This window comes from Microcebus murinus, chromosome 16 (genome assembly GCF_040939455.1).
Source record: "Microcebus murinus isolate Inina chromosome 16, M.murinus_Inina_mat1.0, whole genome shotgun sequence".
Classification (NCBI taxonomy): Eukaryota; Metazoa; Chordata; class Mammalia; order Primates; family Cheirogaleidae; genus Microcebus; species Microcebus murinus.
This window is the reverse complement of record NC_134119.1, coordinates 64665855-64787750: the sequence shown is the minus strand read 5'-3', so window position 1 is coordinate 64787750 and position 121896 is coordinate 64665855. Positions and strand designations below refer to the sequence as shown.

Below are 121896 nucleotides of genomic sequence, written 5' to 3'. Positions count from 1 at the left end.
AACTCCAAAGGCCTCTGAGTAATCAGTTCATGGTCAGCAACTGATGTGTCCCCAAGGGAGTGGACCATATGGCCCATAATGGCTCCCAGGAGTACCTTTGGCTAAGGGAGCACAAAAGTTTCTGAAAGTCTTGCTGATTGTAATCAATGCCACTAACCAAGATGCCACTGGTTCTTTCAAACTTTTCGGGAGATCATGGGTGGGAAGGGCAGTATGGTGGGCAGAATAATGGCCCCTCCAGAGATGTTCATGTCCTACGCTTTGGAACTTGTGACTGTGTTTCCTCCCATGGCAATGGGGATTTTGCAGATGTGATTAAGTTATTAATACAAATCATGAAATGAGGAGCTTATCCTGTATTAGCTGGGTGGGCCCCACGTATTATAATCACGAGGCTGTTACAAGTGGGATGGAAGGCAGGCGGGTCAGTCGGAGGAGACGTGAGCATGCAAGCAGTGACAGAGTGACAGGATGTGAGAAAGATCTCACGTGGCCATTGCTGGCTTTGAAGAGGGAGAAAGGGGCCACAAGCCAAGGAACACAGGCACCGCTAGCAGCAGAAAAGGCGAGGGAACAGATTCTCCTCTAGAAGCCTCTAGAAGGAACGCAACCCTGCTGACACCTTGATCTTAGCCCAGTGATACCCATTTAGAACTTCTGACCTCCGGAATTGTAAGATACCTGTGTCATTTTAAGCCACTACCTTTGTAGCAATTAGTACAACAGCAATAAGAATCTAATATAAGGAATATATTATATTATGTAGGGATCTAATATAGTTTTTGAGTAAGGGGTAACGTCTTACAGAGTTCTTTCCTTTTTTTTTTGAGACAGAGTCTCACTTTGTTGCCCCAGCTATATAGTGCCGTGTTTGTTGTCAGCCTAGCTCACAGCAACCTCAAACTCCTGGGCTCAAGCAATCCTCCTGCCTCAGCCTCCCTGGTAGCTGGGACTACAGGCATGCCCCACCATGCCTGGCTAATTTTTTCTATATATATTTTTAGTTGGCCAATTAATATCTTTCTATTTTTAGTAGAGACAGGGTCTTGCTCTTGTTCAGGCTGGTTTCGAACTCCTGACCTCCAGCAATCCCCTGCCTCGGCCTCCCAGAGTGCTAGGATTACAGGCCTGAGCCACCACGCCCAGCCCAGAGTTCTTTCACAAGACTTCCCGCAAAGTGTGTGCCTTGGTCACTTGATACAGAAATTGTTACACCCCAGGTTGAAAACCACAAAACCGAGCAGGTTTATAGCAAATATTAAGAGTTGTGGCTTTTTGACAGGGAAATGTCTCAATCCATCCTGACAACAGACATGCAATAATGAAAACATGTTAAATCCCGGGGGCGGGGGGGGGGGGGTGGATAACAGCCCTCTGAAGGTGTTCTAAGGGCCCTCAAGGCGTAGGTTCCTGGCCATGTCCTACCCCCTCAGCTTTTCTAGGACTATGTTATTGACAGGTAACATATGACCTGGAAACAACTCAGCTGTCATTTTTAAGTTTCCTTACCAATGTTGACTTAAGATAGTCACCAATTTGGCCGGCGAGGTGGCTCACGCCTGTAATCCTAGCTCTCTGGGAGGCCGAGGGGGGAGGATTGCTCAAGGTCAGGAGTTTGAAACCAGCCTGAGCAAGAGCGAGACCCCGTCTCCATTATAAATAGAAAGAAATTAATTGGCCAACTGATATATATATAAAAAATTAGCCAGGCATGGTGGCACATGCCTGTAGTCCCAGCTACCAGCCTAGGCTGACGCCACGGCACTCACTCTAGCCTGGACAACAAAGCGAGACTCTGTCTCAAAAAAAAAAGATAGTCACCAATTTGACCATGAATAGTGTATTAGGGTTCTCCAGAGAAGCAGAATCACACACACACACACACACACACATATATATTTGTAGGTTATATAAATATATAGTATACATTCATTCAACCTATTATATCTCCAGAGAAACAGAATTATATATATATAATATTATATGTTACACACTATATCTTATATATATATCCTGTATATTTTACTTATATACACACACAGAGCTTGAGAGACATTCATTTTATTGTTTGAAAAATGTTTTTCTTCCCTTTTTTCTTCTTTTTTTTTTTTTTGCAGACTGTCATTAGCCAGGAGGAACAGAGAGATTCATTTGAAGGAATCGGTTAATGTGATTACGGTTACTGTCAGGTCCAAAATTTGCAGGGTAGGTCCCTGGGCTGCAGACTCCGGGAAGAGCTGATGTTGCCATGCAAGTCTGAAAGCCATCTGCTGGCAGAATTCCTTTTTGTTAGGGGGAGGTCAGTCTTTTTTCTCTTAAGGCCTGCAACTGATTGGATGGGGCCCACCTACCTCATGGAGGCCCATCTGCTTTACTCAAAATCCACCAATTTACATGTTAATCTTGGGCCTGGCACGGTGGCTCACACAAAGTGAGAGGATCCTTGGAGATCAGGAGTTCAAGACAGCCTGACTACCTGTAATCCTAGCATTCTGGGAGGCCATGGAGGGTGGATCCTTTGATTTCAGGAGTTGGAGACCAGCCTGAGCAAGAGCGAGACCCTGTCCCTACTAAAAAAATAGAAAGAAATTAGCTGGACAACTAAAAATACATAGAAAAAATGAGCCGGGCATGGTGGTGCATGCCTGTAGTCCCAGTTACTCGGGAGGCTGAGGCAGGAGGATCGCTTGAGCCCAGGAGTTTGAGGTTGCTGTGAGCTAGGCTGATGCCATGGCACTCTAGCCTGGGCAACAGAGTGAGACTCTGTCTCATAAAAAGAAAGAAAAGAAAACAAGAGAAGAGAAAAGAAGGAAGAAAGGGCCTGCGCAATGTAGGGAGACCCTATCTTGACAAAAAATAGAAAAATTAGGCAGTTGTGGTAGTATGTGTCTGTAGTCCCAGCTACTCAGGAGGCTGAGGCGGGAGGATCACTTGAGCCCAGGAGTTCCACGTTGTAGTGAGTTATGATGACTCCACTGGACTGTAGCCTGAGTGACAAAGAGAGACCCTGTCTCCAAACAAATAAATAAATTTTAATCTCATTCTTATTAGCAGAGACAAGTCTTGCTGTGTTGCCCAGGCTGGTTTCGAACTCCTAGCCTCAAGGGATCCTCCCACCTCAGCCTCCCAAAATGCTAGGATTACAGATATGAGCTACTACACCTGGCCCGACTTGCCCATTTTTGACAGGGATTCGAAGAGGCTAGAGATGCCCTTTGTTCCCAAAGCATTGGGAAGTCATGTACTATTCCAAAAGTGTCCACACTGGCTGTAAGCATGTTTGCTCTCTGGCCTTTGGCTGGCAAGCCCTAATAAGTGCAGAAAGTTCTGTCCTAGGGCCTGACTTTCCCTCAGGTAGACGACTATACCCTAAAGGAGACCTTAAATTAGTGATAGCGTATCCTGCTTGATCATGTCCAATTTCGTTTTTTTTTTTTTTTTTTTTTTTTTTTTGAGACAGTCTCCCTTTGTTGCCCAGGCTAGAGTGAGTGCCCTGGCATCAGCCTAGCTCACAGCAACCTCAAACCCCTAGGCTCAAGCAATCCTCCTGCCTCAGCCTCCTAAGTAGCTGGGACTACAGGCATGCGCCACCACGCCCGGCTAATTTTTTCTATATATATTAGTTGGCCAATTAATTTCTTTCTATTTATAGTAGAGATGGGGTCTCGCTCTTGCTCAGGCTGGTTTCGAACTCTGGACCTTGAGCAATCCTCCCGCCTTGGCCTCCCAGAGTGTTAGAATTATAGGCGTGAGCCACAGCGCCCGGCCAAGGTCAGGGTTCTTAATGGGGGTCTCCAATAAACCTGAGGGAGGTCCAGAAAGTTCCCTAATGAAGACAATCCTGAGGTTCACCTTCTTCAGGGCTGGGGCGGGCAGGAGAGTGGCAGGATTCGGGGTGGCAGGGTGTCCCAGCAATGAGTGTGAGAGGGCGACAGCGATCGGATCTCAGAGGAGGCTGGCCAACTGGCTACAAGAGGAGTGCATGTTCGGGCAGTGGAGATGTCCATACTGCATGAGGAAGGATAAGTCAAGCTGGGGGTCTAGCACTAGCTCAGCACAAGCTTCGAGTTTTGCAGCTGCGACAATTGCCCGGAAACAAGGAAAATAAGTCTTTGCACTTGTGACTGTGTGCAGCCTGTTATGGAGCTACTTCCATAACCTATCCAGCCCTGTCCGTGCAAGCCAGCTGCCTGGCAACCACGGCCATGTCTAGGGAGGGGCGGCGTTGGGTTGTTTTCATTCTCCCATCTTCTGTAGCCAAGATAATTTAGTGCTGATATCCAATTACATATTTTTTTGTACATATGAGGCACTGAGAGATGTGTTTTTCCTATTCTCTAGTTCAGCAGTTCTCAGATTTGTGGGGTTTTTTGTGTTCTTTTTTTGAGACAGAGTCTCACTCTGTTGCCTAGGCTAGAGTGCTGTGGCGTCAGCCTAGATCACAGCAACCCCAAACTCCTGGGCTCAAATGATCCTTCTGCCTCAGCCTCCCGAGTAGCTGGGACTACAGGTGCATGACACCACACCTGGGTAATTAAAAAAAACTTTTTTGTAGATATGGGGGTCTCGCTATGTTGCCCAGGCTGGTCTCAAACTATGTGCTTTAAGCACTCCTTCTGCTTCTGCCTCCCCAAGTGCTGGGACTATAAACGCAAGCCTGGCTGATCCTTCACTTAATTTGCATCCTCTACAGCCACGTTCTGCTATGCTCCAGCCATTTGGACCACTGGTGTTTCCCCTCCCTGTGCCATTCCATGCCTCTGAGCCTCTGCACGTGCTGTTCCCTCTGCCCTCTCCCACACACCCGCCCTTTCCGAACTTGTCCGCTTGGGGAACTCCTATTCAGCCAGCACCCAACAGCAATCACGTCACTCCACTGCACAACCGCCAGGTTCTAGAAGCCAGTTTTCTGCCGCTCTTGGGTCACATCTTTCCCACCGCCACTTTTTAACCTTTCCCTGTGGTCGGAGTTCTGGGGAGTTTACCCAGCGCTATTGAATCGTCCCTTTCACCGGGGCTCTTGGTGCTTTGGGCCCCCTTGTGGCTAGACTTGGACCTGCATGGAAAAACGTGCCTAGAAAGTTCTACTTGGGAAAGTGCTGGTGATTCTCCACGTGTCCCCAGAGGGTCGCTTTCAGCTTTTCCCGTCCTGCTCTGGGTCCTGGGAGACTGCCCTGTGCCGACTCCATCCACAGGGTCAGCGGAGAGAGCTCAGGAAATTTACTTCCCGGGCCCCTCTTGCATCCTGCAGGCTGACGGTGGCACCTGTCCCCTACTCAGAATGATGGCTTCTCTCCTTATCAAGGCGTCCCTGGAACGTGTCTCTTCTGCACTCCGGGTGGCAGTGCTTGGCTCTCACTGTGGCGGATCCCATACTCCATCGGCGTCCCCACTCTGCCCACCCCTCTACAAATTGTCCCTTTATAAATGCTTGCAGTAAACTCTTTGAGTGGCTACCTGTTTCCTGCCAGGACCCTGACTGAATCGCAGCATAAACTTAGGTGGGGACAGAAGGGGACCCTAAGCCCACCAATGGGCACTGGGAATTTCTCTTTAGGTGGAGTTTGTGTTGACCAAGGGGCTGACACGAGGGGTGTGGGGGGCTTGTCTCAAAGCTGTTGGATTTATAGGAGGTCATTGGGGGAGGGGCTAAAACCTTTAGGTCCCCTCCCTTGGCGGCTTGAGAGAGACTGGAAGAAAAATAACCTTTATTCCCCTGTGTGTTGTGTGGGTCCTTGGTTAACCCTCTCACTTGCTCTCTCTCAAGATACCTTAGAGGAAAGGGGTAATATGGTCCAGAGAGGTGAAGTCACCAGTCCAAGGCCACACAGCGAATGATTATAATTGCTATCTTTTCTTGTTTGTTTGTTTGTTTTGAACTGTACGACTTCATTTGTATGAAATTCTAGAACAGAAGTACTCTCTGGTGAAAAAAGAAACAAAAGAGTTGCTTCTGGGGGGGGATGTAGGGCGTATCGCCTGAAAGGGGGCACAAAACAATGTTCTGAAACGATGAAAATGTCCTATGTCTTGACTTAGGTGTTTAGTTACACGGTGTATCCATTTGTCACTACTCATTGTACCATTCCCTTAAGATCTGGGTGTTTTAATTTTAACTAATAATGAATAAAAAAAGAATGTGTGAATAACATAGCTGTCATTTTTGAGTGTCGTATGCTGGATCTATCCAAAGTCCTTTGGCCAATCATGAATCCTCACGACCAACTTATGAAGGATGTGATTGTTATGATAATAACAAGAAAAAAAATAAGCCAGTGTTTTTGGAGCACTTTGCATTCACTTACTCACTCCGTGGAGACTATGTGTATTTCACACCTAGCATGTGCCCCGAAGTCTTCTAGGCGTCAGACACATAGCAGTGGACAAACCAGACACAGAAAGACGATGCCCCTCCTAGTCGGAAGGCAGATAATTCGGGGGGGAAAAAAAAAGTGAAATATAGAATGTTAGATGGGGACAAGTTCTAAGGGGGAAAGTGAAGCAGAGACGATAGAAAGTGTCCTGCATTTTGGTGGCGTGTTTTACAGATTCGTTTGTAATGATGCCAGCGAAGTGACACCCCCCTGAGAAATGGACCTTGAGTGACAGCCTTGACCCAATGAGGAAACTGAGGCACTGAGCGGTCTCTGACGGAGGGGCAGGCTGCAACTACGGATCCCTCAATGCAGAATGTTGATGGCCAGAAGGTTAATGGCTTGGGCCTGAGGTCTCTACAGGAGGAAGTGGCCCTGCCCAGGGCGGGTGGGTGGGGGGACCCCGTGTGGGGTTGGAGGGAGGTAAGCAAAGGGGTTAAGGAGGGGGCCTTGCAGCTGGGGACTTCGAAGGGGTGGGGGTGTTCCAGCAGCCGGTGGGCTTTACCCAGGGCCGGAAGCCTTTAGTGGGGGGAAGACCCAAAGGGGTGAAGGGGGAGCGGCAGAGGAGGGGTTAATGGGGGCGGGCCTGGCCGGGGCGGGGCCTTGGCTGGCGGCTCCAGCCAGGGGCCGGGAGGAGTCGCCTCCGTCCTGCCCCGCGGGGGCGCCCGCTGGGTCCCCGCGCCGCCGTCGAGCCCGGACCCAGTCGCGAGAGAGGCGCCGCCGCCCGCCCCGTCCAGCCCCGCGCAGGTAGGCGCCGCCCGCCCCGCCGCCCTCGCCCCTGCCGCGCGTCGCGGGGGCGCGCCCCTCGGGGGCTTCGCGTCCCTTCCTCGGCTGCCTCAGTCTCCCGCGCAGTCCCGGTGCCCGCCCCCTCTGGTGCCGGCTCTGCTAGTGTCCCCGCCGCTGACTTTGTCGCTGGCTCTGTCTCCACCTCTCCGCCTGGTGTCTGCGACGTCTCCCTGTGTCTGTGGCCCCGCTGCCTCTGGACGTGTCTCTCCTTCCATGTCTCTGGATGTCCCTGCGTCTATCTCTTTCTCTCTGCCTCTCAGCCTCCTCTGCCCTTGCCTCTCTGTCCCTTGTCCCCCTGTCTGTTGGCCTCTCCCCCGTCTCCTGTGGGACCCTCAGACTCTTCGCCTCTGTCTCCGCCTCTCCTGGTCTCTGTGCGTCTCTTCGCCCTTTCTCTTCCTGTCTCTCTGTCTCTGTCCTCTCTCTCTGTTGCTCTGTCTCTGCTTCTGGGCATCTTATACCCTGTTTTGGCACCTTCAGCCCCGTCGTCTCCTTCCTTCCGAACCCTCAGCATCCCGGAACTTTCCTCAGCGCTGGGGAGTTGCTTGGGAGTGAGGTAGGGAGCAGTAGGATTGTGACCTGCGGAAAGGGACTCCAAGGGACACTGTGACCCCAGTGCCCCCTTCACAGAGTCACCCCACTGCTCATGAGGTCGCACCCACCCCACCCTCAATTTCAGGAATTTCTGGCTGGGGGGGTGGACTTCCTCCCCCACTTCCTCCCTTCCAGGATTTGGCTGGGTCACCATTAACTCTTTCCTACTTTGGCCTCATTCCTTTACTCCTTGAACTGGACATTCCCCTATCCCCACGACCCGGGTGAGGGACAGCTCTAGAGTTGCTATGAAGCATCGTTGTGGGATGTGCGTGTGTGGGTGTGCGCGTGTGTACACACTAAGGCCAGATATGCATTATGCATTGGGGACTCTGTCTGGGGGCACAGGTAGAGAGGATGTGCCCACACCCCCTCCAGGGCCCACCACCAACCCCACTCCTCCTGAGCCCACCAAGAGGCCCCCTACCCAGCTCTGCCTCTGGGGATGAACTTGACCAGGTTTGGCGTGAGAATGGGGGAGTTCTCCCTTATGGGGGAGGGGAATCCCAGCAAGAGAGAGTGACAGAACCGATGGCAGACTCCCAAAACTCTGAGGATCATATAGTCAAGAACCCTCCAGCGTGAATGTCTTTGAATGGAGAGACCCAGGTGTAAGAATGACGAGAGGGGACTGGGCATCTGATATCCTTCAGATCCAAGATCCTGGCAATGTTCAAATCCTTCAATCCAAAAAGATTAGTGTTGAAATCTTGGCACTTTCCAGTGTTCTCAGCTGAGAGCTCCAAAGGGCTCGCAGAGTCATCTAGGCCAAGGCCCCCTGCCCCATTTTACAGATGGGGAAACTGAGGCCCAAGAGCCAAGTCCCAGCGGTGAGTCAGTGCCAGGCTGGGGGGGGGGGTTGGGACTGCAGTTCAGCTGAAGCCCAAATCCTGAGCACTGGATTCTTTGGCTACCACTAAGTCGGATTAATTTGGGCAATGAGGCCTGAGATCTTCGTAGCGAGGAGCGAGAGATGCCAGGGTGAGTACGGATGGCTGGAATCCAGAAGGGAGGGTTTAGAAGCAGAGAAGAGAAAATATTTCTAAAACCATGGTGGTGGGGAGGGAGAGGGGCAAGCATTGGTTTGGGTGGAAGGGGTGGAGTTTCAGAGAAGGAGGGAAGAGAGGAAGAGAGGTGGGGGGGGCCGGGGATTAAGTCCCTCCTGTGTCTCCAGACCCTCCCCACGAAGCACAGTGTTCCCTCGGGACAGGGCCTATAATTTGGTTTGTGTCTAGACAAATAATAACTCAGCTGGTGTGAACAGGGAGGGCTGAGGCAGGGCCCGCTAGGCGAGGGGCAGGGAGGCAGCCTGGCTCCAGGTGTCCCCCTGGGCAGTGAGAATTTAGGGGGCAGTTAGAGGTGGTGACGAACTGTCCCTCCCCACCCCCTGTTCCCCACCAGCCCCTGAGAATCCATAGTATCTTAGAATTCTGCACAGTTCTAGAAGGCAGGCTGCTGGAATGTTAAAAAACAGAATAGATAGGGAGAAATAGGAAGTGGGACTCACTGTATTTAGAGTCTGTTCCCATTTCTGTAAAAAAGAAAAGGGAAATATATATATTCGTGTTTGCTGGGGAAAGATAAAAATCACCGAGAGTTTAATAATAGATTATGAAAGTCATACAATGTTAAAAAAAATCATAGAGCATTCTAACAATAGAACTTTCAAATCTTGGAATGTGAGACTCCTAGAATATTGGAACCTTAGAAGGGTAAGCGCTAACAAAGCCACAGCGATGGTAATAATAATAGAATGGGAGAAGAGTAAAGCTCTAGAATGTTATAATAGAACATTAAACTGTGAACTGAACCGACGCCAGAAACCGAGGATTTGAGAACCCTGGGTATCTAGAACGTCAGAGAGGTAGACTGTGAGGACTTTAGTATCCCTTCTGGGCAGTGTAGACGTGGGGAGTGGAAAGAGACCCCCTCGGTAGAAATGGGGAAACTGAGGCCCAGTGAGGCGGTCAGGGTGGCCTGCCTGGCCCCTGGTTTCCGCCTGGCTGCCAGGGCACCAGGTGGGGAGCGAGGCATGGTGATCACATTTCGTCCCTAATGAGCAGACCGGAGCTGGCCGGTCCCCTGGGGATGACAGGGGGAGGAGGAAAGCTGGAGCCCACAGAAGAAGGGGGAGGCAGCCTGGTGACTTGGGGACAAGACTGGTGAGCGGGCCGAGGGGTGGCAGGGGGCTGTGGGGGCTGTATCACTCCTCTCTCTTGTCGTCTCAACCCTCCAGGTCCTTTAGCCTTGCTGGATTTGGGGGTGGCTGGTGGGGCCCAGGGACTTATCCGGCCAGAGCAGCTGAGGCCTAAAGGAGGGGCTGGGTCCTCTAGTCTTTCCAGTCCCCTTCTGTCCCTCCACCCTTATTTCTCTTCCCTGACACTCTGGAAGGGGCCAGCAGGGACCCAACAGGGGGGCTTGTGGGACAGAGAACTTCTGGTAGGTCATGAGATTTGGGGGTTCAGCCCCCCCAACAGAGACAGAGTAAGGGCCACAACTTAGATTCCCACCAGAGACGGTCTTGATGCAGGGTGGGGTGGGGGAGCTGGGCAAGAGAACCAGGTATGGAAGGCCACTCCCTTTTTTTGTGTTGAGAAGGTCCATATCTTCCAGCAGATGCTCAAAGGGGTCTGAGAGCCCCCAGAAAGTCTTGAAAATAAGCTGTAGAGTGCAGGGAACAGGGAGAAAAACATTCAAGGAAGGGGAAGCTATTCGGCTCAGGGCTACCGGAGGTCTGCCCAGTCTTGACACATCATGTGACTTAGATGACTGCCTTGCTGGTCTGGGCCTCAGTTTCCCTATCTGTACCAGGACAGGGTCAGGAGTTGCCTTGTGTCCCCAGCTGCCACACATAGGCCCACTGCACTGTGGTATTCTAAAAGTCTGAGGTTCCCTGCTGACTTTGGGGGGATTGATGGCAGGCAGATCTCAGGCAGGGGAGAAGAGGGGGTGGTGTGAGAACCCCTCCCCCAGGCCCAGCACCCCCAAGACACAGGTGGGTTGGGGAGGAGGGGCAGAGGAGGGAGGGGGCGTGCCTGACTTTTTCTCCCTCGAGGAAATTAGCAATGGGAAGTGTATTTCCTCTGGCTGCCAGAAATGTCTCTAGCCTGTGTCCCGGCTCCGGCCTCAGCTGAGCCCTGGGGGTCGACAGAAGGTGGGGCAGAGGGGACCCAGCTCTTAAGAGCTGGCTCATTTCTTGTCGCAGCTCTCCGGTGCCCACGGAATTACAAGAATTATTCAAATACTGCCCGTTATATAGACGCTATCACATTCTACCAAAGATCTTCCTATCTGTGATGCGATTAGTATAGAGGTTGTGTTCCCTTTTACAGAAGGGGAAACTGAGGCTCCCGAAGGAGAAGTAATTTCCTCAGTGTCACAGGAGGAAGGAGGGAGACAACTGAGGGGCAGAGAGAGGAAGAGAAAGAGGACAGAGGAGAGGGGAGAGATGTATTGGGTGACACTGTCTGGGTGAGACGTTTCCATTTGAAAGGATGGCACCAGGAGTAAGCCCCCACCCATCCTGTGTCCGCAGGACCCCGAAGCCTCTGTCCACGGTGAGGCTGGGGTGGGGGCAGCAGCAGCTCTGTCTCCGAGGACCCCACAGGGGACAGGACTTACCGAGCGGGACTCAGCCCTGACCTTTCAAAGTGAATTATGAAGCACAGATCTGGGCTTTTCATCTCTCCCCCGCCGCCTGTTCCCCTGGGTCCCTCCCACCCTCCTCGGAGCCAGAGCCGGAGCTGGAGGTGGAGCCGGCTCACGCCGAGGGTGTGTGTTTCTCCTCCCTGCCTCCGGCCTCTGGATAGCTTCTGGAATGACTTCCATGTGCAGTCATTGTACATTGAGCGCCTACTGTACTCTGGGCCTCTCCCAGGGGCTAAGAATACGGCAGTCAACAAGGCACACAAAGTCCCTGCCCTCCTGGGACACCCAATCTAGACAGAGAGACAGACACAGACAGACAAGATACAAGGTGACAAGAAGAGAGGCTACCGCAGGGGGAGGTGGGCAGGGCTTTGGGTGGAGAGGGGCTCCCTGGGGAAGTGAGGGAGCTGAGCAGGCTAATCTTAAGATGTGAAGGGAGAATGTTCTAGACGGAGGGAACAGTAAGTGCAGAGGCTTTGGGGCTGGAAAAGTCATTACCGTTGAGCCTGCCAAGGTGGGCAGGGTCGGCTCAGCTGCCCAGACCACGCAGGCAGAGCCTTTTCACCTGGGCAAGGAGTTTGGATTTTACTGCGAGCCCATTTGGAAGCCACTGGAGCGTTTCAAGCAGAGAAGCAACAACAGCTGATCTCCACGTTAGAAAGCTGTTTCCGGCTGCCATGTGGAAAGTGAGTAAGTTGAAGGAAGCCAGGGTGGCAGCCCGGAAAAGCAGTGACTATGCTACTGCACCGGTCCGAGCAAGCAGCGATGGTGATGCAGAGCGGACAGTAGCAGGGGTTTTAGAGAGACACGTACGGACACAGGATTCGCTACGGAGGTGGAACCGAGAGCACGTTCCCATGGACAGAGGCTCAGGCGCCTGGAAGGTTCCCATGGGCCTGCTGTGTGACTTTGGGCTGTTCCCTTACCCTCTCTTGGCCTCAGTTTCCTCATCTATCCAATAGATTCAACTAGTGGTTTCCAAAGTGTGCCCTGGGGATTCTTCAGAAGTGGCCTGCCCACCCCCACTGCATTTCACCCCGAGCATAGCGCAGCGTCTCCTTTCCACTGTCTCAGGTTGGGTTTCCAGGTAAGATCTTGTTAAAAAAAAAAAAAGTTTCACATCCAAAAAATCTAAACACGTGCAGACCCCTCATTGCAATGGCTCCGGATGGGACGTGGAACTTTGCTGTCCTTTCTGGGGCTGGCCTCATGACTATCTTCTACCCTGCGCATGTGGACATTCCCAGAACTGAGGGGGGTGACAGGCCCAAGGCTCTCGCTCAGGACAATTGGAGGGCAGAGGGAAGAAGCAGTGGAGGGAGTGGTCCCCGAGGGAGGGGACTGCTGGGGCTGACCACAGGGCTTCCCCTTGCTCCCTGACCTTGAGCCAGCATCTGCTGCTTTCTGTCCCTTTGCTCTCTGTGGCTGTGGCTCCCAGTCCCCGCTGCTGTCAGCCCAGGCCCCTTTTCTGTTCGGTTGTCCTCGGGTGGGAACCGCAGCCCGGGCTGGAGAAAAGGGCTGAGGGCGGAGATTTTCTCTCTCCAGTCATCAGGACCTTGGACAGGTCTCGCAACAGCCCTGTGCCTCAGTTTGTCAAATAGGGAGAATAACTACTTTCCTCATAGGGCTATTGAAACTGCCAATGAAACAACGCCTGTAAACGTGCTTAGGATTGGCTCTGCTCCGTGGTAGGCCTCAGGAACTTAGGGCTCAAGGGCTTAGCTGTTATCATCATCATTGTCAAGAATGGGATGTCCTGGGTTAGGAGTGGGAGGCTGGTCCCCACCCTGGTCCCATCTCTGCGCTGTTCTGCATCCTTGAGGTGGCCCAGCCTCTCTGGTCCCTTTCTCCCCTCCCTGTGAATTGATAGCGTTAGACTAGTCTGACATTTCCTGAATGTAGTTGTACATTGTACTTGTAGCAGTTTTATAGTTTCTGGAAGAAAGTTCTAAAATCTGAGTTGGGTCTTTATTTTAACGTATATCAGGGAAAAAAATATGCGTGGCACCTTAAATCTGTGTTCCCAGAGATCTGCTGCTTAGGGTGGGACTCAAGGTGGCATTGTCGGGGGTCCAGCCTCTGTGGTCCACGGGAGCGTGGGGGGAGGGGAGGTAGGGAGAAGAGGGCAGGATGTCTGTGAGTCCCCTCACCGCTGTCCTCTCTCCCCACAGGTGCTGCACAGCCAGCTGTGGCCTGGGCTGTCAGGCAGGGCCACTTCATTCCTGCTCCTCAGACCCCACCAGCACCAAGCAAGTCCCTCCCCTGCCCTCCTCAAACTCCCCCTTCCACCCAAACCCCTCCTCTGATCTAGCCTTTACTCACCTCCTTCCTGTTTCCTAAAATCCCTTCCCACAGTCCCCAGACTGAGCCTTTCCTCTCTGTGCACCCTCCGCAGGGCACCTCCCGCTCCGTAATCACCTCCTCGGGTACTTTACTCATTTCCTTTTATGTCCTGGGAAATGCCAGCACTCCCACCTGCGTTGCCTGGTCCTTCCAACACTCTGTAACTGTAGTCTGTCTGGTCTGAACACTGTGTTGCATATTTCCTGTGCCTTCTAGAACATTCCGCTCCCCCTGCCATTACTTCAACACCTAGCACACTTACCTCCTTGCTCCTCTACAAACATCTTCCTCTCACCGCTGCCTGCTGGTGCTCTCATCCATGCTATAAACACTGTCCTCGGCCAGTTTTTGTGTCACCCCCATATTCTCTCATTTGTGCCCTGATTGGGTCTATAAACACCCCCTTGACAAAGCTCTTTATTCATCTGCCATCCAAATCTCCCTGCTGTTGTAACTCTATCCCTCGTCCAGCCTTCTGCTCTCAGGCCCTACCCTCCCCTGCTCAGCCTGTGCCTCGATTCACGGTCAAGCTCCTTTCTTCCCCGTGGGCTGCCTCCCGCCATGTTCCCCTGAGCCTCCAAGGAAGGGGCTCAGGGGGCCCCATGGCCTCCCGCTGCCCGTGGCCCCACAGCCCCCGCGGGCCAGGGGAAGCGTCCAGAAAGCCTCAGTGCCGAGGATGGGCAACCGCACGTGGGAGGGCTGCCACGTGGACTCGCGCGTGGACCACCTCTTCCCACCGTCCCTCTACATCTTCGTCATTGGCGTGGGGCTGCCTACCAACTGCCTGGCCCTGTGGGCGGCCTACCGCCAGGTGCGGCAGCGCAACGAGCTGGGGGTCTACCTGATGAACCTCAGCATCGCCGACCTGCTGTACATCTGCACGCTGCCGCTGTGGGTCGACTACTTCCTGCACCACGACAACTGGATCCACGGCCCCGGCTCCTGCAAGCTCTTCGGGTTCGTCTTCTACACCAACATCTACATCAGCATCGCCTTCCTGTGCTGCATCTCGGTGGACCGCTACCTGGCCGTGGCGCACCCGCTGCGCTTCGCCCGCCTGCGCCGCGTCAAGACGGCCGTGGCCATCAGCTCCGTGGTCTGGGCCACCGAGCTGGGCGCCAACTCGGCGCCCCTGTTCCACGACGAGCTCTTCCGAGACCGCTACAACCACACCTTCTGCTTCGAGAAGTTCCCCATGGAGGGCTGGGTGGCCTGGATGAACCTCTACCGGGTCTTCGTGGGCTTCCTGTTCCCGTGGGCTCTCATGCTGCTGTGCTACCGCGGCATCCTGCGGGCCGTGAGGGGCAGCGTGTCCACCGAGCGCCAGGAGAAGGCCAAGATCAAGCGGCTGGCCCTCAGCCTCATCGCCATCGTGCTGGTGTGCTTCGCGCCCTACCACGTGCTCCTGCTGTCGCGCAGCGCCGTCTACCTGGGCCGGCCCTGGGACTGCGGCTTCGAGGAGCGCGTCTTCTCGGCCTACCACAGCTCGCTGGCCTTCACCAGCCTCAACTGTGTGGCCGACCCCATCCTCTACTGCCTCGTCAACGAGGGCGCCCGCAGCGACGTGGCCAAGGCCCTGCACAACCTGCTCCGCTTCCTGGCCAGCGACAAGCCCCAGGAGATGGCCAACGCCTCGCTCACCCTGGAGACCCCACTCACTTCCAAGAGGAACAGCACGGCCAAAGCCCTGGCTGCTGGCTGGGTGGCGGCTCCGTCCTCCCACGGGGACCAGGTGCAGCTGAAGATGCTGCCACCGGCACAGTGAACCCCAACTGGTGCAGAGCCCCCAGCCCTCCTGTCGCATCCCACAGTCCCTTCTTTCCTGGTCTGGCGTATGCAGATTGTATGTAAATAAGGCTTATTAATATTCATAAGATTACAAAAACACAGGAAAAGAGTGAGGTTAGTGTGTCACTGGTTGGCCATCACCCTCCACCGTGACCCCCTAACAACTGAGTGGAACTGTGCCTAGCTCTGTGGTGCTGGTGACACAGCGTGACAAACGACAGCCCTGGCTGGCCCTGCCCTCATGGGCTCCCAGACCCCACCACAGTCTGCAGGTCAAGGAGGGCGTCTTGGAGGAGGAGATGAGTAAATTAAGTCAAATGTTTGGTTTCCAGAAGGTAAAGATAAAAACAGAAAGGTTAGGCTGGGCGAGGTGGCTCACGCCTGTAATCCTAGCACTCTGGGAGGCCGAGGCGGGCGGATTGCTCGAGGTCAGGAGTTCAAAACCAGCCTGAGCAAGAGCAAGACCCCGTCTCTACTATAAACAGAAAGAAATTAATTGGCCAACTAATATATATAGAAAAAATCAGCCAGACATAGTGGCGCATGCCTGTAGTCCCAGCTACTCGGGAGGCTGAGGCAGAAGGATCGCTTGAGCCCAGGAGTTTGAGGTTGCTGTGAGCTAGGCTGACGCCACGGCACTCACTCTAGCCTGGGCAACAGAGTGAGACTCTATCTCAAAAAAAAAAAAAAAAGGCCGGGCGCTGTGGCTCACGCCTGTAATCCTAGCTCTTGGGAGGCCGAGGCGGGCGGATTGCTCAAGGTCAGGAGTTCAAAACCAGCCTGAGCGAGACCCTGTCTCTACTATAAATAGAAAGAAATTAATTGGCCAACTGATATATATATAAAAAAATTAGCCGGGCATGGTGGCGCATGCCTGTAGTCCCAGCTACTCGGGAGGCTGAGGCTGGAGGATCGCTTGAGCCCAGGAGTTTGAGGTTGCTGTGAGCTAGGCTGACGCCACGGCACTCACTCTAGCCTGGACAACAAAGCGAGACTCTGTCTCAAAAAAAAAAAAAAAAAAAAAAACCAAAAAACAACAACAGAAAGGTTAGAATTTTTCCAGGAAGGGGGCAGAAGTCTGTGACTCCAGGGGAAGGTGGAAGGAGAAATTCACTGGATCAGAGTTGTTATGGTTACTGTTGAGAAGGCCCCCGGTCATGCCGGGGAGAAAGTATAAGACAGAGCAATTCTAAGGTTCTAGAAAAACAGCATTCTCCAAGTCAGGGCTGAGGACCAAGAGGGAGAATGTCAGAACCCGAGTGACAGGCAATCAGGCAGACTGCCTGGAGGAGGCGCAAGTTGGGCAGGCTTGGGAAAGAGGCTCAGGACAAGAAGAAGGGTATTTATTCATTCATTCCACAGAGATTTATGCCTGCCACTGAGCTGGGTGGGACTGGGGATACAGCAATGGCTAAGACAGCCCTGGCCCGGGGCTCATGATAAACAAATAAGTAAAAATAGACATAATGTTTGGAATTGCTAAATGTAAAGGGGCAAAATAAAGCCAGTTGAGGGGACAGAAGGTGACTTGGAGTCTCATCCAAATAAGGACAGGGGAGGGCTCCCTGAGGTGGCTTTCCAGCAAAGACCTGAAGGAGGTGAGGTGGTCAGCCCTGTGGCTGTTGCAGGAAGAGCATTTTGGGCAGAGGGAAGAGCAGGGGTGAAGGCCGGGGGATAAGAGAGTGTCTGGGCTTTGAGGGACAGCAGGAGAAGCAGTGTGGCTGGGGCGGTGGCAGGAAGGATGAGAGGGCTGGGAGATGAGACCAGGGAGGGCACAGAGGCAGATTGTGGAGGCCCACGCAAGGCCCACTGAGGACTTTGTCTTCTTCTCCAAGATAAATGGGAGCTTAGCAGAGGACACATGTAATTTGACTTAAATATTAACAGGATCCTGCCGGCTTCTGAGTGAGGAAAAGAATATGGGAGATAAAGGCAGAAGCCGGGAGCCCAGTGACTCGATGACTGCAGTAGACCAGGCAGGAGGTACTGGTGGCTGGGCGGGGTGGGTGGCACTGGTGGCTTGGGCATGGATCAGTGGTCAGCTGTATAGTTTATTGTGTAGGAATTCTTTGATGGAAGAAGCACGGGGCCTGTGGGACTATGTAACATAAGCCCCTTGCCCATTCTGGGAAAAGGGTGACCAGGGGGCCTGCAGAAAGAGCCTCTGGGAAGGATCCCAGGCCCTAGTCCAAGACGGTCACCAGAGAGGCCAAGCGACTAGTCCAAGGTCGCATGGCCAATGAGTCAGCACTGGGGCCATCCTGGGCTCCCTCTCTCCTCCCCATCTCTGCCTCTGTTCCCACGCCCCTGCGTGGCCAGGGCTGCCTGCTCCGGCTGATGGCTTCCCCTCCCTCCCCTGGTCACAGGGATCACCAGGAATGGCCATCGTTCTATAACTGGGCTGGAGGGCAGGGGGAAGCACCCCATTCTGGACAGACCTTGTCCCTCCGGGAAAGTCTCCTCCTCCCTTCTTCCTCCCTGTGTGTAAACAGGCTCCTGAGATGTGCTGATCTCCTTAAACACACACACACACACACACACACACACACACACGCACGCACGCACGCGCGCACACACACACACACACACACACACACACAGATGCACTTCTGAAGTTCCCAGAAGAGGTTCCTGGAAACCTTTCTCAGAGAAAGGAAGAGGAAGGAGGAAAGGAATGGGAAAAAATGCACTTAATGAGGAAAATGATTTTTTCGGGGGCGGTATGTAGGAGGTGGAGGGAGTACTGAGATGCAGGAAGTCTGGGCTTTGGTGTTGGGAGCTAGAGAAAGGAGGGAGGCCTGGTACCCTACCGACTGCTATAAAGCTGCTGGGATGGAGTTGGAGGGGTCAGAAATGTTTTGAACATAGTTCCCCTGGAGAATCAGATGAAAGCCTAGACACTACCCGTTCCTGCCAAATGCTCATTCCCATTCATTCAATACATATTTATTGGGGCCGGGCGCGAAGGCTCACACCTGTAATCCTAAGTTCGAGACCCCGTATCTACTAAAAATAGAAATTAATTGGCCAACTAAAAATATATAGAAAAACTTAGCTGGGCATGGTGGTGTATGCCTGTAGTCCCAGCTACTCGGGAGGCTGAGGCAGAAAGATGGCCTGAGCCCAGGAGTTTGAGGTTGCTGTGAGCTAGGCTGACATCACGGCACGCTAGCCCGGGCAACAGAGTGAGACTCTGTCTCAAAAAAAAAAAAAAAAAAATTTTTTTTTTTGAGCACCTACAGTGTAAGCAGGCATTGTTCTAAAAGCTTAGGAAATAGCAGTGGATTATACCTAAAAATGTCATGTACAAGTTTGGAAGTTTCCTAGACCCCTGATAGGGACCCTCAGCCCCACAGTAGGTCCTTGGGCTCCAGGCTAACACCCTTAAGGATCAGGAGAAGGCCTTTGCCTGCGCCCGGAGAAATCTCAGCCTCAGCTCCACCCTAATTACCTCTGGAACTTTGGGCAAATCCTTTTCATCCTCTGGCCTCACTTGGCCTGTCTGTAAAATGGGAAGAGGATTGGTCCCAAGTGGATTATGGACCTTAAACAGGTCCAGGTTCCCTCACACCTTCAACCTAGAAGGGATTCTGGGAAGGGGTTGTTTTTATGGAATCTTGGCATTCTTAGTAATTTAGAATATCTGGGTACACACACACCAGCACCATCATTACAGATGAAGAAACTCGGTCCCTTGGTGCCAGACACTTGACAAAGGACACTCAGAGTCAGAGTGGATGCCAACAGTGAATGCCAGGGGCCCCTGACTCTGTGTTCTGAATGTATGTTTCCTCCTACACACCAATCCTCGGCCCTTCTGTCTCCTAGCCTTCCACCGCTCCTAGAATCTCTCAGTTACCCACTAGCACGCCATCACCCAGGAATTTCTCCTAACCTCTTCCTAACATTGTTTATATGATTTTGCTCCCTGCTGGGTAAGGGAGGACAGTCTGGGACATGTCCTTAAACTCCTTCCTGAGCCAGCTCCCTGGGGACCCTACCACCAACGGAGGAAGTGGGGCTGCTTGAGAAGGGGTATAGTTTTATTAGCCAGGACGTTGGATTATCAGTCTCTGCAGGCTGAGGAACTGGTGCCTGCCCCCTGACCCCCTCTGAGCCTCAGCCTCCTTATCAGTGACTTGGGAAAGGGTTGGATTAGCTGTTCCTGGGGATGAAATGCATCCTTAGGCTGGAGCTAGCAAGAACAATGCTAATACCGTATAAGGGCGGTTTGCTGCACGCTTATTAAGCGACCGGCACCATTCTAAGCACTTAACATTGTCCATTCATTATGTTTTACACTCAAGATTCGCATGCAGACTTCACAACAACCCAGTAAGGAAATGCTATCACGATTCTCCTTTTGTAGATAATAATACCAAGGTCCAGATAAGTCAAGTCACTCGTGTACCATCACACAGCGAGTATATGGCGGAGCTGGGATTCCAACCGAGGTCGGTATGACTGCGCAGCCAGTTTCCGCTCTTACTCCCAGAGAGGGCGCTGGCCTGCAAAGGAAGGTGTACCCGGAACTCATTAGATCTAATTAGGACTAATTAAGAGCCTCCTTTGGGTGGGGAAGCCGACTCGGTACGTGACATCACTAAGTAGCAGTGACATCGGACAAGGCGGGCGTGGGAATCCGTCCCCACTCCCGCGAGCAGCCGTTTAACGGCGCCGCCCCCTGACCGCCTCACTTCCGCGTTTTATTTGCATATTCAGCGAACGGACGTCGGGACGCCAGCTTCGACGCGGTGACGTCAGAGAGCGCCCCTGCAGTTCCTCCCGAGCGTGCGTCCGTACGTACGCACGCACGGCCACAAGCGGGCAGGGGAGGAGTGGCGAGATCCGAGGCGCCCCACCCAGTCAGCAAGGTTGCGCGTGCCCCGTGCGACCGCCAAGATGGTGGTGGGCGCGTTCCCTATGGCGAAGCTGCTATACTTGGGCGTCCGGCAGGTCAGCAAGCCGCTTGCCAACCGCATTAAGGAAGCCGCCCGCCGAAGCGAGTTCTTCAAGACCTATATCTGCCTCCCGCCGGCTCAGCGTGAGTCTGACCCCAACCTTTCCTTTCTCCAACCCCTCTCAGGTGGTTGCTTAGGGGAGGACTTCTGTCTACGACCAATCACAGCCCGAACCGGCAAAGTCCTGTAGCCAATAGGGAGAGTTCCTGGGAGAGGGGCGTGCGGGTAGCCCAATAGGGAGGATGGGGCGTAGGGTAAGGGGCAGGGCAGCGCGCCAACGCGCGAGTTTGGAATACCATCCAATAGAGGAAGAGAGCGCGTGGAGACTGACGTCCTGGCAAGCCAATAGTGTGGCGGACGGGAGAAATTTCGGCGAGGCTTTCCAGGACTGAGACTAGCTGGGGGCGGGGCTGAGGGACCGGACCGGGTCCTTTGCCAGGCCATTCTAGGGCGACTTCACTTCCAAACTCTACCCTGTACTTCAGTTTCCCTTCTGCCCTGGGCGGTAGGAGGTGCTTGTATGTCTTCCGTTTAGGACATCCGTGAGCCTTAGTTTTACCCTGCATAATAGGCCTGGGTCAGAGGTGAAGGCAGGGATCTGGGGGCGTGCCTGGGAATCAAGCCAAAGGGGAATTTTCACCAAAGTGCACATTTGTCTGTATATTCATTAATGACTCATACACCGTCCAGGCTTTTGCAGGGCACTGGGAGACACACTCCTGATCTATCAGTGTCAAACCAGAGTGGTCAGGGCAGTGGGGAGCTCTAGAGTTCAGAGGAGTTGGCCGACCCAGGAACTGCCTAGAGGGGGGCTGCCCGAGCTGAGATCTAAAGATCTAAATGCTCCAAATATTAGCTACTTTTAAAAGGTGGTCTATGGGCCTGGGCGCGGTGGCTCACACCTGTAATCCTAGCACTCTGGGAGGCCGAGGCGGAGGATTGCTCGAGGTCAGGAGTTCGAAACCAGCCTGAGCAAGAGCAAGACCCCATCTCTACTATAAATACAAAAAAATTAATTGGCCAACTAATATATATATAGAAAAAATTAGCTGGGCATGGTGGCGCATGCCTGTAGTTCCAGCTACTCCGGAGGCTGAGGCAGGAGGATTGCTTGAGCCCAGGAGTTTGAGGTTGCTGTGAGCTAGGCTGACGCCAGGGCACTCACTCTATCCTGGCCAACAAAGTGAGACTCTGTCTCAAAAAAAAAGGTGATATATGGGCTATAGACTGTGGGAACATAAAACGAGGGAATTTAATGTAATTTGCTAGGTCAGGGAACCATCCATCCATGACTTCATTTAGCTAGCATTTTGAGAACATCTGCTCTGTGCCAGTGCTGGCAGTGCTGGTGAAACAGCAGGGACCAAACCAAACCCAATCTGTGCTCTCAGGGAATTCGTAGTCCAGTGGGGACACACCTGTCCCCCAACAGTGACTACCTATAGTGGACAGAGCTGGGATGGGGGCTCCCCCGGGCACCTGACCTGGCCTGGGGTTCAGAGAGGGCTTCCTGATAGAGGAGTCATCTGACCTAGGACCTCAAGTATGAGGAGAATCTCACCAGACAACATGGGGACAGGGATGGTATTACAGCAAAAGGAGGGGCAGGTGCATCTTTCCCCCCCTGCAACTTTGAGTGCTTAACGTTTGCTCTCAGGGCATAGAATTCTTGGTCCTTTGGTCCTTGGTGGGGCCTTTTCCAGGACTGAAGATCTTAGAGTGGAAAAGAACTGCATTTCAGTTACCAACATGCTTTTGTGTCCACTATCTCGTTTGACCCTCACAACTGTTTTGTTCCCATGTCAGGAAAGGAGAATGACTTCCTCCAGTTTACAGAGGGAAAACTGAAGCCTTGAGGTCTGAAGTGAATTTGCCCATGGGGTTTGTGTCAGAAGCAGAACTTGGACTCTGGACTCCTACACATAGTCTGTTTCCTGCCACTGCCATTCTTCCAAACAACATGACATGTCTTAGCATTATGGTTTAGAAAATAGCTTCTGGAGTCTGACAAGGGTTTAAATCCTGGCCCCACCCCTGCCCAGGCTGATGACTTTGGGCAGCTCACTTAACCCCTCTGGACCTCAGTTTTCTCTTCTGTACAATGGATATTATGTAATAGCAGCATTAATGAGGCTCTTACTTTGTGCCAGGCCAGACATTGAATCCTCACAAATTATTATGAAGTCGATACTATTATTATTCCCATTTTGTGTATAGGCTATATATGAATTTATGCTATAAATAATACTTATTGTGTCGTGAGGATTAAATGGATATAAAATGTTAAGTCAGTGCTTGGCAATGAGTTATGGCTGTTGTGTAGATTTTATGGATACAACAGAGAGGAAAAAGCAAGTAATCTTGCCCTGGATTCTCATGGGGAAGCCAGACAAATTAAATAGTTAAAATATGAAGTATATTAGATGGCAATAATTACTCTGAACAAAAACTCAGGGATGCAGAATGAGGAGTATTTGAGGGAAGCTTATTTAGATAGGATTGTCAGGGTGGCCTCATTGACAACATGCAAAGGAGTAGAGGCAGCAAGCAGTGTTGGTGTCTGGGGCAAAGGCATTTGAGCCCAACTGATCTGATATGCAAAGGCCCTGAGGTAGGATGCACATTTGACCTGAAATTCATGGTGATGGGAAAGGGAGGCGGCTCTGCAGGGTCAGCGGCCACCGCAAGTGCTTTGGCTTTACTCTGAGTTGAACAAGGCTCACTGGAAGGTTCTGTACATACAGGCACAGGGTCTGAATTATATTTTATTTAATAATAGAATCCTTTTGGATTACAGGATAAGGGTGGATGCAAGCAGGAGGCGGCTATTATAGTCCAGACAGGAAGTGACTGGGGAGAAGGTGTCAGGTTGTAGAGATATTTTTTCCCAAGCTTCTTTTTAAATGTTCAAGCTCTCAGAAAAGTTGAAATAATCATATAGTTATCACTTGTATACCCTTTACCACCGACTCCATCAGTTAATGTTTTCTTTTTTGTTTTTGGTAGAAGCAAAAGGTGGAGAATATCAAACAATTATTAATTATTAGTTATTACACACTTTTTTCCTCAACTATTTAAAAATGAACTGTGAACATGACACTTCACTCCTAAATATTTCAACCTGTATCTCCTAAGAAGGAAGACATTGTCCCCTATATTAATAACATGGTACCAATATCACATCTGAGTAATTTAACATTGATAACAAAATGTTGATAACAGGCCTGCGTGGTGAGGTGGCTCACACCTGTAATCCTAGCACTCTGGGAGGCCGAGGCGGGAGGATCCTTTGAGCTCAGGAGTTTGAGACCAGCCTGAGCAAGAGTGAGACCCCGTCTCTATTAAAAATAGAAAGATTTTAGCTGGACAACTAAAATTATATAGAAAAAATTAGCGGAGCATGGTGTCACATGTTTGTAGTCCTAGCTACTCGGGAGGCTGAGGTAGTAGAATTGTTTGAGCCCAGACATTTGAGGTTGCTGTGAGCTAGGCTGACGCCATGGCACTCTAGCCCGGGCAACAGAATTAGACTCTGTCTCAAAAAAAAAAAAAAAAGTTTCATAGTAATACAGCCATACCTATTTGTTTACATATTTTCTATGGCTCCAGAGTTGAGTTTGTATGGCATACAGACTACAATACTTACTCTCTAGGCCTTTACAGAAAACATTTGCTGACCTTGCTCTAGAACAGTATCTCTGTCCTTTCTTGTTTTTTTTGACATTGACATTTGGAGCCAGTTGTCTGGTAGTGTGTCGCACAGATGGCCAGGAGTTTTCTGATTGTTTCCTCTGATTGGATTCCTACCGAGCATCTTTGGCAGGAACACCACAGAGGTGACGGTGTGTCTTAAGGACATGCCTTCAGGGGGCCTCTGATGTCTGTTTGTTCCGTCATTTGTGATGGTCACTTGGATCCCTTGGTTAAGGTGTTACCACGGCAAGAACCTTTCCTTTTCCTCTTAGTAATGAATAACCAGGAGATTAGGTTGGGTGGGCGAGCTGGCAGGATTTCCTGTGGATTGGGTGTGAGGTGGCAGGCTGGAGGAGGGGCAGATTGCACAGGAAGGATCGGGAGTTCAATTTGGGACAGGTTGAGTTAGAGATGCTACTAGCTCCTGGAGTGTACTGAGTTTTTATGTTTTCTCCTTTTTTATTATGTCATTATCGTCTCCACACTGCTAATTGCCCTTGGCCATGGCCTCTAGCTAAGGTCATTGGCGTTTCCCAGAGTCAGTGGCATCTGTGTATTCTCCCGGGACAGGACTCCCAAGCTGTCCGACACACCCAGTGACATTATCCAGCGTCTCTACCTTTGGCTGAGATTCTTTTGACTCAGCAGGCTCAGCCTGACTGTCCCCTCACAGGAGGGGCTGGAGCGCTAGCTGCCTGAGGGAAGAACAGTAAGTGCAAGAAGCATGGATCATCCATGGTGCACTGGGCTGGGGAGACAAAGATCTCTTCAAACAAAGAATTCCTGGGGGAGAAAAATAATAGAGGCTGGTGAGGCCAGGCAGGTTGGAGGCACTTCTGCAAAGAGCACTTCTGATGCTTCCAGGGAAGCTGTGGGTTGTCCCTGGGCAGTGGGAAAATTCTAGTGTATTTTTTCTTTTCCCTTTGGAGTGCACTGGTCATTTTTCTAGTTGACCACACATGGTTGACAGAATAGTGGTCCCACAACGATGTCCACATTCTGATCCCGAGAACTTGTTGTATATGTTACTGTACATAGCAAAGGAGACTTTGCAGATTTGATAAACTCAAGGAATTTGGGATGGGGAGAGAAGCCTGGATTATCCAGGTGGAGCCGATGTAATCACAGTGTCTTTGTAAGGGAAGAGGGAGGCAGGAGAGGGAGTGATTTGGTGATGCTGCTCTACTACTGGCCTTGAAGACTCAGAAAAGAGGCATGGGCCAAGGAATGTGGGTGGCTTCTAGAAGCTGGCAAAGCTAAGGAAATCCCCTGGAGACACTAGAAAGGACCACACTTCCCCTGACCCCTTGAGTTTAGCCTAGTAAGACCCATTTTGGATTTCTGACCTCTAGAACTGTAAGATAAGAAATCTGTGTTGCTTTAGTCCCCTGCACTTGTGGGAATTTGTTACAATAGCAGTAGGAAACTGAGGCACCATGATAATTCATTCAGGTTGCTGAGGTGGTTTTCTCAGAAGTGCTCAGTTCTGAGTTTAGGCCTCGGATTTGGTTTGTTTTCTTTTGCTACATAGCAATCTGACCCAAAGCTTAATGCTTAAAATAATAACTCTTTTATTTTGTGTCAGTTTTGTGGCTTGCCTGGGCTCAGCTGGGCTGTTCTTCTGCTGGCTTTGCTTGGCACAGGGTTGCAGTCAGAGGTGTCTGGGGCTGGGTCATCAGGAGGCTGGGCTGAGAAGGACATGAGTCCTTCTCTCCCTGTTAGTGTAGTCTCAGGGCCTCTCTTCTCCACTGGTCTTTCCAGCAGGGTAGCTGAATTTGTCACATGGTTGCTCAGGGCTCCCCAAAACCCAGATTTCCACGAGGGAAGAAGCAGAAGCTCCAGGCCATTTAAGGGCAAGGTCTGGAACTGCACAATGTCATTTCCACCACTCTGTTGGCCAAAGCAGCCACTTTGGTGCAGGCTAGAGTGAATGCGGGAGGGGACTGACTGCACAGGGGGTAGCTCAGAGGGGTCACTAACGGCATAGTCTGCCACAGGGTAGACACTCTTTGGTTTGGATCTTGGCACCACACTTATTAGCTGTGTGCCTTTGGGCAAGCAGCTTGACCTCTCTGAGCCTTCATTTCCATACTCAGCAAATGAGGGTAATAATATTACTCATCTCCCAGGATTCCTGTGAAGATGCAGCAGGACAGTGGATACCAAGGCCCTAGCCTGGATCATGCATATCTGGTTGTTTGTTCTAGCTGGAATTACACAAAGAATCTCTTCTTAGCATACATGGATGAGCTTTCCTGCCCAGAGTCTAAAAACCTCTGCTTCTGGGTCAAGGCTTTTTGCACTCAGGTCCCTGATGTGTCATTTACTTGGAGTGCATCCTGGGCAAGTCACTCTGCCTCTCTGTACAGTATTAGCACTCACCTCATAGGTTTGATGCACGAATACCCCTAGCACAGGGTCTGGCACGTTCTAAGTTCAGTAAACAGTGTGGCCAAAAGCCTAGCCTCTGGAGCTGGGTTACCTGTAATCTAAGCCGGCTCTGCACTTTCTGTGTGACCTGGGCAAGTTACTTAACCTCTCTGGGTCTCAGTTTTGTGGTCTGTAAATTGGGTTATTACGTGGATTCCATCCATAAAGCATGGAAGAGAGCCTGGCCCTTAAGTGCTGTGTAAGTGTTCGTTGGATGTATCAAATTGTCAGGCACCATTGTTTCCATCATCATCATCATCATTATCTTAATCCTAAACCTCTAGTGCTGTTCCTTTCATTGTGCTCTCCTAATTACCTGTCATAGCCAACAGCCAGCACTTCAAGCCTCTACGTGGCCTGGGTCCCTCCTGCTCAGTCAGTCCTCATGGGCTTACCACAGGCAGAAGGGTCTGGACTTCGGAGTGAATCATTCCCAACTAGCCTGGTGGCAGTAATTCTGTTGCTGTGATCAGGAGCTGGGCTTGGAGTTACATCTTGGAGTGAAGAAAAGTGAGAAAGTCAAACAGGGCAATACGGCTGAGTAGATAGCCTTCCACTACATAACGTCTAATGCTTCATCAAATATTGAAAGCATCTTTAGAAATGAATGGTTGTTACTGTAAGGAAGAAAAGAACCTCCCAGAGCCAGGAGAAAGCGGGAGCAAAGAGCCAAGTAGAAGACTGGATGTCAAAGCTGCCTGGTACTCAGGAGACATTTACAGATTCACGTGGTCTGGGGCAGGGACTGTGCTGTGGGGAGGCTGGGCAGGGGACCACCTCGTGTAAGACCAGGTCTCAGGCAAGGTACCTGGTGGGCTGGAAAAAACCCACTGCGAAGGAGGGATGATAAATCCTTTTCTGAGAATTTGTAGCCACCGACTGTCTTTCACATGGGTTCGGGGCCTAAATTATACTTTTTGAAAGGTTCTGGAAATAGTAGGCTGAGAGTGAACTCCTAGGGGTGCTTAGTTGTACCCTAAGTGCCTGGTAAGGACGAACATAAACTCTCCCTGGAGGAGTGCTCTCTCTGCCAAGACCTTGGAGAGTTCGAGCACATGGGGACTCACAGTAAAAAATTACATCCTATATAAAGAAGCTGGCACTATGAGCAAGAGTCAGCAGAAACAAAACATGACAGGCCAAGACCTGCAAACATTGAGGGTAATGAAATGATCAGATGTGGATATAAAATGCCTAAGTTTATGTGGCTGGGCAAGGTACCTATAATCCTGTCACTTTGGGAGGCCAAGGCAGAAGGATTGCTTGAGGCTGGGAGTTCAAGACCAGCCTGAGCAACATAGCAAGACCCCATCTCTACAAAAAATAAACAAATTATCCAGACATGGTGATGTGCTTGTAGTCCCAGCTACTCAGTAAATTGAGGCAGGAGGATCACTTGAGCCCAGGAGTTTGAGGTCGCAGTGAGCTATGGTGACACCACTGCAGTCTAGCCTAGGTAACAGAGAGAGACCCTGTCAAAAAAAAAAAAAAAAAAAAAAGGATAAAAGAAAGAGGGATATTAAAACATAAGTGAAATAAAAACTTGCCAGGAAGTTGGAAAAGAACCAAATAGAGCTTCTAGAAATGACCGATACAGATGTTCAGAGCTCCATAGAAGGGCTAAACACCGGATTGAGCACGGCTGCCAAGAGGATGGTAAACTGAAAGATAGACAATCTGGAGGAAAAAGAGTGAGCTTTGTAGGGTGCCCCCTTAGGTGCCCAGGAGTGCCACCTGCAGGTTCTGATTCAGTTGACCTGGGGAAGGGGTGGACAGTTTTATTTTTTAAAAATCTCCTGAGTGCATTTTCACGTGCACCAGCGTTTGAAAGATCACTTCCCTGGAGTCTATTTATAATCACCAGAGTGTCACATCAGTTAGGCTACGTGACAGCTAGGCTGCTGCTGGTGACGTCCAAGCTTTTTTATTATGTATTATATCTATTAAGGAAACATTTCTGAGTGTTCTCCCCTAGTATGTGTGTGTGTGTTTACGTATACATATATAAAATTATTGAGCAGTCATGTGTAGCACTAACATAATAGTACGGCTATGTTGTATGCATTTAAAAACATACACAAAAATTAGGGGGATGAAATTAACATTTTTAAATTTTTAAAATAAATTTTTAAATTCATGAAATATCTTCACTCTCACTAAAAATATTTTCTTATACAGACATCGTTAAATGAATTTGGAAACTTTTGGTGTAACCCTCTGTGCGTCTACTTTTCACATTTGTTGTTTCTGGCTGTCACAGCAGGCAAAGACCTAAGTATGCTCTAAATGAAAGAAGTGTGCGGTTGGCTGGCTCATTTTTAGTCCCACCCTTCATTATGCAGAAGCAGTTGTTGGAATTTGCTCTTGTGCTCATTGTTAAATCTTCAGTCTTGGGTTTCTCAGCAGGAGTCTTTTTAAGAAGCCACTGCTCTGAGGGCTGGGCCTTTTGCAACCTGGGAACGTCCTAGGGTGCAGTGTGCCAAGCCGACAGGAGAGGGCGCCCGCATCAGCGCTTCCGCGACTGGCTCCGGCTCCCTGGCCGCTGCACCTGCCCGCCGAGAGAGGACCAGAGGCCTTCTCCTTAGTTGACCCGGTGTAGCTGAGTATCAGTTTGTGCTCATCTGTAATGAATTGGAAACCAGCCAGTAAATCTTAAACCTTAAATCAGAAGGATGTTTATGGTAAGCCCTAGGAGGGCAGCTTTGCGGTTGGTGTGATGGCTCCCTGGTGTCATTAGGAATCTTTGTGTCTCTGCCATCTTCGTGTTTAGGTCGTTTCCTCAAGGCCTCAAAAGGGCTGCTGGAGGCCGGGCGCGGTGGCTCACGCCTGTAATCCTAGCTCTCTGGGAGGCCGAGACGGGCGGATTGCTCAAGGTCAGGAGTTCGAAACCAGCCTGAGCAAGAGCGAGACCTCGTCTCTACTATAAATAGAAAGAAATATATATATTTATATATATATATATATAATATATATATATTCAACTAATATATATAGAAAAAATTAGCCGGGCATGGTGGCGCATGCCTGTAGTCCCAGCTACTCGGGAGGCTGAGGCAGGAGGATCGCTTGAGCCCAGGAGTTTGAGGTTGCTGTGAGCTAGGCTGACGCCACGGCACTCTAGCCTGGGCAACAAGTGAGACTCTGTCTCAAAAAAAAAAAAAAAAAAAAGGGCTGCTGGAGCTGTAGGCATTGTGCCTTTATACTTCCAAAGGGAGGGAGTTTGTGTGTGTGGCAGGTGGCCACTTTACCAAAACTGAGTCACACACCACCCATTGATGTATGGGCTGTCGGGGTCATGAGTATCCGCTTCTCAACTCTAAAGGAGGCAGGGCGGGTGGAATTAATAAGACAGTGGAGAATACTATAAAGCAGTACCGATATTCAGAAGCAATAAGGCTGTTCTAAGTCTTTACCTGTATTGATTTGCTTTCACCATGCCCCACAAGTCACGTTGCTGTCATTACCTCCGAAGAAACTGAGCAGAGCCATTAGGTAACGTGCAGATGGCACGCAGGTGGTCCGTGGTGGGTGAACATTCCAGTCCAGGGCATCTCGCTTCCGTTTGCATCCTTAACCTGGGTGCTCAATGGCTCAGTCCCAATCCTGTTCCCCGCAGGCAGCCGTGCTAAGCCTCCCACCAGACATAATCAGTTCATGTGCAGTCCTTGAATGCGCCAGCATCCCTGCAAGCGAAGGATTGTGGTCCCCATTTCACAAAAGAGGATATGGGAGTGCAGAGTTGGTTTCCAAGCTTGCCTGTGGTCACACAGTATGTAAGTGGCAGAGCCAGGACTTGATGTCTGGAACACCCAACTCCAGAGCACACTGAGCTTTTAGTCTCTGCGGTAACTGCTTCCTCTGAGCCTTATAAATTCCAAAATGTCCCCTATGCTAAGCTGAGTTGATCTCTCCAGGTCTAGGTGGAGAATAGAGGTGGGGATCATTTTCTGGGGTGTGGCCATGCCTCAGTACATTAGGGGGCTGTGCCACTCAACAAATCTTTATTTAGTTCCTGCTCTGGGCCAGGAACTGTCTAGGTGGTATGACTAACTCAGTAGTCAACAAAACAGACAAATCCTTGCTCTCATGGAGCTTACATTGGAGGTATTAGTCACCTGCCTAGCGACCTCAGGGTACAGAGAACCACTTCTTCCCAGTATTTCCCGCCAGATTCCCAGGCTGAATCTCTGTGGTCCAGCTTGGGTCACGTGCCCATACCTGTGCCATTCTCTGTGGCCCAGGCAGTGCAGTGTTCTAATTGGCCCTGGCTGATGGGTGGGGCTAGCCCCTCCTGAATCCCCTGAACCAAAAGTTGGGGAGATGGGATCCCCCAAGATCCTAGGCAGGCAGAGCCAATCGTGTCCCCTCTAGTGACCGATGCACCGTGTTTCATTGCTGTCTCCGATGCTGTAATAGAGAGATCTGGTCCCGTCTGTAGGAGGAAGCTCCCAGCCTCCTCTAGTGGCCGGAACAATTCTGTTAACACTTGGTGTGCTGTCGAGGCGAGCTTTAAACTGGCTGGGACACATCCAGGGGAGGGCAAGTAAGGTAGGGACTGACGTGAAGCTTAGCTTACCCTGAATAACATCTTATTAACTGATAATGCCAACTTTCGTTTAACATGCTTTCTACTATCTCAACAAATGATCTTTCTTTTTTAATTAAAAAAAATTATTTTTGGCCAGGTGCTGTGGCTCACGGCTATAATCCTAGCACTCTGGAAGGCCGAGGCAGGTGGATCACTCAAGGTCAGGAGTTCGAAACCAGCCTGAGCAAGAGTGAGACCCTGTCTCTACTATAAATGGAAAGAAATTAATTGGCCAACTAAAAATACATAGAAAAAATTAGCCAGGCATGGTGGCACATGCCTGTAGTCCCAGCTACTTGGGAGGCTGAGGCAGGAGGATAGCTTGAGCCCAGGAGTTTGAAGTTGCTGTGAGCTAGGCTGACGCCACAGCACTCTAGCTAGGGCAACAGAGTGAAATTCTGCCTCAAAAAAAAAACAACGTTAAAAACAATTATTTTTGTGGTGACAGTATCTTGCTATGTTGCTCAGGCTGGTTTCATACTCTGGGCCTCAAGCGATCCTCCCACCTCAGCCTCCCAAAGTGCTGGGATTACAGGTGTGAGCCTGGTGTTTTTTAAATGGTTTTGGAGGGAGAGAGAGGAGAGGTCTGCATGTTTCTGAAGAGGAGAGCAGGGATGTCCTGGGATGCCTTTGGTTCAGATCTTTCCCATCCTCCTGCACACCCATGAGGGAGGCTCACGCTAAGCAGAGCTTCTTGCTATACTTCAGGGGGAGGTGTGGTTTCCCCCAGTGACTCCAGGCAGGGTCATGGGGGTTCAAGGCTAAGGCTAAATGGACTCTTGACCTCCGTGGGTTGGCCACCAGCCCCATGCCAGAGGAACAGGCTTGTTTTCAGCATGGAACCTACCCCTTCAGCCGTTCCTGGAGTCCCCCAGTTGACCCTCTATGGTGTCCCATAAGTCAGGGAGGGGTCCTGGGTGTTCTCAGCTGAGCCCCACTCTCAGAGTCACCTGGCACTTGCGTCCCTAGTCTCTCGGTTCATTCTGCTTCTTGCCCCACTCCCACCACCATGGGTGCCTAGATCTCAGCCTCCCTGATGGCTCAGTTCCTCTCCGCCATCTGCTCCCTACCTCTAGCCTTGAGTTGATTCTGTCTACCGGTCCCTGTTCCCTTTGTTCTTGTGGCTCCTGGCATCTTTTCACCCCAACTGCCATTTTAGCGGGACCTGAGAGAGGGCAGAAGTGTGTGAGCGTTCAGTCTATAGGCTTAACCAAGAATCCTGGAGGCCAGGGTGGCTTGTTGGATTTTTTTGGAAAAAAGTTTTAATTATCTGTCATTTTATTTTTAAAAAATATAAGAAGTTGACATGATTTAAGGTTCAGAAGCGTATATAGGGAAAAGTCTCCCTCTGCGTCTTCCCCCAGGTCTCCTGTTCCACTCCCTGTTGTCTTGAGAAAGTGTCTGACCCAGGCTAGGCAGGGTCAGGGAGGGCTTGCTGGAGGAAGGGACAATCTAGCTGTGATCTGAAAGGGCCAGGCCTAATAAATGGCAGCAAGGATTTTAAGGTTGTTGAGTGATCTCATCTAGTCCTTGCAACAATACTGTCATGTAGGCGGGAGGGTCCTCATTTTGAAGATGAAGAGCAGTCCCTTGCCCACAGCCCAGTGGCCCAGCTCGGACTCATGGCCCATGTGGCTTCTCAGGTGCACAGGCAAGAAGCGAAGGTAGCAAGGTGTGACAAGAGAAGTACCTGCAGAGTGACCAAAGGGCAGAGGAACAGCCTAGGCAGGCACTGCCTTTTCCATGGCTAAAGCAATCTGGTAAATTCTCACCCCCGTGGGAAAAGCAACATTCTTTGATTCTTCAGAGGCCACGGTAAACATCAGACAGGAAAGATGTCAAGTTAGTAAAAGTCAAGCTTGTTTTGACAAAATTTCGACACGTATAATGGCATTAATTACAGTATATTTGAAGAAACTTAAGGGAAATATGAGCCATTCAGTCATTAAGAATTCCCTGAGTGCCTCCTCAATGCCTGGCCCTGAGCTAAGCGTTTCTGGGAACCTGCCCTTACAGAGCTCCCAGTCTAGTTTCCAGGCAGTGGCAAAAGAGTTACCCATAGAGCAGGGAGCATTTGCCAAAGAAGCCTCAAGGAACTTGAAAACAGTGAAACCGGCTCTTCCCTTTTGCGGCCATCAGCGAAGCGGCAGAGGCCAAAATGAAGTTCAGTCCCACGGCATGTCAGTGCAGCTTGCCACATTCGCAGAAGGTTAGTTATGTCTTCGTCTCCTTCCAAAGAGCTGAGACAGGAGTGCAGTGTTCAGCCCATGCCCATCCGGAAGGATGCTGAAGTTCAGCTTGTGTGGCGATGTAGTACAGCTCAGCAAATTGGCACAGGGGTCCAGGTCTACAGGAAGAAAGATGTCATCTACCTTGAACGGGTGCAGCAGGAAAAGGCTAATGGTGTCACTGTCCCTGTGGGCAATCACCCCAGCAAAGTGGTTATCACTAGGCTTGAACCGGACAAAGACCGAAAAAGATCCTTAAACTAAAGCCAAATATTGCCAGGTAGGAAAGGAAAAGGGCAAATACAAAGAAGCAGTTGAGAAGATGGAGGAATAAAGTGAATTGAAAAAACAAAGCAGTGACACCAGTCTTCTGGCTGAGAAGGCACACAAGGTAGTTGAAACATAGTTCTGTAACCATTTTAGAAACAAGGGAGACTCTGGATACAAATTTAAAAAATAATTCAAACCAGACCCGGCATTGTGGCTCACTCCTGTAATCTTAGCACTCTGGGAGGCCAAAGTGGGAAGATCACTTGAGCTCAAGAGTTCGAGACCAGCCTGAGCAAGACTAAAAATAGAAAAATTAGCCGGGCATGGTAGTTTGTGCCACCCCAGCTACTCAGGAGGCTGAGGCAGGAGGATCGCTTGAGACCAGGAATTTGAGGTTTCAGCGAGCTACAATGACATCATTGCACTCTACCTGGGGTGACAGAGCTAGACTCTGTCTCAAAAAAAAAAAAAAATCAACTCAGATTACACAGTGTTGTGTTAAAGGAAGCCCAGGGAGCTTTGGGAACCTTGAGGGTGTGTCTGATGCAACCTAGGGCTCAGGAAGGCCTTCCTGGAGGACGGGACAATCCAGCTTCAATCTAAAAGATGAACTGGGAAGAGGCAGGAAAGAGGAGTAGAGGAAGGGTATCCCACGCAAAGGTGAGCCTACGTATGACATGAAAGGGTGAGCAAAGCAGGCCTGGGCCCAGCCCTTGGAAAGCTTACGGTGCAGTGGGGGAGAGAGATCTGTCACCAGGGATACCCAAGATTGGTCAAGGCTGGGATGTAGGAGCCCAGAGGGCGCTTGATCCAGTGTGGGGGAGTCTGGGAGAGCTTCCTGGAAAAAGAAACAGATGAACTGCATCCTTGAGGGACAAGTGGGTATTAGCAGATCTGTAGAAGAGAAAATGAATAAAATCAAAAAAAGAGTTTTTGAAATGACTAACACAAATCAAGGGGGGGAAACAAACCCCGCAGATTTCCATTATAAGGAATGAAAAATAAGACATTACTACAGATCCTAAGTATAGGATAATGAGGATATTATGAACAAGTGTAGCCAATAAATTTGGGAACATAGAGAAAATGGACAGCTTCCTTCAAAAACAGAACTTAATACTGACACAAGAAGAAACAAAATCTAAATAGTCCTATCTATATCTGTTACAGACATCAGATCCATAATTAAAAACCTTCCCACAGGCCGGGCGCGGTGGCTCACGCCTGTAATCCTAGCTCTCTGGGAGGCCGAGGTGGGCGGATTGCTCAAGGTCAGGAGTTCGAAACCAGTCTGAGCAAGAGCGAGACCTCGTCTCTACTATAAATAGAAAGAAATTAATTGGCCAACTAATATATATAGAAAAAATTAGCCGGGCATGGTGGCGCATGCCTGTAGTCCCAGCTACTCGGGAGGCTGAGGCAGGAGGATCGCTTGAGCCCAGGAGTTTGAGGTTGCTGTGAGCCAGGCTGACGCCACGGCACTCACTCTAGCCTGGGCAACAAGTGAGACTCTGTCTCAAAAAAAAAAAAAAACAAAAAAAAAAACCTTACCACAAAGAAAACTACAGGCCCAAGTGGCTTCCCTGGCAAATTCCTCTAAACATTTAAGAAAGAAATAATACCATTACCCAAACTCTTTTAAGTAATAGAGAAAGTGGGAACACTTCCTTATTTGTTTTATGAGTTCAATAGAATATTGATACCAAAACCTGACAGTCATTTCAAAAATTTGGTACTTGTCATATCAAAAGTTCGGTACTTGTCCCCACAGCCAAACAAAGAGGACAAGCAGTTTGAGGAAAAGGAAAGAGAAGTTTATTAATTTTCTGGCAAATGAGGAGGATGGCAGACTCTCATCTTAAAGTAACATCGTCCTCCCTTAAAAAGGAAATACAGAGCTTTTTAAAGGGAATTTTCAGCTTCTGACTATTGACCTCGGGCCCTCTGCCTGGACAATTCCATTGAGCCAACTCCTGGGACACAGAGAACAAAGAACACTCCCCTCTGCCTCAATGACTGGCCTTGGGCAGGGATGCAGGTTTTAATTCCCAAAAAAGAGTGGGGGGATTTTTAAGAGCTCGTAAAACATTCTACCCCTTTTCAGCCTTTACCTCTTATAGTCCAAGATCTCTCATGAAGATGGATTCAAGTATCCTAAACAAAAATATTAGCACACAGAATCCAGCAATATATAAGAAGGATAATATATCATGACATAGTGGAACTTAACGGAATTTATTCCATGACTGCAAGGTTTGTTTAACATTTGAACATTAATATAATTCACTACAGGAGTAGTATAAAGGAGAAAAAACATACTATATAGGAAAAGCAGTTGATAAAATTCAGTGCCTGTTCATGATAAAAGCCTACTACAAACTAGGAATAAAAGGAAATTTCTTTAATTGGACAAAGGCTACCTTACCAAAAAGGTTCAGCTAACATCATATCTATACTTAAAGGTTAAAATGAGCACTTTCTCCTAATGTTGGGAATAAGACAAAGATACAGTATTAGAGGTTGTAGTTTGTGCAGTGAGGTAAATAATTATAATTGCGGAAAGATTGAAAAAGAAGAAGTAAAACTGATTATATGACTGTATCCATAAATAAGCAAAGAATCTAGAAACAAATTTAATACATCATTTCAGCAAGGCTTTTTTCCCTTTTGGGAAAAAAAAGGAAAGAAAGAGGGCTGGTCTTTCTCCTGGGAAGCAGGCGAGGTGACAATGCCAGGGAGGATGGCCTGGCCAGCTGTGACTTCAGGGATGAGCAGAAGGAGCTAAGGATCTGGCAATCGAACCTTTACACCTTCCATGAACTTTGGCCCCGGAGCTCCTGGTGACCCTCCAGGGGTGCGCCCCAGTCTGAGGAGCTCCCCTCTGGGGCAGTGTTTCTCTTCCCCAGCTGCTTGCCAGAATCTTCTAGTGCTTTTAAAAGATGCCTTCAGGTCACCCAGGCCAGTGACTTTGCATTCCCTGGGTGAGTTCGGGCAGCTCTTGTGTAAAGCCTCAGTCCCCTTGTTCCCACTGGGACACTGATGCCCGCAGGGGTGGGGTTTGCAAGGGGGCTCCCAGACTGTGGCCTGACCCCTGTCTTCCCCCGCAGTGTACCACTGGGTGGAGATGCGGACCAAGATGCGCATCATGGGCTTCCGGGGCACAGTCATCAAGCCGCTCAACGAGGAGGCGGCCGCCGAGCTGGGCGCGGAGCTGCTGGGGGAAGCCACCATCTTCATCGTAGGCGGCGGCTGCCTGGTGCTGGAGTACTGGCGCCACCAGACGCAGCAGCGCCACAAGGAGGAGGAGCAGCGCGCCGCCTGGGACGCGCTGCGGGACGAGGTGGGCCACCTGGCGCTGGCGCTGGAGACACTGCAGGCGCAGATACAGGAGGTGCCACGGCAGGACGCCCTGGAGGAGCTGCACGCGCAGCTGCAAGAGGTGCGCGCCCAGCTCTGCGCCCCCGACCCACAGGCGGCGTCCAAGGCTGCAACCCGGGCAGTGTCTGCATCATCTGAGAAATAGAAGACTGCTGAAGCCTGAACTTGGACGTGGCCCTGTGTGCCTGACGTAGCCTTCCCCTGTACCACCCCTGCCTGCGCCGGCCCAGCAGAAACCACTAGGATCTTGATGCAACTTGACATTCGGTTACCCTCTACTGTTGAGACCAGTGGTGCCCGCCACTGAGACCAGCTGGTGAAGTGTTCCAACGTAGCCCCCTCCGTCATCCCTCACCCCTCACTCCAAACCACGAGGACCTGCAAGGTCCCAGCCAGCAGGACATCACCGGCACTCTGGAAAAGGGAAAAATGGAACCTGGGCTTGAGCCGAATCTATTTGTCATTATGCTACCCCCACCCCTGCCCTATTTATTGGTAAGTGTTCCCTTTCCCTGGGGTGCTCGTCCCTTACACTGGAACACCCTTCCTTTCGTCAGCTGGTCAGACCATCCTGAGGAAACGCAGTGTCTTTCAAAGACCTTTTGTCCCCATCACATTCTAAGGTCAGCGCCAGCTGGGCAGCGCTGCTCTTTCTAATGGGGCAACAAACAAGATCTTGGCCTGGCCGGGCACGGTGGCTCACGCCTGTAATCCTAGCATTCTGAGAGGCCGAGGCGGGTGGATCGCTCAAGGTCAGGAGTTCAAAACCAGCCTGAGCAAGAGCGAGACCCCGTCTCTACTAAAGATAGAAAGAAATTAATTGGGCAACTAAAAAATATAGAAAAAAAATTAGCTGGGCATGGTGGCACATGCCTGTAGTCCCAGCTACTCGGGAGGCTGAGGCAGGAGGATCGTTTGAGTCCAGGAGTTTGAGGTTGCTGTGAGCTAGGCTGATGCCAAGGCACAACAGAGTGAGACTCTGTCTCAAAAAAAAAAAAGATCTTGGTCTGCAATTGATCCACCAAACCGTCTCTTCCGCCTTTTGTGGTACCTTCCTCTGAGACCCCAAGTGGAATATTCCAGCAGAACCCCCTCATCTTTAGTCTGTGGCACAGCTCACTGGTATGGCTGTGCAGGGTCTTTTCTAGGCAAAGGCCCCCAGGACTGCCCCCACTCCTGGAGTAGAAAATTGGGTCCTAACTAGGGCTAATCCAACCTCAGTCCCTGTTTACCTGTCCTCAAAGTCCCCAGGCCTTGCACTGTGTGGCACATCTTCTCCTGCCTTCCCCACCGTCGTCAGTGGTCTTTCTCAGGGACCTGCTGGCCCGTGGATTAGATTGTCACCTCGTCCATCTTCCCTCCAAATCTATAGAGCTGTGTGCTCCTGCTTCCTTCCCCGGGGGCTCTGCGCTGTTCTGAGAGCCCCCCTTCATGCACCCTCCTGCCTCCATAGCCCAAGTCCCAACTCTGTCCTACTGCACTAGGCCACCGGTTGGCCCTGACTTCTTTCCTGGGTCTGCCCTAACAAATTACCACACACTTGATGGCTCAAAATGACAGAAGTTCATTCTCATAGTTCTGGAGGCCGGAAGTCTGAAATCAAAGTGTGGCAGGGCCACGCCCCTTCTTCCAGCTCTCGTGAGGCTGACTCCAGTCCTTCCTTGGCTCTGCCTCCATCTTCAAATGGCCTCCTTCTCTTCTGTTTCTTATAGGGACACCTGTCATTGAATTTAGGGCCCATCCTAAATCCAGGATGATCTCACTTAAAGATCCTTAACTTATTACATCTACAAAAGCCCTTTTTCCAAATAAGCCCACATTCATGGGTTCTAGGGGTTAGAATGTGGACATGCCTTTTGAGGGTCCACCATTCAACCCACTGTACCTCCCCACCTCCAGGGGTATGCTGGCCTCTGCCACCCCCTTGGGCTGTTCCACATTCCCTACCTGGTTTCTCTTCCAGGATTCACCACTGAAGTGGGGAGGGGTGTGGGCCCCCCTTAGTCTGCGTCCCGTGCTGTAGACTGAAGCTGTTTCCTGATTAAAGGGGCCCCAGGGAGAGGAACGTATCTTGAGGATGTATCTGAGAACCATGATACAGATCTCCAAAATGGGTACAAGGCTTAATAAAATCAGGACAGAAGCTGGGAGGGTTTGGGTGGGGAGGGGGGCAAGAGCCATCCTATGAGCTGGGGAAACCAAGGCTGAGGGGAAGCAAAGGCACTTGCCCAAGTTGCCTAGTGTGAGAGGGGTCTTAGCATCCAGTACCCAGGGCAGATTCGTCCCATGAAGCTGCAGGTGAAGGTGGGAGGACCAGGGCCTTTCCCCCTGGCCTCACTCACTTCCCCAGGGGGTTCAAAAGACCCGAACACAAGACCCACCCAAAAAGACCAAGAGCAGTTTCTGAATCAGCATCTCAGTTCCTCCCAGAAGAGGGGGCGACGCTGGAGTAGAGGGACTGAGCACGTGGGTCCTAGTGAGGGCAAGGCGGCCACGGACAGACACCCGCATGGAGGGGTGATGGACTGATGGACCTTCACCGGTGTACCTGGTCTCCATGGTTACCCCTCGGGGGTCCACTGTGGCACTGGCACATCTCTCCGGCGGCCAGGGACTGCGACTGCCCTCACCCAGCATATCGATGCGCGCTCAGTAGTCATCATCGCAGCAGATGAGGTTGACTGAGCGCTGGTTAGGTGCCAGCGCTGTCCTAAGTGCTCTGCACAATCCCCATGGCGTGGAGTTCTCCATTTCACCGGTGAGCAAACAGGCACAGAGAGGGAAGGTCACCTGCTCAAGGTCACACAGGCAGGGAAGAGGCAGAGGCGGGATGTGAAGACAGGCCACAGCCCCTGTTCTCGACCCCAGCAACGCCCTGGCCCTGCGGGAGCGCTGCTCGCTCAACTCAGAGACTTCAAACTCAGCTCTGACACATCCTTACCAGTGGCCAGTCCTTGTCATCAGCTTCACCCACTGCGGTGGCGGGGGCAGGGGTTGGTCAGGGTGTGTGGACTGGAAAGAACCCCCCCACAAAATGCACGAGGCCAGAGGAAGTTTCATGGCTCTGATTTCCTACTGGCTAAAATTTTGTATACTTTTCGATGTGGGGAGATGGTTTAGAATAAATAAATTTGTAAATGAAGCTAGTTGTCTTCAAGTTGTTGCATTCTTTTTTCCTATTTAAAAAAAATCCCTGTTCACCTTAGAAAAATATCCTTTGTTTATTCTGTCATTCAGAACACTCAACTGGGTTGCACGCAGTGTGTGCCCCCCCCCCCATGCTGTGCTGGGGTGACAGGGTGACTGACAGTCACAACCCTGCCCTCGAGGGGCTCACGGCCCAGCGTGGGGACAGATGCACAGACAGACATTTCTCTCCCAGTGTTAACTGGAGTTGTTCATATTTAGGAAGAAGGGGCTGGGCTTAATCAGAGTCCTCCCCTCCTGAGTGACTCAGGACTTCAGGGTGTAAAGACCAGGAGCCCCTTTGTACTGACTCACAAGAACCTCAGACGGTATCCTCTCCCATCTTTTGGAAGGACCGGTTGTCCCCTGTGTTGGTGTCCCGGTCATGAAGCACCTGCCCTGGGAGAGGGCCAAGTTGGCTGAGAGCCACCCTGGGAGAAAATGGACTTTACATACACCCCAGCCTGGTCTAAGCTCACAAAACCATCCCTGTGCTGGCCACCGTGACGCTCAGTGGCCTGGCTTGGGTCCCCCAGGGGCAATGACTTGGGGCTGGAGTCGGCATGGACAAGGAGGATTGTGGTGGGTGTCGCCCACCTCCTCATTAGACACATTGACAGCGCTGCCTGCACACCAGGCCCCACTCTGGTAGCCAAGAATCTGCCAGCAACAAGAGAAGGGCCCGCCATGATGGAGCCGGCTTTCTGGTGTGTTCTGTGCGGGAAAGCATCAGTAAAGGAGTAAGAGTTAGCTCAGTGTCAGGTGTTGAGGGCTGAGAAGGAGCAGCAGGGGGGTCCAGGACTCATGGGGACAGCCACTCTAGATCAGGTGGGCAGAGTTTCAAGGGAGAGAGGGCCCTAAGGCAAGTATGGGGTTAACTAAGTTCCTGGAGCCAAATCAGGCAGGCCTGTCTGTATAAATAAAGAATTACTGGGCCAGGCGCGGTGGCTCACGCCTGTAATCCTAGCACTCTGTGAGGCCGAGGCGGGCGGATTGCTCGAAGTCAGGAGTTCGAAACCAGCCTGAGCAAGAGCAAGACCCCATCTCTACTATAAATACAAAGAAATTAATTGGCCAACTAATATATATAGAAAAAATTAGCTGGGCATGGTGGCGCATGCCTGTAGTCCCAGCTACTCGGGAGGCTGAGACAGAAGGATCACTTGAGCCCAGGAGTTTGAGGTTGCTGTGAGCTAGGCTGATGCCACGGCACTCACTCTAGCCTGGACAACAAAGAGAGACTCTGTCTCAAAAAAAAAAAAGCTAAATAAAAAAAAAAAAAGAATCATTGGGACCAGGCAGATGGCTCATGCCTGTAATCCTAGGGCTCTGGGAGGCTGAGGCAGGAGGAGGATCACTTGAGCTCAGAAGTTCAAGACCAGACTTAGCAAACGTGAGACCCTGTCTGTATTAAAAATAGAAAAAAAATCAGCGGGGCATGGTGTTAGGTAAGATTTTCAAGGTCCATCCGTGCTGTAGCATGTATTGGCGTTTGCTTCCTCTTCATGGCCCAATAATACTCCATCGTATGGACAGCCACATTCTACCGACCCATTCATCAGTTGTCGGAGACGCAGGCTGTGCCCACCTTTCAGCTGTTGGGAATGACTCTGCTACAAACATTGGTGGAGTTTTTGTGTGAAGTTATGTTTCCATTTCTCTTGCGTACACTTAGGAGAGAAACTGCCGGGTGGATGTGGCTATAATGTGGCAATGCTATGTTTCACTGCTTCAGGAACTGCCAGACTGTCTTCCACAGTGGCTGCGCCATCGTCCCTTCCCACCAGCAGTGTGCAGGGGCACGTTTTTCCACGTCCTCGATGACGCTTGTCATTATACGACTTTGTGATCACAGCCATTCACTGTGGTTTTGCTTCGTATTTCCTTGTGTCCATTCATCTTTTACCCGGCACCTGTGTCCAGTGTCCAGGTGGCCTTTGTCCCCAGAGCAGTCCTGCCTCTTTTGCCCTGGCCACCTCCTTTTCCATCCACCTTCCTCCTGGGCCAGGGGTGGGATCTGCACTGAGCCCTCAAGTGCCCAGTGAGCCCTTGACCTCATGGGTCCCACTCACCCTGGCAGGTCACAGCCAAAGAAGTGCAAACAGTCAGTGACTGTACTAAGCAATGATCAACCTCACTCAGATTACAGAATGAGAATGGGACCGAGAGATGGCCCTATCTAGATGGCCCTATCTACATCGGAAGGTCCAGAATGACCAAGTTGATGGGGGGGAGGGGGGGAGGGGGTGGGAAATGAGTGGAGCGTCCTGAGCCACCCTGGGTGGGGCAGGTGGGAGTGGGCAGGCAGGGGTCAGCCTCTTGCAACAGACAAAGCAAGTGCACTGTGGGGGCCTCTGCACCCCCTCTTGCCTCACACTCTCTCCCAGGACAAAGTAATGTCACACCAGGGCAGGAGTTTGCTTAGAAAAGTAGGGGAGAGGAAGCCTGCAGGGGAGGGTTCAAGCCCATTCTCCCCCTCCCCTGCCACATGGCTCAGGCAATTAACTTCCCCCTTCCTAGCCATACTTTTCCCATTTCTAAGACGGGGATTTTCTGCCTCACGGGAATGTCAACCTAAGTAAATGACTGAAGCAAAAATCTCAATCAATGGAGGTTTATTAAGCTGAAATTTTGAGGACGCGCCCAGGAAAAACAGAACTGAAGGGGAAGTTGGAACCTTCAGCATTTTAAAGGCATACAGAGAGAAGGAACAAGGGGGTGGGGGCAGCTGATGAGGTTAAAGTGGTTACATTCTTGTGAGTGGGGCCCAGGAAATCGACATTCTACATAAAATAAAGAGAATGTTAGAAGGGAGAAGGAAGTGAAGGAAGCATCAATTATGTAGATATCCCCGGGTGGGTGGAAGGATGTCTGATTGTGTCTTGTCAGTTCTGTTACTTGTAAAGATAAACTTGTGTGATTCATCCTTAGCGTGGAATCAGATAGGCTTGTGTTAGGTGCTAGACACAGGTACAATTTGCATGTCCCTGCTTATGGGAGATTAGCAAGGAATTTCCTTCATGAATGATTTGTGGAGCCAGTTCTTCCTTGGTGCCTGAAGCTTTTACTTTCTCTTTTGCATAAGGAGTTGAGGGGGCGGCCCTGAGACTTTGATTTTCTTTTTATAGGGGTGTCACCCAGACTGAAAGTGGCTGTCAGGTAGTTGGTGCCAAATGGGGTGGAATTGAGGAAACTTTATCAGAAAAGCTTCACCATCCACTTCGGAATTCCAGGCTGGCACTGCAGCTAGCAGGAGCTTGGAGGTGGAGGTTCTGCCCCTCTCCCACGCCCCCAGGTCCATGGTCTGTCACTCTACCCCCAACCTTCTCCCCCCACTCAAAGCCCCCACTACCAGCCGCCTCACTGTACAGACTCCCCCGAGTTGAGGGGTGGCACCCCCAAGGCAGCAGCTCTGTCCTAGGGACTCACTTTTTTTTTTTGAGACAGAGTCTCGCTTTGTGGCCCCGGCTAGAGTGAGTGCCGTGGTGTCAGCCTAGCTCACAGCAACTTCAAACTCCTGGGCTCAAGCAATCCTCCTGCCTCAGCCTCCCGAGTAGCTAGGACTACAGGCATGCGCCACCATGCCTGGCTAATTTTTTCTATATATATTAGTTAGCCAATTAATTTCTTTGTATTTATAGTAGAGACGGGGTCTCGCTCTTGCTCAGGCTGGTTTCGAACTCCTGACCTTGAGCAATCCGCCCGCCTCGGCCTCCCAGAGTGCTAGGATTACAGGCATGAGCCACGGAGCTGGGCTGGGACTCACTTTTCCTCTATTGTTTCCCTCTGAGGTTTGCATAATGCCAGTTTGCAAAGTCCCGAAGGGACAGAACTCTGTTACCGAAATTTCAACACCTGTCCCTGAGGCCACATCAGAAGAATGAGGACAAGTGGTTTGAGGAGAAGGAAAGGGAGGTTTATTAATTTGCCGGCAAATGAGGAAAAAGGCAGACTCGAGTCTTACAGTACCAATTTCCCATCGATAAGCAGAAATAAGCTCTTAAAGGAGGGTTTTCAGCTTCAGGGTATTGTTGTTTAACTGCAGTTGATGGTTCTGATCCATCCCATCTCTGGGAAAGACAACCTCGTGACTTCAGTCCAGAAAGTTCCTTTGAGCCATCTTGTGTTGTACAAAGAACAAAGGACACTGCCTGCTCCTCCTGACCACTGGCCTGGGGCAGGGATGCAGGTTTTAATTCTCAAAAAGAGTGGTGGTTTTAAAGACACAGCTCATAATACATTTTGCCCCTTTCAGGCGGGTCCCTCTGTTACATATTTACTTCTGCCCAAGCATGTGTGAGCTTTGATCACTCTGATCTTGACCCCCTGCTTCCTCTCAGGGATGGCAGCCTTTGCTTCTGAGGGGGCTGGAGTCCCCTGGAACCTGCCCAGGGCTCTCAGCACCTCCATAAGTGGAGGCTCAGCTCGCTGCTCAGTGTCCCGGTTTCACTGGCTGGTATTTGACATTTGCCTCTCAGATGTCCCCAGAAAGCCCTTCTGTCCTCTGCCCCTCTCCACTTCCCACCCTCCCTGGGGTCAGATGCCCTGCCTCCAAGTCCCATGCTCACCTTTGGAGGGATGTCAGGGCCATCCCTCCACATGGGGAGCAGCAGGAGGAATAGAGCAGGGAGAGAGAGGTTTGGGGGGACAGCGTGGCCTAGAAGGGCAGGTGTGGGGCGGCCCAAACCATAGCAGGTGGGCAGTCAGCCCTGGCCCTGGGCCCTGGCCTGCCTCCGGCTGCCCTGGGGGCACCCATCCCCCAGGGAGCTCTGTGGCTGGTTGGTGCATGTTGCAGAGACCACCGGCCCTGGGGAAGGCAGTTTGCAGGCTTCTACATGCTAATCACTGCCTCATGCCGCCTGTGCATTAAGTACCTCCCTTAGGATCTGTGTGTGTGTGTGTGTGTGTTCATTTCTTTATGAATGAATGAATGACAGAGTCTAACTCTGTTCCCTGGGCTAGAGTGTGGTGGCATCAGCCTAGCTCACAGCAACCTCAAACTCCTGGGGTCAAGCAATCCTCCTGCCTCAGCCTCCCCAGTAGGTGGGACTATAGGTGTGAGCCACCATGCCCGACTAATTTTTCCATTCTTAGTGGAGACAGGGTCTCCACTGGGAGACCCTGTGTTGCTGGGGCTGGCCTTCAACTCCTGGCCTCAAGCGATCCTCCCAGCTCAGACTCCCAAAGTGCTGGGATTACAGGTGTGAGCCACCGCCCCTGGCCAGAAATTTATTGCTAAAGGAGCAGGAGGCGGCTGGCTTTCTCCAATCAGTTCATGTGTCCATGGGTGAATATCAATTCTTGCCAGAGTTAGAGCTCAGCATCAGCCCTGCTATGCTGTGTCTATAACGATGCAAAAGCTGATAGTCCATGTTCACATGAATAAGTTATTAGGTGAGGAAGGAGTTTCCCCTAGAGTTGTGGTCCCGGTCTCCAGCCCCCGGGCCGCGGCCAGTACAGTCTGTGTCCTGCTATGAACCGGGTGGGGCATCACTGCCTGAGCCCCGCCTCCCTCCATCCATGGAAAAATTGTGTTCCATGAAACCGGTCCCTGGTGCCATATAGTTTGGGGACCACTGCCCTAGAGCGTTCCAGGTGTGAGGCCTGTCACCTTTTTTCTTTAAGGCGCCCATTCCCCAGCGCGGGTGATTCTGGTTACCATGTCCCCATTGCTCCAACGGGGACATGGAGGCACGGAGGGTTGGGGCTTGCAGGGGCCTCCCCTGCAAAAGATCCCTGACCCCTGTCTCTCCCCCGCAGTGTACCACTGGGTGGAGATGCGGGCCAAGATGCGTATCATGGGCTTAAACGCCCAGGCCATCAAGCCGCTGAACGAGGACGCGGCCGCCGAGCTGGGCGCGGAGCTGCTGGGCGAAGCCATCATCTTTGTCACAGCTGGCAGCTGCCTGATCCTGGAGTACTGGCGCCTCCAGTTGCAGCATCGCCGCAAGGAAAAGTGGCAGCACGCTACCTGGGGCGCGCTGCGGGACGAGGTAGGACACCTGGCGCAGGCGCTCGAGGCGCTGCAGGCGCAGGTGCAGGCGACGCCCTCGCAGAGCACCCTGGAGGAGCTGCGCGCGCAGTTGCAGGAGGTGCGCGCCCAGCTCTGCATCCGGAACCCGCCGCCCGGGTCAGACAAATAGGAGGTCGCGGGGCTACTCTTGGACGTGACTGCTGTCTGGGCTGCGAAGTCTCTGACATGGCCTACACCCCGCATGGTCCCTTTCTGAACGGCCCAGCTGACACTACCAGGTCCTTTTGGGAACAGAAGGGATCGTGGGCTGGAGCTGATCCAACCGGGCATTTGGTCACCTCCTACTAACCTCCAGTGGTACTTTCCACTAGGACTCCCTCCCACTGTTGGAATGTTCCACCGGGGACCCCTCCCTCCCCCTCATCCCCACCAGCACATTGGCTTATCACTTAAGAAAGACTGCTGTCTTTTATGGGACCCCCCCACCTACCCACCACCAGGTGGGCCAGCAGAACTCCTCCTGGCAAGCTCCGAACACCCCCTACCTCTTCCTCATTGGTACAGACCATCGAACACCCCCTACCTCTTCCTCATTGGTTCAGACCATCGTGAAGAAAAGGCAAAGTTCCAATGAACTTCCCAGCTCCGCCACCCTTCAGCTACCTCACTCTGGGGTTACAGGGGGCTGGGTGGATCTTGGGCTAAATTAGCTTCACTGAGCCACCCTGTGGCTCCTGCCTTAAACCTACCATTGGTGCCTTTAACTGGGGCCATCTCTGCCTTAAGTGCCTGTAACCGGGGTCATCATCTTCCAACAGACCCTCTCTCATTCCTTTGGTCTATGGCACAACCCACTGGCCGGGCTGTGCCAGGTCTTCCTGGGCAGTGCCTCCCAGACCTGCCATCCCTAGTTCATGCAGGACATGGCCTTTTGGAAAGATTGGTCCTGACTAGGGCTAATTCATCCTGGCTTTCCGTCTCAGTCCCTGTCCTAAGTCCTAGACCTACTGCTGTCCTTTCCCACTGTCCTCTGTTGTAGCCTCTCATAGAGACCCACCATGTCACCTTGCTACATGAGTCACTGTCACATCCCCCTCTTTCCATCCAAATCTGCTCTTCAGAGTACTCAGGGTCTCCTTTCCTGCCTTTGCATGGGCCTCTGGCCCCCTCCACTCGCCTTCATGCAAAGGCCTCCTCCAGTGGGACCACCTGTCCCTCAGCCTGAGGTCCCCATCCTAATGGAGTGTCCCACCCACCCAACCACTGAAGGGTCCGTGTATGAGCTCTGTGACTTCTGAATGCCATTTTTTTAGACTGTAACTGTTTTGTAATTAAAGGAGCTCTGGGTTAAAGAAGTCATCTTAGGAATGTTTCTGTGAACCCTGATGTACATCTGCAAAATGGCTAAAGTGTCTTCAAAATTAGGAAAGCAGCTGGGAGAGTTCTGGTGGAGCAGCAGGAGTCATCCCCTGAGCCCTTTTCCAAATGGAGAAACTGAGGCCCCGGGTGAGCAAATGGACTTGCCCCAGGCCACACAGTCAGAGAGGGGATGCTCTGGCCTCCTCTGGGGGTGATGAAGGGCAGGGCAGGAAGGGGTGAGGACGAAGCCTGGTGAGGGGCATGGGGAGGGAGGCGGAGAGGGGGCAAAGATCACCCTGGCTGCAGAGGCCTGAAGGAATTGGGGTGGGTGGGAAGGAGGAAGACAGCAGGAATCAGGGTCATGGGAGGCAGCGATTCTCAGTGTTCTTTGTGGAAGGGGCACCAGGGGTGGGAAGCGCCTCCCTCCTCAGCAAAACAGCCTTTCAAATCACTCTAGAGATCTTAGCGTTTATAAAAACCAGCAGATTTATTCTGCAGGGGCCCATTTTCAAGAAGCTCAAGGTGAAGGTGAGAGCGGAGAAGTATCCTCCCCCTTTCCTCTCTCCCTCATCGTTTTTTTTTTTCTCCATGGGGTAAAAATGGCCTGGACCCCCAAACTACCCAAATAAAAAAACCAAAAAACTGAGGTTCCAAAAAGTTACAGCATCTTAATTCCTTATAGAAAAGGGGAAGGAGCCAGGGGGGAGGTAAGTCCCTGGGGTGGGAGGAGGTTCGCCCAGCCTGGTGGGACATCCCCCCCTTAAATAGCTGCCCCAAATGGGGCAAGCCTGGGGCTATAGCATTTAAAAACTCCCACACCCCATTTTATCAAAACCAAAGAGAAAAAAAAATTTCCCTTTCCCCCCGAAACCCAAATATATATATATATTTTCTTTAAAAAACAAAAATTCAAAGGCATTAAGCTTTAAAGTGAATCTAGAACAAGGGAATGTGAAATTCCCTCCTTCCTTCCCCCTCACTGCGGGGTTAACTGGTACATCCCCAGCAGAGGAACCAGCCCCAAGGGGATGGTAGAGGGGAAGGACCAAAGAGAAGAAAGGGTGGGGGCCTCCCCAGCCAATCAGCAGCCAGTATGGGTGTGGGCGGGGTGCCAGGGAAGCCACACCCCCTTGGACTTTTCCAAGTGGGATGGGGAATGGGGGAGATGCATTCCTGTGCAGTCTTCAGCCAATTCCAAGTCAAGTTGAGGCAGGGAAAGCAGGGTGAGAGGTGGGGTGTGCGGAAGGGAGAAATGGGTCTTCTGGGTCCCTGTGGTCAGGGAGAACCCCGCTTCCTCAGCTCCTGGACAAAGGCTGGAAGGAAACAAGGGGCAGAGGTCAGGGCCAAAGTCTCTTTCCTCTTCCCTTCCAAAATAGGGCTCTTTCCCAGGGACATGATGCCTCCAAAATAAATAATGTTTAAGAACCAAACCAAACCACCTCACCTTCAATTATTTCCTCTTTCACTTTCTGCAATTCCTTCCTCACCTCTTCCAGAAGCTCCTGAAAGTAATGGGGTATAACCAATTGAGAGGGGTACCTGGACTTGTAGAAACAAATCCCCCCTTTCTTATTGGCTGAAAGGCTAGAGGAAGCAGGTCTGAGACCCACTCCTACCCCCACACCATGACATCACTGCCAAGGTCACAGAATGACTGGATGATTCCAGGGGAGAATTCTGGATCCCTGCAGCCATAAGAAAAGTGCTGGAGAACATCCAGTACCAAGGCTGGCAGACCCATTCTGGTCTCTTGCCAAGTCCAGCTGGTGATGGATGGCTGGGGTCAAGTGCTGAATGGATTCAAGGTACTCATGGGGAATGAGTGTGACAGTAGATTAGTAAGGTCTGTCCCAGGCACCGGAAAAGAAGGTGTGGTTTCATCTGGGTAATCCCTAACCTGACCCAATCTCTTCATTTCTCAGACTGGAAAATGGAGGTTTCTGAGACCTTTTCTAGAATCACTCTGCACGCCAGTGGCAGGGTCTGGATCCAGATCTCCTCTCTTCTGTGGCCCCTTTCTAGCTCCCACCCTCCTCCCCACCCTCCTCCCCAGCCTACCTGTTTCACCCTCTCCAGGTCTGACTCATCACTGGAGCTAGGTGTACAGGGGTGGGCCTCGGAAGTGAGCGCCGAAGACGACTTCATCCTGGGAGAGTTGGTGTGGTTTGGGACAGAAATGAGGTTAGAGGACCTCCCTCCCCTGCCTCCCATTTCAGAGGTCACAGCATTCCTCCCTATAAATTGGGCAAGTCCAACTATTTTGGGGGCTGGGGCCCCAGTATCGAAGGCCCACCTCGGCAAGGTTGTGCTGTTCTTCTCCCAGGGTCTCCGCACAGATTCTGGGGGACAGGTAACAAATCAGAAAGATCAGGGCAAAAGACTGCCCCCATTCAATCTTTCTCCCCCAGCCTCATCAGCCCACAGTCAAAGACCCATCTCAGGAGAATACAATCCCCAGCACTATTTGCACAGACTCTCCCATGAGGGCGCTGTATATGTGAGCACAAGGCATTCTGGGATTTGTAGTTTCTGTGTAGTTTCTTGATTAGGTACTCACCACTGTGGGCTGGGACTCTGGCCTCTGGCTCCTCCTGCTGGTGGGAAATAAAATTGCCATGAACCAGCCCCTGCCACACCTCTGCTGGTTTCCTCTTCCAGGTTCAAAGGCAGCCCTGCCCTATCGCCCCCACCCTCCCCAATATCCCTATCCTCACGGTGTGCAGGCCAAGAAGAGCCCCTGACTTACATTGGCAGAGTCATCCTTGGGGGGTTTCTCCCCAACCTGCGTGGCTTTCCTTCTGCAGGAGGGAAAGGCAAAAACAGGCTCCAGTCCTCCCCCAGCCACCCAGTCATCCCCCTTCCCAGAGTTCTAGAAACATGGATTCTAGGGGGTCGAGTTCTGGAACTCGGGAAGGGCGAGCAAACTTTATTTTAGAAGCTCAAGAGATTCATGTTCGCCGGGCGCGGTGGCTCACGCCTGTAATCCTAGCACTTTGGGAGGCTGAGGCGGGCGGATTGCTCAAGGTCAGGAGTTCAAAACCAGCCTGAGCGAGACCCCGTCTCTACCAAAAATAGAAATAATAAATTAATTGACCAACTAAAAATATATATACAAAAAATTAGCCGGGCATGGTGGCGCATGCCTGTAGTCCCAGCTACTCGGGAGGCTGAGGCAGGAGGATCGCTGAGCCCCGGAGATTGAGGTTGCTGTGAGCCAGGCTGACGCCACGGCACTCACTCTAGCCTGGGCAACAAAGTGAGACTCTGTCTCAAAAAAAAAAAAAAAAAAAGAGATTCATGTTCTAGAATTAGGGTGGGGGGTTCTATGGTTCTTACATTTGGAATCATAAATTCTAAAGGTGGAGGGGCTTTGGGTCCAAACGCCAGGATTCTAGGAATCTGTGTTTCCAGAATTCTGGGTTTTAGAGCATTCTACAGGCTACCTAGGTGGTTGCAAACCTCAGCCATCTCAGGAGGTGACAATCCCTAGCATTCTAGCCCTAATCTGGCTGTGAAAGGGGGAACTTTCACCAAAAGAAATAAACAAAACAGGAATCAGAGCCCTCTCCCCATCCGGCTCTACTGAACTGGACTCTGCAGGTGATTGGGGGTGCAGGCTCCGGCTCACCTGCGGGCCAGCATGGCGTTCATCTCTTCCATGAGCCCCCCGCCTGTGCTGCGGCTGCTCTCAGCTTTGGGGGCCACGGGCCCCCCCAAGGCCTCCTCCTGCTGCAGATATTAAAAAGGGAAGGGGCTTTAGGGGGCAGGTCTCCTGGCTTCCCACTCCTGACATCCCCAGGCAACCCCAGCCTCATCCCACTATTGCATCAGGGCCCCAGTCACCCCACACCCTGCCGCTCCTGACCCCTCCCTCACCTTGCTGACTTTCCTGAGTTTGGCTCCAGCAATGGCTGCGGCCAGGCCTGGGGCCCCGGCCCCCCCACCACTGGGGCCCTGTGCTGCCGGGAGAGGGGGTGCAGGGGGTGGGCCTCCCCCTGCTCCATGCCCTGCAGCAGACACCCCGGAGGGGGGCAGACCCGGAGGTGGGGGGGGACCCGGAGGAGGAGGAGGTCCTGGTGGTGGGGGTGGGCCCCCAGCTGGGGGAGCAGGTGGGCCTCCTGGAACAAATAGAAAACAGGGGTTGCTGAGAGAGAGTAGCCTCTTTCTTCATTTTCCAGATGGCCACCCCTTCCCCCAGGAAGTCCCAAGGCCCCTCCTGCAGTCACCTGCATTGGAGACCCTGCGCTCCAGTTCCGGCTGGCCAGACTGCTGCCTGTGGGGCAGGGGGAGGGGAGGCGATAGAGCTGTCATCAACCAGGCCCAGAGGATGGCCAGTGAAGGGCTCTGTGACCTCCCAGCCTCCCTCAGAGGTCTCCCATGAGGTCAGCCCAAGCCTTCCTTCCCCAGGGGCCCCGAGTAAGGGGTGGGGACCAGGGACAGGGAGATAATATTGGAGCTTTCTAGTTATTAAACTGCCAAGGACACGTGAACTGCACGATGTCCAAGATTCTTTTAACAACCAGATTCCGAACTCCAGGAATCTGAGAGACCAGGACTGGTGGCTGTTAGGTTCTACAACTGAGTGTCAGGAGTTTCTTGAACTCTGGGAGGTGGGGGTTTCTGAAAGCTGTCAACTAATAATCCCTTGGGAGCTGGATCATTCTGGAAGCTGAAAGTTGGAGGGGTTCTGAACTAGAGGAGTGAGGGGTTCTGGAACTCCTAGAACTCTCCCCGCCCAGGGCCCGGCCTCACCTTCTGTGCTGCTCCACCTCCTCCGGGGAGGGGCCGTTCTGCACAGACCAGGTGGGAGGTGCTGCGGGCGGAGGAGGCCCACCTCCTGGAAGGTGAGAGCAGAGGCAGGATGAGTCAGCTCCCCAGCCTCCCGGGAACCTGCCCAGAGGCCTCACTTCCTTCTTCCTGAGGCCCTGACACTCCCGGCCCAGGCGGGGGCAGCACCAGCTTCCCTTGCCCCAGCTGCCAGTAGGTTGGTGCTGTTATGGTGCCCCAGTGGCAGGTAGGGAAGCTAAGGCCCAGGGTCACTGGCCCCGAAGTTCTGCAGGGTGGAATTTTCAGGAAAGACTTGCATTCAGGCTGATTGCAGCACCCAGTCTCTTAACCACTGTTACACCGGCTTGGACCCCTATCCGAGGTCCTTGCCCACCTAAGCCCTGGTGTCTGGGCCCCTGGTACCCGAACTGCCCACTGTACCTCCTGTGTGCCCCCAGATGAGCATGCCCCTTCCCGGCTAGTACCCTTAGGAATCGTCCGTTCCATACGGAGCACACAGGAGCCCCCAAGAATCCTCATAATAGTTTCCCGCCAGAGCAATGAATTAGCTCCATTTTACAGATGAGTAGACTGAGACCCAGAGAGGTCAAGGGGCAGCCTGAACAGCAGCTTTCAGTGGTGCGCTCTGCCTGCCCCACGCCCCCGGCAGTTTCTAACCTTCCAACGCCTCTAGGGCACTGGCCATGCCGTTGGCAAACTGTGCTGCGTCCTCCTTGCTGCCGAAGTTGAGGCCCCAGACCTGGCGGGCGTCGCGCCACTGGTGGAAGGTCGGGGTGGCTTGATGATACTTGACACCCCGGACGATGGCACAGTTGATGACCACCTGGCAGGAGGGGGAATGGGGGTGAGAGGTGGCAGGCGCAGCGGTGTGGGCTCAGGCCAAGAGACGGGGGACGGAGGGAGGTGGCACCTGCTGGTCAGGCTGCATCTTCCGGCCCACGACCCGGAAGGAATTGGCTGTGGGGTTGTGGTAGATCTGGACACGGCTGAAGGCCTGGGGACCGGTGCCGGCGGGCAGCCATCGCTTGTTGCCGTCATCGTAAAGCATCACAGTGGCCCGGCTAGAACAGACGGCCGTCTCACTGCGGGAAGGGGGACACAAAGGGAGAGGAACCGGTCACCTTCTCATGTGGGTCTCCCTGCGACATTGTACAGTGTCTGTACTGTGCGACAAAGACAGTGTGGGATCGAGAGAGACACACACAGAGAGGCAGGAGACAATCGGACAGAGAGAGGCAGGGACACCGTGACAGATTAGGACAGGAACAGCCATCAGGAGAGAGAGGCTAATGCACAAACGGGGGGCAAGAAGCAGACAGACAGAAGAGGAGAAAGGGAGAGTCAGATGGACAAAGGGGAGAGAGACAGACACACAGACAGACATGGTGGTGAGGGAAAGAGATGCCGGGCAGGGGCCTCAGAGGAAGAGACAGACGTAGAATGAGAGATGGAGGGAGAGACAGGCAGACAGAGGAGAGACAGAAGGGGACCGACCAAGGCCAGCACTTGGGAGGGACATGCAGTTAAGCAGAGTGAGGCAGGAGGTGGCAGGAGCCCTGAGCTCTACTAGAGAACAGCCCCTGCGTGGCCTCAGTTTCCCTATCTCTACCAGGGTGCTTAGACACCCGCCCCTTCCCAGCTCCCACTCAGGCGGGAGGAGGAAGCTGGGGCTGGGGGGGGGAGGGCGTGAGGCCGGCAGCAAGTTGGGGGCTGATGCTGGACCCCGGGCTCTTCCTCCAGAAGGAGCCCCTGCCGCCCACCCATCCGCCCAGCTCCCCGGGGCACTAACGGCCATTTGGCTGACACTCTCCGCTCTGTGTCACGCCATGATGGGCGGGGCTGGGGATGAGGACACAGCAGTGACCCAGACAGCCCTTGCGCCACTCTCCCGGGGCTCACAGTCCAGTGGGGGAGACAGACTCATTCTCAGACAGTGACAACCCAGGACTAGGACCAAGGAGCCCAGGCCCAGGGGGTGCCCCAAAGGAGCACCTGCCTCAACCTGGGGAGTCAGGGAGGACTTCCTGGAGGAACAGCATCTGACTCAGCTCAGCCTTGCGGGCAGGCATCAGTAAACTGGTTCAGAGTTCAGGATCTGACATCCATGGCCCTGGGTTCAAATCCCCACTGAGCCGCCTACACCATGTGACTCAGGGAAGTCAACTTCCCACTTAGGAACTCATCTTGCTCACCTACGAACTGGGAAAGTGACAGTCGTCCACCACCGCCCAGGCAGTGGGGAGGAGTACATGAGTCTGGGCAGTGAAAGCACTTGGTACAGCACCTGGCACATACTGAGCGCTCAGTGACCATCAGCGTCCATCTCACGGGCACCCGGAATGGGCACCGATGGGGACCCTTCACCAGTCCTTCTGGGAGGTTCGATCCCCCCTCCCCCAATGAGGAAACTCAGGCTCAGACAGGAACTCAGAGGGGAAGTGACTTGCCCAAGGTCACACACAGGAGGGGAAGCAATGGTCTCTGCCCCACCCCCACTGGGCTCTTTCCTGAAAAGAGGAAGTTGGTGGTCAGAGGTTTACGGGGAGAGAAATTATAACCCCCGCAAAGGCTGCCCCTACCAGGACTGGGGGTGGGGCGTGATGCTCACACTGTGGAAGTCAGGGCAGGGGAAGCCCCTCAGACCCAGTCCCAGGTCCATAGAGTGGGGTGAGCCCAGCACCCCAAGTTTACATCATTGTGGCATCGCCCTCTTACCAGGCACCCCAAGTCCCTTCCCCAGAGTCACCCATTTGATTCTCCCTGCAGCCCTTCAAGATGGACACTATTTTGTCCTCATTTTACAGATGAGGACTATAAATAGAGGCCCAGAGAGGTTGAGTGACTTGCCCACAGTCACACAGCTAGTGAGGGGCAGGGTGAGGCTCTAAATCCAGGCCACCTGGCTCCCAAGTCCACAGTCTTAGCCACCAGGGGCTGCGTGGGCCCTACCCAAACTCTGGGTGCCCTTTCCAGACAAGCACAGCCTCGGGGGCTGTTTCTGGCTCTCGCTGGCCCTGGCGGCACAGGGCTCAGGCCTCACCCACACCCGCCACCCACACCCAGGGCACACTCTGGCCAGGCGCCCAGGGCTGCCGCTGCCCCACCCTGGCTGCACTTTGCTCTCCCAGGTGGCCCTGCCCTGCCCTGCCCCGCCCCGGCTCTGGCCTGGCGGGAGAGCTGGGTACCTGCAGCGGTGACCCTGGGCAAGTCCCCCTTCCCAGGATGCAGTGTCGCCATTATAGAAGAAGGATCCTGGTAAAACACAAGGCAGAGAATGTCCCTCCTTTTTCAGAAACTCCCAGCTCCTGCAGAATCAAAACCAAGTTCTCTCCACGGCCTGCCTGATCCGTGTGGTCTCTGGTCTCATTTCTTCCCCCGCCCCATGTCATGGTCCCCAGGGCCCCTGGCTGCTCCTTCAGCCTCAGGCCTGTGCACTTGCTCTTCCTCGGGCCTAGATTCTCACCTCCTTCAGGTCTCTGCTTAGATGTCACTTCTTCTGAGAAGCCCTCCCTGACTACCCGATCTGGAAAAGCTCCCGTCCCCTGCTGCCCACTTCCCAGCAGCGATCCCTGCCCGACACAATATCGATTTATTGTCTGTCTCCACTACCAAAACATGAGATCCACGAGGGCAGGGATCTGTGTCTGTCTCACTCACTGCAGCGTCCCCAGAACCTAGAACGGTGTCCGGCACATGGCAGGTACTAAGCAGCTGCCGAACATCTGCGAAAAGGCAATCTCTTACCAACTGCAGCTGACATTTCTTGGTCAGCCTGGGTCCCAGACACTGTTGTAGGTGCTGGGCTCTAGTAGATTCTGAAGCTTAACCTTGAGACAGATGAGGAACTGCAGGCACAGAGAGGTGCAGATCCCCGCTCCGGGTCACACAGCAAGTAAACAGAAGGGTCTCCTATTTGAACCCAAGTCCACCCAAGTTCTTAACCTCATTTGATGATGAAGGAAGGGCTTAGTTGAAATTTCTTAAAGGCAAGGTACAGAGTAGTGTAGATCAGAGGTGTTTTTGGTTTTTTTTTAAAGGTGGGGAGGATATAAATATATCTGCACACAGAGTGGCGATACGTGCACAGGCTGCTTCTCAGGAGACTAACTGTGGCCGCCTCCAAGGAGGGGAACTTGGGGACTGGGGAGGGAGAACACAGACGTTTGCACTATTTACCTTTTTTTTTTTTGAGACAGAGTCCCGCTCTGCTGCCTAGGCTGGAGTGCAGTGGCATCATCATAGCTCACTGCAACCTTGAACTCCTGGGCTCAAGCAATCCTCCTGCTTCAGTCTCCTGAGTACCCGGGACTACAGGCGTGCAGCACCACACCTGGCTAATTCTTAAATTTTTTGTAAAGATGAGATCTTGCTGTGTTGCCCAGGCTCGTCTTGAACTCTTGGCCTCTAGTGATCCTCCTGCCTCAGCCTCCCAAGTCACTGGGATCATAGGTGTGAGCCACCGCACTCAGGCTTGTTTACCTTTTTGAACTGCTTCATTATTTCTTTTCCTTTTTGTTTTTTCCCCCTTAGCTCTCCCTCACATGTCAACTTTTTCTTTGTATCATGGGCTGGAATTACCTGTAAAAGCTGAATTCATTACTTAAGTTCAAGAAACTATAAACTATGCCAAAGCTGGAATTGGAATTCCATAGCCAGGGCGTGTGTGTGGGTGAAGTTGAAACTGGGTCCACCTGAGTCCAGGGTCCCTAGGGGACCCTGCATTCCACATGAAAGAGCCTTAATCCCCAGCCAGATTATGACCCACCCTCTGTGCAAGTCCCCTCGCTTTAGAAAACTCTAGCACATGGTGGATGAAAGAGGGTTCAAGTCACCTCCTTGCTGTGTGGCTTCACTTCTCTAAGCCTCAGTTTCCAGTCCTGGAAACCATAACTCACTGGATTTGTTGTTAGGATTAAAAGAGATAACAGACGAAAAATCCCTAACCTCAGGATCTATAACTTGGCACACACTCCACACGTGGGAGCCAATAGTCAAAACAGGAGGGAGAGAGCTTCCCATCACTGGAGGTAATCAAGCACAGTGACATGAGTTTACATAAACTTTCCAGACAAGACTTGCCCTTCCTTCTCTTCAGTCCCCCCACCCCCAAGATTTATCCAATAGGCTCCTTATATCATAAAATTTGTGACACACACACACACACACACACACACACCCTTCCCAAACTACAAATCTTTGAAGCAGCCCTAGGTAGGGAACCAGATCTAGAGTCTACAGGTCTCTTATGGACTCACTCTAGTCCCTCTTCCCCGGTGGGCCTCAGTTTCCCGTAAGTGAACAGAAGGGTAAAGCTTCCCATTTGGGTTTCTTTTTGCTTATGTGAAACCTTAAGTGTTTTTACAGTGAAAAGCATGTTGCTTGTAATTTTTTTAAAAATACAGGATTTATGTTCGTTTTTCTTTAATGGCATAATAGTTTGGACACAGGCCAGGTTCAAATTCAAGCTTGGCCACTTCCAAAATGTTTGATTTGGGCCTTTTTGTTACAACAAGAGGGCCATTCCCAGTTGTGTGGCAAACGAATCTTGCTCTGTAAACCTCCATCTTGATCTTGCTCTGTAAACCTATCTTGTCCTTCCTGGATAAGCTTTGTCTCACCAAAGGAAAAAAAACAAGTTTGACTGTGCAGGCAATTTGCTTAACTTCTCTGTGCCTCAGTTTTTCCATCTGTAGAGTGGGAGTATTATCATTGTTATAAGGGTTGTGAGGATTACATTGAGTCAGGCACCCAATACAGTGCCTGGTACAAAGTAGATGCTTGATCAAATGGTCTCTTACCATTTTTTAAAAACAAAATAAGAACAGTCAGGCTGGGTGCAATGACTCACACCTGTAATCCTAGCACTCTGGGAGGCCAAGGCGGGAGGATCGCTCAAGGTCAGGAGTTCAAAACCAGCCTGAGCAAGAGCGAGACCCCGTTTCTACTAAAAATAGAAAGAAATTAATTGGACAACTAAAAATATATAGAAAAAAATTAGCCGGGCACGGTGGCGCATGCCTGTAGTCCCAGCTACTCGGGAGGCTGAGGCAGGAGGATGGTTTGAGCCCAGGAGTTTGAGGTTGCTGTGAGCTAGGCTGACGCCATGGCACTCACTCTAGCCAGGGCAACACAGTGAGACTCTGTCTCAAAAAAAAAAAAAAAAAAAGAACAGTCATAACCACTATTGGAAGAGGAAAGAAATGGACCCAAATTCTTCCTGAATCCCTTCTGCCCTGAGGTTCTCAGACCTCTGCCCCACATCCCCACCTTCCCAGAATCCCAGTTCTGAGTCTCAGACTCAGCGGACACTCAACAAATATTTGTCAAACTGGGAGAAAAAGAGCTATATCTAGTAATTTTCCATCTTAACATCCTCTCTTCCAACTGCCCCCAGGGCTGTCCCCAGCCAAACCAGCCAGAAATTACCCGATCCCAGCCTCCTCCCCAACCCCCAGCATTGCCTAAGAATTTCTAAGGGATATTGCTTGGACTAGGGGTGTGGGGCGTTTTGAATCCTAGCTGTCTTTGGAGAAGGGACACAGCCCAGGAAGTCGGGGTGTGACCCCGGCCCAGGAGACCCCTGAAAAGGTGGGAGTGAGCCTCTGGGAGGGCAGGCATCTGCTCAACTTCTGCCCACCCCCAGGACGCGGGAGGTTTGGCCGCGGCCACAGCAAGAGGGGGGCCCCGTGGGAGGGCCAGGGCCTCCAGGGCTGGTGGCGGTGGGGAAGGCAGGAGGCCGGCCCAGACACTGCTCCTGCCCTTTTACGGTCTCACAGTGAGTGAGGCAGCACTAACTCGGACATCCGCCATCCGCCTTCCACGGTGCCTGGGACCGGAAACGCGGGGGGTGGGGGTGAGGGGCGGGGCTGGGGGCAGCGGGAGAGAAGAGTCCCTGAGGAAGAGGGTGACGGAAAAGAGCCTCGCTCTTGCAAGCTGCCCCCTCTCCAGGGCAGGCCTTGAAGGGATGTTGCCATAATGGGGAAGGGACAGGCAGGAAGTCTTGAGGTGTCTGTGGGTGTCCCCTTGCTCCAAATTTTCCAACAATTGCTTTCACATCGGAAGGGACAAACAGGGAAGGAAGGAGGGTTCTCTGATGGTCAGAAAAAGGAATGCCGCCCAGATGTCAGAGGGCAGGGGTGTGGGAATCGGGGAGGAAGTGGGCATCAAGGGGTTAAAAATCCCCAGTCGTCCCCAGGGGCCTCCCCCTCAGCCTGGGGGCTTTGGGGCAGGAAGTCCCAGAGAGAGTGGAGGAAAGGAGATAGTATTGTCAGGCTCTGGCCCCAAGGGAGAGATTATGGGGGCCAAGGGAGGGGAGAATGGAGGGGGCTTAGCTGGGTCCCCCAGCCTGCACCGGCCCCGCCCTCAGGTGAGCCCAGGAGTTCGGGGAGGCCGGGCGAGACATAATCCCTGGGTCCCTCCACCCCCAGGATTAAATTCCTGGGAAGATAGCTGGAACTATCTGGGAAGCCTGGGTCTCTGGGGAAGAGGGCTATGACCTTGAAGGTTTCCAGCGCCCCTTCTCCAACCCCAGGGCTCTGGGGGGCTGGGGGGCTGGTGAGCAAGGCGGGAGGGGCACTGGGGAAAGCAGCCGGCCCATCCGCTCCTAGCCTGCCCCCCCCACACACACACCAGCTGTCTCGACAGGTGAGTCAGGAAGACAAAGGGCCCCCTTCCCCCAGCTGCCGCGCCCCCTCCCTCCCCAGGGCCGCACAGGTGGGGGAGAGAGGCCGCCCTTAAGGCCCAGGGCCTGGGCGCCGCCCTCCACACTGAGCGCTCGCTAGCTCCTAGGCATGGCCAGTTTTAAGCAGATTGTGTGTGTGGAGCGACGGGGGAGGGGAGTCCCAACCAGACCCTGGACATCGACTCTGGGTCCGTGGGTCCGTTCACACCAACCTCCTCCACAGGAGGATCTAAGTGCCCCCCCAAATTTAAGGGGTTAAGAAGTACCCCCGAAGTTAAGGAGGATGGTCCCACTTGGGGAGACTTTTTCCAGCACCACGTAAACGGGGACCCTTCAAACAGGGTCTGCGACCCAGTCTCCCTTCTAGGTCCCAGGTTCTCCCTAACCAGCCCCCCACAATCCGTCCTGGACCTCAAGTTGAAGTTTAGGGGGAGTCTGAGCCCTACCTAAATCCTGGCATCCCTCCGGGGAGTAGCTGCCAACTTAGAGGTCCTCAGAAAAGTCTTTAAAATGTGGGAGTCCTCGGAGCGCCCCCCAAATCTGAGAGCTCCCAGGAGAGCCTTACCGGCACCACCCCGAGCCTTGGGAGTCGTGGGGGAGGTGGTCAATATCTGGAGCCCGTCCAAGGAGATTCAACCCAAGTCTGAGGGTCCCAGTTGCCTGTCCCCCAAATTCCAGCCGGGAGCCAGCTGGGGGGGAGGGGGACAAAGGCGGGGCAGGAGCCCGCGCGGGGCGGGCGGGGAAGGGTCAGGAAGCCGCGCGGGGGCTCACCTCATGGCTGCTCGGCGGCGGGCGGCGCGCCCGCGGGCTGGGTGCTCCCGGGGCGCCCCTGGCTCGAGGTTCAGGGGTTCGGGGCTGGCTCCAGGCTCTGCTCAGTCTCCCCCAGGGTCCCGCCCCATAGAGTCCGGCTTCCTGGAGGGGAACGAGAACCCGGCCGGGACAGGTCCCGCGGCGCCTCCTCCCGCTGGTGCTTGGAGGGGGGGACCCCTGCGGCAGAAAGGGGGTGCGGCGTCCCCGACCCGGCGCGCCCCCTCGGCCGGCGGCGGCTACAATGTTACTCTTACTACTGTACTTCTCTTCGCTACATTTCGTTCCAAAATTCCACTCCCCGCACCCACAATGCCCCGCGCCTTAAAGGGGCCGCGCACACCTCCAGGCGGGGGATGGAGGGCGCTTAAAAGGGCAACTCGGAACCCTCGACTTCCGCAATTTCCCTCTTTCCCCGGCGTTACTGCATGGGGGTGCGCCCTGGACGTCACCCTCAAACTGGGGGGCAAGTTTGGTGGAGGGGGAGGGGTCCCCCCTTGATCCCTAGCTCTCTCCCACTGTGGGAATTCTTGGGGGAATCTCGATGGCCGGAGCCCTCCCGTCCTACTCGCCCATGGACTTCTCCATTTCTTAATCTTCTGCTCAATTTTGGGGGGCGAGGAGGACCCCTGGCTAAGCAAGGGGTCTCAAATTTTCTCCCTTAAATCCCTCCTTTGGAACCCCCAACGTCCGTCCTCTCCCTTACTGTACGTGGGGTTGCGAGGGGGGAGCCCTTTCCCCGCGCAGGAGGGCGCGGGCGGCGAGGGCCCCACCCCTCTCGCGGCCGCCCGCCCGCCCGGGAAGGTGAGGAGGAAGTGGGCCGAGGGGGCGCGGTCGGCCGCTGACTCACAGCCGCAGGGTCGGGGTGGGTGGGGGTGGGGACAGCAGGGGAGGGCCGGGGCGGAGGGTCCGGCGCTGGCCCGGGTGGCGGTGGGACTCCAGGATCCCGCGTGGATAAGCCCCTGACCCCTGCCCCGCATGCCCCGCTATGACTCAGTTTCGCCGGCGCAGGACGGCGGGATCATCCCAGCGGTCCGAAGGGCCAGAGGTGGGGACACCTTCCCAGGTGCCGGCTCCCGGAGCCCCCTCCCCCACAGGCCGGCTCGGGGCTGAGCCCAGGCGCCCTCCAAGGCTTCCGCCGCGGGTCCAGCAGGCCCCGCCCCCGGTGACGTCACTCGCGCGGTCGCGCCCCTTCCGTAGAGCGCCACCTGGCCTGGGTGAGGTGCCCTAGCCCTGGGAAATCTTCAGTTCCACGTTTACACGTGGGTAAACTGAGGCCTGGAGGAAAGGCATAAATTTGGCCGATGGCCCTCTTGCCTGAGCTCCCAGAACCCCCAAAGCGAAGGGATGAGTGTAAAACCAGCAATTCTCAGGGCCCAGCTGATTGGTGAGAAAAATCAACTTTTCCAGCCTTTGTCCCAGCCCGGTCCTCTGCCTGGATGCTGTCCTGGGGACTGCTTCGTCCTTCTAGACCAACCTCTGCATTACTTCTTCTGTGAAGACGTGGGTGACCCTCTCCCCTTCTCCACGCCACTCTGGGAGACCTTGGACCCTGATCCACCTGGGTTATAATCCTTTCTCTGTGTGTCTCCAGCCTGTGAGTTCTTCAGGGGCAGGAGTTGACTTAATTGGTTTCCGGAGCTCACCCAAGCCAGCCAGGCCCAGAATGCAGCTCAACAGACATTTAGCCAACTCAGTGAGAACCCCGGTTCTGCGTGACCTTGGGCAAGTCCTTTCTCCTCTCTGGTTCGCAGCTTTCCCATCTGTGAAATAGGAGGTGTGGCACTTGTGGGTGCCGCCCGTGCTACAGCAGGAGTCAGCAAACTTTTTCCCTAAAGATGAAAATAGTAAATATTCTAGGCATATTAGACATAGGATCTGGTTTCCATATTTTTTCTTACAACCCTTTAAAAATGTGCAAACTGTTGTTGGCTCTAATGTCATACAGACACATGGCAAGACCCCTGCGTTAGAGAACTTTCGCCTCTGTGCACAAGGAGCCTGAGCAAGGATCTTTATGGCAGCAGTTTTGTGAGGACAAGAAATTGGAAATAACTTAAATGTCCGTCAAGAGGAAAGAGTGAAACCCTTGCACATCCCTTGTCTGAAGAGTAGGCAGCATTCAAAAAGAATGAGATACGTAAATGACATGAAGGATTCTTCTATGTATTACTGAGTGGAAAAAAACCAAGTTGCTTAATGATACATAGGTATGAAAAAAATCAGGCTGGGCGTGGTGGCTCAAGCCTGTAATCCTAGCTCTCTGGGAGGCCGAGGTGGGTGGATTGCTCGAGGTCAGGAGTTCAAAACCAGCCTGAGCAAGAGTGGGACCCCATCTCTACTACAAATAGAAAGAAATTAAAATTAATTGGCTAACTAATATATATAGAAAAATTTAGCCGGGCATGGTGGCGCATGCCTGTAGTCCCAGCTACTTGGGTAGGCTGAGGCAGGAGGATCGCTTGAGCCCAGGAATTTGAGGTTGCTGTGAGCTAGGCTGACACCACGGCACTCACTCTAGCCTGGGCGAAAAAGTGAGACTGTGTCTCAAAAAAAAAAAAAAAAGAAAATCAATGAAATACCTAAGATACCCTATACATGTGTGAACACGCAGAGTAAAAGGTCTAGAAAAGTCCACTCCAAATTCATTGCAGGGGTTGCCAATGGGATGGGGAGTGGGACTGTAGGGAATTTCGTGGTCACAGAGATTCTAAGGCTCATCTTAAAAATGCCAAATTCAATCCTGCTTCTCTGCCTTCGCACTGGCTATTCCCTAGGCCTTGAGATGTTCTTCTCTGGGGTATTAGGGTGGCTGTCTCCTTTTCTGTTAGTTCTCTGCTCAATCGTCTCCTTCTCAGAGACTTTCTCTGATCCCCCTGTTTAAATCAGCCACCCCAAGATGGAAAACTGAGTGATCAAAGGGCAGAGGACAGAGAAAGACTTTTCATTGTACACCATCTTGTATACCCTTTGTATGTCAAACTAAGAGAATTCATTTCCCATTCACAAACTAAATGAATTAAGTAAAATTTTAAAATAAAAATTTGACATTAAAAAAAACCCTCAAAGTAGCTCTCCTAGTCATTTTCTCATCATGTTCTCTGTTTTATTTTCTTTATGACACTTGTTCGTGTCTGAGATGACTTCATTTTCTGGTTCCCTTGTCTGCTGTCTCTCTTAACTTAGGAGGCCATCCCCAACGGGGCAAGGGTCTTGGTGGCCTGGACTGGTTCATGGCTGTGGGGGGTGGGGGGCTAGCACACAGCGGGTGCCCAATACATATTTTGCCAACTGACTAGGCAACTAATGTTTGTTTTTACAAGACAATGTATTTGGAATCACTTATGTAATTAAAATTTAATAAAGACTCTCCCCGATGTCCCCTTGAAAACAAATGAAAAATAGGAAGAAATTATTGAACTGGGTGATCGCTCAGAATCTGTTCACTCTAAATATTTCAAAAACATTTGGTTGGGTTTTTTTTGTTTTCTTATTCTGGTCTGCATGGTGGTGGAATTTCCCCTCTCATAAGACTTTTCTGTAAGGAAGTAGGAAAAGGGGAAACAGGCATTCTGGGGTTCCTCCAGCGCTTGTCTTCCTTCCTCTGGTCCACGTAGCTGGGGAAGGGGGCAATTTTCTTCCTGAGTTCTGTCGAGGCCCCAGCTGAGCGGAGGGTCCCCAAAGGACGACAGTTGTTAGGCCTCCAAGTCCAAGATGGAACCCGAATGGGTGCGGGTGAGCTTCTCCGCCCCATCTCGCCCTTTCTGTAACACAAAATGTGGGAGAAAATGAATAGGAACCCCTCCCTGCCTCTCAGCACCTACTCCCCTGCCTCTGGAAGCAGCACTGTTTCCCTCTGAGGGACCACCATAGCCCATCTGTCAGTCCACCCGGGTTTGGGTGGAGTGCACCCCAACCCCAAAGGCTAGGGTTGGGCGTGTGACCCCAGGCTGGCCAATCACGTGCCCAGTGACTGATCGGGCACGTGACCCCGCGTGGCCAATGAGAAGCAGCCCTGGGGCAACTGCAGGGGGGGGATTGGCTAGCTCTCTCCTTCCACTGGGGTGGCAGGCTGGTGGGGTGTGCGCCTCGAGATGCAACTCTCTACTGCCCCATGAGACACCCCGCAAGGGAATGAAGCCAACTCATAGGAAAAAAATCTAAGAGACGGTTCCTGATGCCATCCTCTGACAACCAGATGCAGCCATGCCTTAAGGCCCTGAACTCTTCAATGACATGGTCCAGTAAATTCCATCTTGCTTTCGTGGGTTGGATTGGGTCTCTGTCACTCACAACTCAAAGAATACTGACAAGTACCTCCTTATGCTACTGGGAAATTGTCAACGGTCCCCCGTCATCCACATGATATTCAGCAAGTTTCCTTCTCTGCCATGCAGAGGCCATGGGGCTCTGGCCCCAGCTTCCTCCCTCACATTTCCACCCTGACCCCTCCCCCCGCCTTGGCGCACCCCCACCTCTTTGGACAGCTCCAAATTCCCCTCTGCTATGTAAGCCCAATTACAACCTCTCTGTTCAAGACCTGGAAGGCTCTCAGAGATGTCCTGATGGTATCTGCTGTGCATTCGGGCTTTGGAATTGGTCATTAACATTCCCTGAATTTTTCTGTCTGCGTGCAGGGACCTGCTTGGGATGGGGGCCTTTACAGAGCATTATGGGGCTACATTTCTTGAAGGGAAGCACAGTTTCTTCTCTGCATCCTTCTCTCATGCCTAGCACAATGCTTCAGGGCTAGGAGTGAGAATGTATTGATGCATCAGGCAAGTCCCTTGTCCTTACTGGCTTTAATTTTCCCACCACTAAGAGGGTTAGAGGGGCCTGGATGAAATGCTCCTAAAAGAAACACTGGAGAACATTCGAGAAACATTCAAGTGCTGGTCCTTACCTGCCAGCACTCTTCTGAGGCCTGGCAGAGCTGAGAATAAGCTTCAGCGATGACATTGGCCCTGGAGAGCAGAAGGGGAGAGCCCTCAGAAGGGGCTGTTCTCCTACCACGCCACCCCCCATTCCACCCCACTCCACCCCACCCTAACTCACTTGCAGTACAGCCCTCCCCCAGGAGGTAAATCTGGGATGTCCTCTGAGGCCAGAGTTGTAAAAACTGTGTTTAGGCTGGGGGGCTCCTGAGCAGAGGCACACAGCTCTAAGAAAAAAAGCAAGAGTTATGGGACAATCCTTCCTTGCCAACTGCCCCTCCTACTTCATGTGCCTGCTCACCAGCGACTCTGCGGCCCAGGGCTGTGTCCAATGTCAGCTCCCTCCTCATCGCCTCCTCACAAGGCCCGGGAGCCCCAGGGAAGCAGACCAGGATGCAGGTCATGTTGTCCAGGCTGCCCTGAAGAGGGTGAAGAAAAGGGAGCCCAGTGGGAGACAATTGAAGGCAGAGCTCCTCCAGCAGTCCCGGTGTTCAAGTCCTCCCTCCTCAATCTGCTTATGCCCCTTTCTCTCAGGTCCCACCCACCTGCCAGTCTTCTCCCACTTGGCCCCATACCTTAGATCACGTCGCCGCCCTGTCCTAGACTCCTCCTATTTAATATTAAAACATAACCACGGCCGGGCACAGTGGCTCAGGCCTGTAATCCTAGCACTCTGGGAGACCGAGGCGGGCTGAATGCTTGAGGTCAGGAGTTCAAAACCAGCCTGAGCAAGAGCGAGACCCCCGTCTCTACTATAAATAGAAAGAAATTAATTGGCCAACCAATATATATAGAAAAAAATTAGCCGGGCATGGTGGCGCATGCCTGTAGTCCCAGCTACTCGGGAGGCTGAGGCAGTAGGATCGCTTGAGCCCAGGAGTTTGAGGTTGCTGTGAGCTAGGCTGACGCCATGGCACTCACTCTAGCCTGGGCAACAAAGCGAGACTCTGTCTCAAAAAAAAAAAAAAGATAACCACACTCCTCTGAGTTCCGCCTACTCTGCTGTCTACCTGCTTTTCCATTTGCGACACTAATCATACCACATGCTCTGGCCCTAAGGCTTGCAAGGGTCCCATTCCAAAAGACCACGCCCCTTCTCTTAAATCCCTCCCATTCACCTACCCTGCGCTACTTCTCTCCGGTTGTGCTTCAAAGCCCTCAGGCTCCGCCCTCCCTATATTTGGGTCCCGCCCATTCCAGTAGCCACGCCCCCGCCTTCTCTAGCTATATTCTAGCGAGCCTCTCTATCAAAGCCCCAGAGGTTCCTGTTCTGTAGCGCACCAAGTCTCAATCATGCCACACCCCACCCCCAGGACCTTGCACAGACACGTGTCCAAAAGCTGCGCGCAGAGAAGCTCTGGGGCCAGGCCCAAGCGGAGGCGGGAAGCCACCAGCTCCACCAGGGCAGCGCCAGACATAGCGTCCCACACGCCGTCAGAGGCCAGGACCATGAACTCGTCCTCAGCCTGCCGCGCCAGTGCGGCCACCTCAGGCTCAGCGGAAACGAGCTGCAGCTCGGGGGGCCTCCCCCGAGCCTCCTTGTAGGCAAAGTCGCCCAGTGCTCGCGACACAGCCAGAGAGCCTTCGATGCGCCGGCGGCGGATGGTGCCGCCCGCGTCGTGGATGCGCTCCCGTTCCCGGGGCCGGAGAGGCCGGTGGTCCTCGGTGCTGAAGGCCACGGCGCCGGCACGGCTCAGCACCGCGCGAGAGTCACCGCAGTGCGCCAGGTATAGAAAGCTCGGGGAGACAAGCAATGCCACCGCCGTGGAGCCACCCGGTTCGCCGCGGGGCCAGAGCGAGCGCAGGCGTTCGTCTGCGTTCAAGAAGGCTCGGCGCAGCGCCCAGCGCACGCCCTCGGGCTCGCCAGGCGCGGGGCCCAGCGCCTCGAGCACGTGGCCTGGCAAGTGGCGCGCGCCAAAGCGAGCCGCTCGCGCCCCTCCGTGGCCGTCGAGGACAGCGAAGAAAGCCCAGCCAGGGGGCAGCCCAGGTAACGCGAGCCAAGCGCAGTGCGCGTCCTCCATGCGCGCGCGCCAGCCCTGCGCGGCGCTAGCTCCGAAGCGCAGTCCCCACGACGCCGCGGCACCCCCGTGTGGCTGCTGGGCGCATCGCGGCGCGGCCAGGAGAGACTGAGGCCCGTCGAGGGCCCTGCGCCCCGCCTCCCCCTCCTCCTCCCCCTCCTCCACCTCCTCCTTTTCCTTGCGAGCAGACCAAAGGAGACGCTCCAGCAGGCGGGCAAGGGCCGCCATCCTTCAGCCCTGAGATCAGGAAGGCTCCGCCCTCTACACCTGGCCCCCCTCCACTAATCCCCTTCGCTGTGAGGTTTTAAACTATCTAAATCTCCTTCCTGTCCCTTGACCTGCACCTAAGTCGGGTCACTAGAAGGAACTGCACTTCTGGTTCTCTACGCTCCCGGGATTTGGGATCTGGATTAGGAAAAAATAATAATACTGTGGTAGCAAACTATTATATAGCACTTACCATGTGTCACACACCATTAAACATCATCATCTCCAACTTACGGGAAGAGGAAACTGAGTCACAGAAGAAGTAATCGGTGTTCCAGGGAAATGAACACTAGAATCTGTTCTCAACAGGACATGCATGGTTTCAGTCCAAGCTCCGCCCACCTCATTGGTACAGACCACCCCCCCAGCCTCAAAACCTTTAAATACTGTACTTTTTTAGCTCGACCCCTCCCCTGTGGCCCCCAACCCCGGCCTTCGGTTGCTTTCTCTTCCAAGTCTCGCCCATCACTTCAAGCACGCAGCCTCAGACCCTTCCAATTTTCGCAGTCTGGGCATCGCTTGTAACTCCGACCTCGCCCAATTATTTGAATAAACTATAAATTGGTTTAAGCCCCACCCATGTCTGAGTTCCTGCCCTTGCCTCAAAAGTTTGAGTCGTTTCTTCCCGCCCCCCTTTCCCACTGCCTCTGCGAGACTAGGCTTGGATCTAACCTCGGAGTCTTAGAATCTTTCTACCCCCTCCTCAATGACTAGCTCCGCCCCAGCCCACTCTGAGATCCAGGCCCTCATCCTCCCGCCAAAGCCCCTTCACCTTGCTCTCCCGGACCCCTCACCTACCCTAGGCCCCGCCCCTCTCCCCCTAAAGGCCGCTCTGGGTTCCAAACCCCGCCCCCCGGGCCGCTTTCCACTGCGTCCTGGCCCAGTCGCCTACCTCCTAGCTCCGCCCCTCTAGTAAAAAGCCCCGCCCCTCCCACGCGAGCTCCTCGCTGTTTCCCCGCCCCCTCGCCCTCCCTCAGGTCCCGCCCGGCCTGGCTCTGGCCCCGCCCCCGGCCCCGCGCTGCAGTGCCTTCCCACCGCTGCCCCGCCCGCCCCCGCCGAGCCGAGCCGAGCAGAGGGCGGCGGCGACGGCTGCTGGAGCGGCCGGGGAGGAGGAGGCGGCGAGGATGGCGGCGGCGTCCTGGGCGCGGCGGAGATGAGCTCCAGCGGCCCCGGGCCCAGGGCGGCGCGGCCGGAGTGGGCGGGGGTCCCGATGCAGGCCCGAGGGGGGCCATGGGGCAGGTCCTGCCGGTCTTCGCCCACTGCAGTGAGTAGAGGGAGGTTTGGGCCTTGGTGTGGGGCCTGGAGGCCCAGGTGGGGTCCTCCCTGGTATCCCCTCCGCGCCTGCCCGCGGGAGAGCTGGGATGGGGGGAGGAGGCGAAGGAGACAAAGGAAGCTCTCCCCTCCCCCCGCGCTCTGGCCGGCGACTGGGGCAGTCTGACCCGGAGGACCTGGGTGAAACAGGGCGCAGGTAGGGGGGTACCGAGATAACCGGCGAGGGGCGGGCTGGGCACCGGGTTGTATCGCCTGGCCCCGCCCGGGAATGAGGACGCGCGCAGGGAGCTGTCCCCTGGCTCTGGTGCTGGCCGCAGCTGGCCGGGAGGGGTTGAATGGAGGGCTAGAGCCAGGATGGAAAAGAGGGGTCTGGCTCCCCATCACTTATCTTCGAAGCCTACCCCTGTTTTCTGCCCAAGAGGCACCCCTGACCTCGCCCAAATTGTCCAATCCCCTGTCCCCGGAAAACAGCCATCCCTGGGTTGGGGCAAGGACTTGTGGGTCCTTAGCAGGCTTTACCGCTGATTAGTGGTAACCCTGGGGAAGTCCCACTCGGCTCCAGCCCTCTGATTCCTCAGCTGAGGGTGGGAGGGGGCGTCAAATTTCAATTTCCAGACAGTATTGAGAATCTCCTGTGTGCAAAGCCCCAGGCTAACTCTGAAGGGCTGGATTCCCGATTCAAAACTCTTGGCCTGATCCCCACGATCTCTGAGCTCAAGACCATAACAGTCCATGTCAACTGTCTGTCCCACACCCAGGGGGCTGACAGCTGGGGATTTCAACACTCTCAGATCTAGCTACTTGCATGTCTTGAGTGTCCAGATGCCAAAATTGTAAGAATCTGTGGTTTCAACATGTTAGAGTATCATCCTGACATTCTTAGATCTTGTCCTTACTTTGGACTACAAAGGAAGGACCTGCTGATCCCCCCTCTTACCTCTCTGCCCTCATCTCCCATCTCGTCCCCATCAGTCGCCCTGTTCCTCAGATTTGACAAGCATAACGCCTGCATCAGGGCCTTTGCACGGCCTTTGCACTCTGCCTGGACGATTCTTCCCTATACATGTGCATGGCTTCCTCACTTCATTCGGCTCTCTGCTCAAATATCTTATCAGAGAAGCCTTCCTGACCATGCCGTCTGAAACAGCACATCTTTACTTTCATGAGTACCTTGCCTTATTTTACTCCCTGCACTCATCCGCACCCAACATCATATATTCACTTGTTTATTGCCTGTCTCTTCCAGAGTGTTAGCTCTATGAGAGCAAGGATCTTGTCTGTTTTATTCACAGCTGTATCCGTACGAGCTAGAACAGTGCCTGGCACATAGTAGGTGTTCAATAAATGGTTGTTGAAGGAATGGATCGAAACTTTCTAAGGTTCCTAATTTGAAGATTCCACCATTAAGGTTCCTGGCTTTGTACTTCTAAGACTCTGAGCCTCTGATGGCAGTGAATGCAGAGTCTGTACGTAGAATGTTCTAAAAGTCCCGTGATTCACATATTCTAAGACTCCTTAATTCGGACTGTCCAAGATTCCAGGACTGGCACGCTTCTGTGATTCGGACAGTCTAAGCTCCTAAGAGTGTTCGATTCTTTCCCTCTCGCAGAGGAAGCTCCGTCTACCGCCTCCTCTACCCCCGATTCCACGGAAGGTAGGCGACGGGGAGACGTGAGGGTGTTCACTGCGGGGCGGTCGGCGTGCTGCAGAGGCGCTTACGTGGGTCCCCTTCACCCTCTGCAGGAGGGAACGACGACTCAGATTTTCGGGAGCTGCACACAGCCCGGGAGTTCTCGGAGGACGAGGAGGAGGAGGAGACTACTTCGCAGGACTGGGGCACCCCCCGGGAGCTGACTTTCTCCTACATCGCCTTCGATGGTATAGTGGGCTCCGGGGGCCGCAGGGATTCGGCTGCCCGCCGCCCCCGGCCCCAGGGCCGCTCAGTCTCAGAACCGCGAGACCCGCACCCTCAGTCTGGCCTGGGCGACAGCTTGGAGAGCATCCCCAGCCTGAGCCAATCCCCCGAGCCCGGACGCCGCGGCGATCCCGACACCGCTGCCCCGGCCGAGCGGCCCCTGGAGGACCTCAGGCTCCGGCTGGACCAGCTGGGCTGGGCGGCCCGCGGAGCGGGATCCCGGGAGGACTCTGCCACCAGTAGCTCCACCCCGCTGGAAGACGAGGAACCCGATGGGTCGGAGGCGGGAGAAGCTGCGGAAGGTGAGATGTCCCAGGTGCTGGGACCAAAGCCAAGAGGGTGGGTGGTCTCTCCTCGGGGCACCTCCAAGGAGAAAGCTCACGGCCTTCTCTCTCTACCGCGCCAGAATTGGACCTACAGCTCCGACTTGCTCAATCCTCCCTGCCAGAGGTCTTGCCTCCCCAGCCCGGTCCGGGCTCTGGGACCCCCCAGGCGGGTACCCCGTCCCCACCGGGGTCTCGAGATTCGAACTCTGGTCCTGATGAGCGCTCACTGGAAGCAGAAGAGCCGTGGGGACAGCTGGAGCGGGAGCCAATCAGGGCACAGTGCTTGGATAGCACGGACCAATCAGCATTCACGTTGGGGCCACACCTTCTAGGTAAGCAGCGGGTGTGAAGGTATTCCATTGGACTACAGCGAGGCAAAGTGTGAGGACTGGCATTTGAAGGGACCAACCTCACAAAGGAACAGAGGCTAGTGGAGCAGGCAAGAGGTATTGCTATTGGCTAAACTTCATAAACTCCGGCCTTTTAAAAATGTTTCTGTTATCTGAGATTACAATTGGCTCTTTAGATATGATTCCCCGCCCACTTAAGAGTTAGTCCAGAATTCTAGCATTTGGACTGGCTGGTTGCTATAACAGTCCTCCCTCTTTTGAAGTGCTCCCCCTAGAGGTTGATTTTGTACAGGCCAAATCCCTGAAAAACCAAAGCTCTCTCCTGGATGTGACCATGGGACATTTACAAGTAAACTCTATGCCTTTTTGCTCTATTGCCTGGGCTAGAGTGCCGTGGCGTCAGCCTAGCTCACAGCAACCTCAAACTCCTGGGCTCAAGAGATCCTCCTGCCTCAGCCTCTCAAGTAGCTAGGCAGGTGCCACCATGCCCATCTAATTTTTTTCTGTTTTTAGTTGCCCAGCTTATTTTTTCCTCCTATTTTTTAATAGAGACGGGGGTCTTGCTTTTGCTCAGGCTGGTCTCGAACTCCTGACCTAAAGTGATCCTCCCACCTTGGCACTCAATCCGTGAGCCACTGCGCCCGGTCTCTATGCCTTTTAAAACTCTTCTTTTCCTTCACTACACCTGTTGGCCAGTTGTTAAGAGACCCAGCCTTACTTTAAAATATGCTCCGCCCCCAGGAACGGCCAAGGATTGGTGTAGACATCACTGCTTCTGGCTGTTTACAAGAGAGTTCCAATTTTGGAATTGTCCCCACCTCTATGGACAGCCATTGGCTGGGTACAAAGGGGCCCCGCCTCCCTACTCCCTTACTCCGGGTCCCACTGAAGTGGGCAAAATCCCCGAGAAGCAGCTGTGTCCGCGGCCTCTCTCTCTCTCGGAGCCGAGATGGGGAGTAAAGGTGGGCTTGTGGGGGGGGAGGCTGGACCCGGGCTGGGGGGTGGCGGAAAGGGGCCCAGATTGGCTCTTATCTCCCTCAAATTTGGGATATGTTTCCTGTTGGTCTGATTCCCCAGCGATGCAGGCTGGGGCTGGGGGATCGAGGGGGGCGTCTAGGGAGGGTGTGGAGGGAGCGCGGGGTCCCTGCTCCTTCCAGCCAAGGCTTTGAGGGCCAGGAACAGGGAGGCCCCCTCCCCCAGCCTTGGGCCCAGGCGGCGCTGTCACTCAGAGGCGGGATGTGCCAGCACAGCTGCGGGGTGAGGCCCCCTCCCCCCAGCGTGCCTAAACTTAGACCCCGCCTCAGGCGACCCGGCTCCTCCCCCACCCGCTGGCACGGGCCTCCCTGAGCCTGGGCCCTAAAGGGCTGGGTCTTGGGGAGGGGAGGGGGCTGCCCTACTTAGAATAAATGAGAGCATGTGTGTGCAGCAGTGAGGGAGGTCAGCCTCTGAGAGGGGCCAGTGGGGTGGGTCAGTTTCCGAGTGAGAGTGGGAGAAGGGAGAGGATCTGGAAAGAAACAGGAGGGTATTGAGCTCTTGGGTCAGGGCTCCAATGGGAGCGGATTTTCAAAGTTTAGATGGATGAGATGAAACATTTGGGTCCAGAGTTCACTGGTCAGGGTTCAGATTGGGCTCAGGAGTTGGGAGATGAGCTTAGGGTCTCAGAAAGGGGTCAGAAATTTTGCGTTAGGGCTTAGAAAGGAGTATGGTGTTATTAATACATTTAGGACATAGAAAAAATGTGTTGGTAAGGGTATTAAGCAGATACCACTTTACACCTACCAGGTTGGCAAAAGTTAAAAAACAATAACATCCATTGCTGGGCAGGATGCTGGGAAAAGATCACTCTCATGTTGTTTGTGGAAATAATTGTTACTGGCCCGGCGCGGTGGCTCACGCCTCTGGGAGGCTAAGGCGGCTCTAAGTCAAGAGTTCGAGACCAGCCTGAGCAAGAGCGAGACCCCGTCTCTACCATAAATAGAAATAAATTAATTGGCCAACTAATATATATAGAAAAAATTAGCCGGGCATGGTGGCGCATGCCTGTAGTCCCAGCTACTCGGGAGGCTGAGGCAGGAGGATCACTTGAGCCCAGGAGTTTGAGGTTGCTGTGAGCTAGGCTGACGCCACGGCACTCACTCTAGCCTGGACAACAAAGCGAGACTCTGTCTCAAAAAAAAAAAAGAATTGTTACTGACATCTTGCTGGTAACAATGTGACAAAATTTATGACATTAAAAAATACATAACCAGTCCACCCAGCAATTCCAAAATAGAAGTTCCAGGAGGTAGGAATGTCTGTAAAAGGTGTTGCTTGCAGCACTCTTTGCAGACGAGGAGTTAGGAAACAGAGACTGACCCAGCAACAGGTACGTGGCTGAATAAAATGAATGATGGCACAGGCGCGCTACAGAGTACCGTGTAGTCCTTAAAAAGAATGAAGTAAGAGCTATTCTGGTTGACGAGGAAGGAATTCTAGGAGGAAAACTGGAGAGATGCATGATGCAGAAAAGTGTATCTATAATTCCATTTTCTCAAATAATGACCAAGAAGCATCGGTTCGTACTTATAAGTGGCCACAGATAATTATATGGGGAGGAGCAAGATTAAGGGGACTTGCTAGATGGTTAACTTTCCTTTTCCAGGAGAAGAAGGGAGACAAGCACGGAATAAAAGAGGTCACTAAAAATTTGGAAATAGGGTTAAGGCTCAAACAGGTGTGTCCAGAGGTCATGGTTCAGCTATGGGACAGGAAAAGGGAGGTCAAGAGATCAGCCAGGTGAGGTACAAGCCGCAGCCTGATGCCCCCCACCCCTCCACAGTGGCGGACCTGCTGTACTGGAAGGACACGAGGACGTCGGGAGTGGTCTTCACAGGCCTCATGGTCTCCCTCCTCTGCCTCCTGCACTTTAGCATCGTGTCCGTGGCCGCCCACGTGGCTCTGTTGCTGCTCTGCGGCACCATCTCTCTCAGGGTTTACCGCAAAGTGCTGCAGGCCGTGCACCGGGGGGATGGCGCCAACCCTTTCCAGTGAGAACCCCCAGCCTTGACCCTGAGCCCTGTCCACACCCCAGCTCTGACCCATGACCTCAAATCAGCCGCCAACTCTCACCCTGGCCCTGACCCATCTGATCCTTTTTTTTTTCATCCTCATCCTTTAAACTACCTCCCCCCACCAACCCTAATCTCTGATCCTAACTTTCTACCCTTGACCTTTGATCCCTTCTCCTGACCCTGACCTTGACCCCAGCCCTCTACTTGTGGTTCCTATGATTTGTGCCTCAGTCCTAACTCTGGGCTTCTCTGCAATCCTCGTTTCTTGCCCATTTGCAGCCACCCCACCACCAGTCTGAGCTTGTGGCCACTGAGTCACCCCACCCCCTTTTGTACCCTCAGGGCCTACCTGGATGTGGACCTAACCCTGACTCGGGAGCAGACGGAACGTTTATCCCAGCAGATTGCCTCCCGCGTGGTCTCTACAGCCATGCAGCTGCGGCATTTCTTCCTGGTAGAAGACCTCATGGACTCCCTCAAGGTGCCCTGAAGCCCTCACCCCCTCCTGGGTTCCCGACCTTCCCCTGTGTGCCCCTGGGGGGTGGGAGGGCCATTGCTGGGAGTGCCCTGTGGGTCCACTCACCCTCTCCCTCGCCCCCAGCTGGCCCTTCTGTTCTACATTTTGACCTTCGTGGGTGCCGTCTTCAATGGTTTGACCCTTCTCATTCTGGGTGAGCTGGGAAGGCTGTGGGGGCAAGGCGGGGAGCAGGGCTGTTGGGGTTTGGTGGAGGACAGGGCTTCTGGAAGCACCCTGACCTCCATCTCTGTACCTGCAGGAGTGATCGCTTTATTCACTATCCCCCTGCTGTACCGGCAGCACCAGGTGAGCGTGGCAAACCTTCAGTGACCCCCTGCCCCCCAGCAAAACAGAGGCGATCTCACTGCCTCCCTTGCAGAACCTGGGTCCCCTGCACAGATGTCCCAGCCAGACACACTGACATAGCCCAACTCATGGCAGGTGGTCCAACTGCGGCTCCTACCTGAGGATGGATGCCATCCAACTGGCATGTCCTAGCCAGAGAGAGCCTGGCTGATGTCCTCTCTCCTGTGACACAGCTTGAGGCTGAACAACACCCACCCCAGCCAGAAAACAGGCAGAGATCAATGCCTCCTCTCCCCAACACCACCGGGGGGCTGACAAACAGACTTTCCAGCTGGAGACAGACTGACTGATGCCCTTACCCCTAAAACAGCCAGGCGCCTCACATGTCACCTTATGCTGTGGTGGCTGTTGCCAGGGACACTGACATAAGCAGGACCGACTGAACATCTGTCCTGTCCAGAGACAGGCAGACAGACTGACGTCTCTTCCCCAGCACAGCCGAGAGCCAGATGATACTGGTGGTCCTAACACCCTCACTTGTAGGGTGTCACTGAGACTCTCCAATTCAACTAACACTGCGAATTAAACTAGTATTTAAGTCAGTCCACCCAGGGACTCGACACAGAGCGGGGCCCAACCGACTGACCCTACAGCTAGAATCTCTGACTGCCAATGTATATTATTAGGTTTAGAGTTGAGGGTGGGGTGGCGGGCCACTCCCCACAACTCCTGATTTGGAGGTGGGGGCAGAAGCAGCCTTCATTCACCCCTGCTTGGTCTCCCCAGGCCCAGATCGACCAGTACGTGGGATTGGTGAACAGTCAGTTGAGCCACATCAAAGCTAAGTAAGGCCCTGTGACCAGACGGATGGGAGGGGGTGGGGCGGGGGGAGCTTGGGAACCTTTGCCTTCTGCAGTCCCTGACCTCAAATCTCCTGGCCCTGAATGCCCCCTTCTCAGAGAAGGGTGAGCGACAATTCCAACACAGGCCATTAGGTGGAGGGCAGGGGCAGGCTTTGGGCTCCCAGCTAGTTCCCCATGCCGACCTAGTCTCTTGCCCCACTTGGTGACGCCACCCGTTTTCCCCACAGGATCCGAGCTAAAATCCCAGGGACCGGAGCCCTTGCCTCTGCAGCAGCCACAGTCTCCGGATCCAAAGCCAAAGCCGAATGAGAAGGGCGTCCCTGTGCACCCACTCCCAGCAGCCCTCTGCCCTCCTCCATCTCCCTTCCCTCCCCACCCTCTCTCCCCCTCTCGGCCCGAGCCATTTTCTGGTGAGTGTCAGGATCATTCACTAGGGAATCTGCGCAAATTGCCCGAGCGGCCAGGACTACATCTTCCAAGAGGCTCTGCTCCAGCAGTCCGGGAAAGGCGAGGCACCTTGGCCGCGGCGCCTGCTGGGACTTGTAGTTGACTAGACAGGGCACTGCCCTGCACTTCTGCGACCCCGCCGCTGGAGGCGCCGTGAGGGGTTGGTGTCTCCTGGACACCACTAGCCCCAACGCTGGGGCTTTGCATGGGGCCCAAGGGAGGCCTGAGCTTGGATTTACACTGTAATAAAGACTCCTATGGAAAACCCAAGGCCTCCTGTACTTCCAGACTCCTCCTGCACTGAAAAGTACTTAAATGGCACTCCAGGAGAACCTTCCCTATCTCTGGGGGAGAAGTCTCCTTTACCATCTACTTAGGTTATGAAATGATTGAAAGGAAAAGACCACCCACTCCAGGGCTAGCCAAGCCTTGACAGTCACTGTCTATACCTGTGCTCAAAGCAGGCATCACTAATCGCTCCCACACTCTGCCTCTGTGCACCCACCTGACCTGAGCCCAGACCCATGTGTCATACAGCCTCTGGATGCCCCCCACCCCCAAACATATCTAAACCTCTTTCTCATCCTACCTGATTTCCAACTCAGGCATGTCTCACTGCCTACATTGTCACCAGGCCAGACACCCAGATATGGCCCTGGCCTCCTACTCCCTCACCTCCCACATTGAATCAGTCACGAAGTCATGTTTATTCTACCATACAAACATCTCTCATCCACCCACTTCTCTCCATCTCAATTGCCTTGGGGCCAAGTATAGGGCTCAATGGCTTCTCTGGGCCTCAGGCTCCAAAACTATAAACTGGGGAAGGGGCAAACAGGAAGGGACAGAGGGAAGATGGAGGAGACTGAAGTCTTAAGATGATCTACAGACCTGGGTTTGAATCTTGGCTCCACTACCTCTTGGCTGTGTGACCTTGAGCAAGTGACCACCTCTCAAAGCCTCAGTTTCCTCAAATGGAAACTGTCATCATAACTGTATCTACATATAAAGACCTTAGCACCAACACAGGGCCTGGTGCATAATATATCATGGTAATGACATTGCTTCCCAAACCTCAGTCATTCCCACATGACCTTCGTGGTCTTTATACCACCTGTTCTGCTAGTCACTGAATATTTTTCTTTGAATTGGTTTATTATTTAAAAATATAAAAAATGTCTTTCCAAAAGAATGACTACTTCACCAGCTTGAAAGAAGCCAGTATTGCTCACCAGAAACAGACAATAATAAAAAGAAACACAAATATATTAACATTTAAAATGTTTGTTCATGAATCACCTAAAATCATCTCACTTGCCCCTAGCAACACATGTCACATTTTAGGAGATAGATGATGACATTCCAAGGAGTAGTTACAGCCTCAGAATTTGCATACAGGGGTGCCTACTAACAACTATCTAACTAAAACAAAGAGGGTTTAGGGGACCTATATTGCACCTGGATTTGCCCAGCAGGGACAATATTTTAAATTTTCAAATGAATAAATAGCAAAAATTTTCTAAAGATGCTTTTATTCAAATTTTTCATAAGACAAAATGTTCATTTGTCTATCTCAAAGAGTGGTGGGAGAGGAACTAACCGGTTGAGACTATAAGGTCAGGAATGGCTAAAGCCTCCAATCCCATCCTCGGTACCCTCGCTGGAGGCAGGAAACAGACTGAAGATTGAAACAGCCTTTACTGAGCACCTCTCAGTTGTCTGGTCCAGTGCCAGACTTTTATACCATTACGATCCCTCCAGTGAGATCAGTTAGTTGCACTTGTCCTGTTATACAGATGGGGAAACTGAGGCTCAAAGAAGGATAGTGATAATATTCCTTCATTCATCCCACAAACATTTACTGAACATCTGCAATGTGCTCAAGTACATTTTAGGAATATGACAGTGAACAAAAACAAAGTCCATGCTTTCATGGAGCTGATATTCTAGTGGGAGGAGACAGAAAATTAACAAATAGAATTTGGCAGGGAGTGACCAGGGCAATGGCGGAAAGTCTAGCAGGGCAAGGGGATAGAGTGACAGGGCATGCTATTTTAAACTGGGTGGTCAGGGAAGACTTCACTGAGTGGTGATATTTGAGCAGAAGACAGAGAGAAGGCAGGCAGTGGGTCATGTGAACATGTGGAGAAAAGGGAGATCCAAGCTGGGGGATCAGCAAATGCGATGGCCCTGAGGAGGTGACATGCCTGATGTGGGCAGCAAGATACCCAAAGCCAAGGATATGAGGCAAAAGGAGTATGAGATTGGGTCAGAGGGGTGAAAGAGGCTAGATTATGGGGATTTATAAAATGGATTGAGAATTTTGCTTTTACTCTGAGATGGATGTCATGGAAGAGTTTGATGCGAGGGAATGATACTGTTGTCAAAGGATCACTGACTTAGGGTATTAAAGGATCACCTTTTTTGTAATAAAAATTATGACGTTACAGGTTCGAGTCCCCAGGTGGATGGACTGTGTGAACTGGGGTTATATCTAGTGTCTAAACTCAGTGTCCTAGGTGCTGAGGCTGATGATGTCTGTCATCCCCAGCACCTAGGACAGTGCCTGGGACACCGTAGACGCTCAATAAACAGTGCTCCGTAGGTCTCTGCAGTTCCACAACTGAACAGCAGGTGTCGCACCAGCCCCACCACCTCCTGCCCGGAGTCTCGCGGGACAGGCTAAATCAGACTTTAGCAGGAGCCCACTCACTCCTCCGCAGGAGAAGGAGTCAGAATATTCAGCGAAGGCGCTTCTGAATGCCGAATTATGAATCTCTCCTTCTAAAAAACTGACTTTTCACTTTGGGAAAAGGGACTCCGGAGCCCTTCAACAGCTAGCCAGGTCCCCGGGAGCTGCCTCCCAGAATGCGCGGCGGCGCTATGTAAATGAGACGGTTTTGTGAGTGCAAATGAGTCATGCTATGCAGCCAGAGGCAACATTTTCCAAGGACATCTGTCGTGATAAAGGTATGGAAAGAATTTATAGCTGTGGAAATCAACCATCTTTCATCCTCCAAAACTTCAAAACCATAACTGTAAAAGGTAAGCATTTTCGTACTTTATATAGCTTCATGGGATGCAGTGATTCCTGCCCGGATGATCCTCAGTGGTCTGGGGTGCAGGCTTCAAACCTGTAGCTGTCTAGCGACAGAGTGGTTCAATTCCACCTTTCGGGCGACAACCACGTATGTTTTTTGCCTTCCTTGAAACCAAACCTTAGCTTGCGGGTTTTCCACGGGAATGCTATTCCAGCCCGCACCTAGAGAGGTCGCTGCGGCCTTCCACATCCCAATTTTTTCCCTTTTTTTTTTTTCTTTTTTGTGTTTTCTTTTCTTTTCCTTCCTTTTTTTTCCCTTTTTTTTTAAATAATAATAAAAAATCAAAAAGCCCCCACATCGCAATTTATAGCCTGTGCCTCAGGGGTTTCTGCCTGTGGTTACTTTTTTTTCTACCCATCCCACCCCCATCCCTGGGGGAGGAAAAACTCCTCTACACAGTTCACAGTTCTAGAATATTTCCAGTTTGGAAGTTACTCCGGATTTCTTTCCTTCGTTTGCTTACTCATTTAGTCATTTGCTCACTCATTTATTTAATCACGCATGCACTTATTAGTCAAATGTTTGCTCATTTGTTCATTCTGGCATCCACTCATTCGACAAGTATTTGCTCGCCTGGCCCTGCACTGAGCAGTGCTGGGGACATAGTGGTGATGACAACCCTGGCCTTGGCCTCTTGGTGCACTCAGTCCAGTGCGGGAGACTAACCTTAAACCATCCTGTAATTACACATTTAATTAACAACTATTATAAAGGTGATAACTGCTGGGAGGGAAAGGTACAGAACAAAGGAGGCCAGGCAGGGCTCGGTGGCTCATGCCTGTCATCCTGGCACTCTCGGAGGCCCAGGCCGTGGGATCCCTTGAGTTCAGGAGTTCAAGACCAGCTTGAGCAAGAGCGAGACCCCCATCCCTTTATTTTATTTTATTTTATTTTATTTTATTTTATTTTATTTTATTTTATTTTATTTTATTTTATTTTATTTTATTTTTTCAGCATATTATGGGGGTACAAATGTTTAGGTTACCTGTGTTGCCTTCCCCCAGTTCTCCCCCAGAGTCAGAGCTTCAAGCGTGTCCACACCCCAGACGGTGCGCATCGCAGCATCGCACTCATTATGTAGGTATACACCCATCCCCTCCTCTCCCTTCCCACCTGCCCGATGCCCCATAAATGTTATTCCTATATGCCCACTTAGGTGTTGATCAGTTAATACCAATTTGCTGGTGAGTACATGTGGTGCTGATTTTTCCATTCTTGGGATACTTCACTCAGTAGAATGGGTTCCAGCTCTATCCAGGAAAACACAAGAGGTGCTATATAACCATCATTTCTTTCTTTCTTTTTTATTGCGGCATATGATGGGGGTACAGATTTTAAGGTTTCAATAAATGCCCTTTTCCCCCTCCCCCCAATTTCTTATAGCTGAATAGTACTCCATGGTATACATATACCACATTTTATTCATCCACTCGTGTATTGATGGGCGCTTGGGTTGTTTCCACATCTTTGCAATTGTGAATTGTGCTGCTATAAACATTTGAGTGCAGGTGTCTATTTTATAGAGTGTCTTTCGTTCTTTTGGGTAGATGCCCAGTAATGGGATTGCTGGATCAAATGGTAGATCTACTTGTATCGCTTTAAGATATCCGTATATTGTTTCAACAGAGGTTGCACTAGTTTGCAGTCCCACTGAGCAGTGTAGGAGTGTTCCTGTCTCTCCACATCCACACCAACATTTATTGTTTGGGGACTTTTTGATAAAGGCCATTCTCACTGGAGATAAGTGATATCTCATTGTGGTTTTGATTTGCATTTGACCTGATGCATTGAGCATTTTTTTCATATGCTTGTTGGCCATTATTCTGTCTTCTTTTGAAAAGTTTCTGTGCATGTCCTTTGCCCACTTTTAGATAGGGTTGTTTGAATTTTATTTATTTATTTATTTTTGGCTGATTTTCCTGAGTTCTAAATAGATTCTAGTTATCAGCCCTTTATCGGATGTGTAGCTTGTGAGAATTTTCTCCCTTTCTGTAGGTTGTCTGTTTACTCTCGTAACAGTTTCTTTGGCTGTGCAGAAGCTTTTTAATTTGATCGGGTCCCATTTGTTTATTCTTGTTGCTGTGATTGCTTTCGGACTCTTCTTCATAAATTCTTTGCCTAGGCCAATGTCTAGAAGAGTATTTCCAACGTTTTCCTCTAGAATTCTAATAGTTTTACCCCTTAGGTTTAAGTCTGTTACCCAGCGTGAGCTGATTTTTGTGAGAGGTGAAGGGTGTGGATCCTGTTTCAGTCTTCTTTCTACATGTGGCTATCCAGTTTTCCCAGCACCATTTATTGAGTAAGGATTCTTTTCCCCAGTGTATGTTTTTGTCTGCTTTGTCAAAGATTAAATGGCTAAATCCTAGAAGTCTGGGATTCCGAGGTGGGCGGGTCGTTTGAGCTCAGGAGTTCAAGACTAGCCTGAGCAAGAGCGAGACCCCATGTGTACTAAAAATAGAAAGAAATTAATTGACCAACTACAACTGTGTATATATATATATATATATATATATATATATATAAACACACACACACACACACACACACACACACACACACACACACACCAGGCACCGTGGCTCATGCCTGTAATCCTAGCACTCAGGGAGGCCAAGGCTGGTGGATTGCTCAAGGTCAGGAGTTTGAGACCAGCCTGAGCAACAGCGAGACCCTGTCTCTACTATAAATAGAAAGAAATTAATTGGCCAACTAATATGTATATAGAAAAAATTAGCCTGGCATGGTGGCACATACCTGTAGTCCCAGCTATTCAGGAGGCTGAGGCAGGAGGATCACTTGAGCCCAGGAGTTTGAGGTTGCTGTGAGCTAGGCTGACGCCAGGGCACTCACTCTAGCCTGGGCAACAAAGTGAGACTCTGTCTCAAAAAATAAAAATAAAAAAATAAATATATATATATAGAAAAAATTAGCTGGGCATGGTGGCATATGCCTGTGGTTCCAGCTACTCGGGAGGCTGAGGCAGGAGGATCACTTGAGCCCAGGAGTTTGAGGTTGCTGTGAGCTAGGCTGATGCCATGGCACTCTAGCCCAGGCAACAGAGTGAGACTGTGTCTAAAAAAAAAAAAAAAGATTAAATGGCTATATGAAAATGGTTTTTTATTTTGTTTTTGTTTTTTGAGGCAGAGTCTCACTCTGTTGCCCGAATTAGAGTGCCATGGCATCAGCCTAGCTCACAGTAACCTCAAACTCCTGGGCTCAAGCAATCCTTCTGCCTCAGCCTCCTGAGTAGCTGGGACTACAGGCATGTACCACCATGCCTGGCTAATTTTTTCTGTATATTTTTAGTTGGTCAATTAATTTCTTTCTTTCTTTCTTTTTCTTTTTGAGACAAAGTCTCGCTTTTTTTGCACAGGCTAGAGTGAGTTCCGTGGTGTCAGCCTAGCTCACAGTAACCTCAAACTCCTAGGCTCAAGCAATCTGCTGCCTCAGCCTCCCACCCAGCTGGGACTACAGGCATGCGCCACCATGCCTGGCTAATTTTTTCTGTATATTTTTAGTTGGCCAATTAATTTCTTTCTTTCTTTCTTTTTCTTTTTGAGACAAAGTCTCGCTTTTGTTGCCCAGGCTAGAGTGAGTTCCATGGTGTCAGCCTAGCTCACAGCAACCTCAAACTCCTGGGGTCAAGCAATCCTGCTGCCTCAGCCTCCCACCCAGCTGGGACTACAGGCATGCGCCACCATGGTCGGCTAATTTTTTCTATATATATTAGTTAGCCAATTAATTTCTTTCTATTTATAGTAGAGACAGATCTCCCTCTTGCTCAGGCTGGTTTGGGACTTCTGACCTTGAGTGATCCAACTGCCTCTGCCTCCCAGAGTGCTAGGATTACAGGTGTGAGCCACCGTGCCAGGCCTAAGAATGGTTTTATATCTGGGTTCTCTGTTCTGTTCCTTCTGTTCCACTGGTCAATGTCCCTGTTCTTGTGCCAGTACTAAGCTATTTTGATTACTATAGCCTTGTAGTATAATTTGAAGTCTGATAAATTGATACCTCCCATTTTGTTTTTATTGCCTAGAATTGCTTTTGCTATAAAGGGTCTTCTCTGGTTCCATACAAAGCGTAAAATTATATTTTTCTATAGCTGTGAAAAATGATGATGGTATTTTAATCAGGATTACATTGACTCTGTAGATCACTTTGAGTAGTATAGACATTTTCACAATGTTGAAAATGTCTACCCACGAGCATTGTATGGTTTTCCACCTGTTTACATCCTCTGCTATTTCCTTCCTCCCCACAACTCTTTAAAACATAAAAAATTAAAATAAAAAAAAAAGAACATATAAGGCTATTTAATAAGGAGATCTGAACTTCTGGAATGTCAAGGGAAAATTAAAGCCCTTGAAGGGTGAGACAGGATTAGCTAGCAGAAGGGGAGAATATTCTGGGATATTTGGAAATCAGGGTGGTCCCAATCATGGCAGTGGGGATGGTATAGCTGCACCCTCACTCAGAGCCTAGCACTGGCATGGACAAGCTCACACTCCTCACAACAGCTCCATCCTGCAGATGAGGAAACTGAGGCTCAGGGAGATGTCACTTGTCCAAGGTCGTCCAGCTTTGGTAGGCTCTCAGACCACCCAGCACATGCTATTTATTGCCGCCCTTTATTGTCCTTCCTGAGCTAGCATCTCACCACGTCCAGCTCTGCTGTCCTGCCTCCTAAATGTCTCTTGCATCCTTCCCCTCCTGGCTACCCCAGGGCCCTGGCCCTGTCCCAGGCCCCTCCTCAAACCCCAGGGTCCCCAGCCCAGCCTCCTCCCTGCTCTCCTGCCCCAGTCTTGCCCCTTTACCTCCCAGCCACCGTCAGTCTGGTGGCCAGAGGGGATGTTCCTAAAGCACAAACTTGCCTCTACTCCTCTCGTGCTCAAACCTGCCATGGCTCCCCAGTGCCCTCAAGAGGAGATCTAAACTACTTAGCCTGGGAATGTAATCGCCCACAGAACCTGGTCCCTGCTAACCTCTCCCTCCATACCTATTGCTTGAGTCACCATGAACATGGGGCTCCCACACTCTGTCACTCCCCCTTGCACTTTCTGTTTTCTTGGCCTCAGCTTTCATCTATTCCCTTCTATACTCTATTCATCCTCTAGGACTGCGGTCCTCAACCCCCCGGGCAGTGGAGCTGTATTGGTCAGTGGCCTGTTAGGAACCAGGCTGCACAGGAGGAGGTGAGCGGTGGTGAGCAAGGGAAGCTTCATCTGTAATTATGGCCGCTCACCATTGCTCCCATCACCCCCTGAGCTGGTTACAAGTGTCACAGCGGGTGGTCTTGAGGACAAACCCAGCGGGCACACGGAGAGTTGGAGAATCAAAGTTTATTCACCGGTGGGTTCAGAGGGGTCTCACCACCGAATTCTGAGCCCCATCTATCCGATTTTTCCCACTTTTATTAAGTTGGGGTGGCCCAAGGGTTGGGATATCAGGTGACTAATGCCCTCCAGGTAATTTTTTTTTTTTTTGAGACAGAGTCTCACTTTGTTGCCTAGGCTAGAGTGAGTGCCGTGGCATCAGCCTAGCTCACAGCAACCTCAAACTCCTGGGCTCAAGCAATCCTCCTGCCTCAGCCTCCCAAGTAGCTGGGACTACAGGCATGCGCCACCATGCCTGGCTAATTTTTTCTATATATATTAGTTGGCCAATTAATTTCTTTCTATTTATAGTAGAGATGGGGTCTCGCTCTTGCTCAGGCTAGTTTCCAACTCCTGACCTTGAACAATCTGCCTCCTTTGGCCTCCCAGAGAGCTAGGATTACAGGCGTGAGCCACTGAGCCTGGCCCCTGCCAGGTAATAGGTTAGTGTTATGTTGATGCATCAGGTAATAGGGTAGTTGAAGCACCAGATAATAGGTTCAGTGTTATGCTGATGTACCAGGTAATAGATTAGTTGTTGGGCCAGGTAATAGGTTAGTGTTATGCTAATGTGGGTCTTCTGTGAGGGGTGGGGGTCTCAGGTGGCTGATGCCGGGCCAAGTAATACATGAGGGTTTTCCTTATCAAGCTCTGCCTCCTGTCAGATCAGCGGTGGCATTGATAGATTGGCATTAGATTCTCATGGGAGCCCAAACCCTACCGTAAACTGCGCATGCGCGGGATCTAGGTTGCTGGCTCTTTTTGGGAACTTAATGCCTGATGATCTGACGTGGACCTGGGGCGGTGATGCTAGCGCTGGGGAGCAGCTGCAAATACAGACGATCATTAGCAGAGAGGTTGGACTGCACAATACATGTGATGCGCTTGAATCCTCCTGAAACCTCACCCCCGCCCCTGCTCCCCATCTGTGGAAAAATTGTCTTCCATGAAACCAGTCCCTGGTACCAAAAAGGTTGGGGACTGCTTCTCTAGGACCAGCTGGGCTGTCCCCTCCTCTGGAATTCTTTCCTAACTCCCAGTCCAAGCTGAGGACCCCTGCTGGGCTCCTCCAACCCCATGGGTTCCCCTAATCCCCTAGCCCCTAATTTTGATTGTCCCTGACTGAGAACAGGTCTGTGTCCCCCCACTGGACTAGACTAGCTCCAGGAAGGCAGGCCCTGGGGCTCTGTCTCTGCAGTGTCCCCAACACTGCCCAGCACATGGGTGGGCATGCAGTAGGTACTTAGCACATTTATTATTTAATAAGTTAATTCATTCTACCATGATAACTCCCCTTGCATATTCACTTACCCAGGCATCTGTGTGACCTCTGGACATCACCTCAACTCCCAGGGTGCTTGCTGTTATGCAAATGAGAGAGACCTTAGATTTTGCAATGAGGGTGACACCATTGTATCTTTTTTTTTTTTTGACGGAGTCTCACTGTGTTGCCTGGGCTACAGTGCTGTGGCATCTGCCTACCTCACAACAACCTCAAACTCCTGGGTTCAAGGGATCCTCCTGCCTCAGCCTCCTGAGTAGCTGGGACTACAGGCAAGAGCCACCATGCCTGGATAATTTTTTTTCTATATATTTTTAGTTGTCCAATTAATTTCTTTCTATGTTTAGTAGAGACGGGGTCTCGCTCTTGCTCAGGCTGGTCTTGGACTCCTGACCTTGAGAGGTTTTCCTACCTTGGCCTCCCAGAGTGCTAGGATTACAGGCGTGAGCCACTGTGCCTGGCCCATCTGCCCCATTGTATCTTTTTTTTTTTTCTGAGACAGAGTCTCTCTTTGTTGCCCAGGCTAGAGTGAGTGCCGTGATGTCAGCCTAGCTCACAGCAACCTCAATCTCCTGGGCTCAAGCCATCCTCCTGCCTCAGCCTCCCGAGTAGCTGGGACTACAGGCATGCGCCACCATGCCCAGCTAATTTTTTTCTATATATATTAGTTGGCCGATTAATTTCTTTCTATTTATAGTAGTGACAGGGTCTCGCTCTTGCTCAGGTTGGTCTCAAACTCTTGACCTCGAGCAATCCACCTGCCTCGGCCTCCCAGAGTGCTAGGATTACAGGCCTGAGCCACCTCGCCGGCCCCCATTGTATCCTTAAACAGAAAAAATGGCACAGTTTTTAGTTTGGTCAGTCTCAGGTTGGCCTCAGTATGTTCATAGCCCCAAAGAAGTGGTCATATGACAAAAACAAAAGGAAACACATCTTCACTGCAAAAGGGACTTCAGTTTTTGTAGTTCATATAACCCTGAGAACTTTTTTTCTTTCTTTCTTTCCCTCTCTTCCTTCCTCCCTCCCTCTTTCTCTCTTCTTTCTTTTCTCTCTTTTTCTTTTCTTTTGTTTTTTTTTATTAGCCTAAGCGTAGTCTTTAGTAGTTTGCTTGCAGGATTCTTCAACTCCTACTGTGCAATGTTTACCTCCTTAGTTTCTGTTCTAAGCCATTGAGTATAAAAGCGTATCACCGAGAAACCTCTAAGACCCCACACCTAGAAGCTAATATTCGCCCACCCCCTTTTTCTATCAGGAGGCACTGCCTGTGTGTACAGGAAGTCCCCTCAACTGTCTAGCTTCCTTTTATCCTGCTGTAGGCTGATTCACTAGTAGTAGTTCCTGCGTGCATGCACTGTGTGTACGGTCCCCCCAGCAATGGAACCTCACTCCCTCTTGCTAGAGGGAGGCCTGGTAATGCGAGTCAGGAGAAAATAGACACTTGGGCCTGGTGCATGCTTTTTAAAGAGCTTTTTTATTGGCGACAGTGCAGAACCAAGGGGGGAGGAGAGCGGCCCAGCGCCAGTCTGCCCCAGCCCCCCAGGGTCAGGTGCAAAATACAAAAAGAGAACCACAAACACAGCAGGGTGGGGGGTTGGGGATTCAATCACTGTGGTCGGCAGGGGCGCCCCTGCTCAGAGTCTCACACTGGCACCCAGAATTCTCAAAGATACAGATTGTAAAACTCTATGATCCCTCAGGCTTACACAACAAAAATAAAATCTCATGTCCCCAGTGAACCAGGTGTCAGAAGACAGCTGGAGGATCAGGGACAGTCAGATAGGAGACAGGTAGCAATGGTCCCAGATGAAAACAGGCAGAGGGCAGACAGGAGAGAGACAATCAGAAGAGGGATAGCTGGAGACAGACAGCCAGAGACAGGCTGGTTCGAAGTTTCCAGAAGCAGTGTTTCCAATTCAACGGCTCGCTTTTAGGGCCAACGTGACCTAGGCCGAGGCTGCAGAAGCGCTCACACACTCACTCGCGCACACACCCCCATATATAATATATTTATTTATACATAATAGATATAAGTGCCTTTCGGAAACCAGGAAAGGGATAAATAGCTAGGGGAGGGGTCTGGGCCGGGCACGCGGACTGTTTTCCATGCAGCACGGAGGGGCATTGCCCACCCTCTATATTAAAAAATATAAATTTGCCTCGTGATAAAATTGTCACGAGGTGAAGCACAGGGCAGGCGGGAGGGACAGGACTAGGGCCGGGGGAGTCGGGGCGGGAGGCTGGGGTCGGGAGCCCAGCCCTGTCGAGTTTGCCAGTCCACAGACATTCCGGGTTGGGGGGCAAAGCCTCAGCCCTGAAATCTTCTCCAGAAAAAAATGTCGCCCCCCCTGGTTCCCTTGCTAAAGAGGCTGCGGGGCGGCCGAGGGGAGGGAGAAGTCGGCGTCCTAGGCTGGGGACAAGTGACAGGCCTTAAAGGCAAAGGCCAGGGCTTGGGGCTGAGGGTCTTGAGGGGACAGAGAGGCCCCGGGGATGGAGAACTGTCACCCCCTTGAGTCTAACTCACCGTTGAGGGCAGGTGGGCGGGGACGGGAGACCAAGGAAAGGCTTTGGGAGTGGGGGACACAATCCCCCTGGACGGGCACTGTCCCACCCGGCACCCCCACAATCCGGCCAACTCGTTTCACAGTATAAACACCCAAGCAGGACGGGCACCACGGCGCCCCCTGCAGCCTGAAGTCAGAAAGGTCCAACAAGGAAGGCCAGGAGGGCAGGGCTGGAGGGAGCAGGACTGGAACCCTTAGGAGGGGACATTCCAATCGGTGCCAGCTTTCTGGGAGGGAGCGGCTGGACGGTCAGGGAGGGAAATTCACATTTCAGAGTCAGTCTGGGGCGGGAGGGGGGACTGTCAGAGGGGAACACGGACTCCCCTCTGCGGGGCGGGGCTCGGCTCTGCCCGGAGGAGGATCTGAGCCCGTGGGAGCGTGGGACAGGGAAGCCGAGGTCCGGAGGGCAGGGGGAGCCAGCCTGGTCACCCGCCGAGGGGTCGGGGTCGGCGTGGGGGACGTCGGGGAGGTGGCATTTCCTTGTTGGACCCCTCTGGAGAGGCCGCCAGCCCACCCCGCGGCCCACGCCGCGCCCCTCCCCTCCAGCCCCACGCGGGACCGCCCAGAAGTGGGCGTCGCCCCCCACCCACCCTTCCCGGAGGCTGGGTGCGGTGAGAGGGTCAACAGGCCGCTAGCCGGGCGTGCCCATCCCCTTCCCGCCCCTGGTCCCCAAAGTCACCGGCTCTCCGGCCTCGCCGGGGCCCGGGAGCAAGAGGCAGCACAGAACGCAAGGAGTCCTCCCTCCCGTCCGACGGCGACGGCAGAGTCACACAGAAGGGCCGGGGAGGCCACACACCCGCTTTGTCTCTTCCCCTCTCTCTCCTCCTCCTCCTCTTCCAAATCTCTCTCCCTCGTGTGTCTGTTTGTTTTGTGTTTCTAAAGAGTTCACAGAGCGAGAAGGGAGGGCGAGTTCAGGGGCTCGGAAGGCTGGTCGCTGCCGCTGGGGCGCTGGGCGCTGGCGAACGCGGAGACCTCCGGGCAGGTGAGGACAAACGAGGAAGTGTACGAAGGGTTAACAACGGGGAAGGGGTCGCCGAGGACTTGAACTTCACTGTGTGTAAAGAGAGAAGCTGTCAGGTTGGGGGCTGCGTCCTGGCTGGTCTGGAAGGGCAGGGGCGGTGGTGGCGGGGGCGGCAGCAGCCAGCCGAAACCATCTTCCTTAGCGGGCGCTGGCCCCGGCAATTCTCTCACCTCCGCCAGCGGGCCGGGCCCAGGCCCCTCTTCGTAGGGGATCTTGCAGCCCGGTTTGTGGGCCACCAGCACAAACTCCAGACGCTCCTTCTCCTTTTGGAGCTCGGCGATCTCCGACTCCAGCTCTGCCTTTTCTTCCTCCAGCTGATCTGTCTCCTGAGGCCCCGGAGGCCAGGTCATGTAGAAGAGAGGGAGGAAGGAGAAAAAGACTGTCAGCCACTTGGAAGAGGCGGTCATGGCTGCCCTGCACCTGCGGCTGAGGCCTGGGGCTGGAAGGCAGCTCCCAGCTGGGAGGAAAGACCCCCTGAGCCGGAGTCCTGGCATGCTGTGGAACTTGGGCCAAGGGTCTCCCATTCTAGGAGCTACAATTTCTGCATCTGTCCACGGGATGGTTGGGAAGGGGCCGGGTGCACATGGAAGTCTCTGGTGTACAGGAGGCACTCAGAGGTTTGTTGGATGAATAAAAAATTATTATGTGTTTTTAATGTGCCCCCCTGTTACTCCTCCCTCTCTGCCTCCCAGGGAAGGGACAAATTGAGTATTCCCCTGGTTTCCTCGAGGGGTAGCAGGTCACCCTGCAGGCATGAAGCAGGGAACTCTCAGACCAAGGTGGGGCATAGGAAGGGAGTGGGATGTCACCAGCCCAAGTGCTGAAGAATTGAGCATGGCTGGGGCAGGAGGTGGGGAATTGACAATGGATCAAATAATTGCATTTCAAAGACTCTCCCAAATGTTAAAAGTAGACCACTCATCCTGGGAGATGGGGTGAGGGGTTGAAGAGATGGAGAAACCAAGGCAAAATGGGTTATCACTTGCCCGAGACCAATGGGAGAGGGGACTGGTGCTTCCCTTCCCTAGACACCCCCACTTGTCACCTCAAGATGAAGTGAAGGCCAGGAGACTGGGGCATAGGGGCATAAGTCGGGAAAGGGAGTAGCCAGGAGTCAGGATAAATATGTGGGGGTCTGTGTGCGCACAGGGCTGCCCCATCTGGCCATACCTGTACCTAGTCCCATTTGTGGAACCTCTGGTTCTTATCCCAGAATAATGGCACAGGTGGAGGGGGGACAGAGAATGGGGAGAGAGCCCCCTCAGCATACCCTCGCCCCACCCCAGGGACTGTCCTCACCGCCTGGAGTCGGTCGGTCAGCTCCCTCCGACGGTTCCTACACTTAGCTGCCGCCAGCTTGTTCCGTTCCCGGCGAACCCTTCGCTTCTCCTCTTCCTCCGGAGTAAGCTGAGTAAGGGGAGACACAGGCCATGAGGTTTGGGGACACAGTGCACTTCCTCCATCCACCCGAGCCTCCACTTCTCCCAGAACCCCTAGGAGCCACAAAAGGACTCTAGTCCTCGCTGACGGTAGCAAGGATCACGGCGTGTTTGCAGCTTTGAGGCCTTAATAAACCCCCACCCATGAGAAAGTTCCTGCCTCTCTTGTTTCTACCTCCTAGGGCCAAGCTCTGGTGCCCCTTACTCACCGTCTCCTCTCGGGGTCTTCTGGGCCGGGCTCGGGCCGGGCGGGCAGGCCCAGGTCCACTGGTGGTTCCACTGGTGGAAGGCCCGCCACTGCCACTAGCTCCGCCACTGCTGTAGCCACTCAAGCCTGGTGTGGAGTAGCTGGTTCCTGGCATGTCGTAAGGGTCGACAACTGGGGGCTGGGAGGCCAGTGGCTGTCCCTGGGACTGGGCCATGGAAGAGATGAGGGTGGGTTGCACAAGCCACTGGAGGTCCTGGCTGGTTGTGATCGCGGTGACCGTGGGCACGAAGGAACCGGGCATTTCCCCGAGACCGGCGCACTCCTACGGGGTGACACATACACACACAGGCGTAGACACACAAACAAAGACACCGACACACACACACCCAACACACATAACACACAGCGACCCCGTGAGTGAGCACAGGGTGAGCAAGTGTGGATGTGTGTGTCACAAGGAAAAAACCACAACACCCACCCTTCCACTACACCGTGACGCAGTGGTTAATGAGAGGATTTCTGCTCAACTGGCTTCTACCTCCTCCTCCTTCCTCGGGGAAAGGTTGCACGGTTCCAGCGGGTGGTGAATCACACCCCGGGTTGGTGACTCTTAGGTGTGGGGGGTGGAGAGGAGGCTGGACACAGCCGGTGACAGAACCCCCGGGAGGGAGCCACAGCCACACACACAGCCACAACACCCCACCCCCACCCCAGAGGCAAGGGGAGGGAGAAGGAGAGGCCTTAGGCCAAGCCTTCCTCTACACTCACACACATACACACACCCCTCGGTGCGAGAGGCGGGGGTCCCAACTAAAAGGGTATTGGGGGGACGGGCCTAGGAGTTTAGGACAACGTTTCAAGTAACTGTCTCTCCCCAGAGTGAGACTGACAAGTGACAGGTTAGGGTGAACGGACAGGTAAAGTCACCACCCGGGCTCCCTTAGATTGTCCCAGAGGGGGAATAGTGCAGGATCTGAGCCCCCAAGCCCAGGCAGAACTCATCTCCCCCCACCCGCAAATGGAATCCTGGAACTGCTCTGAAGGCTTAACTACTCTCTCGGGGGGCGTGGAGAGGGATGGGCTGGCGCGCCGGCCAATCAGCGCCCTGAGAACCCAGAGGGGGCGGGGCTCCTGGAGACCACCTGGCTTGTTCCCCTCCGGTTAGCGATTCTAGTCCTGTCTTCGGATACAGCGGAGGGACCTGGAGTCCGGAGCAGAGGGAGTGGGGCTGTGTCTGTGTGTGCCTACGGACGAGGGTGACGGCCACCATGGCTCCCCGAGAAACGGCGGCGCACAAACAGACACTCCCTGCCCGTGAGAGCCGAGGGATCCGATCCCCGCAGAGCCTTCGCGAACCCATTGAGTCGCGAAGAGTCGCTCTTGTCGCGATAGGAATCCCCTCGCTCGGCCTCTGCAAGCCGGTGAAGCAGACCCAAACTCCCTGGAACCACGGGTTCCGGGGACCCAGAGGGGGAAGGAAACTGCACCCTACAAATAGGAAGGGAAAGTTGATTGGCCAAAGGCCGCGCCGCAGCGACCAATCGGAACGCCGGGCTGCCCCCTCCCTTAGCAACGTGGCCCCGGCGTTCCAAAATAGAACGCTCCCTGGACGTCAGGGGCGGGGCGGACGAAGGGGGCGCCGCGCGCTGTGCGTGCCCCGCGTCAGACGGAGGATTCCAGCGCGTCAGCCGTTACGCACGGGTCCCCCGTTACGTCTCGGCGCTGGAGGCGGAGGCAGCGCGGCTGAGGGTTCGAGGCCAGCTTTACCGATGGGTGGAGGGCTACCCGGCGCCGGAGTCGGCGCCCCGCAGGAGGAGGATAGGGGAGAAGGCTGCTGGAAGGTATCCCCGGATTTCCCCCACTTGCCTAACTGCGCTAGCTTCAGGTTGGGGACCTGAGTCGGGGGCAGTCCCAGGGCCGGCTAAAAGTTCTCAGCCCCGTTACCGCATACACGTTGCACTGAGCGGCGCGTCCCCTCCCCCTCCCGCCCCAAAGCCTACCTAGCTGCGTTCCCTCCCTGCGCTCCACACGCATAACCAATTGCAAACATCTCCCGACTTTTTGCAGTTTGCAAAGTGCGCTGTGAGCCCGTCCCACCTCGGATCTCGGCTTTTGAGGTGTCTTTATGTGAGGGGTTAGGGCTGCTCTCTCCACCCTTGACTTAGAAAATAAAACCTACAAAACAGCACCCCTATTATCTAGAACTTACCTGGGAGGCGGCGGCGGTGGGTGGGCTGCCGAAGGAGTCCACCGAAGATAGATACTGAGACTCGGCAGAAGGTGAGGAGCTGCACCGGGAGCCGGAGTCGTAGTCTCCGGGGAAAGCCTGAAACATTTCCCTGGGCACAGGGGGCGGCCTGTGACCACGCTGAGGTCGCCGGGAAGCCAAGGCTATGGCCGGGTGGGGAAAGTAAGGTGCGAGTCCGGAGGGAGACGAGGAGTCCTCAAAGTACGCTGTCCGGGGAAGCTCGGGGAGGGGACAGAGTCCCGCTCCAACAATGGCAAAGTTTCTGTGTAGTCCTTCTGCGGTGCCCAGGCCCCCACAGGATGCCGCTGTGCCTCCTGAAAGTCCAGGCTCCGTAGGACTGCGCGGCGAGGGGGATCGCTCCCCCAGGAACAGAAAGCACTGTCCCGTTGTACAGACTCTGCTTCCGTGCGGTCTTCACGCCACCGGCCGGTCCCACGGGGGGAGGGGAGTCAGAAAGAGGGCGAAAAGTCGGTTCCTCCAAAGTAAAATGAAGAAGTATCTAGAAGAATCCTTCCAAAAACTTTCTCTCCGGAAAAAAAAAAAAATAAACCAAATATCACAGCCCTCCAGGAGAAGAATCACAATAATCAAGTTTCCAAGTCCCGGCTCCGCGTATCCCTGTCGTGGCCGTAGCTCTCAGTCTTATGAATGAAGCACAGAGCCGCCAGCCTGTATTTATATGCCAGGATCCGCCCCCCGTGCTTACGTCACGTCTCTGCTCTCCACAAACTTCCCCAAATCTCCCGCCCCGCTAAACCCAGCGGCCCGCCGTCCAGCCAGAGGTCTTCCCTAACCTCGATCTGGTCACCTGCGTGACCTTCGCGGCCCCAGGGGTCCCGGGAGGTGCATTCAGGCCTCGCGGCGGGAGGAGATCCTGGCCCCGCCTTCCCGGAGTTCCTGTGACGCAATTAGCCATATAAGGAGCTCGGCCGGCGCGGCCGAGTGTTTGTTTGGTATCCTAGCAATGACGTCAGAGGGAATCCCTCGCTCGCTCGCGCGCGCACCCCGCGGAACCCGCCCGCGCCTGCGCAGTGCCACGCCGCCCCGGGGACTGGTATTAATAGGCGCTTAGGCTAGCCGGGGAAGGCCCCTGCTGACCCGGGCCGGGGAGACCCCAGTTGGGGGGTCTCCTTTACCTCTGGAGCCCCGCCCCGCCGCATTCTCCCGCAGGTGCAGCGGCCCCACTCGAGAGGAAGAGCGCATCTCCAAAAGGAGACTCTGATTAGTGTGGTGGGGTCACAGAGGCGGGGAAACTGAGTCCCGAGTAAGGTTGGAGGGACTGTGATGCGCCAGGTGACAGTGGAGGTGGGGGTGGAATCCCAAGGCTCATCCTAGCTTCTGCCCTGACTCGCTGGGCGAGTCTGGGAAATGTTTTCCCTCTCTGAGCTTCAACTCCAGTTTTCCCAGCTGGGCACAGGATGTGTATCTTGGAATGGGCTGGCCTTTCAGGTCCGGCGTTGGGAGGAATGCAGGATGGAGAATGAAAGAGCAAAGCCTCCCTTCTGATGGTGTTGGTGGCCTCTCCTTCCCGCTTTATAATCCTATCTGGAGAAAGAATGTGTGTGTTGGGGGGAGAAGATAATTAATAATAATAATTGATCCCTGTATTTAGCACTTACCAAATACTAGCACCTGTGCTAAACCTTTCACTACAAGATTGGTAATCTGTAAAACAGCTTTGAAAGATTAAGAGAGAAAAATCTTCATTTTATAAAAGAGAAAAATGATACTCGGAGAAGTTAAATGGTTTGCCCAAGATCCCATTGCTAGAAATTCAAACCCAGAATTGTCATACTTCAGAACTACTCATTCAGTTTCTTTCCTGATTTCTGAGACCTGCCTGGTTGGATGAAACTCTGAAAAATCTGTGTCTGGGGATTGTTTAAATGATAATGGTGGTAATAATATATGCCTTTTGTGGGGGAATTGTAAGCTTCACAATCCCACCTAGCTGCTCCCAGCTGTAATCTGGTCTCAGAGAGGTAAAGCTGCTCACCGGAGGCAGCCCAGTGAGCAAGTGAGGTCCAAGAGTCTCACCTGGGTATTTCTGATGCCGCAGGCCCCAACTCTTAAGCACCCACTGGGCGGGGTGCCCATAGCTACTTCACAAACCTCAGGGACTCCAGCCCTTCCCTGCCAGCGCACAGCCTGGCCCAATCCTGGGCACAGAGGGAGGTGCACTTTAAAAATGTTTAATCTCACAGGCCCAGAGAGGGGGAGGGCCTGGCTCAGGGTCACACAGCAAGTCTGAGGCAGAGCAGGAGGAGGGGATGGTTCCTAATTCCCAAGAAAGTCCCAATTCCCGGTCTCAATAGTGGGGCAGTGTGGAAGGTTGGAGGGACATGGGGACAATAAGGGGAGATTCAGGCTTCTAGACAAAAACCCAGCCTCAAGCCTGCCCTACGCCCCCTCTGTCTGCACCAGTTGGGAAGGAGGGACAGGAGGGACTGGGAGATGACACAGCCACCACTGAGGCAGTGACTCGGCCCTAGTATCAGACAGGGAGTGACCCCTCATTCCTCTGTCCCATCCAAGCCCCTCATCTCCTCCTCCACGGAATAAAGGAGACACACAAATACCTACCCTGGCTGCCAAGAGACTTTCACACGCGGCACAGGTGGCATATTCATCTACATAGCCGTTGCCATTTACTCACAGGCCCACAGTGTCACACATGGGCACTCAGACATTCGCCCACAAGCAGCAACACACGTGGCCACACATAAACAGCTTCACAGGCACATAGCTGCATGTAGAAACAAACACTGTCACGTGGTTACCAACACACATGACACGCGTCCACACACACAAAGAGACATAAGGATCAGGTGTACAGCCAGGTGGAGACAGGCACAGACCCCCAAACACACAGAGACCCCTAAACCTTTACTAAAGATGCATGTATGTTCATGGTGTGCACATATGTTCACATTCACACAACAGAAATCAAGACAACAGACACACGTACACACTCAGGCCAACAACCCACACATCCTACAGAGGCACCCACGTGTATAGCTCTTCCCACAACAATAACAAGAGCTAATTCTTCCCAAGAGCTTGTATTACCTTATTTAATTTTCACAACACTCCCGTGATGTAAGAACTATCATTTTACAAACAAAGAAACAAAGGCCCAAAGAGGTGCAATTGCTTGGCCAAAGTCACAGTGAGTAAGTGGCAGAGTGGCAGGCTTCAGAGCCTGTGCTTCGAGCGATGATTAAATGAATTGATGTATGTCAATATGTTACTATTAACACACAGATGGTCACAGTCACGCAGACACCGGGGCACTGACCGCCAACCCACTTGGACCCAGAAGCTGGGTGACCTGGGCTTACATTCTGGCCCTCCCACTAAGTGGCTCAGTGAACTTGACCTAGTGACATCTGGAGCCTCAGTTTCCTCACCTGGAAGAGGAGGATGCGAATAGTGCCCAGCTCGGGAGGCTGGTGGACAGATTCCGTGAAGCTCCTGGCACATTGCAGACGCTTGTTTTGTTATTGAAACAAGGTCACCCCGACCTTTACACATGCCTTCATTTCTATGGGTCACCTAAATTTATCATGGGCCCTAGGCACTGTGCCTTCCGTGCCTGAGGGAGGAGTTGGCCCTGTACACACACACACATGCGCAGACGGACTCAAGCACACTCACAGACGTGACCTGCACGCCTGCCCGCAGAGCATGGGACCCGCAAGTCAAGTTCTCCCCTGCTGGGCTCAATCCTGGGGAGCTTCCAGGCGGAGGAGGACTTGAGCATGGAGGAGAGGGGAGGATCCATGCTGTGGCTCCCAAAGGCTCAGCTCTGCCCCCCTGCTGGGTTGGGGTGGCCTTGCCTGCTCTGGGCTTGCTGTAAACAGCCCGGGGCAGAGTCTGCCAGAGGCCAGCCTCGGCAAGTCATTGTGATCGGCAAGTCATTGTGATCGCTGGTACTTGGTTCTTCTTCGGTTTCCCCATCTGCAGAGCAAGAAGGTTGGGGGACGGTGGTCTCTGCAAGTGCTTTCAGGGTCTGAAATGTAATAATAACAGAGGAGGAGGAAGGGGAGGCCGAGCTGCTGAAAGCAAAGGCTGGGAGAGCCCTGCTTAGCGCGCTCACATGTGTTCTCTCCTTCCATCTTCACATCAGCCGGCTGGGTAGGTTCTGTTGTCATCTCCTTGTCTAGGAAAGGAAACTGAGGCAGGGGGAGGTTAGGCCTGAGAGCAGTGCTTCTCAGCTCTTAACGTGAGCGCGATCGCTGCAGAGCGGGTGGGTTCGGGCGGGGTAGTCTTTTGCATTCCTGGCAAGTCCCCGAGTGCTCGCGGTGCTGCAGCTGTGGCTCCACGGAGGAATGAGGTCTAGGAGCATTTCCGAGGCAGGCGTGGGAGGAGGGAGCTGTGCGTGGGTGTGCATGTGCAGGTGTGTCCTCTGTTGTTGTGACTGTGACCTCTGTGAGAGCAGACCCAGGCCAACTTAGTAACTGCTGCCTCCTCGGTGCCCGCATTGAATAGGGAGTGTTACTGGCTGCTGGGGCTGCTTCCCGCTGAGCAATCCTGGAGGCCTCCTGGAGGGGGTGTCCATGGAGTTTCAGGGAAGCACAGTGGCCCAGATCGGGGACTCTTAGCTTGACTCTCTCAACACTCCTGCATTCTGCATCCAACTCCTCACCATGGCCCACGAGGCCTGCATGACTGGCTGGTGCCACCTGCCCCAGTCTCCTCTGTCCCTCCTCCCTGTCATGTCTCAGGAGCCGGGGGACTCTCTCCCTTGCCTTCAGGCTTTTGCACGTGCCCTTCCTCTGCCTGGAGCACTCTTCCCTTTGCTTGCTCTGGCTCATACTCTTTTCCTCCAGGTCCCAGCTCCCATATCTCCTCCTCCAGGAAGCCTTCCCTGATCCCCAGGATGGGTCAGTCCCCCCTCCCAGAGCCTCCCCTTCTCAGCTCTACCAATCCAGGTTCTCCACTGTCTGGGGGCAGGTCTGTCTCCCCTCCCGGGCTGTGAGCCCCGTGAAGGCTGATCTGAGACTTTGTCCTCAGCTTAGTCAGGCACCCGGTAGGTGGTTAATAAATACTTGTTGGGTCAAAGAATCTTCACCATTCATTCATTTATTCATTCATAAACTCTGATAGACTCACACAGAAACAGATCTGGGCTTCTCTCTTCCTTTGCATTGCTCAATGGGAAAAGATGGTATAGACCAGTTGTCAAGCAAGGAGGCTGTACAACGGTGTTGGGGCCTGACTCTACGTACTGAACAACCTGTCTGTCCTGCCTGCCTGTCTCCAAGGAGGTTGGTTAGGGCCATACACACTGGTCAAGGACGGAGGACGGAAGTTTGGTTTATAGAATCCAAACCATGGGAGAAAGACAGACAGACACCTATGTACATGTACACACTCTGAAGTACACATACACCAATGTACAGATTTTGTTCTCTTTTCTTTTTTTCTTTTTTTTGAGACAGGGCCTCTCTCCATTGCCAAGGCTAGAGTATAGTAGCACAATCATAGCTCACCACAACCTCCAACTCCTGATCCTCCTGCCTCAGCCTCCGAAGTAGCTGGGATTATAAGCATGTACCACCATGCCGGCTAATTTTTCTCAATTTTTGTAGAGATGAGGTCTTGCTATGTTGCCCAGGCTGGTCTTGAACTCCTAGCCTCAAGTGATCCTCCCCGCTTGGGCTCCCAAAGTGCTGGGATTACAAGCATGAGCCACCTGCAGCCCACCTGGGCACTCTCTCTATACTGTAAACATGCAAGACCAAAGAAGAAGCTGCAGGAAGAACTGCGGGGAGCTAAGAAGCAGGACGGGACCAAGGCACTGAGGATGACTGTTTTGGAGATCTTTCCAGCTGGACTTAAGGGTGAAAATAATATGCATAATATTAATTACCATTAATTACTGAGAGTCATTTGGGAAAACTAATCCTGTGCGTGCCAGGTGGCACATGAGCCACTGTATTTTCTTGTTTAACCCTCCCAATACAACTATAAGGACAGCACTAGCCGGCTGTGTGACCCTGGGCAAGTAACAACTTCTCTGAGCTTCCATTTCCTCATCTGTAAAGTGGGGGTAGTCCCAGCTCATCCCTCTTGGGAGCAAATGAGTTAATATGTAAAATGCCTAGGACGGTGTCTGGCAGAAAGAGTGGCCCCCTACATGTAAACTATTACAAGAATAATATCATTACTCCCACTCAACAGATAAGGAAACTGAGGCCTGGAAACCTTAAGGAACTTGCCCAACCCCAGGCTTGCGGGCAGTGAGGTTCTGGGGTCCCACGGTGGGTGAGGTGTGGCCACCCCTCGCTGGGTTCTGAGTGCGTGCGCGTGTACGCGCGCTGTCTGGTGATTCCATTGTTCTCTGCCCCGCGGTCTTGCCACTTGCTGATTCTCTGCGCAAACAGCCAGACCCCGTCCCACCCCCGCGGGTCACCCAGCCGCTGCCCACAAGCCACAGCCTCCCCGTCTCACCCACACGGTGCTTCCTCTGCGCCGGGACCTCCCCAGCGGCTCTCCTCCCCCAACTTTCTCCTTCCTCCACCAAGAGGACACCCAACGGTGGTTGGGTGGTCTCTGGCTGTAGCCACCCTGTCCCTGACTCAGGCCCCATGCCCCCTCACTGACCCCTGTGTGGACCGCCTGGCCCCCGCAGCCAGACAGCCAGGCCGGTGGTGTTGTGGGGGTCACAGCGGGCCACGTGCCCGCCCGGCCTGGCTGGTGGTGGCTGAATTCCGCCTGTGATTCAGTCCGCTTGTCTAGGCTGCCCAGGGTGCCCTGGCCGGGTGATGTCAGCGGCCAGGTATGCAGCCGGGGTTTCTCCGAGGTGACTCAGGCTTCTGAGCTACCCTCTCCTTCTGCAGACACTCCGGGCATCTGTCCAGGGCCCGCGGCGAGCTGGCCGCCGCCGGACACTCCCTTCCCGGCCCCCTCCACGCCCTCCGCCCTCCTAGCCCAGAGCTGTGGGAAGAGCAGGGCTGGGGGCACAGGCATGAGAGGGATCCCCGGAGCCAGGGCACCATGCCAGCCCGGGCAGCCCACCAAGCCTTCCCCACCTTCCCCTACCACCAAGACGCACAGGTAGTTGTGGGATGACATTCACTCATTTATTCATTCAATCAGCGTTCAAACAATTAATCAGCACCCACTCCCTCCCACCCCCTGCCAGGCACTCTAGGGGCTGGGGACAGAGCAAGGAAGAAGACAAACATTCCTCACAAAGCCCCTCTCAGAGTCCCTACTTTGTGTAGTATTTTTATTGATATTATTACCCCCTCCCCCAATTCCACCAGACTGGCTGGTTTCTGCTTCTCCACGCAGCTCTCCAAAGAGCCCCAGGTTCTTACAACCCCCAGCCTCTCAACAGTCTTTGGAGGAAGTCCTTTCTAGAGTCTGACCCGCAGCCAGCCTGCTGCCACAGGAACTCTTTCTTTGCTCTTTGATTTCCCACATTCTCAGTCCCATTTTGTGATCTGAACCTCTATTCCACCTCTCCCATCCCTACATTTGCCTTCCCCGAAACCTAACTCCACAGTGATGATCAAGATTGGGCCTTGTAGACCCTGGGGTCAAGAATTCCAGATTCGGGACACGTGCCTTCCAGGGCCCACACAGAGGAAGCAATAATACTGATGACTATCAAAACCGGTATTTTGCAAATGTTTGTTTTGTGCCAGGCACTTTCGAAATGCTTTTCTATATGAACTCGTTCATGCCCCCACAGCAGTCCTGTGAGTGGGTAGAATTATTCTCCCCATTTGACAGATGAGAAATCTGAGGTGCACAGAGGCCTTACTGCTCGTATAGAGGGGACCACAGAGTTCAAGTTGATGAATGTTGACGGTGGCCCTGATATGTGCTGCCTAATGTGGGGGGCGCTGAAAATCAGAGCTCCGCACCCCGACACAGCTACAGGGACCCTCCTGTGCTCTGCCCCACAGAGCTGCTAGGCATACACAGAAGACAGCCACTGCGAAGCACAGCACCACTCGCACGGTTACACCGACGCGTGCACTTGACATGGGGACCCGTGGGTCATTGATTGATTTACTCAACTCAGTTGAATTACTCAACTGAGTAATTACTGAGCACCTGCTGTGCACAGGGAAGTGCTGGGGACCCAGTGGTGACCACAGCAGCCGTGGGCCCTGACCTCCCAGAGCACACAGTCCAGTGGGGGAGACAGACAGTAAATACAGGAATAAATATTCATATGTAATTAGAAATTGTGATAAGCGCCATGCAGGGAACTCTGAGGAATGATCTGCACGCAAACACAGGCACCTGCATAGTGACACACAAGAGTTCTAGAAACACACACACAGAGAACCAGCAATGCACAGCTAGAGGCAAAACCATACGTGTCTACAGGTACTTACACACTAATTGTTTCACCTAGATGTGCACACACAGACTCACAACCATACACATGGACACATCTACACAGTCGGCAGGGCTACAAATTTCCATACACTCAGATACACAAGTGGGAACCATGGAAACCACTGCTTGGTCAGGCAGTTGCTCTCACACAGGAAATATCAGATCCGCACACTGTCACAGGCAGTCACTCACCTACAGTCACATGCATTCACGCTGTCACACACTCGATTTTTTTCTCTGTTCGGAGATTCGCCCCAGCCCTGGTCACATGAAGCTACAGTATGGGGGGAGGGGGTTGGGGGTGTGTGTTGGGGATGAGTTATTAAAACCTCCCAGCTGTGGACAGCTTCCGGGACGCAGGAGGGAGGCGCGGGCTGCCCGTCTGATGGAAGAGGCTCAGGAAAGAGGCAAGAGACCCCGAGGGGAGCGGGGAAAGGAAAGGGAGGGAGCTCTCGGGCTGTGCGGCCCCATCAGTGTGTGTGTGTGTGTGTGTGTGTGTGTGTGTGTGTGTGTGTGTGCAGGTTGGTCACCGGGCATCTCTCTCCAGTGGTTGGGACCCCCAAACCGCGACGCACCCGTAAACGCAGGAGTCTGGGGCAAAGGCGACGGGCCAGAGAAGGGCCCTGTCTCTATTTTGGTTGCCATGGTTTGGGGGAATATGAGACAGTCCCAGCGCGGAGGCACCGGACAGACAGACAGACTGGGGAGGAGGGGCGCACGCCGACAGACACCCAAGCGGAGGCGGTCCCGGGACAGACAGGAGGAGCGGGCGACTACAGACGGAGGGCTGTCTAAAGGGAAACCGGCAATTTGGGGACCCGGTTCTCCCCCGCGTCCATCACCGCAGTCCCCCGCCCAGGGCTCCCGCTCGGCCCGTCAGTCCGCCGGGGCTGGCCCTGGCTGCGCCCGGCGCGGCCGCGCCGCCTAGCCCGGGACAAACAGCCCGCGCGTTGCTAGGCGACGGCGTTCCACAGTCCGTCGCGTCACAGCGTCTGCGCGGGCGTGGGGGGGGCCCGCACGGAGACGGCGGCCGCTTGGTTTGTTGACGTTGCCCGGCAACCGCCGCGGCGCTGCGGGGCAACGCCGGCCGACTGTTCTCAGTCTTAAAGGGGCAGGAGCATTTTACAGGAGCCGACCTGGGCTGCAGGGCGGGACCCCGGCGTTGCAGGAAAAGAAGAGCGTTGCTTCCCAGGCGTCTGGAGGTTTAGGGGATTGGAGGCTGGGTTAGGCACCCCGAGGCAGAGAAAGAATATGAGGCGGGGTCTGTTGCTATTTCAACTAAAGTATTTGAGATGTTAGTGCAATAGTGATTGCACGTGTGCACAGGCGCACTTGTGGGCACGTACACATGGCAGTAGGTGGCAGAGATACAGCGGCTAGAGAGACCTGGATTTACATAGTATACAAGACGCCTAACCTTGACCTGTGACTTCTTTTGAGCATCTTTCCTTCCTGATATGGGAGTGATAACATCTCCCACCTCCAGAGTTGTGACTGTATGAAATCCCTTTAAAGACAGCACTTAGTATAGTGCTCCGTATATAACAGGTTTAATTTTATGTTATTTAATAACTGGGCTCTGTCCGTCCCTCACTGGATTTTGGAATAAATGAGATGGTGTTTGTAAACTACTTACTGCAACACAGTGCACTCAGTACCCAGGGGCTGTTGAGTCATTAGTGGTGTTTTTTATTATTACTTTCTCCGCTCCACAAAGGAGCACGTGATAAGGCACTGGCAGATGTGGTGGGAATCCTTGTTCTGCTGAATCCTGGCTGTGTGCCCCCAGACAAGTGCCTTGCCCTCTCTGAGCTTCTGCTTCCTTCTCAGTGAAATCTATGATCCCTCACAGAGTCACTTCCAGGTAATGGTCCTGGGCGAGGGGTCCCCTCTCATTGGGCATGTCAGGTCAGTGCCCCATGTCTGCAGCATGACTCACGGGGCTGGGTTATGTAAAGCTCCTAGATTCAGCACAGAGGGCAGGTTATATAAATGTGTTTAATGTGCATCCTACAGATCAGGCCTGGGGAGGGGACCTGGCTTGGTAAGCCTAAGATTGCCAAATGATGGCACTGGCTGCTTCTAGAAGTAGGGTCTATAAAGCATGGGCCGCATATATACTGTCCCGTTTAAGAGAAAATACATCCCTCCTGGGGGTCTCTCTAATACCCCTAAACAGCTTTCTGTCTTTCTCAGTCTCTGACCCTTAATGTGTCTCCATCTCTCACTACATCTTTATGACCCCTTATCCCTTTGACCTTTCTGTCCCTGTCACACCATCTCTATATGTTTCTATCACTCTCTGCCTCTGTTCCAAGTCCCTTTCTGCATCTCTGCCTCTGATTATCTTTTATTTTATTATTTAATTTAACTTTCCATCAGCCTGTTCCCAAAGGGATTCCAAGGAGAATTTCGGCAGCACTAAGCCCCTGGAAGGTGACTGCTGCGCTGCTGGTGCCAGCCCTCTGCACTCTGAGCCTCTGCTCTTCCTTGTCTGGAAAGTTCAGTGGAGTAACTAGTGCCAGTGCGCAGGGCTCCCAATCACTGGGGAGCATTCAAAAGGTGGATTTCTCCGGTCCCACACCCACAAGCTGTGGGTCAGAATCTTAGAAAAGGATGCCTGGGGGGTTATGCTGTGTGAGGTCCCCCTGCCCCCAGGGGAGTTTGGAGCAGCCAGCCAGAACTGCCAATGCCAGGTGCCTAGTGCCAGGTGCCAGGTTCTGATGCCACAGAATAGGTGAGGTTCCACGGAGACACAGGGCCAGGGACAAGAGTCATTCCAGTGCAGGGACAGGATCCTAAGTGTGGAGGAGTGAGAGAGACAGAGCTGGGGGTGAGAGACGTCTGGGTCAAAGGGAGACAAAGGTGAGAGATAGCAAGACAGAGATAGAGATCAAAGGAAAAAAGAAAAACAGAGAGCTGCAGAGACATAAAGAGATAGAGACAGAAACTTTGTGTTTTCTGCACACCGTGTGAAAATGCACCTCCAGGGGACAAGGGCCGCGTACGTCTGTGTGTGCATGTGTGACTGTGTTTAACAGGTCACTGCAGGCAGCTCTGGGGTGTGTTAGGCCTAGTGCTGTGGCTGGGCGTGGGAGGCAGATGCTGGGCTGGGAGGTTCTGGGTGAACCCTCTCTGCATGTGCCTGCCTGCCTCCAAGCAAGTGTCCCAGGCCAGCATAGGTGACTGCCTGACAACCCCAACACTAGTCAGGCAGCATTCTCCCCATCGGGCCCCCACTTTCAGCTGGGAGTGGCTGATGAGAACACAGCTCCAGGAGTCCTGGGGCTCACATGGGTGTCAGTTTGGATGTAGCTCCGGACACTGTGGCGGTTATGTCTGGATGTGCAGGCTTGGCAATAGCCACCCTAATAGGGAGGTACCATCTTCGGAGCTAGGCTGAGCCATGAGTCCTTGGGCAAGGTGAGTGACCTCTTCGGGCCTCAGTTTCTGCATCTGTATAATGGGGATAATAATGCCTTCCATGGGGAATGTTGTACGTGCCACCTAACATAATGGCAAGTGCTGCCATCTATTGAGGACTTGCTGTGAATGTGCTTGTTGGCAAATTCTGAAGCTCTCAAGTTCAAACATTTCCTAAATCTGGTCCCTGAGACCTCCTAGTCCAAGTCACCATCGCTTCTTGCCCAGACCCCTGCAGTGACTGGTCTTCCTGCCTCCACCCTTGTCCTCCCAATTCTATTCCCCACATATAGCCAGAGGGATCCTGTTCAAATCTAAATCAGCTTTTGTGCCTCTTTTGCACAAAACCCTCCCACGGCTTCCCACTCAGTAAAAGTCAAAGGTCTCACTCTGGCCATAAGGCCCTGCGGGATCAGCCCTCGGTCTCTGTGACCACTTCTGCGGCCAGTCCCCTCTCTGCTGCAGCCACACTGGCCTCCTTCCTGTTCTTCTGACATTGCCAGAGGTGCCCACCTGAAACTTGGCATTCCCTTCAATTGGGATGCTCTTAGTCCAGATACCTGCATGACTTCAACCTCCCCAAATCCTGGCCTTTGCTCATACACCACACTCTCATTTAGGCCTTCCCTGACCGCTCCCTCTGAAACAGCAACCCCTAGCCCTCCCTCTCTGCTTCCCCAGGACTTGCTATTTACCAATGTACTATATTATTTGTTTATTTATTGTCATCACCCCCCTCCTCACTACCAAAGAGTAAGCTCAGGAGGACAGAGATCTTTGTCCCATTCATTGCCGTACACCCACAGCGCTTACCAGTGCCTGGCATATAGTAGATGCTCAATAAATATCTGTTGCCTGAATGAGCGATGAGCGGTACGAGCCAGGAACTGCGTGTGTGCTACAGGCCCTGGGCGTGTGAATTTACTAAATCGTCACCACAGCCTCATTTGCTAAGCGCTGCGTATTAATGTCACCGTTTGACAGATGCGGAAGCTGAGCGTTAGAGAGGGGAAGTCCCTGCGACAGAGTGCAAAGGCCCCGGCGACCACTGAGCGATTCTCCTGCCACCAGGGGCGTCTCTGCGGGTCTCAGCGTCGCCTGGGTTTAATCGCACTGTCTCCGAGTTTGTTTCTGGGCCTCCTCCCCGCTCGGTCCGTCGCGTGGTCACTCGACATCTCGGCGTCCCAACAGCTCTCTGTGGCTTCGGCCTGCACGCACTTCTCCGAGTTTCTGAGTTTCTTGCTCCGGGGCCGCGATCGCTGCATTTCCGCGTCGCCGCGTCTCGGTCTCCAGGTCTCTGGGCCTCCTGGCCTCTGGAGGCCGAGGCCGGGTTCCGGGCGGCGACCCGGGCGCGGAGTCCCCGCCGGGCGCCCCGCCGACCGCCCTGCCCCCGCGGCCCGGCTCGGCTCGCCGCGCGGGGGGCGGGGCCTGTTGCCCGGAGACCAGTGTTTTGCCGCCGCAAACTGGGTCTCTGGGCCACCGCGGGGGGGCGGCCTGGGGACCGCGCCGGCGTGGGAGCGGCGGGGCGGGGCGGCGGCCGGGCCGGGGCCGGGGAGCGGCGGGGCGCCGGCTCGGGGAGGGGGAACGGAGGTCAGGACTTGGGGGACGAGGTAGCGACACTGGGCAGCTTCGGGGAGACAGAAAGGGGCCGGGAGGCTGGAATTAGGGGGCGTGAAAGAGTATCAGGGGTCAGTTCGAGGGGGGCGGGAGGAGCTTGGGAAGACAGAGTTACCCGGCAAAGTTTGGGGGAGCCGAGGGACGGGCCTGGGGGCGGGGACAGGAGGGGAGTGTGAGGAAGCGGGGAGGGGGCCCGGGAGGGTGACAGACGGAGGGACAAGGGAAACTGGAAGATCAGGGCATTCAGGAATGACAAGGGACGGGTGCGAGGGCAGGGACTTGGCTGGGGCCGGGGGGGTTAGGAGGTCTGAAAGCGGGGTGCGGGGTGCGGGGTGCGGGGTGCGGGGTGCGGGGCGTAGACGCGAGGGCTTGGCAGGGTCGGGGCAGGAGCTGAATTGTGGGGGTGCGAGGAGTGAGGGGAGAGAACGGGGGGAGACACGGACCCCCGAGGAGAAGGAAGAGGCTGAAACGGGCCGGAACCAAGGGTGAATCAGAACGGAGAGCCCTTGCCACTCCCAGCCTCCTGCAGGAAGGGCAGTCCTCGCCCATTGTCCCCGGCTGGGCCAGGACGTCCGGCGACCTCCCTCGGGACGCGGCGACCGGTTGCGTAACCCTGCCAGGGCCGCCTGCTCCCGGGGGAGGGATGGAGTCTGGACTCCGGGGTTCCTGTCCACCCCGTCCTAAGGGAGGGGCATGGGTCGGGATCCCGGAGCGAGGGGGCGGTGACGTCACAGGTGGGCGGGGCCACCGACGGCGCGACCTCTTGCTCTTGCTCGCCCGCGTCCCAGTGGAGAAGCGAGGGGTGCGACCTGAGATGCAGGGTGGGGAGGGATATGCTCAGCGACGCCCTCGGTTGAGGCAACCCAATAGCCACGGCTATTAGCCAAGAGGGTAAACTGAGTCCCAGAAGGTGCTGGGACTCATTCATTCCTTCAACAAAGATGTATTGAGCACCTACAGTGTCTCCCAGTTACTGCCCTAGGTGATGGGGACACAGCAGTGAACACGACAGAAGTCCCTGATCCCAGCAGCCTCTGGGCTGCCCCCAACCCCAAATGACTGTGACTGACCCCACCGGTGCCTCCTTGAAGCCTGATCTCCTCCACTAGACCCGGCCCACGAAGATGGACCCTCACACCCAGCCCTCCGGGCGACACATCCCTCGGCTCCTGAGTCCCTGGCCTCTGCATGCCTATGTCCCCCTCTATCCCCCATGGCCTGTCACTTCCTCCCATCCTCATCCCCCGCACAGGGCATGACTAGAGATGCTGGTCCTATCAGGCAGTTGGCGAATCACTCAGACGTCATAACAGCCTGTGCTATCACAGATGTGTCCCTGAGATGTCACCAAGCAGCCTCACTATCTCCTCCTATCAATATCTCTGGTGTCCTGCGGGACTGAGGAGGGGGCGCTGTTCTGCTGCGGGTGGTACCTCGGCCTCCCAGAGAGTGTTCTACTTCCATCCAAGCCCTCCATCAGAAAGTTCTGGAAGGTGATTTCCTGCCTACTCTCACTCCTCCTCCAGGCAGCCTTCCTTAAACCCCTGAGCCCCACCCCTGCTCCCTGGGATTCATGCCCTGGCATGACCCTTGCCTCTCTGATCTCATTCAACTTTGAAGAAAAACTTCAAAGCCAGGCCCTAAAAAAGACACATACCTGCACCTCTCCAAGCCTTAGTTTTCCCATTTTAAAAATGGGCATAGCATGGTGCCTGGCCCACTCACTGGGTAGTGATTCGAGCTTGCTCTCTTAACATGGGATATGGCAAGCACTCAATGAATCCTACAGGCCAAGATACACAAGAAATAATTCACACTGAGAACTGGGGATCAGTGGGAGGAGGGAAATTTACATTTTCATGGTGCATCCTTTTGTATTTACCCATTTTTCAAGATTAAAAAATATTTTAGAAATTACTCAAAAATTACCATCTCTGGACTGACTCAAACTTTAGCTCACATCTGCTCCTTCCTCCTCCCAGGCCTCATCTCAGGGGTGACCACCATCCACCCTGTCACCTAGGTGGGGCCCTGGGCCTTATTGCAGGGTGTCTCCCTCCCCCCCACAGCCTCTCAGCCACCAGGTCTGGTCCTTCCTGCCTCCTCACAGTCTCACAAATCTGCTCTCTCCTCTTTTTCCTCCTCTTTCTCTGTCTTCACCCTCTAGCCCCCCAGGTTCAGGTCCCTCTGATCCCCATTCCTGTCTTCAGTCTACCTACACAGGTAGCCAAAAATGTCTTACTAAATCATAAACCTGCCCTAGTCCCTCCCCCTGCCCAGCACCTGCTGTGGCTCCCCAGTGCCCTAGGAGACAAGTCCAGGTTCCTCATCATGGCCCACTGGGCCCTGTGTGGTTGTGTCCCTGCTGCCATTTCCAGCCTCCTAACCCTTGATCCTAACTACAGGACTCTTCTTGCCTTAAACGATCCTCCTGCTCCATCCCTTTGCTGGTGGTTGAGTCAGTCTCCCAACCATCCAAACAACAAAACCACTGGGCACCTGGGTGGAGCTAGGTGTCCTCCAGGGACAAGGACCTTACCACCACTTGAGGCTGCCTCTTATCCCCAGCCAAGCAGTTCTGCCTAAATTTGCACTGAACCAACATGTCTACTACACCCTGCTGCCTGGGGCCATGCAGGACAGAACACTTTCTTCTCTCCTGTGATATTTCAGAGACTGGAAGATGCAGAGTGTTGGCTTTGAACCTCCAGAAAATGCACTGTTGATCCTTGAGGCCGGAGATCAATGGAGCAGGCACTGAAAGAGTCGCAGGAAAGCAGAATGGGAAGGTTCCAGACCCAAGTGCAAAAAGGGGAGACCGAGGCCCAGGGAGAGTAAGGGTCTGGCTGTTCCCAGACGCTGCCTGGAGCTGTTGGGTCCAGTGACTGACTCCCAGGGGAAGAAAGAATCTCGGTGGAGTTAGGATGGGTGAGCAAAGCAGTGAGCGGGTCCCGGGCTGGACGGACCCTGACTCTTGGTGACACAGTGACTTCAACCTTGGTGACCGAGGATCTGTGCGTGGACCCTGGTGACAGGATGAGCCCTGATGCTGCCCCTGATGCTGAGACTGGCCCAGACTTAGTCCTCCCAACCTCCCCCCAGACCCAGCAAAGCCCGCCCCTGCCCACTGTGGAAACGAACCCCAAGGTCGGCCCCTCATGCCCAGGCTTGCGCTTGTGCTCTTGGCCGTGACCTCCCCCCACCCCGCCCTGCCCTCAAAGGGGTCGCCTGGAGGCTGGCGATGGGAGGGGGCAGATTCTCGAGGCGGGACAACGGGACTGTGTGGGGGAAGGGAGAATAGGGACAGGAGTGGGGCAGTCTGGGGGACGGGGGTGAATGCCAGTCGGGACACACTTGGGGGGCAGGGTTGGGAATGAAAATGAAGATAGGGAAAGGCCAGGGGTGAGGGATGGAGGTGAAGCTGAGGATGGGGGGGGACAAGAGGAAGGCTGCCGTGTAGGGGACGCGGGGGCGGGGGATCGCAGGGATGGAGGAGGTAGTGGCAGGGTGGGGGACGAGGACTGGGGTCGCCGTTGGGGCGAGGGCCGAGTGGGGTGCGCTGGGGACGGCGGGGCCGCGCGGAGCCAGCGCCGCCCCCCTCCCCCCTTCCGCTCCCCGGAAGCGCTGAGTCGTCCTGCCTTATCTGGGGGCCGCTATTTCGGGCTCGGCTCGGAGCGCGGCGACTATTTTTAGCTGCGCTCGGGTAAAAATGGACGCGGCGTCGCGCGGGTTCCCGAGGCCGTGCGCGCCCCCTCGCGAGAATTGGGGGGCCGGGCGCGCGCGTCTGAGTCACCTCCCTCCCGCCCCCCGGCGCCCGGGCCGGCGGCACGCGGAACGTTCCAGGGCCACCGGGACGCGTCGACCGCGGACTCCCGGCGGCGGCCCCGCGCCCCCTGCTGGCCCCCGCGCGGGTCGCAGGCAGGAGCAGGGCGAGGAGCCCATCTCCCCACACCCCTTGAATTTATTTATTTTACATTTTTAAAAAAGTCTGACCTTACTGAGTCACCCACGCTTATTTTATAAATGAGAAAACCGAAGTCCGGAAAGGAACTGGTTTGGGGCCTTGCAGCATCAATTGCAAAGTACAGATCGTTCAGCTTCAGCTTGGGCACCTCCCTTAATGGGGAACTCACTACCTCTCAGACAACTGGGCACTGTTTGTATTTATTAGCAGTATTTCTCTAGTCGTTCAATATGTATTTATCAAGGACCTGCTATGTGCCAGGCACTGTGCTAGGCGAATGGGGACAGAGCAGTAAACGGGCCAAGATCCCTGCCCTCCTGGGGCTGATGTTCTAATGGAGACAGTGAATGAGTATGATTTCAGATTGTGGTAAGCGCTGTAAGGAAAATAAAATAGGACGACATATTAAAATAAAAGGATGCTATGCTAAGAGTATTCAAGAACTTTCTCTGAGGAAGTGGCACTTAACTGCAACCTGAATGGTGATCTCTTTGGTTAATTCAACCACCTTAACCATTTCCTACATCTGGGGACAGAAGCCTGAAGAGGAACCAGTCGGAGGCTGGGCTTGCGGATTGTAGATAGCGTGAGCTTCCACTGCGTGATTTTTCAACTCCAACTTGGTTGCTTCCTGGACCTGGGAGCTCATCACCTTACAGCATATTGATACTGCTCATCATTAGCAGTAGTAATATTGATTGCTCTTTTTAAAATAATAGTTAACATTTATCGGTCAGGTGCTGTGGCTCACGCCTGTAATCTAGCACTCTGGGAGGCTGAGGCAGGCGGATTGCTCGAGGTCAGGAGTTAGAAACCAGCCTGAGCAAGAGTGAGACCCCATCTCTACTATAAATAGAAAGAAATTAATTGGCCAACTAATATATATAGAAAAAATTAGCCGGGTATGGTGGCGCATGACTGTAGTCCCAGGTACTTGGGAGGCTGAGGCAGGAGGATTGCTTGAGCCCAGGAGATTGAGGTTGCTGTGAGCTAGGCTGATGCCACGGCACTCACTCTAGCCTGGGCAACAAAGCGAGACTCTGTTTCAAAACAAAAAAAAACAAAAAAAACCCACATTTATCCAGCACCTACTGTCTGCCAAGCAGTCTGCTAAATGCCTCACCTGCATTATTTCACTGAATGCTCACCGGAGCCCTAGGAGGTAAGGTACCATCCCCAGCTAACAGAGGAGGAAGTCTGTTTCCCCACCTCTCCCACCTCTCAGCCACCTGGGCATCTGTGGCTTTGCTGCCCTTCAGCCAATGACATTCAGCCTGTCCTTTGGGAAACTATCCCTTGCTATTTTTATTTTATTTTATTTTATTTTATTTTATTATTTTATTTTATTTTGAGACAGAGTAGCTCACAGCAACCTCAAACTCCTGGGCTCAACCAATCCTCCTCCCTCAGCCTCCCGAGTAGCTGGGACTACAGGCATGCGCCACCATGCCCGGCTAATTTTTTCTGTATGTTGGTCAATTAATTTCTTTCTATTTTTAGTCTCACTCTTGCTCAGGCTGGTCTCGAACTCCTGAGTTCAAGCGATCCTCCCACTTTGGCCTCCCAGGGTGCTAGGATTACAGGCATGAGCCACCATGCTCGGCCTACCCCTTTCTAAATTTCAGTTCATCTACTCCTCTTGGGGCTCACCCTATCCTCCCCTTCCAGGGAAGGGCACATGACCCAGCCCCAGCCAATCAGAGCATTCTAGTTCCTCCGTCCTCTGATAGTGATTGGTTCAGGGGTGAGCATGTGACCTGACTGGGGCCAGTGAATGGTGGCCCTGGGATTTTTGCTGGAGCAAAATTAGACAGGGAGCATTTCTTCCCTAGGGATTGCTAAGAGGATAGCATGTGAGCTTGGAGCTGCTGACGCCAACTTTGCTACCCCAAGGAGGGTCTGTCTGAGGGAAAAAAAATCACAGAGAAATATGGAACCCAGAGATGGGACAGAGACTTCATGTCATTGTTTGAGCTCTTGGATCAAGCTGTGACTTAAACTGGTATTACCACTTGGCTTTTTTTTTTTTTGGATGAGCAAATACGTTTCCCTAAACCAGTTTGCATGTGAAGCTGAGAGACTCCTGATTAACTTACCGTCCCTCTCCAAGCCCCCTAAGAACTGGTCCTGACACCCCTCACTGCTCCTAGTCCTCCGGAATGCATCACTGTGTCCTCTGGCGCCTGCATTCATCACACGCTGTGACCCCGTGTGGGATGGGCTGCTCGGGACTCTGCATGCCTCCTATGGTGTGATTCTGGGCGCCCCTCCCCTCGGGCTGGCTGGCCTGGGGGGGGGGCCCTCTGGGCCTGCTTGTCTCTGTGTCCCCAAACATAGACCAGACAACGACCGTCCTGGGCGGTCCCCTTTTCCACAGGCGTTGCGGCTGTGGGTGGGGGTCTTAGCTCAGCTGCTGTAACAGCGTACCCTAGACCGCGGGGACGGTCACGCTCAGAAACAACAGAATCATGTCGCTCCTGGTCCTGGAGGTGGGAAGTCTCTTCATCAGGGCGCCAGCGTGCCAGTCTGGATTGCAGACTGCCCCGTCCCTTTTATCAGGGCACTAATCCCATTCTCGAAGGCCCTGCCCTCATCACGTTGGGGGTTAGGATTTCAACATATGGGTTTTGGGGTGACACGATTCTGGCCGAGTCTGAACACTGATGACATCCTGGCCTCAGCCCTGCCATTGTCCAGCACCTAGACTTGGGTTCCGCCATAACTACGTCTCCTCCCTCCATGCTCCCAGCTCAGATGTAATCTTCCTATTGACCCTGTCACCCAGGTCGGAGGCCGGGGCCTCGTCCCAGATGCCTTCCTCCTCGTCTTACCTTCCATAGCCCATCGCTTCTCCCCATTCTGTCTTTCAAAGAGTTCATGTGTTCCCCCAACCCCACTTCATTGTCTCCCAGCCTCCTCTCTGGTCTCCTGCCCCAGTCCTGCCCCCTTCCATCCAGAGGGATCTTGCTAAGCCACAAGCCCACCCCTTGGTCAGGCGCCTCCCCTGCTCGAAGCCTGCCATGGCTCCCTAGTGCTTCCCCGAGTGGCTTGAACATGGCTGCCTTCTGCAACCTCGTCTCTCGCCCCCTACCCTTCCCCAAACCCAGATTCACTCCCTCTGCCCAGGCCGGGCCCCTGCCTGCCCCTGTCACACCAGGGCAGTGTGCTAAGCCCTTTGCGTGCAAGATCTCCTTCTGTCCCCTAACACCCCCAGGGGACAGAAACAACCATTCCTAGTTTCAGCATGAAGAAACCGAGGCTCAGAGAGGGCAGGTGACTCATTGAAGGAATCATTGCCAGGGCCGGGATTTGAATTCAGAACCCCACTCAGGCTAGTCCGTAGAGTCATGTTGATGGGGCACAATGTGAATGTTTGATCTATGCACACATTATGGAAATGAGCAATCAAGCTCATTAACATATCCATCACCTCACCACCTTGCCATTTTTTTGTGTGCGTGAGAATGTTAAAAATCTATTTTAGCAAAATTGGTTACTGGAGCCTGAGAAGGGGGAGTGGGGCAGGCAGGGTAAGGAGAGGGAGGTTACCAGATACCGTGTTTCCCCGAAAATAAGACCTCCCCATAAAATAAGCCCTAGCAGGATTTCTAAGCATTTGTGCAATAGAAGCCCTACCCTGAAAATAAGGCCTAGTGATGGCCGTGGCTACGCAGGTGTCTGCACACCCCATGCATTTCGTCCCGGAGCGGGAAAGAAGACGAGCAGCCCTTCTCATCTGCCCCATGAGAGCTCTATGGCTCGACGTGAGAGACTGGGGCCAATGGTTCTAAAGGAAATAGAGTCGCAAGAAATTCAGGATGGAATTCCGGGTTTGGAGAGTCATGATGATGTTCCAGAAGATGATGACTTAACTATATTTGCATAAATGTAGATTGTTGTACCGTACTTAAAAAAATAACACATCCCCTGAAAATAAGCCCTAGGGTGTCTTGAGGAAAAATAAATATAAGACCCTGTCTTATTTTCGGGGAAACACGGTACAAAATTACAGCTCAATAAGAGGAATAAGGTCTAGTGTTCTAGAGCACGGTAGGGTGACCACAGTCAACAATAATTTATTTATTTTTTCTTTTTTTTAGAGATAAGGTCTTGCTCTGTCACCCAGGCTGGAGTGCAGTAGCACAATCATAGTTCACTGGGCTCAAGCCATCCTCCTTCCTCAGCCTCCTGAGTAGCTAAGGCTATAGGCCAGTGCCACTGTGCCCAGCTGAATTTTTTAATTATTTTGTACAGACAGCGTCTGGCTATATGGCCCAGGCTGGTCTTGAACTCCTGACCTCAAGTGATCCTCTCCCCTTGGCATCCCTAATTGCTGGGATTACAGATGTGAGCCACTGAGTTTGGCCAAAATTAATTTATTATATATTTTCAAACAGCTGAGCTGATGGGTATGCTAATTACCCTGAACTTTTTTTTGCTTTGAGACAGAGTCTCACTCTGTTGCCTGGGCTAGAGTGCTGTGGCATCAGCCTAGCTCACAGCAACCTCAAACTCCTGGGCTCAAGCGATCCTCCTGCCTCAGCCTCCTGACTAGCTGGGACTACAGGCATGTGCCACCATGCCCGGCTAATTTTTTCTATATATTTTTAGTTGGCCAATTAACTTCTTTCCATTTTTAGTAGAGACGGGGTCTCGCTCTTGCTCAGGCTGGTCTGGAACTCCTGAGTGATCCTCCCGTCTTGGACTCCAGAATGCTAGGATTACAGACGTGTGGCACCACACCTGGCCAAGGACCATTTCTTTCAATCCTCCCTCACAGGGAAGGAAACTGAGGCTCGGAAAGAGGACAGAGCCTGAACCAGACCTCAGGCTCTGAGCTTCCCATTTAAGCTCTGGGGTCACTGAGAAATCTTGCCAGGTATTTTGCCTATTGGAAAAAAAAATACAGAATGTTTATTGAGTTATTTTCAAGGCAGCGGTTGAGAACACAAGCTTTGCTTGGAGTCCTGGTTTGGTTGCTTACATGCTGTGTGACCTTGGACAAGCGCCTAACCTCTCTGTGCCTCAGTTTACCCCCTATAAAATGGGGAAGACGAGATAAGCCAGCTTAGAGAGTTGTGGTGTGGAGTAACTGAGAATCGATCCACTTGACTATTTAACATAGTTCTTGGAAGTCTTTGCAAATGCTATAAGACAGGAAAAAGAAATGAGTTGCAAAGATCCAAAGGCGAGACAGAAAACCACCGTTTGGATCATTTTCAGGGAAAAACTAAGGGAATCCACAAACTATTGTAATATGAGAAGCTGGCCAGGTTGCCTGTTAGGAGATCAACCAACAATATTTATTAAGCATCGATTATAATAGAAATTATTATTTCTATTAATAATATTATTTCTAGTTTATTAAACTAGAAAAATAGCATCTGCCTGTACACTGCGGATGTGTACATGCAGAGGCGACTCTCAGATTTCAGTCCTGAGCCTCGAGCTCTTCCTGCTTCCTGGATATTCCCACCGGGTTGTCTCAAAGGTTTCTCCAACCCTAGGCTCAGTGAGGATTCCCACCCTTCCTCCCCAGTCTGCTCTTCTGGTTCGTGTTTTTGCCATTCCACCCCCACCTCGAACCTGAGGTTCTTCCTGACTTTGCATCACCCTAGTCCAGGCTACCATCTCTCCTGGGTGACCCCAGCGGCTTCCACACTGGGCTTCCTGCTTCTGTCCTTGTCCTGAATGTGCTCCATTCTCCTCCATTCAGAATAAAATCCCAAATACCTGCCGATCTTCAAGGTCCTGCATGATCTGTGTCTTAATTGTCCATTTCTTGCACCCCTACCTACCCCGCCCTCCCTCTGCTGCAGCCACATGGACCCTTTTCCTTTTTATGTTTCTCAAACTCACTGAGCAATTTCCTGCCACAGGGCCTTGGCACATGCTGTTCCCCCTGCCTGGAAAGCTCTCAAAAAAAAAAAAAATTAAAAAAAAAGAAAGAAAGCTCTCCCTCCTTTCCCTTAGCAGATTCCCAGTCATTTTTTTTTTTTTTAAGAGACAGGGTGTCACTTGGTCACCCAGGCTGTAGTGCAGTAGTGCAATCAGAGAGCTCACTGTAGCCTCAAACTCCTGGGCTCAAGCGATCCTCCTGCCTCAGCCTCCCAGGTAGCTGGGACTACAAGCATGTGCCACCATGCCCAGCTAATTTTTTTCTGTTTTTATTTTTGTAAAGATGGGCTCTCAATATGTTGCCCAGGCTGGTCTCCAATTCCTGGCCTCAAGCGATCCTCCTGCCTCAGCCTCCCAAAGTGCTGGGATTATGGGCATGAGCCGCCATGTCCAGCTTCCAGGTCTCTTAAATGCTCCTTTGACAAAGAAGTCCCTCCTCCCCTCCCATCCTTTCTTCCCCCCACAGTTAAACTGATGTCCCCATATTCTTGTCCTTCATGGTACTTATCAAGTTTGTGTGATTATTAGTTCAGTGATTCCTAAACTTTTTGGTCACAGGACCACTTATGCTCTTAAAAATTTTTGAGGACCCCAAAGAGGTTTTGTTGATGTGGAATATATCTATCAATATTTACCATGTTAGAAATCAAAACTGGCCAGGCTCATGCCTGTAATCCTAGCACTCTGGGAGGCCGAGGCAAGGGTTGATGGTGGTAGGGGAATCACTTGAAGTTAGGAGTTCAAAACCAGGCTGAGCAAGAGCAAGACCCTGTCTCTACGAAAAATAGATTAGCCAGGTGTAGGGGCAGGTGCCTGTAGTCCCAGCTACTGGGGAGGCTGAGGCAGGAGGATCACTTGAGCCCAAAGGTTTGAGGATGTAGTGAACTATGATGATGCCACTACACTCTAGCCAGGGGGACAGAGTAAGACTCTGCCTCAAAAAAAAAAAAAAAAAAATTCCACAACTGAGAAATTTAAGAAATATTTATTGATTAGTTAAAAAATAGCCAGGTGAGGCCGGGCGCGGTGGCTCACGCCTGTAATCCTAGCACTCTGGGAGGCCGAGGCAGGCGGATTGCTCAAGGTCAGGAGATCGAAACCAGCCTGAGCAAGAGTGAGGCCCCGTCTCTACTATAAATAGAAAGAAATTAATTGGCCAACTAAAATTATAGAAAAAATTAGCCGGGCATGGTGGCGCATGCCTGTAGTCCCAGCTACTCGGGAGGCTGAGGCAGTAGGATCGCTTGAGCCCAGGAGATTGAGGTTGCTGTGAGCCAGGCTGATGCCACGGCACTCACTCTAGCCTGGGCAATAAAGTGAGACTCTGTCTCAAAAAAAAAAAAAAAAAATCTATTTTAGCAAAATTGGTTACTGGAGCCTGAGAAGGGGGAGTGGGGCAGGCAGGGTAAGGAGAGGGAGGTTACCAGATACCGTGTTTCCCCGAAAATAAGACCTCCCCATAAAATAAGCCCTAGCAGGATTTCTAAGCATTTGTGCAATAGAAGCCCTACCCTGAAAATAAGGCCTAGTGATGGCCGTGGCTACGCAGGTGTCTGCACACCCCATGCATTTCGTCCCGGAGCGGTAAAGAACACAAGCAGCCCTTCTCACCTGCCCCATGAGAGCTCTAGTGCTCGACGTGAGAGACTGGGGCCAATGGTTCTAAAGGAAATAGAGTCGCAAGAAATTCAGGATGGAATTCCGGGTTTGGAGAGTCATGATGATGTTCCAGAAGAGGATGACTTAACTATATTTGCATAAATGTAGATTGTTGTACCGTACTTAAAAAAATAACACATCCCCTGAAAATAAGCCCTAGGGTGTCTTGAGGAAAAATAAATATAAGACCCTGTCTTATTTTCGGGGAAACACGGTACAAAATTACAGCTCAATAAGAGGAATAAGGTCTAGTGTTCTAGAGCACGGTAGGGTGACCACAGTCAACAATAATTTATTTATTTTTTCTTTTTTTTTAGAGATAAGGTCTTGCTCTGTCACCCAGGCTGGAGTGCAGTAGCACAATCATAGTTCATTGGGCTCAAGCCATCCTCCTTCCTCAGCCTCCTGAGTAGCTAGGGCTATAGGCCAGTGCCACTGTGCCCAGCTGAATTTTTTAATTATTTTGTACAGACAGCATCTGGCTATATGGCCCAGGCTGGTCTTGAACTCCTGACCTCAAGTGATCCTCTCCCCTTGGCATCCCTAATTGCTGGGATTACAGATGTGAGCCACTGAGTTTGGCCAAAATTAATTTATTATATATTTTCAAACAGCTGAGCTGATGGGTATGCTAATTACCCTGAACTTTTTTTTTGCTTTGAGACAGAGTCTCACTCTGTTGCCTGGGCTAGAGTGCCCTGGCATCAGCCTAGCTCACAGCAACCTCAAACTCCTGGGCTCAAGCGATCCTCCTGCCTCAGCCTCCTGAGTAGCTGGGACTACAGGCATGCACCACCATGCCTGGCTAATTTTTTCTATATATTTTTAGTTGGCCAATTAATTTCTTTCCATTTTTAGTAGAGACGGGGTCTCGCTCTTGCTCAGGCTGGTCTGGAACTCCTGAGTGATCCTCCCGTCTTGGACTCCAGAATGCTAGGATTACAGACGTGTGCCACCACGCCTGGCCAAGGACCATTTCTTTCAATCCTCCCTCACAGGGAAGGAAACTGAGGCTCAGAAAGAGGACAGAGCCTGAACCAGACCTCAGGCTCTGAGCTTCCCATTTAAGCTCCGGGGTCACTGAGAAATCTTGCCAGGTATTTTGCCTATTGGAAAAAAAAATACAGAATGTTTATTGAGTTATTTTCAAGGCAGCGGTTGAGAACACAAGCTTTGCTTGGAGTCCTGGTTTGGTTGCTTACATGCTGTGTGACCTTGGACAAGCGCCTAACCTCTCTGTGCCTCAGTTTACCCCCTATAAAATGGGGAAGACGAGATAAGCCAGCTTAGAGAGTTGTGGTGTGGAGTAACTGAGAATCGATCCACTTGACTATTTAACATAGTTCTTGGAAGTCTTTGCAAATGCTATAAGACAGGAAAAAGAAATGAGTTGCAAAGATCCAAAGGCGAGACAGAAAACCGCCGTTTGGATCATTTTCAGGGAAAAACTAAGGGAATCCACAAACTATTGTAATATGAGAATCTGGCCAGGTTGCCTGTTAGGAGATCAACCAACAATATTTATTAAGCATCGATTATAATAGAAATTATTATTTCTATTAATAATATTATTTCTAGTTTATTAAACTAGAAAAATAGCATCTGCCTGTACACTGCGGATGTGTACATGCAGAGGCGACTCTCAGATTTCAGTCCTGAGCCTCGAGCTCTTCCTGCTTCCTGGATATTCCCACCGGGTTGTCTCAAAGGTTTCTCCAACCCTAGGCTCAGTGAGGATTCCCACCCTTCCTCCCCAGTCTGCTCTTCTGGTTCATGTTTTTGCCATTCCACCCCCACCTCGAACCTGAGATTGTTCTTGACTTTGCATCACCCTAGTCCAGGCTACCATCTCTCCTGGGTGACCCCAGCGGCTTCCACACTGGGCTCCCTGCTTCCGTCCTTGTCCTGAATGTGCTCCATTCTCCTCCATTCAGAATAAAATCCCAAATACCTGCCGCTCTTCAAGGTCCTGCATGATTCTGTGTCTTAATTGTCCATTTCTTGCACCCCTACCCCGCCCTCCCTCTGCTGCAGCCACACGGACCCTTTTCCTTTTTATGTTTCTCAAACTCATTGAGCAATTTCCTGCCACAGGGCCTTGGCACATGCTGTTCCCCCTGCCTGGAAAGCTCTCAAAAAAAAAAAAAAAACAATTAAAAAAAAGAAAGAAAGCTCTCCCTCCTTTCCCTTAGCAGATTCTCAGTCATTTTTTTTTTTTTTAAGAGACAGGGTGTCACTTGGTCACCCAGGCTGTAGTGCAGTAGTGCAATCAGAGAGCTCACTGTAGCCTCAAACTCCTGGGCTCAAGCGATCCTCCTGCCTCAGCCTCCCAGGTAGCTGGGACTACAAGCATGTGCCACCATGCCCAGCTAATTTTTTTCTGTTTTTATTTTTGTAAAGATGGGCTCTCAATATGTTGCCCAGGCTGGTCTCCAATTCCTGGCCTCAAGCGATCCTCCTGCCTCAGCCTCCCAAAGTGCTGGGATTATGGGCATGAGCCACCATGTCCAGCTTCCAGGTCTCTTAAATGCTCCTTTGACAAAGAAGTCCCTCCTCCCCTCCCATCCTTTCTTCCCCCCACAGTTAAACTGATGTCCCCAT

The 121896-nt window shown here is 52.8% G+C and overlaps 6 protein-coding genes and 1 non-coding gene across 11 annotated transcripts; 4 read left to right on the top strand and 3 right to left on the bottom strand.

The window, feature by feature from the left end:
• The first annotated feature begins 6998 nt into the window (after nt 1-6998).
• GPR4 (G protein-coupled receptor 4) lies at nt 6999-16205 on the top strand. Its single transcript, XM_012761422.2, has 2 exons — nt 6999-7121; nt 13571-16205. The coding sequence occupies exon 2, from the start codon at nt 14419-14421 to the stop codon at nt 15505-15507; it is 1089 nt and encodes a 362-aa protein (XP_012616876.1). The 5' UTR covers nt 6999-7121; nt 13571-14418; the 3' UTR covers nt 15508-16205.
• A 4093-nt stretch (nt 16206-20298) lies between these two features.
• OPA3 (outer mitochondrial membrane lipid metabolism regulator OPA3) lies at nt 20299-47835 on the top strand. 2 transcript variants are annotated; one of them, XM_012761437.3, is made up of 2 exons: nt 20299-20574; nt 46025-47835. In XM_012761437.3, the coding sequence occupies exons 1-2, from the start codon at nt 20433-20435 to the stop codon at nt 46405-46407; spliced, it is 525 nt and encodes a 174-aa protein (XP_012616891.1). In that variant the 5' UTR covers nt 20299-20432; the 3' UTR covers nt 46408-47835. The 2 variants fall into 2 exon arrangements, with proteins under 2 accessions (XP_012616891.1, XP_012616890.1); XM_012761436.3 differs by lacking the exon at nt 46025-47835 and adding an exon at nt 36808-40220 and having other exon boundaries at nt 20304-20574.
• Nucleotides 47836-48059: 224 nt separating this feature from the next.
• On the bottom strand, nt 48060-61679 carry VASP (vasodilator stimulated phosphoprotein). 2 transcript variants are annotated; one of them, XM_012761415.3, is made up of 13 exons: nt 60838-61679; nt 53296-53467; nt 53043-53208; nt 52350-52434; nt 51824-51870; nt 51474-51715; nt 51226-51326; nt 50344-50395; nt 50155-50188; nt 49891-49936; nt 49656-49743; nt 49042-49099; nt 48060-48910 (listed from the first exon to the last, which is right to left on the bottom strand). In XM_012761415.3, the coding sequence occupies exons 1-13, from the start codon at nt 60840-60842 to the stop codon at nt 48873-48875; spliced, it is 1134 nt and encodes a 377-aa protein (XP_012616869.1). In that variant the 5' UTR covers nt 60843-61679; the 3' UTR covers nt 48060-48872. The 2 variants fall into 2 exon arrangements, with proteins under 2 accessions (XP_012616869.1, XP_012616868.1); XM_012761414.3 differs by having other exon boundaries at nt 50155-50191; nt 60838-61676.
• A 2536-nt stretch (nt 61680-64215) lies between these two features.
• Nucleotides 64216-68081, bottom strand: PPM1N (protein phosphatase, Mg2+/Mn2+ dependent 1N (putative)). The gene is made up of 5 exons (XM_012761409.2): nt 67124-68081; nt 66109-66226; nt 65929-66034; nt 65777-65837; nt 64216-64637 (listed from the first exon to the last, which is right to left on the bottom strand). Exons 1-5 carry the CDS (start codon nt 68051-68053, stop codon nt 64569-64571), a joined length of 1284 nt encoding a protein of 427 aa, XP_012616863.1. The 5' UTR covers nt 68054-68081; the 3' UTR covers nt 64216-64568.
• A 1087-nt stretch (nt 68082-69168) lies between these two features.
• On the top strand, nt 69169-77403 carry RTN2 (reticulon 2). Of its 2 annotated transcripts, XM_012761407.2 has the most exons (10): nt 69169-69356; nt 70974-71018; nt 71108-71581; nt 71686-71937; nt 74774-74981; nt 75348-75486; nt 75607-75676; nt 75782-75828; nt 76615-76673; nt 76919-77403. In XM_012761407.2, exons 1-10 carry the CDS (start codon nt 69323-69325, stop codon nt 76998-77000), a joined length of 1410 nt encoding a protein of 469 aa, XP_012616861.1. In that variant the 5' UTR covers nt 69169-69322; the 3' UTR covers nt 77001-77403. The 2 variants fall into 2 exon arrangements, with proteins under 2 accessions (XP_012616861.1, XP_012616862.1); XM_012761408.2 differs by lacking the exons at nt 69169-69356; nt 70974-71018; nt 71108-71581; nt 71686-71937 and adding an exon at nt 72793-72917.
• Nucleotides 77404-80231: 2828 nt separating this feature from the next.
• On the top strand, nt 80232-80318 carry TRNASTOP-UCA (transfer RNA opal suppressor (anticodon UCA)). The gene has a single exon. It is a non-coding gene; the product is annotated as a tRNA-Sec (tRNA).
• An 8027-nt stretch (nt 80319-88345) lies between these two features.
• FOSB (FosB proto-oncogene, AP-1 transcription factor subunit) lies at nt 88346-95038 on the bottom strand. 2 transcript variants are annotated; one of them, XM_075993181.1, is made up of 5 exons: nt 94332-95038; nt 92124-92444; nt 91775-91882; nt 90646-90801; nt 90417-90505 (listed from the first exon to the last, which is right to left on the bottom strand). In XM_075993181.1, the coding sequence occupies exons 1-5, from the start codon at nt 94455-94457 to the stop codon at nt 90503-90505; spliced, it is 714 nt and encodes a 237-aa protein (XP_075849296.1). In that variant the 5' UTR covers nt 94458-95038; the 3' UTR covers nt 90417-90502. The 2 variants fall into 2 exon arrangements, with proteins under 2 accessions (XP_012616880.1, XP_075849296.1); XM_012761426.2 differs by having other exon boundaries at nt 88346-90801.
• Between the last annotated feature and the right edge of the window lie 26858 nt (nt 95039-121896).

Bases quoted from the DNA above. Each gene is read 5' to 3' on its own strand.
- GPR4 (XM_012761422.2), top strand. From the start codon at position 14,419: ATGGGCAACCGCACGTGGGAGGGCTGCCACGTGGACTCGCGCGTGGAC.
- OPA3 (XM_012761436.3), top strand. From the start codon at position 20,433: ATGGTGGTGGGCGCGTTCCCTATGGCGAAGCTGCTATACTTGGGCGTC. The intron at 20,575-36,807 runs GTGAGTCTGACC...CTTCCCCCGCAG, and splicing joins CTGCCTCCCGCCGGCTCAGC to TGTACCACTGGGTGGAGATG.
- VASP (XM_012761414.3), bottom strand. The intron at 51,327-51,473 runs GTGAGGGAGGGG...TAATATCTGCAG, and splicing joins AACTCAGGAAAGTCAGCAAG to CAGGAGGAGGCCTTGGGGGG. The intron at 49,937-50,154 runs GTGAGTACCTAA...CCTGTCCCCCAG, and splicing joins CAGAGTCCCAGCCCACAGTG to AATCTGTGCGGAGACCCTGG.
- PPM1N (XM_012761409.2), bottom strand. From the start codon at position 68,053: ATGGCGGCCCTTGCCCGCCTGCTGGAGCGTCTCCTTTGGTCTGCTCGC. The intron at 66,227-67,123 runs GTCCTGGGGGTG...CACCCTCTTCAG, and splicing joins TGGACACGTGTCTGTGCAAG to GGCAGCCTGGACAACATGAC. The intron at 64,638-65,776 runs GTAAGGACCAGC...TTTGTGTTACAG, and splicing joins CCTCAGAAGAGTGCTGGCAG to AAAGGGCGAGATGGGGCGGA.
- RTN2 (XM_012761407.2), top strand. From the start codon at position 69,323: ATGGGGCAGGTCCTGCCGGTCTTCGCCCACTGCA. The intron at 69,357-70,973 runs GTGAGTAGAGGG...TCCCTCTCGCAG, and splicing joins GCCGGTCTTCGCCCACTGCA to AGGAAGCTCCGTCTACCGCC. The intron at 75,829-76,614 runs GTGAGCGTGGCA...TGGTCTCCCCAG, and splicing joins TGCTGTACCGGCAGCACCAG to GCCCAGATCGACCAGTACGT.
- FOSB (XM_012761426.2), bottom strand. From the start codon at position 94,457: ATGTTTCAGGCTTTCCCCGGAGACTACGACTCCGGCTCCCGGTGCAGC. The intron at 92,445-94,331 runs GTAAGTTCTAGA...GTCACCCCGTAG, and splicing joins CCACCGCCGCCGCCTCCCAG to GAGTGCGCCGGTCTCGGGGA. The intron at 90,802-91,774 runs GTGAGGACAGTC...CCGGGGCCTCAG, and splicing joins TGACCGACCGACTCCAGGCG to GAGACAGATCAGCTGGAGGA.